General features: G+C 35.4%; 10 protein-coding genes and 1 pseudogene across 13 annotated transcripts; 5 read left to right on the forward strand and 6 right to left on the reverse strand.

The window, feature by feature from the left end:
- Positions 1 to 191: 191 nt before the first annotated feature.
- Positions 192 to 3,667, reverse strand: LOC132172392 (uncharacterized). Its single transcript, XM_059583880.2, has 2 exons — positions 2,453 to 3,667; positions 192 to 853 (listed from the first exon to the last, which is right to left on the reverse strand). Exons 1-2 carry the CDS (start codon positions 3,103 to 3,105, stop codon positions 634 to 636), a joined length of 873 nt encoding a protein of 290 aa, XP_059439863.2. The 5' UTR covers positions 3,106 to 3,667; the 3' UTR covers positions 192 to 633.
- Positions 3,668 to 8,126: 4,459 nt separating this feature from the next.
- On the reverse strand, positions 8,127 to 13,342 carry LOC132171569 (Leucine-rich repeat protein kinase family protein). The gene is made up of 11 exons (XM_059582928.2): positions 13,070 to 13,342; positions 12,832 to 12,964; positions 11,850 to 11,921; positions 11,144 to 11,287; positions 10,960 to 11,031; positions 10,816 to 10,875; positions 10,428 to 10,501; positions 10,196 to 10,342; positions 9,770 to 10,108; positions 8,869 to 9,260; positions 8,127 to 8,676 (listed from the first exon to the last, which is right to left on the reverse strand). Exons 1-11 carry the CDS (start codon positions 13,182 to 13,184, stop codon positions 8,356 to 8,358), a joined length of 1,869 nt encoding a protein of 622 aa, XP_059438911.2. The 5' UTR covers positions 13,185 to 13,342; the 3' UTR covers positions 8,127 to 8,355.
- A 6,925-nt stretch (positions 13,343 to 20,267) lies between these two features.
- BIN2 (Protein kinase superfamily protein) lies at positions 20,268 to 25,096 on the reverse strand. Its single transcript, XM_059582930.2, has 12 exons — positions 24,885 to 25,096; positions 23,766 to 23,855; positions 23,539 to 23,598; positions 23,179 to 23,451; positions 23,029 to 23,103; positions 22,816 to 22,872; positions 22,452 to 22,592; positions 22,291 to 22,341; positions 22,118 to 22,213; positions 21,784 to 21,867; positions 21,422 to 21,523; positions 20,268 to 20,884 (listed from the first exon to the last, which is right to left on the reverse strand). The coding sequence occupies exons 1-12, from the start codon at positions 24,897 to 24,899 to the stop codon at positions 20,789 to 20,791; spliced, it is 1,140 nt and encodes a 379-aa protein (XP_059438913.1). The 5' UTR covers positions 24,900 to 25,096; the 3' UTR covers positions 20,268 to 20,788.
- Positions 25,097 to 46,189: 21,093 nt separating this feature from the next.
- LOC132169723 (uncharacterized) lies at positions 46,190 to 50,149 on the forward strand. The gene is made up of 3 exons (XM_059580710.2): positions 46,190 to 47,096; positions 47,645 to 49,648; positions 49,803 to 50,149. Exons 1-3 carry the CDS (start codon positions 46,190 to 46,192, stop codon positions 50,147 to 50,149), a joined length of 3,258 nt encoding a protein of 1,085 aa, XP_059436693.2.
- A 1,990-nt stretch (positions 50,150 to 52,139) lies between these two features.
- On the forward strand, positions 52,140 to 58,145 carry LOC132169727 (uncharacterized). The gene is made up of 3 exons (XM_088518233.1): positions 52,140 to 53,046; positions 55,513 to 57,516; positions 57,676 to 58,145. The coding sequence occupies exons 1-3, from the start codon at positions 52,140 to 52,142 to the stop codon at positions 58,026 to 58,028; spliced, it is 3,264 nt and encodes a 1,087-aa protein (XP_088374359.1). The 3' UTR covers positions 58,029 to 58,145.
- Positions 58,146 to 60,737: 2,592 nt separating this feature from the next.
- Positions 60,738 to 67,437, forward strand: LOC132170904 (O-fucosyltransferase family protein). The gene is made up of 10 exons (XM_088518238.1): positions 60,738 to 61,229; positions 61,860 to 61,949; positions 62,057 to 62,156; positions 62,350 to 62,420; positions 63,300 to 63,388; positions 64,430 to 64,550; positions 64,643 to 64,786; positions 65,345 to 65,679; positions 65,782 to 66,022; positions 66,887 to 67,437. The coding sequence occupies exons 1-10, from the start codon at positions 60,840 to 60,842 to the stop codon at positions 67,193 to 67,195; spliced, it is 1,890 nt and encodes a 629-aa protein (XP_088374364.1). The 5' UTR covers positions 60,738 to 60,839; the 3' UTR covers positions 67,196 to 67,437.
- Positions 67,438 to 68,401: 964 nt separating this feature from the next.
- LOC132172091 (Xanthine/uracil permease family protein) lies at positions 68,402 to 72,917 on the reverse strand. The gene is made up of 13 exons (XM_059583530.2): positions 72,444 to 72,917; positions 72,232 to 72,329; positions 71,910 to 72,086; positions 71,554 to 71,654; positions 71,381 to 71,456; positions 71,209 to 71,268; positions 70,780 to 70,964; positions 70,350 to 70,446; positions 70,106 to 70,251; positions 69,918 to 70,009; positions 69,669 to 69,746; positions 69,374 to 69,534; positions 68,402 to 68,699 (listed from the first exon to the last, which is right to left on the reverse strand). Exons 1-13 carry the CDS (start codon positions 72,532 to 72,534, stop codon positions 68,487 to 68,489), a joined length of 1,575 nt encoding a protein of 524 aa, XP_059439513.1. The 5' UTR covers positions 72,535 to 72,917; the 3' UTR covers positions 68,402 to 68,486.
- A 4,440-nt stretch (positions 72,918 to 77,357) lies between these two features.
- Positions 77,358 to 86,665, reverse strand: LOC132172092 (uncharacterized). 4 transcript variants are annotated; one of them, XR_009439118.2, is made up of 10 exons: positions 85,581 to 86,665; positions 84,864 to 84,924; positions 83,160 to 83,389; positions 81,620 to 81,821; positions 80,765 to 80,881; positions 80,523 to 80,623; positions 80,317 to 80,438; positions 79,088 to 79,202; positions 78,878 to 78,944; positions 77,360 to 77,953 (listed from the first exon to the last, which is right to left on the reverse strand). XR_009439118.2 is itself a non-coding variant. In XM_059583531.2 (8 exons), exons 1-8 carry the CDS (start codon positions 86,004 to 86,006, stop codon positions 79,136 to 79,138), a joined length of 1,326 nt encoding a protein of 441 aa, XP_059439514.2. In that variant the 5' UTR covers positions 86,007 to 86,665; the 3' UTR covers positions 78,418 to 79,135. The 4 variants fall into 4 exon arrangements, 1 of the variants encoding a protein (XP_059439514.2); XR_015909298.1 differs by having other exon boundaries at positions 77,358 to 77,953; positions 78,878 to 79,202; positions 83,160 to 83,266; XR_015909296.1 differs by having other exon boundaries at positions 78,878 to 79,202.
- Positions 86,666 to 93,653: 6,988 nt separating this feature from the next.
- Positions 93,654 to 96,659, reverse strand: MEE62 (Leucine-rich repeat protein kinase family protein). The gene is made up of 2 exons (XM_059584404.2): positions 94,938 to 96,659; positions 93,654 to 94,658 (listed from the first exon to the last, which is right to left on the reverse strand). Exons 1-2 carry the CDS (start codon positions 96,307 to 96,309, stop codon positions 94,000 to 94,002), a joined length of 2,031 nt encoding a protein of 676 aa, XP_059440387.2. The 5' UTR covers positions 96,310 to 96,659; the 3' UTR covers positions 93,654 to 93,999.
- Positions 96,660 to 124,439: 27,780 nt separating this feature from the next.
- On the forward strand, positions 124,440 to 127,486 carry LOC132170412 (CBL-interacting serine/threonine-protein kinase 12). Its single transcript, XM_059581393.2, has 2 exons — positions 124,440 to 126,036; positions 126,997 to 127,486. The coding sequence occupies exon 1, from the start codon at positions 124,542 to 124,544 to the stop codon at positions 125,985 to 125,987; it is 1,446 nt and encodes a 481-aa protein (XP_059437376.2). The 5' UTR covers positions 124,440 to 124,541; the 3' UTR covers positions 125,988 to 126,036; positions 126,997 to 127,486.
- A 14,904-nt stretch (positions 127,487 to 142,390) lies between these two features.
- LOC132170417 (CBL-interacting serine/threonine-protein kinase 12 pseudogene) overlaps positions 142,391 to 144,179 on the forward strand; it is a 2,032-nt pseudogene continuing 243 nt past the window's right edge.

The following is a 144,179-nucleotide window of genomic DNA, read 5'->3' on the forward strand; positions in this document are numbered from 1 at the left end:
GGACTCGGGAAATACCAATACAAACAATGTACCAAAGATGACGCCATCAAGATTCGAACGAAACATCACACTTAGAAGGCTGCCATACCAAGATCACCTTGTTTGTGCCATGAACAGGTAATATACGTATAACATGAATCCTGGAAATCACATCTGCCAATCTGAGAGTAATAACAACAAAGAGAATCTAAGCAAGCGAACAGATTGCCTTTTTATGTAAATATGATCCATAAATTTAGTGTTTCATGTCTACAGTGGAGGCCTCCAATAAAAAATAAAAAAACATGCCAAATGTAGCCCCAGTGTGTAGGGCAGTGAACTGAAATCCTAACAAAAAAGAAAAATCAAAATCAAAAGAAAGAGACCAAGAAAAAAGAAAAGAAAACCTTTGTGTTTACCAGCCACACTAACAGCAAGCAGTAAAGAACTCCACCATCTGGTGCTAAATTGTTAAGGTGGCAACTTCTATAATCTGAAGCCTCAAATCTTCAGGGCATAAAATATGAAGACTATATAACTAGGAAGTGTATCTATTTGTCACACCCAGAAACCGTATGATGCACCGGCTAAAACATGCAGGTATGAAAAATGATGACACTCAGGAAGAATATTTGGGATTTTTATTCACACCCATTAGAACATATTTACACGAAAAAACCATGGCAGCACGAAAGCTATTACCAGGCACGCCATCAGGAAGTTACAAAATGGCTGTCCCCGCCAACATCCTCTACTCCGGTTTGAGGAATTACTACTGCCACCTGTAAATCTCCTTTCATTCCATTCCTCCACGAATCTGTTACCCCCAACACCAGTAATATTTTTGGCTGTTTGACCACAAATTTCACACAATCTGCATGGATAAAGAAAGAAATTTGTATAAATAGTAAATTCTGAACCTAGGTGCTTGTTCAAAGCACTTTGATAAGAATCAAGTGTAAGTGTTCAACTTTTACAGCATCTATCAGCTAACCATGAAACTAGATTAAAACTCAGGAACCTGTGGATCACATTCATCAGGAAACCATGTTCCCCGGAATCCATTACATGCAATTTTAACTGCTCCTTAAGCCACATTTGGGTGCATGAGCGTGTGCATCTATCCATTCATTATTCCATAATCTAACAACCAGATCACTATTTTACTATATGACTAATTCCCTTGTCACACAGAGGGAGGGCAGCCAATTTTGTGTGTGACAGACAGCTTTACATTATTAGGTTACTGAATCACATTATTCATCTTCTACACTCTAATTAGATCATTTGGAGGGGATCAAAATCACCATTCTTTATTTCCATATGTTAAAATATATTGAAGTACCAGAGAGGAAAATGCATATATAAAGAATGGTATGAGAACAAACCTGCTTAAGTTATGCATAACACTGTTTCAACCGATATAGATATTGACAAAAGGTGATTGAAGAGCTAACAAAAAAAAAAGATTACATATATTTATGCGTGTGAACTCCTGGCATAGAAAAGAAAATAGCAATATAAAGCCAAGTTTGAACAATTGCAACAATTAAACACTAATAGAAGCAACGGATAAATGATATTTGAAGGCCTTGCCAAGTGGCCTCTAATGTTAGAGTTGAGAAGCCCATCGTGTAGAATAGGGCATAGACCTCTTGTATAATTGATTCTGCTAGAAAGCAAATGCCCTTCTACCAATGATAGAGTAACAAATAAGTATAATGCTACAATCAACCTAATATATTTCATTATGCTTGCATCTTCATAGCTCAATGCTTCTTTGTTTTTCCAATAAAGTAAATTATGCTATTACAATTTAGTTCAATCCCATCAGAACAGGTGAGCGTAGGACCTCTGGTTCTTCTTTTTTTAAAAATAATAATTATAATTATAATTATAATAATAAAATAAAATAAAAAAGAATAGAAAAAATAGCAGAAATTAGAGATCAATGTCTAACATTAAGAGCATAATAAACTGACGAAAGAAAGTAACAAACTTTGCCAAGTGAATCAATCTCAAAAACCCAGTCTAAGCTTATGAAGTGCAATCTCAACACCCTCAAATGCTCTTCTTAAATAATTCACTGGATGGTCACAAATTATTAACTTTTAATTCCATTTTTGTAATGGATAATGAAAGAACCAAACACTAAATTCTTAAATTTTATCAATTAGGGCAAGATACGAGAGAGAAAAAAATCCAAGTATTGTTAGTGCCTGTCATAGGAACTTTCAGGTCAACATCTTGCTCAAGGTGGCTGCTTTTGGACATTGCTCGCAGTCCAGATTTACCAGAGGAAAAAAAAAATAAAGATGAAGCCAAACATTAGTCCTCAAAAGAACCAAAACCAATTAGATTAATGAAATAAGAAGACAGACAAGGTTGCAAAGCTCCAACTCCAAATTCAACACTAACACATATATTTTCCCCACAAAACATAAGGCAAAAATCAGAAACAAGAAACAATTACCTGTTCCCTTTTAGCTTAAACCACGTCTCGGCACAGTAATTATGTGCAATGCCTAGCTCATCTTTACACCCACAACCAAGCTCAATTAAATCCGTTGTTGAAGTCATATTAGCATTACTAGTAACCACTGGTGTCCCGTCCGACGACTGCTCCGAACTCAAATGGCAAATCCTGCAAACCCTTTCCCCATCCCAATTCTCACCAAACCCTTTACCACTGCCACACTTCACATCAATCACACACGCATTCCTCTCCAATTCAGACACCCTTGTCTTCGCCTCTTTTGTCGATACCTTACTCGACCCGAATTCATCACTTCTTGCTCCAGAGCCCCTATCCTCTCCCCCAATACACAAAGCCTCATCCGCATTAATAACAACCAGAGTCTCACACACAACCTCACCAGCCAAATTGCTCGAATTCTCACTCATTCCTCGATCAATCTCCTCTTGGTTGACTACATTTTCTTGTTCTTTTATTAGCACCCTACCCAATACTTCCAAACCCCCATTTCCTTCATTAACACACACAGTCTCCCTCTCTTCTGAATTAACCAAAATCACACCCTCAGCCTCAGACACCACCCCATTAACCGAACTGGTCGAACTCTCACAAACCCGACCCGGTAATACCTGACGCCCCTCCTGATCCATTAACAAACAACAAATTTCCTAACCACTGCATCAAACTTCCCAACTTTCTTACAAACCCACGACCAATATTTTGTGTACATATATATATATACACACACCCAATTACATAACAAACATTTATTTCTTTGAACAACAAAGAATAAACAATGAAACCAAACCCAACGACATGCTCAAACCTACTCTTGTAATAAGCCACTCCATGCCATTGAACATATTATAATCTCCAAAACCCATAACATATAAAAACCGAAATCCAAGAAAAACCAAACCTTTGAGCCTAGTTTATGGAAAAAGAGCTCCAATCGGCATCCAAGATATGCGTTTACTTTCAGTTGCCAAAATCTGAAAGAAAAATAAAATATACAAAAATAAACAAATAAAAGTTGGAGAACAGCCCCAACCGTCGTAAACCGAGGAGGAAGAAGGATTTTAATTCGTGGGAATTGGGGGATTGATAAATATAAGAGGAAAGAGTGGTGGGTTAGGTGAAGAAAGGAACTGGGAAATAGTAGGAAAGAGAGGTTGAGTGAGAGACGAATTTGATTGGATGCGTTTCTTAAATATCGCTGTGGGGAAGAAAGCACAGGATTACTATAACGCGCAATTTGGCCTACGGCCTACTCATTGCCCTTGGATTTCGGGTGACTTTTTTGAACGGCTTGGATATACGTGTTCCTTTTGCCCATTAGTAACGTTCTCCGAGTTTTCTTCGACTTTTCGTGCGGGTTGGGGTTTTGTTTTTTTTCTTTACTATTATTTATTTATTCTTTTAATCTTTTGATTTATTAATTATATTAATGTGATAAATGTGAATTATTTAATTATAAATAACGATTAAAACTTTCTGACCTTTTTTCACCCATTGGAAAAAATTTATGGCGGGTGGAGATGAATCATGAGATGAGGGTTGCTTTGACTCTTAACAATTTGATAAGGTAGATTATAGGATTATCTAAAATTGCTAGAAAATTCTATTATAATTAAAAGTCAAGAGAAATGGTATATGACATAAATTGGCGATACACTAAATAATTAGCTTAGGCTCACTCAAACCGCCTTTACATGGAAGATAATCAAGCCATAAGATTACACAATTACCATCCAAAGGAAACTAAATTAAAATAACTTTAATAATCTTCTTTACTTGGAAACTATACACCATTATTAATGACCATTTAATGGTCATTAATACAATCAACATGGTAAGTTACGCCCTACAAAAGTAATTGAATATCACTGACACCGATGTTACTATATTGGGCTAGGAGCTTCCCCCGTTAAAAGGAGTATACCTGTGATACAAAATAGAGATTCTTTCCACAAAATTCTTTATTTAGTTTTCTCTCTCAAAATGAGTTTTACAGATTTAAGCATAAGAGGTTTTTTACCGCATCACCCTAATAGCTTTTCTTTTGCGGTTGACCCGCTGCTAGTCCGATTGTCCCATAATATAAGGGTTGTCTCTGTTATTGTTTTAGGTTAGAAAGTAAGGGTTAGATAAATGTGAAATTGGTTGAAACCTCATAATCTGTCATTGTCCCAAACAACAAAAATAGTTTTTGACAAGAATACTCAAATTGATTTAAATTAAACATGACTAAGTCAACTTTATATGATGGCTTTACTTGCTTGCTATTAACCTTGTACATGAATGTGAAGAACATATTTGAAAAGCGTGAATGCAAAATAGTATGATGAAAGTGACCCTACAATTGTTAATGTTGCAGTGCATATTAGACACGGCAAACCTTATGATGAGTCCAAATCCAATAAGGATGTTTGCTAAATTGCTGCCAATCTTCAAACTAGACGACTGTCTTTGCTCATTTGGCAAAGAATTTCTCTTTTGTCCTATAAACATTCTTTGAACCAAGATAAGGACTACAAGGTTGAAACGGTCCACATAACCTCATTGAACCGGAAAAGAATACCGATAAGGATCAATAGCAATTTCAGCAGCACATGTGAGAAAGTCTATATAAAATACACCTACTCGAGTATGTGATCAAGTAGTAGGGATAACAATTCGTGTTCGCATGTCAAGTTTGGATCGTATCAAGGTATAGATATAAAACTATTTAGGTCAAACTTAACCCGACCCATTTAAGTAAACGGGTCAAACTCCTTTAACTATAACCCTCTAATTTTGTATTGAGTTTATATCAAGTTCGCAGATCATGTCAGAAAATTGCATGTCATTATGTCATGTGTCAGATTTAGGTCGTGTCGAGGTATGGCTATAAAACTATTTAGGTCAATCATAATCCGAACTATTTAATTAAATGGGTGAGACTCCTCGACCTTTGCCCTTTAATTTTGTGTCAGGTTCGCGGATTATGTTAAAAATTGCCAACTTTACTAGACAGCCCAAATATTTATTTAGCCCGATGGTCCATATGAGCTCTTTCACACTGTGCTATCCAAATGACTAGATCGGATAACTCTTTTTCAACAACTACACCTAGGATATTCATATTCCAAATTCAAATATTTTCCAAATTTTGGGAGTTAACACCCACATATTGAGATTCTCTACAATATCATACATGTAGGTTTATCCATATCGAATGAATGATTTGGCCTAGGTATTGCAGGAATCTCAATCAGGTTCACAAGCTGTAGAGGCTCTAACTTTTGCTATATATGAGCTGTTCCCACCAATATAGTTGCACACAACAAATTAATGAAGATTAATTATTCAATTATTATGTCCTAATCCTCAATTATTTAAACCCATTAGACATTTAAAACCTAATTAGTACAGCCAAATTAGGTGTATTATTCTACAAAATACATGAAGAACATTGAGATATTTTCCTTGAATCAAAAGAGTTCCTTTGTTACACACAAATCTACTGCAATCAAAGCTAAGAATGGAGTAGAAGTCACTTCATCCTCATCCTTGCAAATGAAAATAAGAATCCTTGTGAGAAAATAATGGCACCAATTAATTATATAATATGCTTAATTATATGGATTAAGCAAGGAAGTGGTCCCACCTTGTGAAGTAATCATATCTATGGCGGCGTGGGAACAATTCCAAGCCCAAAAGAGAAGAAATTCTGGATACGATGAAGAGGGGAAGTTGGAGGTCATGGTCTATGAATAGAACTTGGGCAACATCTACAATTATTAAAGGGACAACATGGGCATCAACATGCTCCACAGATTCTGGTGGGCTTCAGATTTTTCAAAAATCTTATAATAGTCAAAGTCAAAATTCTTGTGCTTTTAAGATATCTTGTTTTCCATGATTTAAGTACAATTTTAATTGTGAATATAAATTTTTGGACACCCTCTTGTTGTAAGCCAGTTTTTAAGGGTGAGTTATACCCAATATTTATATCATTTGATATCAAAGTCAGACAACACGTCAAGTATGGGATCCGACGCAGTTTGTAGTTGAGTTGTAGAAGAGGCGACCTATAAGTTGGATTAAAATGTCTTGATCGAGACTCGAGTATGAGCATATATTAAGTCATTGAATACTAATAAATGAGTGGAGCTGCTAAAAGATAAAATGTTACTATCTGGTCAATGTTGATAGAATGCGCCGTTGTAGACATCAGTTGCATAGTGGTAGTATGTTAAGATTCTAAGTGTCCCATATAGTTTAGATATAATCTTAATTATGTGTATATATGCTCTTAGACACTCCTCCTTACAAGCTGATTTTCAAGATTGAATTCTATTAGAAGTTTGTATCATACCCCTTTTTTTTTTTTTTTTTTTTTTTTTTTTTTTTGAGAAGCTCCATCTCTATGCATAGAAAAACAAGTAAAACCTACGTATTTGAGGAGTTTGTAACCAAGTATTGGGTTTTTCTTTAAATTAGGTTGAAAGAATGTCTTTTAATCCAATCTATTAAACTAAGATCAAAATTCATGTGGTTCTTACCTAAATTTTTTAAAATGCATATGAGAACACGTGTTTAATAAAAAAATACCTATAAGAATCATATACATTTTAAACACATTAATTTAACAAACCGAATTAGAAAAAATTTCTCTAACCCAATTTCAATGAACTTTATTCTTCAAATCCACATCAACCATAAATAAAGAAAGCATACTCACCAAACAAAAATGACCCTAATTATCAAAATTGAAAGGGATATGCCATTAATGCTATATCACACAATGCAGATTGAATCATAGATGTTAGCAGCTTGTGAATTTTGTTTTTAAATTTGAAAAATATTTTGACTTGGTATAAAGATAAAAATTATTTTTAAGGTTTTTTTTTAAGATCCAATTTGAGAAAATGTAATTGTTTTCTCAAGTTTCCTACAATAAGGGCAGAATACAGAATAATTAAAAAAGGTTTTGTGTTTTGAAAAGCGTTTTGTATTTTGAGCTATTTTCTTTTCTAATTTTTTTTTTTGTTTAAATAATAAGTTAAATTTACCTCAGCAGAATTTAAGCACATGTTTTCTGAAAATATTCCTACAAGAGTACAAATTTATAAAAACTGTTCAGCATTTTCAGAATTGTGTGTGTTTTTTTTTTTTTTTAGTTATTTATTAATAGGTAAAAATTTACTCTACCCCTGTTTCAGGAGTTTTTCAATTCGAACCTCAATGTTTAAAAATTGGCAATGTACCTCCTAATGTTTCAAAAATTTTCAATTCAGTACCACCATTACTAATTTCCATCTAATTTGACAAAAATCATCCCACTTACATTTCACGTGAGTTTTAATACTCTCTATTCTAATTTTATCCTCATTAAAACTTATGAAATTACGTAATTACTTTCATTAAGTAATTTCATAAATTTTAATAAGGATAAAATTAGAATAGAGAACATCAAAATCTCACGTGAAACGTATGTGAAATAATTTGTCTAATTAGACAAAAATTAGTAACAAAGAGTCTGAATTGAAAATTTTTAAAACATTAAAGAAACACATTGCCAATTTTTAAATATTAAGGTTCGAATTAAAAAAAGTTCTAAAACTTCATAGAAGTAAAGTGAATTTAACCCTTATTAATATTTGTCCTGATAAGAGGAAAAAAAAAATCATTAACAAAAGCCACACATTTCTTTTGGCAGAGGGGATCGATAATGCCAGGATCATCATTGAATCAATCAAATGGCCCAGCCATTATGGATCAATCATTGGCGGCGTCTTTTGAACGTGTAATCTCTTGTGCCATGTTTGGTAAAATATTTTATATATTAGTTGGGCCAGAACATAACTTGACAACTTGCCCCAAAATAGTACCATTTACACAGTTGGAACTTGTGTTTACCGAGGTCCAGAGAGCTCCATGGCTTCAATTATAAATGAAGATTCCTCATGAACATCACTGTAAATTCTGGAAAAACTACAAGCCCTTGCCTCACAAGGGTTGCTTCCGCCTTGCGAATCCTCCGTGCGTCCCAACTGCTCGACAAGACCTTCCAAGACCTTCATAACTTCCGACATCTTTGGCCGGAGATTGGGATGTGACTTGGTACACTGCAGAACCAGCTCTACCACTTTCTGCAGCTGTAATGCATCATAGCAGTCCCTAAGATCCCTATCTACCAGTGCCTCCAGCCTCTTCTCCTCATATAAGGTTCTAACCTGCATTTGTTCAATAAAAATTCAGTGGATTTAGTGAAAACTAAAACTATAACCATGGTATTTCCCTCATGGCATTCAAAGTTTTACAGCATCATCATGGGCTTCCTTCAATCTTTAACCATATGATCACCAAAGAGAAACTAGTTTACAAGATTCCACAAAGACTATGGCAACAGATGGAAGACTACTTACCAAATCAAGAATCATTCCCTTCTGAACCTGACAATTTCCAGCATCTAATGCCTTTTGCCCTGTTATGAGTTCCAAAAGTAGTATGCCAAATCCAAAAACATCGGTCTTTTCTGAAGATTGTCCAGTTGAAAGATACTCTGGTGCAATGTGTCCTACAGTGCCACGCACTGCAGTAGTGACATGTGAATCTCTCCGATCTAACAGCTTAGCAAGACCGAAATCCCCGACTACAGCTTCAAAACTTTCGTCAAGCAAAATGTTTGCAGCTTTTACGTCCCTGTGAATAATTGTCGGGTTGCACTGTTCGTGTAAGTACAGAAGCCCACGGGCAGCCCCAACAGCAATCCGCATTCGTCTGTTCCAATCCAAAGTGGGCTTCTCTCGACAAGTGTCTGCGATGAAGCAAGCAATTTCAGAATCAGCAAAGGAACAAGAGAAAAGCTGCAGTAGGGTCTAGATTTAATTGAAATAAAAAGGAAAAGATGAATAAGATTTCAAATCTAGGGAACTAAAGATCAAACCACGAATAGAATTTTGTTAAATGACCAATTATTGAACTGTGCAAGTTTAAAATAGGTGACGCAACCACAAAACTTACGGTTGTCAAATTGAAATGAAACTAAAATGATATCTACTATGTATTCCTAGTTAAAGACTCCAAATTAGTATCTATACTAAATCTCATGATCATTTTCTGACATAATTGGCAAGGGAGAAAAAAAGATTCTCATTCCTTGAAAAAGTATAGCAACGTAAGTGTGGTTGAGATTTCCTAGCCCTCAAACAATAAAATGTCGCGGTTGAGATTTACCAGTTTGAACAAGTAAAGTCCTTTGGAATACAGTGCGAGAGAGAGAGAGAGAGATAGAGAGGAGCACAGACAAGCCACATCAAAACAAACCTCTCAATCTGTCAGCAACACTCCCATTTGGCATATAAGGATAAACAAGCAACCTTTCGTCTTGTGTCATACAAAATCCATACAAACGTAAGAGATTTCGATGCAATGCCAAGCCAATCATTTCAACTTCAGTTTGAAACTGCACTTCTCCTGTGTAATTTGGATCTTTCAGCCTCTTAACAGCCACCATCGTCCTATTTGGAAGACACCCTTTATAAACCACTCCAAATCCACCTTGCCCTAGGATGTTTTTGGGACTAAAATTCCCAGTGGCATTTTGCAATTCACGAAATGAAAACCTCTTGAGATGACTAATATCAAATTCATAATCTTGCTGCACTGGAAAAGCAAATATATGAGCGCATTGAATCTTCCCAAATTCTTACAATCCCTATCATGATAGAGATGCTGTAGTTTAGGAAGTACCGTAAGATGTAAAGAGAAGCCTAGATCTGTACCAATGCACCCAACAAACAAGCAGCATCACAGAAACGAAAAATGTGCAACTGATGCCTATGGCAACAGAAAGCACCCATTGATGATGACGGCTGACTTTCTGAGATGAACCTGTATCTGTAATTAAATGATCATGCATATGCGTCCAGATCTATTCAAGTACTCATTTGCAAAATGTGTTTGACAGGTTGCATCAACATACCGTTTATCGGCGCTGAAACACCCATGCAAATTTGTGCTGATGTAGGAGTGCAAATCAAGTTATTCCCTGTAATACTGCAATGAAAACTGTCAAACATGCAAATCTGGAAGCATTGCAAAACTCTTTCTTTTCTTTTTTTCTTTTGTTTGACGTGTTGACAAAAAATGAAGAAAGCATCCGGCAAATGTAATGATGCTGGAAATAAATTATCAACTACTGAACATAACATTGCTATGAACGTATGACTTTTCCTTTTCTAGATGAGGAAATTTTACATATTAAAATATGATGTACGGAATCACATTCACAAAGAGCAACTAACTAATGTCTGGAAATCAAATAGGCTTTATTGTTATAAAACAATATATCTTTTCACTAAAGACCTCACCTGTAGCCCTTTGCTAGTATTTTTGGAGTGGGGCCGCTAAAATTATTGAATGATAAATCCCTGTGCAATGCAGTATAACGTAATTAAAATCACTTTAAACAATTTAAGAGAAATTACAGTTGAAAAATCTGATGGAACACATACAAGAACGAAAGACCTGTGAGATCAGCGACTGGTTTAGGAATCTGCCCCGATAATTTGTTTCTACTGAGCTGCCTGAAAAAAACTTGCATGGAAAAGGTTTAGAGAACATATAGTTAAGAGTAAACAAATTGTTAAAAACCAATAGGAAAATTAGTGCCCAATTTATCTGTCAAGCCATACTCACAAGTAACTTAGATGAGTTAGAAACCCCAAAGAACGAGGAATTTCTCCAACGAACTGGTTACCCGAGAGGTCAAGAGTTTGAAGCTCTAAAAGCTTCCCAATGTCAGGAGGGATAGGACCAGATAACTGATTGTTCTTCAACAACCTGCAGCAAGAATAGAACATACAATTGGTGAACGCAACGTTTATTCATCATTTTGGCAGGTATGCAACAAAAGACTTATAGCACATCTCATGACTTATATCCCAAATTAGATCATTTTGTCAACCTAGATAGAAAAGAAAAATTGGTTATCATAACCTAGGAACGGATTTTGAACATGCATATCTGTACACAAGACCTACTACAGTTCTTCCTACAAAAACTAGGTATCAACACTATAAAGTATCTCATCACATATATAACGGCACCACAATTCACAATCTAAAATATGATCCAACATTGTCATGAATCATGCATTGCTAGACATTATCTTCTATATATTTAACTCACAAATGTAAAAAGAAGAGAAAAAAAAATCTAAAAGTAAGTTTATGATTAATATTGAAACCAATTATTGAAGCTCCCAAATTAGCCACATGGAAAAATATTAAGCCAACAACACAAGCAAAAATTAATTATTTAGTGAACTAAAACCAAATAGGCAATAGAAATAGATAATTGAAGTTGGGATGAAGTCAAGCAAAAATGGTGAGAGAAGTCTCACATTGTGTTAAGGTGACTCAAATTTGAAATACTTGGCGAAAGCATTCCTGATAACCCCATACTGGCCATTTCACTACCAACATCAATGGGAAACAAGTAACATTAGATGCACATTTCAGATTTAAACAGCATTAAAATGAACAAAAATTAAAACCCCAGAAAAATAAAGACAAAAGCAATAAGCCTTTAAATTTTCTTCCATATCTATCTTCATTTACTAGAAAAGCCAAAGAAAAAGAAAGTAGACATAATTTTTTCAATCCTCAATTCTCAAATGTCACCGCAAGTATAAGGTTTATGTTCTTGGTAAATTACCGCTAAACCCAAATTTAACCTTAAAGAGACTAAAAATGGTAAATTTAATCATTTAATTAATATTTTAATCACATATACCCGATTAGTATTAGCCGCCTCGGATTCCCATTGAAGCCCTGGTGGGGCTGGATTAGGCTATGGCTCAGTTGGACTTGAGCGAGCGCCTGAGGTTCCCACCGTCTAGGCCCCTCCTGTGCGGCTCCCAGCAGATAGATGCTACTATGGTCACACCCATTTAGGATAGCTACAATTGGTCTCCCTAGCCTACCCTATATATATATATATATATATATATATATATATATATATTAACACTCTCCTTATAACTCCTCACTTAATAAGTAAAATCTGAAATAAAAATAAACTGTAATCACTCGAACTTATGGCTGTTCTCCTTCACTTATGAATTCAAACTCCCCTTGAGAATATTTATATGAAATGACAAATGAGAGTACACTGTAATGGGTCGAACTTATGACCTTAATAACCTCTGTTCTAATTCTAACTTAAATCCCCACTTATCTCAAAAGTAAAGTTAAGCTGATAAAAAATAGTTAATTTAATGTTTAATTAATATTTCAACACTCATCAACAAATTTTCCTCATCCAAAATTTTCCCAGTGACCAAACAGGAGTAATAATGTGATGGCAAAATGGGAGACACTCACAGGGAAACAACGAAACCTTCGGCAGAGCAAGCGACCATGTTCCACGTGCAAGGATCAACGGAATTAATATCCCACCCATTCATCACGTGCAACTCGTCATTCATCTTGTTCTTCACTGCCATCAGAGCAGCCACTGCTTCATCCAAAAATGACAGATTCAGTACAAAAGAAAAAAAAAAAAAAGAAAAAAAATAGAGAAAGAAGAAGAAAAGGGAAGACGTGCCCACGTGGGACATACCCTCATAGTTAACACCCTTGGGAGAAAGAAGACTGTCAGATGCATCAGCAACCATTGGCATCCAAAAGAAGAGGTAAAAGAAGAACAACCCAAAACCCCACTTTACACCTTCCATGGAAAAGCAAGAAGTTAAGAACAGGACAAGCTTTGGAAACCTTTAATGGGAGTTTTCAGACTGACAGTGTTCTACTGTTAGAGATAAGATAAAACCCAAAAGTCCACACTCCCTATTGAATCTTTCTTGCCTTGGGATGCTAAAAATAGTTTTTTTCTTGAAAAAAGAAAAACAAATATTAAGAGGAGGAGGGAAATGAAAATGAAAAGAGGGTTTTGAGCAGCTCCAGATTTGGGAAGTTGACAGGGGCTGTCGGCTGGTTTTTCGGTCTGACAGACTAGGGATTGTGTGTAGTGGGTTATATGATGTTTTTTTATTCCAGATGTGTGTTAGATAGATAGAGCCGTTGGATTTTTATGATTTGACTGGAATGGGTGATTAACGGTAAGGATACGAGTAGGGTGTGTCCGGGTGTAGGTGGTTTCGGGTCCGATTGGAGTTGGGCAATGGGGTCTACGTTGGGAGTTGTCGCTATTGGCGCGAAGATTTATGTTGCCGCCTGCCGGTGTTTCGGACTTTTGAGGGCAAGTATACTATTTCAAGAACGACATCGTTTTGCTTTGATATTTGCTTTTGAATTTTTTTGGTTCAAGTAAAAAATGCAAAATCAATTTAAGATGCAAATAGATCTCAATGACTAAAAACTTCATGTGATAAGCAAAAAATACAAATACGTCCTTTAAATTTGATAAAATTTATGAAAAAACTTCACTTTGGCCCCTTAAACTTTCACCCGATTTTATAAACCCCTCTTGAACTTCCAAATCTATCACTTTAAACCCCTGAACTTTGAATTTCTTTTAATGTAGACCCCTCCGTCAAATTTTAAACATTACATGACGTTTATACTCCTGACTTTTGTATAAAATTTCAACTTCAAAAACGAATTTTTATTTAAAATAAAAAAAAAACGAAAATTAAAGATATTTTGGTCAGGGGTCCGAAGTGAGAGATCTAGAAGTTTAGGGAAGTTTGTAAAATTGGGTAGAAATTCAAGGCGCCAAAGTAAAGTTTTCCCTAAAATTGATTAATGTGTCATGTGAGCTTTAATAATATTGTGATATATAAGTCTTTATAATAAAAATAGAGTTTGCATCAAGAGGCGCTAAGATTGGATACGAGCACAAACACAAAGAAGTAGTACTAATTTTAAAAGTCAGGTAAAGATTAACACAATCTAGTCCGCCGCTGTAATATGAATTAGTTGTAGTAATGACACGTTCAACAATAATAGTAGTGACATGTTTCGTAATAATAAGTAATAACGATGACATAGTTAGCGATAACAGTCATGACACATTCAACAGTAATAATAATGATGCATTCAATAATAATAATAACGACAAGTTTAGCAATAGTAGTAGTAGTAATAATAGCAAGTTCAATAGTAATAATAATGACAAAATAATAACAATTTTATTAGTAACGATAATGACAATTTTATCATTAGTAATAATGATAACTATATTAATAGTAATATCAATCACTACAAATGACAATGGTAGTGTTGAGTTGTTAACAATAAGAGAATAGTTGCAAAATTAATCTGAATAATCACATAAAATTAAAAAAACAAAAAAACAAAAAACAAAAAACAAAAATAGAGTACTAAGTATGGTAATTATCTGTCTGTTGTGATTTTGTGTTATGGTTAGCATGTAATGTTAGGTTGTATTATCCTACGTTGTTGTTCCTACTGAGGCTTGGGTTGATTCTCTTAGAGCATTTTTAGCAGACTCCCTATAAGGGAGTCTGTTCTCTAAGTTTAGGAAATATGTCCAAAAAAAATCCCACAACAGACTTTTTAAATGAACCCTAAACATTATAATTGTTACAGTGGAACTCAATATTTTGGGTTTCACTATTACAATCCTTATGATTATTAAAATTAAAAAAAAATGATTATCTCTCTTTTCTCATCTCCTGTTTTACAATTATCTCTCATCTCTCCTCTCATATATATAATATAATTAAAAAAAAAAAAACAAATATTTTAATGATATAGAGAATGAAAAATGGAAGCTTTTGGGGTGTATTTTAACATAGGGAAGTAAAAAGTAGTTTAGATCCTTAAATGTAGGAAAAATGACGAGAAAGCTGCTAGGAATGCTTTTATATAAGATAGTAACTTGTATTCTTGTTGTAGAGTAGGTGAAAAATAAGACTTTTTCTTAAAAATAAAAGCTTGTTTGGGTTTTTCACGTGTGGTTAAATAAGTTGAATGGTTAACTGCTTGTTGTTCAACTTGCTACATACCACCTTCGTGTTAGATTTCATATGAGTCATATGACCCATTTATTGTACTAAGGTACACAATGTATGGTCATGGTCTATTGACAGAGTTGTTGGACCACATCATGCCTTCCGAATCACAACTTCCCTCCCTTCTCCCATCATACAACCCATTTGCTTGATTCATAGTTGAAAAAATATCAACTGAATGCTTAAATAAGTAATGGGCGAGTAGATATTATTGCAACAAATCTGTCTTGATACAAGCCATGTGAATCTTTGCATGTTGTCACATTTGCAGGTGCACTGATGTTGCTATGACTTCTTCAAGGAAGAAGATGACTTTGATGTAGGAGTGTTCGACGGTGACAAAAGGGCTTTCAACGGAGCCTTCAACAGGAGAGTATTCAGCAGTAATGAAAACGCTTCCAACAATATTGACATGGAATGAAAAAAACAAAGTCATAAAATTAGGGGTGTCAATACGGGCAGTTTTCTAACCGCCCGCTAACCGCTTAACTACTTAACCGTCTTAACCGTTAACCGCTTAACCGTTATAATCGCCTAGTGGTTAGTGGTTATTGGGTTTACTAACCGTAACCGCCTTTATATAATATATTTTTATAATTATAATTATAATAATATTTATACATATAACATAATCAATTGATCATTAAATCACAAATTTTTTTTGAGATAATTAAATCACAATTTAAGTATTAATATATTATCATTGTAATTTATGTGATTATATCACATAATCAATTGATCATTAAATCATTTGATTATATAATAACAAATTATACATATTTAATATGACATAACTCATAAGTCATAAGTATGCAAGCTCATACTAATACAACAATTAAGTATCTAAAGACTTAGTTCCAATATATATTATAAACTTATAAGTCCATATATATTATAAATTATAATTATACATTATACATATATGCAATAATGCAATTATGTATATTGAATAATATAAATGCATAAGATCAATACTTAATCATATGATTCAATGACAATGCAAATATTTTATTCAAGTTAATCATATTATTAATGTACAATGATAATGTGATTTGTATAATATCAAATTAAGTAATTGACATTGAATTCAACAACGTGTTACTTATAACCACAATAAAAATACTAATGTATTTTTTTGAACAATGTTTTGACCATTTAAAAAAAAAAAAAAAATTGAATCATTTGTTGAAAATTTTTTTAACCTTTTTTTGAATTTTTTTTTTTTTTACCATTTTTTGAATAAATTTGTTGACAATTTTTTAAAACTGAACGTGCGTTTTTTTTTTTTTTTTTTAACAATGACAATTTTTTTCACCATTTGTTTACACTTAAAGCATTTTTAACAAAAAAATAATAATAATTGAAGGCAAAAATACAAATGAGGTAAATATATTCATATAAATTAGAATACAATAAGTTTAATGCAAAAAACAAATGAGGTAAAAATGCTATAGTGATTAAAAAAAAAAAAAAAAAACTCAAAATTGAAAATTGGTTATATGTTTTTCTTGAGAAAGCCCAAAAAAAGCTCAAAACGCTTAATTTTAAAAAAGTAGTTAGAGTGGGCGGTTACATGTTTTATTAACTACTAGGTGGTTACGGTTGCGGTTAGTGAAATTTAATAACCGTTAAGGCTGTTTGACACTGCTACTTACAATGAACTGTTGTGGACTCGTTGACATTCAGTTTGTGTATGCCGGAATAGGATCCTCTCAATTTCATTTGCACTGAAGAGTATCCAGTTAGTTGTATCAGATAAATGTTTTTGTCTTTTCACTTTTTGAGTGAACAAAAATACCCATATAATATAAATAACTGGATATTATCCATTTAAACTAGAGAAAGATCCTAATTTGTGTGTGCTGACTATGTAAGCTTCTCCTTATTTAAGCCTTAATGAGTCATTTATCATACAATGTTGGCCCATTATTGTTTGGTTGTTGTGTGTTTAGGCCTTTAAAAGTCGTTGGACTAACTATGTAGAATATGAATCATAGGTTAAAACCTGAATTTGACCTGCATTCTCTTGTGGGCCATGAGCCCAATAAAATATGATATGTGTTTTTAGTCCAATAAAAATAATTGTTGATGGATATCTCTTTTTTAATGCAACTTTAGCCCAAAATTATTATTAGCTTGAGTTGGCCTCTGGCCCTTTGAGATCATGCTTGAGAGCTAAAAAACTAGCCCTCTATTTCAGCCTACGCGCCCATGTTCTCATAGTTTTTGAGCCAATCATTCACTTCCCTTTCGGGGGGGCAACGCTAACGGTTTTTGAAATGACTTGGGTTGAAACATCTTCACCTATGTGGCTTCCCTTTTCTTTAAGCCTCTAAAGAATGTAACTAAAACGATGATCGGACCATCCCTTAAAGTGATTGGTCACCTCTTTAAGAGTGGTCGACCACTGTTTTACTCTTTGAAAGGGTGGTTAGTCAACCTAGGGGTGGGCACGGGTCAGGGCAGGGCAGGTATCGGCCTTTTTCCCACCCGCCCCGCACCTTGCGGGTTTTGGATTTTTCAACCCGTCACCCGAGCAAAATTAACAATATCCGGGCGGGTTCGGGTTGTGCAGGGCGGGGTGGATCGATGTGGGTTGTCCAGGTTAGGTTCTTCTCCTCCATTTTCGTCTCTTCTGTAGGTTTCTTGTCCTCCATTTTCAAACAAACCCTACATTAGTATACCAAGAAACAAACAAACACAACCCAACATCATACCTATAAACAATGAAATAGAAAACCAAATAATGATTAGATCTTAATGATAAAAGATCTCTTGGTTCCCATTCATGAAAGAGGTCTAGAGAGAGAGAGAGAAAAACTTGGATCGTGGTCTGTGGAGTAGAGGTGGGAGCGGCGCAACGCCCCGTGATTTGAGGTGGAGCGGCGGCGCAGACAAGACTAGAGACAGAGAAACAACATACTAGATAAAGCGAGCAAGAGCGACACAGAGAGAGACAGAGAGAGAGCAAGAGACAGAGAGGAAGAGAGGGAGAGACGGCGGCTGAAAGTTAGAGACATAATAGAGAGAGATAGAGTTAGGAACTTAGGATTAGGGTTTTTTTAGTTTTATACTTGGGCGGGTAGGATCGGGGTTGGGCGGGTAGGATCGGGGTGGGGCGGGTACCTGCAGGAAATAAATCTCTATACTCGCAATCCGCCCCGCCCTGCACGGGTTGGAAAGATCCTACCTGAACCCGCAAAAATATACATAAAACCTGCTCGGGGTGAGGCGGGTTGGGCGGGTTTTTGCCCACCCCTAAGTCAACCCAAGAGGGTAGTTTGGGTGATCGTACCACCACCCCAACTCCCACAAGGGTGGTCGACTACCCCATAGGAGTGAGGGAGTAGACAGCCATCCCCTAAACTCTCGGGTGTAGTTGCACACACCGTTGTGCCCCCAATGTGTAGTCTGACATCTTTTTAATTACTTTATTTATTTGTATTTTTTAAGGCTCGTGTGGTTCAATTCAAACCATTTATTTTCAAAGAGCAACCTAGATCATTGAAATTGTAGGAGTCATAGTTAAAAAAAAACTCTTTGCTCGATTTCTAGCTTCCTTTCTTAATATATGCTTGATGGGATCTTCGAGCACTAGTAACAGACTCTCTAAAACTCATTTCATTCCCTATGTTTAGGGAAAATCTGTTAAAAACCACAAAAAAGCATCCACATAAACTTCCTTAAATATAACCTACACCATTAGGTTTTTACCGTGTTTCCCAATACATTGGGAAACGCTGTAACAACCCAATAGATTATTATATTCATAAAAATAAAAACATCTGTATTCTCTCTCCTCACGTCTCTCTCTCTCCTCTCTTTCTCTATCTCTCTCTCGCACCACACCAAAACGAGCAGCAAAATCACCACCACAAACTGCAAAAATGATTTATAAAAATTAGCCATCAACACAATCTTTGTTGCTGTTTAGTAGGTAAGAAAACGAGAGAAAAAAAAAGGTCTTCTCAAGATCAGATAAAAGAATGAGGGGAAGAAATCGGAGACAAAAATGAGAGATGAATGGTTGTAGACGAATGAAATCGCAAACAGGCAAAATCACAAACGAAAACGAAATCGTAGACGGACAAAATCGGAGAAAATGACAAAATCAAAGGAGAAAAAATCCGGTTATGAATCAAAGAAGAAAAACAGATGAAATCTAAAACAGTACTCATCTAGAGAATGGTTAACGGAAAAAAGTAGTTTGGATCCTTAAACTTGGGAAAAACAATATTGGAGAGTTGCTGCTAATGCTCTTAGGAGGTCTGACAATATTTGTGACAGTTGATAATTCCTGTCTTGTTGGGCTCTCTGCAATTTGTAATGGACTATGGTGAGACCCAATTTGTTGTATTCTTTTGAGTTTGACTCTTAATAAATTTCTTATTCATTGGAAAAAAAATAAATAAAAAAAATAAAAGTTAAATTAGCGGTTGCTATGGTATGGCATTCAAAAAGAATAGAAAAATGCAACCGTCTATAACTTTTTACATTTTATCTGAGCAGATAACAGAGTCATTGATGAGAAAAGTTGGTCCTGCCGAATATTATTCCACAGGAATAAGCCAATAGAAGCACATGGGATGCTGTCCTAAAGGAAGAAAAATATAAACGTAAACGTTCAACTGTTCTTGGATTTAGCTAAGTAAGATGGAGAAAGTGGGGGTGCCATAACAAGCTCAGTAGGCCCTAATGTTTTGGTTGCTTTGTGATTGGGAAAGACACAAATAATGTTTAGATCTGAACCGTTAAAAAAACTACAAAAGACGTGTTTGTAGATTTTTTTTACGGCACCTAAGCTAAATTCGTAGTGTGTACTAAACACAGAACAATAGCATTTTAATTCGCACAAATAGTTGGTAACAAATTTGTCTGCAAATACAAGTCAATCACCAAAGAAGTAAAAGGAAAACAACATGCACGTAAATCATACCCAACAAGCAACAAGATCGCCCCCCCCTTTTGTTCAGCCATTCTATTTGGGGCTTTCTTCCTAGCTATAAATACACTTTCCCCTAGCTTTTCCTCTGCTAGCAGCTTTCTGATCAGTACATCTCCAGCTATCTTAACTATCAAACATGTACAAAAACAAAAAGGTGTCTTAAGAAAGGAGGCTTGTAAAGAGAGAGTTTCAGGAGGGATAGGGAGGAAACCGTATTAAGGAACTCATCAAGCAACCGCAGCTATCCAGCCACTTGAGTCTCTATGCATCTGGGTGAAGCAACAGCAAGAAGTGATACTGCTCAGGCTGCAACGCATCGGGATTCTAACACAAAGATAGTAACTCCTTGTGTCACACATCAACTGGAAGACAAACATTCCCACATAACTTTCCACACTTATGTGCCTGCTGGATGCAAGAAATTTAAACCCATTTGGCGTTTCACGTGCTCTGGAATCAACCTATTAACAAGCTCTGGTGAAGCCCCTGACATCTGTAACCACCACAGGAAAATCTCGAGTAAACAATCGGGTTACAAATGGAACATATCAAACTGAATAGTTGCAGAACATGCACCCAATCACCCAACACAGGCACATTTAAGCTATTTTTGCAACCATTTATAAATGATGTCTACAACATGTAGAAACCTTCTTAAGGGGAATAAAGAATCATGAACAATAAGACAGACTTGCTTGCAACTGGGTCGGTTGATAATAACTACCAACCAACACTTCCTCTCCAAACATCCCCAGCACTCTCATTCCCCACACAGAATGAATAGGGATGGCTAGCATTACAGAAATCATGAGTGGCTAACAACCTAAAAAATAGTGCCATATCCATGCATTAACAGGCACTTACAAGGAATGGATTTCTCCCAAGATTTTGACACATAAAAGTAAACAAATATTAACTATTGGTATCTCAGTATTTCACAATTAAAAAATGCATACTGGAGTATAATTTTGATTCCAATCACTAATGGCTAAGCATATACAGTACAAATAAGTAATGTTAGAAGACTTACTTCCTGTTTAAAATTAAAAAGGGGTGGCAATGGGCGACCATTTGGTAGGCGAGCATTGGGTTCTCGGAGTTCATCAAAGAAAGGGTGAGCACACGCTTCTAGCTGTGATAACAAAACAAACTCCCAGTCAAAAAGGAAAGCAATCAGACGCACACAATCATCTATATAAAAGAAAATACCCATATAAACATATCCATACATTTACATAAAAATAAATAAATAAATAAAACACAAAAGTAAAACTCTTGACACCAAATAATCCATTGGCATTGACCAAGACTAACATCTCATGAGTATTGGCTACACCAAAAGCTAGATGTAGTCATATATCCATATAAAAATGATAGCAGACATGAACTCACCGCTGTACAGCGAAGACTAGGTGAGTATTGCAGCAGTCTCGAAGCCAGATCAATTGCTTCTGGAGGCATCCTTTTATGGAAAACCTAAATCAAGAAACTTAAAAGTGAGATAGAATATACTCAAAAGTTTGTTAGAGGACCAACAATGGTATTAGAATAATCAAGTTAATGTTTGCATCATTAAGTCAAATGAAAATACATCGGAAGGGTGCATATCACACAAGAATGGACATATGTTCACTAAAAAAGTCTTAACATGCAACAGATGATGCCTCTCCTTATGAACTTAATTTTGTGACAATTCAATTAATTTAAAAGGAAATAAAGTGTAGACCTTGTGCCAAGGATGTGCTTTTATCTGCGGAAACCTAAAATCGGTATAATTTGGATTCATACAACGAATTTCTTCACGAGTTGGTGTACCAAGAACCTGTATGATAAAACATAAGACGTTGACACATAGTCACAAGAATTGCATGCATTCAAGCATCCAAGACCAAATCAAACCTTGATAATTTCTACAAGCTGGTCCACCGCATTTTCTCCAGGAAACAATGGCTACAAAAATTATAAAAAAACAAAATTAGATCAGATAAAACATACTCACAGTGGAGAAAAACTTTCCTTGCAGAGACTGCTGGAAAGTCAAATTTGTTAAAAATGCTAACCTGCCCTAGAAGAAGCTCTGCTAGGACACAACCAGCTGACCAGATATCAATTGATGTTGTATATTCTGTGGCACCAAATATAAGTTCGGGAGCCCGATAGAATCGCGAGCATATGTATGATATGTTTGCTTCACCTTTGATCTGACCAAAATTAAATTTATGGTGAATGGCAGAGAATATATATTAGAAAACAGATGAAAGAAAAGTATCATATTTGCTAACATAGAATCATAAACAGTCACAAATAAATGTGTCTTCCAAATCAAAACAGCCAGAAGTTAGCTAAGCAGGAAGCTTAAAGGCACAAATCCACTTGAACCAGAGGAAACTTACGAAAAAATTTAAGAATAAGAGGTCAACATACCAGCACTTTTGCACTTCCGAAATCACAAAGCTTAACCTGATGAGTGAGAGGATCAACCTGTAGAGAGTTGAGAATAGTTAGTAAAAAAAGTCACAACATTGCATTTTTTATTCTTCTTAATGAGTCAAAGTTACAACATTTTATCCTTTTTTTTTTCTTTTAACAAGTAACATCAAACTTTTATTTTCAGTTTACAACCAGGGAAGAGCATACCAAAAGATTTTGAGGCTTCAAATCCCTATGGCAAACTCCAGGAACAGTATGTATGTAAGCCAGCCCCCTAAAGATCTGGAAGGCGTTTCCCAGTTAATATCAGAAAAGAATATGTGATTAGCCAACAACATAAGAAAGCATCATGTATACCTGGTACATGTAAAGTTTCACGTAGATGAGTGGCATTCTCTGATTTGCATTGCTGTAATGCTTCAAGACCCGATACATGGTCTCAGGTACATATTCCATAACTAGGTTGAGAAAAAGTTCATTTTTACTAGTCGTGGAAAAGAAGCAATGCTTCAAAGAGATCACATTTGGATGATCCATCACACGCATGAGCTGCAGTTCACGATTCTTATATCTTCTGTCCTGCAAAACCTTCTTTATAGCTACGGTCTCACCAGTTTCCAAGCATTTTGCCTAAGAAAAAGAAAAATATCAGGATAATGACATGATAGATAGAAAGGAATCAAGATGGGTAGAAATGCAACGATTACAATGGCATACCTGAAAAACAATTCCAAATGATCCCGTCCCCACAACCCGTTCTGCCATGTAACTGATGGTCTGCAAGGACAATTACACCAAAAAGGCATTAATTTCACATGTAGGTGAATCTGGTCAATACAAAGCCATCTAAATCTCCAAAATTGTTCAAAATTCATTAAAAGCACAAACTTTAAAGGGGAAATGAAAGGAGTGCAACACATAGAGATACTTTCTAGAACGCTTACCTGCTTCGGTTCTCCATTTTTTCCTCCAATCGTCGTGGAAATGATGTGACCCGTTGGATCATTTCCATCAACAACAGGCCCAGAAATTTCCTGCGAAATATACCACATCAAGTCTTGAAAGATTAAAGGAACGAAACTTTCAAACGGGTCTAAACAATATTTTCTAGTGATTTACTTTCCAGCAAGCACTGGGAAACTGTGTATAGTTGAATTCACAAATTAGCAGGTACCATGGCCAACACCATGATAGAATCTCCCTTATCACACCAGCCAAAGGAACTCACATGAGTACGATATTTTTCAGAGCATATTACTAGCTTAGACTACTAGAAATGAAGTCCTCAAAAATACCATGAGAAGAGCAGGTAAGGGAACAAAAAAAAAAAAAGCTCAGGAAACAGGTAGCGAAGCCAAAATGCTTCAAAGCACGAAGATTTTGCATAATAATAGAAGGAGATCGAACCCGTTAACCCCATGAAACAATCTTAACAAAAAGCAAGGGCAACCCACTAAGTAAACTAAGAAAAATGCTAGAAAATCTAGTAAGAAACCGAGGCATGAAGGAAGCAAGCTTGATCTGACGGAAAACCGTAATTGAACCTCTAAATCAAACCCAGATTGTTCAGAGAACCCAATGTTTATCAAACCCAAACTAATACAACCACTACCAACTGTGATCCAAAGGAAAATTTACCTAAATCGGCACGATTAAGCTCCAAAAACAGGATAATTAAGTAAAAGCCAAAAACTTCTTAACGCTAGAGATCAGAGAGCCGTGCAAAAACCTAGAACCAGACCCTTCTCAGAAACTAGAAGCATAAGAGAGAAGATCAGGTCATCCAAAACCCCAGCATCGATCTCAGATCAACAAAAGAAAAATCAAATCAAGCAAAGATCTCTCCCCAGAATCTCCCTACAGCTCACCGATCAAGACCAGCCGCAATCAAAAGAAAAAAAAAAAGAAAAAAAGAAAAGGAAACAAATGAAAAAAGAAAACCCAGAACCTGGATCCCACATTTCCCACTCGAACGCTGCTACCAACAACTACCCGGATTTTCCTTCTTTTTTCTCAGCAACCAAACGATGAGAAGAGAAAATGTGAAAGGTGGTGGTGAGTACCTTATCGTCAGCCATGGTGGGGCGGTGGATGGGGAATCTTGTGGTAGAATCAGTGGGTGACGACGATGATGCTGATGAAGAAGAAGATCATGGTGCGGAGGCAGCGAGAGACAACAACAAGCCCATGTGATTCCCACCTGCTTTTTTCTCCACTTTCGCTCTCTAAACTTTCCGTCCTCTTGGCTCTCTCTCTCTCTCTCTCTCTCTTTGATGCTGGGGAAAGGCCCCCACTCTTTGTGGAATTTACGAGATTGGACTTTGAATTTTGGACTCTTTGCCGACGGCCACATGATTGGACTTTGAATTTCGGTCCTTTTTCCCTGTAAAGATGAAAAAATAGAACACAAAGCAAAACATTATTTCCCCAGGAATAAAAAGTTAAGTATTATATATATATATATATATATATATATAATATTGAACCAAAACTGAAATTGCTATGTTTTGGCAATTTAAGGAACATTGTGTTCATATGTACATATTGAAACAAAACTGAAATAAAATCAATATGTTTGACTTTTCTAATTTTTTTTTTTTTTTTTTTTTAAACATATCCACAAAGGGGAGAGAAATGGGAGAGGGATTTGATTTAGCGATTTCCCTTTTATAAGCTGTGGTTTTTTCCCAATTGACTTTCTAACCTTAATTCAGAACTCATTTTCAAATTTGCTTTCTGCGGTGAGATTTGTGTAGGGATGCGAGGTATTCTTATTGTCCAATTGAATTTTTTTTTTTAACCTAACGTGTTTTCTCAATATATTAAAAAAATATATGTAATTTTCACACGTGGAAGAAATTTATATATATAGAGAATTGCCATTTATAATCTTCATGTTATTTACCCTTACAAATTCAATAAGAGCACTCACAATGGGGTAACCAAATTTTTATGTAAAATGTAGGGGTGATTATGCGATTAGTGGCTAAAACCGCTAACTGCAACCACTTAAGTGGTTAGTACATTTTACGAACCACTTTTGCTAACTAGCAGGTTAGTGGTTAACTGCATCCGCTAACTGCCGCCTTTTTTACTAACCGCTTTTTAGGCTTTCTTTTTTGGCCGAATTTGAAAATTAGGGTTTTTTTGCTCACTTTAAATGTCTTTTTCCACTTTTTTTTTTTTTTTTCTTTTTCTTTTGGTCCAATTTTCAATTTTGGGCTTATTTTGCTTTTTTTGGCCTTTTATATGCCTTTTTGGCATAAAAATATGCACTATTTAACAAGCATATAAGTTGCACTCCTATATTATATATATAAGCGGTTAATAAAAATAGCATGAACACCTCTAACAAAATAGCTCCTCAAAACTTACTTTATTTAGTTTAACTAATGAATTTTTAAGTGCCTCCTACATTCAATTAGCTATATGTTTTATTTATATTATTTTTTTACTCTTTATTGATTCTATCTTTATTTCTTTTTCTAAAATTCGTATTTCACTTTTTTTTTCTTTTTTTTTTTTTTCAATGGTAATTCATTTAGCACAATAATTTTTCAATAATTATTATTTTTCAAATAATCATTTTTGTAACTATAATATTTTTGAAAGGTTTGTATTTTATAATAATTATATTTTTCAACGATTATATTTTTCAAATGTCGTATTTGCCAACGTTAAGTATGAAAACTATATTCTCATAGTAATGTCAATCATATTTACGAAATATCTTTTTTATTAAAAATTATGAAAGAATATTATCATAATAATCCTTTGAAAAGTGGGAAAAGTTTTGAAAAAAAGAGAAAACAAGTGAGAGAAACAATAAAAAAATAAAATGGCTCCTTTGAGAAGTACTGCTACGTGTAGCATTTTTTTTTTTTTTTTTGCTAATCATGGTGAGAGCCGGGAGGTTTTTTACAAATCTGATTAGCCATTTTAGATAAAAGTATCATTTGACTCATCCATTGTGAGTGCTCTAACTAGTTTTTTTAAAAGTTGAATGAAAGAAGAATATGAAAATGAAATTTAGACTTTCTCTTATATGTAATCCCCTTTGTACCATAATCAATTCAATTCAAAGCAATGAAATTGAAAGTTAATATAAGATTAAAAAGAATTTTTTTTTTTTTTTTTTTTTTTTTGGCCCTGAAGTTAGTATTACCCTAGTGGATGAAGAGATGGTATTGGCCTCCATCGATCCCATTGAATTCCATTTATAATTTTTACCAAAGAAAGATAGGATTAATTGAGGCTGATCAAGTAGGCATGGGTCCATTAAATGGTATTTTCGTAGTAATTGGGATTATAAATGTTGAGTTAATGGGGTAGTATGGGATCATTAGTATATATTCTATGAAATATAAGGATCCAATCATCCAAGGCTCATTTTTACTAATAATTTTTAGCTGATTTTTGTTGATTTTTTTTAACTTTTGGTTCGAATGAAAAATTAATAAATATTTGATATTTTTTTATTTAGTCATAGTCTCATATAAACTTATAAATATCAATTTTTATTGACAACATAAAAATATTAATATAAAACAACTAAAAAATCAAGCTAAAAGTGATTTTTAATTAAAATATACACATATTGACTAACAATGATTATATATTTTCATAATATTTAAGGAGTTGCGAGAAAGAGAGAGAGACAACAAAGACGAGCTGCAGAAGAAAATAGTGTGAGAGAGTAGAAGGTCTTCTAGGGTGAGATTGAGATCCAATTATCTGCTCATATTGTTTGCAATTTAGACACGCAATTGTGATAGGGTTCATGTGAAGCTCACTTGCTTAGCCAAGTGTTCGGATAATTCGAAATTTGCTTAGACACGTATGGCTCATTAGAGACCCTCTTACAATTGCTTGCCCAAGAATGTGAGAAGGCGTCGAAAAATAGTTTACGCAGATAAGAAGTAGAAATCATTTTACACCTTATGAAATATTATTTTTCTTGGTCACCTGAAAATATTTTCAATCTGATCAATATTTCACCCAAAATAAGAAAAGCACTTTCTAAAAAACATTTTACTCCCAAAAAGACAGCCTTAATCTTTATTAATCTCTTCATGAAGGATATAGGATATAATCTTAGAAACCATAAATTACTCAAAATAGGAGGAAAAACAAAATGCAAAAGGCATAAAGTTTGGTTGAGGGAAAGAGAAAGGGCCAAGCATGTGAGTCCAATAGCAGGAATTAAAAGGTGGCAAGGGAAGGATAATACTTATGGTAACCTAGGTTTGGTTTTATGAAGGCATAATTGAAAAATATAAATAAAAAAAAAATATGGAAAAGAGTGAGTCACAAAGGTCTTCCTTTTCGAAAGTAACTTTGTCCCATCTCAGTCTTGAAAGAAGATGTTGACCATAAATGGAGCTTTTTCTGTATTTTGTTATTCACATTCCACCTTTTCAACATGATAAAAGCTAAATTAGTCACCTCAACTTTATATTTCCCTTGTTGTGCACCCAACAAAAATAGTTAAAAAAATAGTGGGGGTGAAGGGTAAGGATAATGTTAAGGGGATTTTATATTCATAAACACATGAAAAACGTTAGAGATTCAAATCATTTTTAAGTCATTTTTTGAAATTGTTATTCATCAAGTCATTTTGGAGTTGTTCAACGAGATTCTTCAAGCGCCTCATTGTTTTTTTTTTTTTTTTTTGCCTAAAGCCTCATGGAAGAACGCTTATCAGTTTTAAAAACTCAACATCTAGCTTAAAGTCACACGTTAAAAACATGTGGGAGTGGCGCACCCATCGTGGGCGTCCTTCCATTTAACATCTCTCACTCGCACATAGCGAGCATAGCCCGGTTATAAATCTCTTGATCGGTATATTTATCGTCATATTCATACTGACAAATAAATTGATCACCAAGTACATATGCAGCAAAAGTATGGGAGCAGCACACCAAATATTTATCAAAAATACCAACATATCAACATCCCTAAAGTGTCTTGTTATGCTCTAAACTTATTTGATCACTTATTTCTAATCTTTCTTGAATTTAAATACTCAGAACAATGATTGACCTATGCATAATGACCATGATTTATTCACCATTACGTTGCTATCACCATGTAGCATGATAACCTGTTAATAATGAATAAACTTAGCGATAGTCGCTGCATACTTCTTTTCATGACAATCTTCTCTCTTTCCACCACAATGTGGTTTTAGTGCGGCGGCGGCACAAGCCACCGTACAATGCTAGCGGTGCCACATCATGATTTATGGGCCATAAAGCCTTGCATGTTTGTTTTATTGTAGCGGCCACAAATACCGTCGCAGCAAAAGTTGCATCATCTACATCAAAGCCGCATGCGATAGTGTGATGCTTTGAGTAGAGTATGGGTGTCAATGTGGTTATGGTTAGTAGTTATTGGCAAAAATCGCTACTCGTAATCGCTTTAGTGGTTATTAAATTTCACTAACCGCAACCGTAACCGGTTAGCGGTTAGTAAAACATGTAACCGCCCATATAACCACTTTTTTAAAATTGAGTGTTTTGAGCTTTTTTTGGATTTTTTTTTTGGGCTTTTTAGGCTTTCTCAAGATAAACATATAATCAATTTTCAGTTTTTGGCTTTTTTTTTTTTTTTTGGATCACTGTAGAATTTTTACCTCATTTGTTTTTTGCATTTTTAGTGTCTTATCAGGCGAAATTGCTATAATAAGAAGAGCCCATATTGAAAAATCAAAAATATTTTATCCCAAATTTACATTTACTTGTACTTTTTTTAAAAAAATTCCTTAAATATAAATCATAACCTGTTAAAACTTAATATGATTAACTTTAATAAAGTATTTGAATTGTCATTGAATCATATGATTAGGTATTGATCTTATACATTTATATTATTCATATGCATATATGTATGTATGTATGTATAATTATAATTTATAACATATATAGACTTATAAGTTTATAACATATATTGGAACTAAGTCTCTAGGTACTTAATTGTTATATTAGTATGAATTGGTATACTTATGATTTATGTTATATTATATATGTATAATTTGTTATTATATAATCATATAAATTAGAATGATAATACATTAATAATTCAATTATGGTTATAAGTAACACATTGTTTAATCAAATGTCAATTACTTAATTTGATATTAAACAAATCACATTATCATTGTACATTAATAATATGATCACTTTAATAAGTATTTGAATTGTTATTGAATCATAAGATTAAATATTGATCTTATATATTTATATTATTCAATATGCATAATTGCATATATGTATAATGTATAATTATAATTTATAACATATATGGACTTATAAGTTTATAATATATATTGAAACTAAGTCTCTAGATACTTAATTGTTGTATTAGTATGAACTTGCATACTTATGACTTATGAGTTATGTCATATTATATATGTATAATTTGTTATTATATAATCAAATGATTCAATGATTAATTGATTATGTTATATCTATAAATATTATTATAATTATAATTATAAAAATATATTATATAAAAAGGCGCTTAGCGATTACGGTTAGGAAACCCAATAACCATTAACCATTAGGTGATTATAGCGGTTAAGCCATTATAACGGTTAACGGTTAGTGAGCGGTTAGAAAACTGCTCGCATTGACACCCACAGAGTAGAGGGACGTTCCACCATGAAAGGGTTGACAAAGAGTTGTATAAGGCCCATTTTGGGCCGCACTGCGCGATGAATTTTTACCTTGTTAAGGTTGTAAATGTTTGTTGGATGAGGCATTAGAGGATGCTACTTGATGTTTTTGTTTGTTCGTAAGTTTTGGTGAATTAGATGGCAAGTTGGAGCACGTTTACTCATTTCTGCTTTGTTAATCTCCATTCTGACCAAGTCCCATGTTATGGCTGCAAAAACAATAACTGCGATGCTCGTATGAGTGACTTGGTTGAGGTATGTTAGAATAGTTTCCAAGTACCGAATACCTGGTCAATTCGCACCTACAAAAGGAAAAGAATATAAGTATAAGAGCTTGTCGGTAAGTTTTGGCTGAAAATAACTTTGATGCTTAGCGTATGTGTTTAAGAAAAGAAGCGAGGTCATTAGTTTAAATTCACTCTCTTTTTCTTGTGTGGACATGTAACAAAAAAAAAAAAACAAAACCAGAAATATGAACTAGTTAAATCATGGGTTTACCCTGGGATGGCCTAAGTTTCAGGATACCATTTCCTCTAACTCAAAAATATATTTGATATACACACAAAAAATAAAATAAAATAAAATAGGATAAAGTCCACTTAGCCCCATCAAACTACTACATTAATGATAATTTATTCCTTAAACTATATAATTTATCCCCCAAACTACCAAAACAATGATAATGTACCCCCTAATACTAGCAAAATGACTAAATTACCCATATAGAATTTTCAATAAGACAAAAATACCCTTAAATTTTTTTTTAAAAAAAAACAAAAATTTAGTATTTTTGTTCTTATTTTAGTAAGGGTAATTTCGTTATTTTTTTAAAATTAAGGATATATTATCATTGTTTTGGTAGTTAGAGAGATAAATTGTCGCAATTGATAGTTTAAGGAATAGGTTGTTATTGGGGTGACCTGAACTTTACCCAATAAAATACATATTTGATAATGTAGAATTGAATATGATGCCCATTCTTTTGTTGTTGGGGGCGAATTCTCTATTATATGATGGAATCGGGTCTTTGGACCTACTAATAGGCTTATAGGCTGGTTATATTATTTTTGTGGACTGTGTGGCCATGCCGGCCCAATTCCCAAGAAGGTCTAATGTCCATGACCAGTTTATTCATACAATCTTTTTTATTTTTTTTATTCAAAAAGGGAGAGGGGGTATTCATACAATCTATGAGAAGCGGCAATTCAGGGAAAAAAAAAAAAGTTCCAGAGTTTTCAAGCTAAAATTGCACAGAGGACAAGGAAGGACTTGTTTTTCAAGGTACATGTCAGGGCGGTTTGGTTTGTGGAATACATACCTATTGTGGAATGATTATTCTTATAAAATAATTATTTATTTATTTAATAAGGACTTATTCTTAAGAATGATTATTCCTGTGAAAATCATTAATCCATTACACAAATAAATATATTGCATTTTCCAAAATAATACCCCTATCTCTCTTTTTTTGTTTTTTGTTTTGTTTTTTTTTTTTTTTTTTCAAACTTACAAAATAAAAAATAAAAATAAATAAAAAAATTAGATGGTCGATCACCCACAAAAGAGATTGGGGTGGTGCGACCACCCCCGTGACGTTTCAGGGTGGCCTTAACCACCCATTTATATATATGAATGAGCTTTTTAGCAATTTTGATTCAATTCCACTTAAAACATGTGTTATTATCAAACTAAGAAATAAGAATAATTATTCTATTCTACTTTCATCTATTTCTAGTAATAGGCTAATAGCTATTCATTTTTCTAATGAAATACTCATTTTGCAAACCAAATGAGGCCGTAATATAAATAAAGAGTGGCTGTTGCCGCAAGGATGATTTGGCCACACCTTCAAACTGGCGATTAGGGTAGGTTAAAGCGTGGAACCACTCTTTTGGCCAAAGAGTAGTTTGTTATTTTTGTCATTGTGATTAGGTTGTTCATTTAAATTGAATCACCTAAATAAAAAGATATTATGCTTGTGTGAATTGCATCCAATCTCAATCTCCCACGTAAGACCGATAAGAGAAGCTGCTCAAAATGTAAAAAATAATAAAATGATTACAAAATATTAATCAGAAAAGACTTTTTCAAGATTAGAATCCATTTTGGTTGGTATTGTCCATGGATGCAGGCATAGAATTAGTCCACTTCAAAAGTACAAAATGCTGACCAACCTCATTAACGACTTCAAATGTGTCGTCTCTAATTAAGTCATATAGCACATGTATTGCTTCACTTCTTGGAAGAAAAAGAAAACAAAAAGAAAAAAAATGCACCTATTGCTTAGCTGCGGTCCATATTTTCCTTCATAATCTACAATTTCCTTAAAATTGTAGATTCTTAAATTATATAATTAGATTCTTTTTAAGCATTGAAAAACTTGAAAAATGTTACTTATTAAAAAGGTAGCATGTAATCGAGATAATCAAAAAGAATTTTCTTTCCAAAATGCTTCTTATTCACTTTTATAGAGACGCTTTTTTTTTTCTTCATAAAATTAAAAGATAATTTTTTATTCAAAGCTTTTTTACAACTTACAGAGCAAAAACTTGATAAAAATATACTCAATTTTTCAAGCGTTTTGTACTTAAAAATAACTAAAATTATGTAATTTATGAATCGTTTGTTTTTAAAAATTATAAGGGATCCTAATTCGCGTAGAGATATGAGTCATGTGGATCTAATTGATGCCCATAATTCGAGTCGCTTCAGCGTAGGGGTGAAAAGGTGGTTGCGGTCCTCCACTAACCGCTAGGCGGTTAACCGCCTGGTTAGCGGTTAACCGCATCCGAATAACCGCTTTTTTTGGGCGCCTTTTTTATTTTTTATTTTTGCCGGTTTTGAGCTCACTTTAAACGTTTTTTTGCTCACTTTAAACAGTTTCTTTTTTCCTTTTCATGACCATTTTAGGATTAAAAATTATTATATACAAAAATCCTTGTTGGTCACCTTCTACGAATCTATACAACATATAATACAAATAAAATTACAATCATTACTTCACTTGTAGTCTTGTACACAACATACAAATAAATATTATATATATATATATATAAAGCGGTTAGCGGTTTTTAATAACTGCTTTCAAAAGTGGTTAGCGGTTCTATACTTTCACCCCTACTTCACCGTCCACACGTGTGATGCTTTTGTACTCCAAGCATTACACGTGACACAGGCCATACACAACACATTCAATGTTGTTGAAGAAAAAAATCAGCAAAAACACCCGTTCATGTCCTGCAAACTAAAGCAGGACACGTGGATAGATCCAGCTACATTAAAGAGCCATTAAGAAAATCAGAAAAAAAAATACTTACGTGTTGATAGCACAGAAATTTACGCAATTGCCCCTGTTATCTAATAAAACCCAACATAAATAGGGAGAGAATGAAGAAGAGAATACTGTATATTAGTTGATATTAATCGATTTACATGATAGGGTATTTATACATAAAACTTGGGTTACATAGCCGTTGTAAATTAATGTTAAAATCTTCTATACAGGGAAATTATTTATGTAGAAGAAATATTAACGTTGCTAGTTGAGGATTTGCCTTTCTCAAATGATTTATGACCGTTGTACAAATTTATTTCCTCAACACCCCCCCTCAAGTTGGAGTGGATATTCATGACACCCAACTTGCCAAGTAGGTAATGAAATTGTGTTGAACCTAGCGCCTTAGTAAATAGATTAGCAGGCTGTTGAGTGGTAGGTATGTGAAAAATTTGAATTATGCAATCCTGCAGCTTTTTTCGAATGAGGTGACAATCAATCTCTATATGCTTTGTTCTCTCATGAAAGACAGGATTTGAGGCGATGTGGATGGCTGCCTTGTTGTCACAATACAATTTTGCTGGTTGTGAATGTGAGATATGGAGGTCCGCCAATAGTTGTTTCAACCAAGTAATTTCATAGCAGGTTGAGGCCATAGCTCTGTATTCTACTTTAGCCGAAGAACGGGATATTGTTGTTTGCTTTTTAGTTTTCCAAGATATTGGTGAGCTTCCAAGGAATATACAATATCCAGTGACTGATCGTCGAGTGTCTCTGCATCGTGCCCAATCTACATCACAGAATGCATGTAATTGAATGTTGCTTGTGGCTGATAAGAGAATTCCTTGTCCTGGAAACTGCTTGATGTAGCGTAACACTCTGTGTGCTGCATCTAAATGGGATGTGCATGGTTTGTCCATAAACTGACTCAACACCTACACTGCATAGGCCAAATCTGGTCTGGTAATGGTTAAATAAATCAACTTACCAACTAATCGACAATATGATAAGGGATCAGCAATGAGGTCTCCATCATGTTTACTGAGTGCTAAATTTTGCTTCGTGAGAACTTTGCTAGGCTTGGCACCAGGAAAGCCGATATCTTCAAGTATTTCATGAGCATACTTTCTTTGTAATAGAAAGATGCCTTTCTTTGAACGAGCTACTTCAATACCCAAAAATACTTCAGGTTGCCCAAATCTTTGAGTTTGAAATGGTCACCCAAATGTTTCTTAAGTTTCTGAATCTGCTCCAAGTTGTTGCCTGCCAATATAATATCGTCTACGTATACAATAATGGCTATGAAGTTACCTTCATGGGATTAGACAAATAGTGAGTAGTCTGCCTTGGATTGTTTATATCCTGCACTAATGAGAGTGGAAGAGAGTTTTGCATACCATTGTATCGAAGGGATTTGTTGAGTTTGCAAACTTTGGTCTCCCCCTTTCCTCCGAAACCAGGAGGAAGGTGCATGTAGACTTCTTCGTCAAGGTCACCATGAAGGAAGACGTTGTTGACATCAAGTTGATGCAAGTGCCATCTGCAGGAGGCGGCAAGGCCAAGGAAAGAGCAGACAGTGACCATCTTAGCAATAGGAGCAAAGGTCTCCGTATAATCAATGCCAGCTTGTTAGTTGTAACCTTTAGCCACTAAGCGAGCTTTATATCGTTCCACAAAACCATCTGGGTGATATTTTATTTTGTAAACCCATTTGTAGCCAATGGGTTTCTTTCTGAGCAGAAGAGGGGTTAGAGTCCATGTCTGAGTCGACTCTAGAGCATCCACCTCAGCACGCATTACATCTCGCCACTTGGAATCCTGCATGGCCTGCAAAAAAGACTTTGGCTCTTGTGTAAGAGAAATTGCAGTACTAAAGGCACGATGATGGTTAGAGAGACAAGCATAAGATAAAAAGACATCAAGAGAGTAAGGGTTACCTGAGGAACGCACCAACACTGATTCAGATAATTGAGTGGTACGAGACGGTAAAGCCTGTGCAAGATGAAAATCAAGCAAGTATGCAGGTGGTTGGGTCGACCGAGTAGATTGCCGAGTGACCAGAGGTGGGGAAGAGGTAGTCTGACTGGCAGAAGGGGCAACTGAAGCTTCAACAACAGGTGACAAAGGGGTAGGGACATTATCAGGGAGGTCAAAAGGAATAGGTAAGACCTGTGAAGATTGCTTAGGGGTGGTTTGGGCAAAGGGGAAATGATCTTCATAAAAAATACATCACGAGAGATGAAAGTTTTGTGGTGATCAAGATTATATAGACGATATCCCTTTTGACTATAAGGGTAACCTAGGAAGACACATCGTATAGCACGAGGGTCAAATTTTGATGGTTTTTGGGAATTAGTGGAAGCAAAGCACAAACAACCGAAAACTCGTAAGTGATTGTATTAAGGTTTCGAGTTGTATAACTTCTCATATGGAGTTTTTGCTAGATAGGAGGGGAGTAGGAATTCTATTGATCAAATAGGCAGCGGTTAAGATAGCGTTTCACCAAAAACGTGTGGGCAAGTGGGCTTGAAAAAGTAAGGCTCGAGACATATTGAGAAGGTGACGATGCTTGCGTTCAACAATACCATTTTGTTGTGGAGTAGAGACACAACTAGTCTGATGGATGATGCATTTGTTAGAATAAAATGATGGAATAGTGAATTCAAGACCATTGTCACTACGAATTATTTTGATGGTGGTCAAGAATTGGTTTTCGACAAGATTAATGAAGGATTGTAGAAGAGAGCGAGCCTCAGATTTATGTTGCATCAAATATACCCATGTACATCGGGTGTAGTTAGCAACAATGGTCAAAAAATAATATGCCCCATTAATGGAAGATGTGCAGTAACCACCCCAAATATCAACATGTATTAAAGCAAAATGTGCAGTAGAAGAAATTTGACTAGTGGGAAATGGAATACGTGTTTGCTTTGCTAGAGGACCAACAAGACATTGTTCAGAATTTGAACTACAAAATTTAGATACATTATTGGAAAGAAAAGACAAAACTTTATTGGAGAGGTGACCTAATTGGCGATGCTAAAGCTGTGAGGTTGATTTTGCCACCTGACATCGTGCGGGTCTCGTGTTGGTGAAGTAACACAGGTCATCCTGCTCAGTGCCCAGACCAATCATCGTCATCAAGCGAAGGTCCTGAATGAAAGAAAAATTAGAAGAAAAAATAATGAGACAATGCAATGTCCGATATAATGTATGCACAGAGATCAGGTTAAAATGAAAAGTAAGAACACAAAGGACATTATGAAGAACGAGTGATGGAGAGAAAATCATAGACCCAATGTGAGTTGCAGAAGCATATGAGCCATCAGGTAATTGGACAGTACGACCATGAATAGGATAGGACTGGGTCAAGGCAATGGGAGAACAGACCATATGATCAGTAATACCACTATCAAGAATCCATAATGAATCATCAGATAAGACAGAGGACGTACCTGAGAGAGATGGTTCGGTACTACCTACTTGGTGGGCCATGGACTATTGTGGAGTGACGTTATTCAAAATTGCAAGGAGTTGTTGTCATTGATCAGGTGTAAAAGGAAAACTACTAGTAGTGGAAACCTGATGAGCACGACACTTAAGACTAGAGCTTGAGTCAATCTTGCGATGAGTAGGAGGGAATCCATGATAGCATCGCTCGGTAGTATGACCATCACGACCGCAATAAGTGCATTTTGGTCTTTACTTCTTCTGAAAACCAGATCTGTTCTCCTTCCGTGGTGGTAGATTGCCTTTTGTAGCCAAGGCAATGCCCTCAATGGTGGGTGTGGTGGTAATGCTGCGTTGGCGTTCCTCTTGAAGAACCAAGGCATATGCATGACTGACTAAAGGCAATGGTTCTATCAAGAGGATATGTCCCCGAACAGCTGCATATGATTCATTGAGACCCATGAAGAACTTTATAGTGCCCTGACATTGCTGTATTTTGAGACTCTCCTTCAATGCTCCACATGTACAAGGGTCGCTGGGCTGAAGTGTTGATAGTTCATCCCATAACCCTTTTAGTTTTGTGAAGTATGTGGCGATAGGCATGGTGCCTTGAACGAGGGTATTGATATCTTGATCTAGTTGAAACATGCAAGGACCATTCACTTGAGAAAATCGCTCTTTAAGATCCATCCAGATGTCGCTCACAAGATTACAATAAATAACACTAGTGCAAATGTCGTTAGAAGTAAAATTTAATAACCAAGATTTTGCCATATTGTTGCAACGACTCAATTGTGAAAAATCTTTGGAGGAGGTTGCTAGTGGAGAGATGGTCCCGTCAATGAATCTGAGTTTCTTCTTGGCGATGAGAGCCATAATGATTGCTCAGCTCCATGTTTGATAATTTTTTACATTAAGAGACTGAGATGCTAATACCACACCAGGGTGATCGGAATGGTGGAGGTATAGATGATAATTGGGATCTTGGGAGGGAGGTGTGGAAATGATAGAAGGTGTGGCTTCAGTCATGGTAAAGACTAGGGGCTTCTCCTTTTTTTTTTTTTGGTTGAAGGGAACACTAGACGACCTGTAGCTTAGGAATGATGGCTAAACTACTTGTAGTTTATAACATGGAAGTTTACTGGTTTGTGGGTTTGTGTAGATGGGCTTTAGAAATACTTGTTGAATAATGGAAGGGTTGGGCCAGGTCTAAGCCCAAACGAAATAAATAGGGGAAACTTCACTTGCTCCCACTAAACTTTCGCGTTTTTTGCATACACCCCCCCTATTGTTCAAAAACTCTCACTTTGATGTATCAAATTTTTATTTTCTTTCACTTTGTCCATTCCGTTAAGATTTTGTAGTTAAATCAAACGGTCAAATGAATAAAAGTCCTTTATACCCCAATTTTTTTTTAAAATTTCAAATTTACCCTTATTTATAAATTAAAAAAAAATTATAATTATTATATTAAAAAAATAATAATAAAAAAATGATAAAAAAGTGATCCACCGGGGTTCACTTTGTGACCCGCCGGTGGGTCACTTTGTGACCCACCGTCACTATTTTTTTTTAAAAAAATATATAATAATAATAATAATAATAATAATAATATGACCCGTGGGTCATAATACGGGTGGGTTAGATCCACCGGTAAACCCACGGGTCAAGATTAAAAAAAATATATATTTTTTAATAAAAAATAAGGGCAAGATTGAAATTTCACACCTCTCAGTTAGGATTTCATAGAAAATCCTAACGGAAGGGGCAAAGTGGAAGGAAACAAAAGTTGGATACATCAACGTGAGAGTTTTTGAACAATGAGGGGGTGTTTGCAAAAAGTGCGAAAGTTTGAGAGGGGTAAGTGAAGTTTCCCCAAATAAATAACAAAAAAAATAAAAATAATAGGTTAGGAATAAAACACCTACTGTTCGTGCCTTTCCCAGAAGCAATTGCTTCTTCTTGTGCAGAGTGTGTGGAAAAGAAAATTGACCCATCCAAGGCCAATTTTTCTTTTTCCTCTTTCGTCTCGCAGCAATCAACAAATCCACTTAAAAAACTGATCCAAGCAGAGAAACTGAGGGATGGGTGTTGCGAAGTGGTGGGCTTGCTATGGCTTGGGCGTGCAACGGGAGTGTTGAAATCGGTTGCACAGCGCCACTAAGTCGAAATTTGGGCGCTGATCGGAGTGGGCTCTAACCAAACGAGTACCACTATAATGGATAGAGAATGGTCTACATGTTTTCTGACCGGCGAAAGCGTGTGGGACTTGTACCAAAAAAGAATCCGGCAAGAATATTGCCTACAGGTAAAAAAAAAAAAATGAGGCTCTGTTTTCAATTGAAGAAACAGATTTTTCAATCTCTAAGAATCATTGATATGCTCTGATACCATGATAAAAGCCCAACATAACTAGGGAGAGAATGAAGAAGAGAATACTGTATATTACTTGATATTAATCAATTTACATGATGAGGTATTCATACATAAAACTTGGGTTACATAGCCGTTGTAAATTAATGTTAAAATCTTCTATACATGAAAATTATTTATGTAGAAGGAATATTAACGTTGCTGGTTGGGGATTTGCCTTTCTCAAATGTTTTATGACCGTTGCACTGATTTATTTCCTCAACATTATCATCTCCTCACTTCTACAACCACTACAAATAGCTCACATACACAAATACTGGAAATTATGAGAAATTACAAGTACATTCATGGATAGAACTCTTTTCCTTTTCGTCCTTTTTGTGATGGCCACTTTAGTTAGTAGAAAATTGAATTTCATAGTGCTATTCTTACAAACTCTTTTACAACTTACTAACACATGTTTGGAGCCACGTCAACTCCTAAAACATTTAACACTCTCCAATCACATTCTGAGACATGTCAACAAGTTTTAAAAGTGACAGAGGTCTAGCATTATTCTTTCATAATCCTTTATAGGAATTTTGTGTTTTGCTTAGGTACCTCAACTATTTCAATCATTTCACAACTGAGAAAGTAGCCAACTAACCATGTGAAACTAGGTCCTATTTGTGGGGAGAAGATATAACATAGTGGCTTATTTGGGATAAATGCAAAATTGGTTCATGTGGTTGGCTTAACTTACAAATCATTCTATGTGGTATAAGAAATAATTTATAGGTTCCTGTAGTTTGCCTAAATTACAAATCACTCATTGTGGTATAAAAAATAATTTATAGGTACCCAGGGTAATAACAGTTTATTCCCTACTCAATTTTTATTAAGTAACTTAACAAAATTCGTTACTTTGTCATGTCATACTACTATAGTAAATTAATATAATCTTTTATATCCTCAAAATTTTACTTCGTGCATAACCTTCCCTCGTTTTCATATTCCTCACCACGATTTGGGAGCATTATTTTGCGAGAATTTGATAATCGCATTTTGTGAAGCGGCTGAGGAAGATGAAGATGAGGGAGGGTTACACACGGGGTAAAATTTTGGGGATATAAGAGATTATATTAATTTACTATAACAGTATGACGTGGAGTGAAGGTTGATATATAATTTTAGCTAGCGTAGTAAAATGATGTGAAAAATCTTAATTGCCTTTTTTGATAGTAAAAAATTAATAATAACATGTATCACGTTTTTATTGTATATAATGTGGCAAATTGATAGATTTTGTTAATTTGTGTAACGAAAATTGATTTCAGGAAGTAAACTGTTATTTTGGCATACCTTGAGGATCTATAGATAATTTTTTATACGCACCACTAATTTTGCATTTATCCCTATTTATTATCAACTATACTAATTAACTCTTTGAAGTATTAGTTAAGCTTTTACACTTTGCTCACTTGTACGTACAATTCATTATTTTTTTGAATAATAATACATAATTAATTGTTCATAATGTGACAGGTGAAATTGGTAATTTACAAAACCTAGAGAGCTATTCAATATTGAGAACAACAACTTTGTTGGCCCAATTTCATTTGAAATCTTCAATATCTCCATACTACAAGTCATTGCAATAACTTTGAATAACCTTTCAGGCCATCTTCCATCAAATATAGGCTTCTTCCTTCCAAATCTTCGAGAGCTATTTCTTGGGGCAAATAGATTGAGTGGAACAGTTCCCAACTTTATTTCCAATTTTTCACAACTCACCGAATTAGAATTGGTTCAAAAGTCATTCTCAGGCTTAATTCTCTTCGAAGATTTTCAATGTTTAATTGCAGTATTAAGGGCAACATTCCTAGTGATATTGGCAATTTAAGTAGCTTGACAGCTTTGAACCTATGAACAAATGAATTGGATGGACCAACTCCAGCTACAGTGGGAAGGCTGCACATGCTTGAAGGTACGTATGTTCCTTCAAAGTAATAGACTAGAAGGTCCTATCCCATCTGATCTTTGTCGTTTAGAGAGCTTGGTTGAATTAAACTTAACTGATAATGAGCTTTTTGGACATATTCCTACATGCATAGATAACTTCTCTAAGAGATCTTGACTTAGAACCTGTTTGAGATTGTGTTTGATAAATAGAGTTTTTAAGTCAAAAAAAACTTTTGGGCAAAAGCTTCATTTTTAAGCTTTTGCCAAAGGTGCTTTTTAGCAATTTTTAGGCTATTTTGGACCCTTAAAAGCGCTTTTAATTTTTTTACCAAACAAATACTTTTTTCTTCAAATAGACTTTTTGAGTGTTAAAAGCACTTTTAGGCCACTCAAACGCAATCCCAAACAGACCTTTAGGTTTCAACCAATTAACTTCTACTGTTCCCATGAGCTTGTGGAGTCTAACATACCTCTTGGAGGTCAACTTGTCATCAAATTCTCTAAATGGCTTCCTCACATCAAAGAATATGGAAAATATGAAGGTCTTGAAAAAATTGGATTTCAGAAAGTTCTTAGAAGTAAGAATATGTCAAACTTCTCTAAGACATCTTGACTTAGGCTTCAACCAATTAACTTCTACCGTCCCCATGAGCTTGTGGAGTCTAACATACCTCTTGGAGGTCAACCTGTCATCAAATTCTCTAAGTGGCTTCCTCACATCAAAGAATATGGAAAATATGAAGGTCTTGAAAAAATTGGATTTCTGAAAGTTCTTAGAAGTAGGAATATGTCAAACTTCTTTAAGACATCTTGACTTAGGCTTCAACCAATTGACTTCTACTGTTCCCATGAGCTTGTGGAGTCTAACATACCTCTTGGAGTTCTTTGATCTTTCAAGTAATAATTTAGCTGAAGAGATTCCAAAGTTATTAGAAGTACTTCAGTATCTTAAATATTTGAATGTGTCTTTTAACATACTACAAGGAGAAATTCCTTCAAGAGGACCATTTGTAAACTTCTCGGCTGCATCATTTATGTCAAACAAGGCAATTTGCAGTGCTCCCAGACTGCAAGTTCCCCCATGTAAAAATGGTTTTTCTCAACCAAAAAATGCTACAACAATGCGTGTACTAAAGTATGCATTATTGGCAATTGGGTTAACAATACTTGTAGTGGCCTTTGTATTAGCTAATTGGATAAGATGTCAAAAAAGGAATGTCAGATTTCCAATTGAGGAAGAGTCGTTACTTGTAACAACATGGAGAAGAATTTCTCACCAAGAACTTCTACAAGCAACAAAAGATTTCATTGTTAACAACTTAGTTGGTGAAGGGAGTTTTGGGTCAGTATATGTCGAGGAATAATCCCACATTGCATGTGGACAAGATCTTGGGCATGTTTATAAGGAATGGACAACCCTTTCTTATTGGATCGGTTTTTTAGATGAGTTAGGCCCACAAATTTCTTCATAGTATCAAAGCCTATCACAAGATAAATGGGGTCTACACTACTTACCCTGTGATAAGGATCGAAAAAAAAAATACTGGCTTGCACTTGAGGGATGGTGTTGAAGAATAATCTCACATTGCTTGTGGACAAGACCTTGAGCATGCTTATAAGAAATGAGTAACCCTCTCCCTATAGAACTGGTTTTATGAGATGAGTTAGACTCACAAATTTCTTCAGTATATAAAGGAATACTATCAGATGGGACGAATGCTGCAATTAAAGTTTTAAACTTGCAAGTAGAAGGGGAATTCAAGAGTTTTTACTTGTAATTAAATTAATTAATTTCAAATAAAAAATAAAAAAAAAGGTTATTAAAAAAAAGTGATCCACGCTAGGTTACCTTGTGACCTAGCCATGGGTCACCCATAACCCATGACTTGTGACCCAGCATGGGTCACGACCAGACCCACGATGGGGTCTGGTTATGACCTCTTCGTGGGTCTGTTGACATGTGCCCCAATTTTGATTATATTTTTTTTAGGAAATGAAAATTTGAGGGTGTTTTAATATTTTTCATAGCCTTCACTAGGATTTAAAGTCAAATCCTAACGGAGGGGATATGTTGCATCAAATTAAAAGTTTAAGGAGTAAAATTGAGAATTTTTGAATTTTGGGTGTTATGTCAAAACGCATAGAAGTTCATGGGACCTTTGTGAAATTTTTCCTATATTTTTATAGTAAGATACTTGTAATTTTTTTACTTTGAATGTTGTTTTTGGTACGAGATATGATTATTTTTTTAGTTTATGTTGTTGTTTAACTAGGTTTTTTTTTTTTTTTTTTTTTTTTTTTTAATGCATAATTCACATTGTTTACGTGCTTAATTGATGGACAACATTGGCTATCAAGATTTCAATGGAAGTGGGATAAGTATACCACAAAAAAGTAGAAGTTATTTTTTATTAGGAAAATGCTAGGTGTTCTTCTAGTGTTCTCATGATGTCTTCCTAATTGTGATGTGACTTTTAAAATTATCGTTGAATTTGAGATTATCATTATTGACTTTTAATCTATTGTTGATTTTAAAAGTTACATCACAGTTGGGAGGATACTAGGAGAACGCTAGAAGAACACCTAGCATTTCCCTTTCTATTATATTAGTATTTCTATTTTCCATTTTTAATCTTTATTATATGAGATTCTGTTCTTCTGTTTCCATCTTTTGTTCTAATTTATATATTATTTTTTAATCAAATTATTTATTTTTTTTTCGGGTAAATATCTTATAAATTCCCGAGTTAACGCGTGAAAACTCCCTCAACCATTTTTTTCTTCGAATTTTTACTCTTTAGGTCAATCGAAAAGGTCAATTAACCCATACCATTACACTTTTTCCCAAATGTTTAATGCCCATCAGTCCCAACTAAACAAACCGTTTTGTCATGCCAGCTTGTCTTCACTTTACTTTAAAATATTAATTTTGTATTAATTTAATTTAAAAATTAAATCTAAAAAAAATAAAAAATTGAAGGGGTGGCTAGGGGTGGGGCTGCCAACCCTGGCCACCCCCAAACTAACCTTGGCTGTAGCCACCCCAGGGGGTTAGGGGCAAACTGTCCAACGGGGTGGCTTGCGGCCACCTCATGGGTGTTGGGGTAGCCGGAAAGCCACCCCTAACCGCTTAGGGGTGGCCGCACCACTGTTGGCCACCCCTTCAATTGTTTTTTTTTTTTTTTTAGCATTTAATTTTTAAATTAAATTAATAAAAAATAATATTTTAAAGTGAGGTGAAAAAAAGTTGACATGGCAAAATGGTGCATTTAGTTGGGACTGACGGACGTTAAACGTTTGGAGGAAAATGTAACGATAAGGGTTAATTCGACTTTTCGATTGACCTAAGGAGTAAAAATTAAAAAAAAATAAATTTTAGGAAGTTTTCTGTTTTCACGTGTTGACTCATGAATTTATAAGATATTTACCCTATTTTTTCTTTTGTAAATTTTACATTGAATTTAGGAAAGTGATAGTGAGAGAAAAGGTTTTGAATTGTTATTTTTGATACGAGGTATGCCGATCTTTTAGTTTACACTATGTTGATTAGTAGTAGGTTATTTTCTAAAAGAATGACAGATTTTCAAATTTTTTTTTAAAAAAAACCTATTAACGTTCTTTTGTTCAACTGGAATAAGGTATCAACAATATCATACTTTTTTAGTACACTTCTTTATTTATCTGAGTGTAATAAAAATATTTCTTAAAAAATCTATTGATAAGGAGAAAGTTCAACTGAAAGACAAAGGTTTACCACATTACTATTTAAGAGAAAAAATTATTTTGCAGTGGAGGGGAATTGGCATTATATTAGATTTGTTTGTTTGTGTTTTTATTTTTTATTTTTTATTTTATTTATTTTTTTTATCAATTCTTGAAGTGCCTTATCCATATACTATCCCACCAAAGCAATATATATATTTTCAATTCTTGAAGTGCCTTATCCATAAACTATCCCACCAAAGCAATATTCTTTCATTGGCTATGCGGAATAGCTATCCTATGCCCCCTTATTTCTGATTTCAAAGTCTTTGGGTTTAGTGGCTTTGAATGTTCAAGTAGGACTTGGCCTAACTTGGTGCCTTCTTCATATTCTTTCATGGAGGGGTCGCGTGAGAGACCACTTCTGCACCATTTTCAACTTTTGATGAACCCTGCGTCGTTTTTTATTGACTCGCGCAGCCTATCACAACAGCTTATTTATATTTAACTCTTGTTATTCAAAGAGCCAAAAAGCTCCTTATTTTATTGGTTTAAAGTTAATAAAATAAGAATATTTAATTAAAATATAAAAATGTATAGAGAGTTTGATGTTTGACTCATTTTAAAAGTAGCTCTCTAAGTTTAATAAAGTGACTTTTTCTCGTCAAATTTTATTTTTATTTGAAGAGTCGATCGTAAATGCTCTTAGGTGGGACCGGGGAATATGGTCTTCGTCAACCATTTTTATTTATTTATATTCCTCTCCCATAAATTGACTTCCACGTCTACCACTCACTCACTCACCTTCCTTTTTCCCAAAATCACCATCTTTTTTTCCTCCTCCCTTAATCTTTGCGGATACTGGCATCTCCATGTACGTCGGTCTCACCTGTCCGTTGTTGAGTACCACACTTAACCCAAGTACCTCAACCAACATGCGTCCACCATTCATGGATAGAACTCTTTTCCTGTTCCTCCCTTTTGTGATGGTGTTTTTGGTAAGTTTAGCTAATGCAACGGTTCCCAACATTACCACAGATCAATCAGCTCTTTTTGCATTAAAAGGTGGTATTTCTTATGATCCTCACAATATTTTGACAAGCAATTGGTCTATTAATACCTCTGTTTGTAATTGGATTGGTATTACCTGTGGTTCTAAACATCACCGAGTCACAGCTTTGAACCTTTCTTATATGGGCCTTGCTGGCACCATTCCTCCACATATGGGAAATCTTTCATTTCTTGTTAAACTAAGTGTCACAAACAACAGCTTTCATGGCTCCATACCCAACGAGCTGGGTCGACTTCACCGGTTGGAACTATTGGACTTTGGATTCAATGACTTCAATGGAGAAATCCCATCATGGATGGGGTTGTTATCCAAACTTCAATATTTGTTTCTACATGGTAATGGTTTCAATGGTACTATCCCACCATCTTTATCCAACATATCTTCGTTGGAAATAATTGATCTCGGATATAACCAGCTTTCAGGCTTCGTATCTTCCTCCCTGTTCAACATATCGACCTTGCAAGGAATTTATCTTAAAGAAAACATGCTTTCAGGTCCGTTGCCCTCCATTATCTTCAACATGCCTTCACTGCAAGTCATGGACCTCAAATTTAATATGTTTTCTGGTGGACTCTCAATGGACATGTTTGATCATCTTCCCAACTTACAGTGGCTTCGCTTGTCTTACAATAAGTTCTATGGCAAACTCCCATCCGCTTTGTTCAAATGCAAACAACTGCAGGCTTTATTCTTGGGGGTTAATAATTTTACAGGAAGAGTATCTCCAGAAATTGGAAACTTGACCATGCTTGTAAATTTATCTCTTAGCAACAACAACTTTCAAGGTATGTTTAATCTTGTTTTAGTTAATTATATGGAGTTTTGTGTTTGATGCAATACATTTTGCTTTCTCACTTGTATGTAGAATTAGCTCTTTGAAGTATTGATTAACTTTTACAGTCTACTCACTTGTATATACAATTCTGACACAAACAGTGTGTAGGAAACTTTGACAAACCAGTCTCTAAGAATAACATGTCATTTAACCCTGTGAGAAACACATGCTTTCGAATTAATGCTATTAAAAAAGTATGTGAGAAACACATTCTATTAAAAAACATGTGCTTCTCACATGCATGCTATAAAACACATAACATTTGTCTCAAAGGGATAGCTTAATCGACTGTGGACCACGCCTAATGAAGTGGAGGTCATTAGTTCGAATCCCCTCTCCCCCTTCCCCTTTCCTTGTGTGGACATGTCAAAAAAAAAAAAAAAAAAAGACACACACACACACAACATTCCTAGAAACTAGTAGACAAACTTGTGTACAATTCATTAAAAACACATTATTTTTCTGAATAATAATACATAATTGTTCATATTGTGACAGGTGAAATTCCAAGTGAAATTGGTAATTTACAAGACCTAGAGCTTTTCAATATCGAGAACAACAACTTTGCTGGCCCAATTCCATTTGAAATCTTCAATATCTCTACACTACAAGTCATTGCAATAACTTTGAATAACCTCTCAGGCCATCTTCCATCAAATATAGACCTCTTCCTTCCAAATCTTCGAGAGCTGTTTCTTGGGGGAAATAAATTGAGTGGAACAATTCCCAGCTCTATTTCCAATGTTTCACAACTCATTGACCTAGAATTGGTTCAAAACTCATTCTCAGGCTTAATTCCTAAAACACTTGGGAATTTAAGGCTCCTCGAGAGACTCAACTTGGGACAAAATAATTTGACTGTTGGATCGCAAGAATTGAGCTTTTTGATCTCTTCTTTGTCGAATTGCATATATCTCAAAGCATTAATTTTATCAGACAATCCACTAAATGACACCATGCCTCATTTCGTTGGAAATCTCTCTAATTCTCTTCGAAGATTTTCAATGTTTAATTGCAGTATTAAGGGCAGCATTCCTAGTGATATTGGCAATTTAAGTAGCTTGACAGTTTTGAACCTACGAACAAATGAATTGGATGGACCAATTCCAGCGACAGTGGGAAGGTTGCACATGCTTGAAGGTATGTTCCTTCAAACTAATAGACTAAAAGGTCCCATCCCATTTGATCTTTGTCGTTTAGAGAGCTTGGTTAAATTAAACATAACTGGTAATGAGCTTTCAGGACATATTCCTACATGCATGGATAATCTAACTTCTCTAAGACATCTCGACTTAGGCTTCAACCAATTAACTTCTACTGTGCCCATGAGCTTGTGGAGTCTAACATACCTCTTGGAGGTCAACCTGGCATCAAATTCTCTAAGTGGCTTTCTCACATCAATGAATATCGAAAATATGAAGGTCTTGATAAAATTGGATTTCTCAAGAAATCAGTTCTCAGGTGGTATTCTAAGAACAATTAATGGCCTTAAGGATATAGTTTACCTCTCCTTTGCAAACAATCAATTAGAAGGTTCAATTCCTGAATCATTTGGTGAATTAATAAGCTTGGAGTTCATGGACCTTTCGAGTAATAATTTAACTGGAGAGATTCCAAAGTCCTTAGAAGTACTCCAATATCTCAAATATTTGAACGTGTCTTTTAACATACTACAAGGAGAAATTCCTTTAGGAGGACCATTTGTAAACTTCTCAGCTGCATCATTTATGTCAAACAAGGCACTTTGCGGTGCTCCCAAACTGCAAGTTCTCCCATGTAAAGAAGGTGCTCGTCGACCAAAAAAGGCTACAACAATGCGTGCACTAAAGTATGTATTATTGGCAATTGGGTTAACAATACTTGTAGTGGCCTTTTTATTAGCTTGGACAAGATGCCAAAAAAAGAATGTCAAATTTCCAGTTGAGGAAGAGTCGTTACTTGTAACAACATGGAGAAGAATTTCTCACCAAGAACTTTTACAAGCATCAAAAGGATTCAATGCAGACAACTTGGTTGGTAAAGGAAGTTTTGGGTCAGTATACAAAGGAACACTATTAGATGGGACAAATGTTGCAATTAAAGTTTTAAACTTGCAAGTAGAAGGGGTGTTCAAGAGTTTTGATGCAGAGTGTGAAGTACTAAGCAATATTCGTCATCGAAATCTAATCAAAATCATAAGTGTTTGCAGTTGCATCGACTTCAAAGCCCTTATATTGCAATACATAACTAATGGAAACCTAGAGAAGTGGTTGTATTCTCACAACCACTATTTGAGTATCTTACAACGGCTAAATATAATGATGGACGTAGCGTGGGCATTAGAATACCTTCATTATGGTTATTCGACACCCATTGTTCATTGTGATTTGAAGCCTAACAATATCTTGTTGGATGAAGATATGGTTGCACATGTCACTGATTTTGGCACGGCCAAGCTCTTAGGTGATGGAGACTCGATGAAGAGAACTATGACTCTCGCTACCATTGGTTATATGGCACCAGGTGAGTTTTTAATTTTTATTGTACCTAGACACAAAATTATGGTCTTTTTTAAGAATGTTGTTCTTAACATTTTACGTTTTTTTTTTTTTTTTTTTTTTTCACTGTTGTCAAGTATAAAAGCATATTCTTATGACAAATTGTAATTTACATGTAGAGTATGGATTGGAAGGAATTGTTTCTACAAGAGGCGATGTGTATAGCTATGGTATTGTAATGATGGAAACATTCACAAGAAAGAAGCCCACAGATGACATGTTTGGTGGAGAAATGAGCTTGAAGCATTGGGTAGAGGGTTTGTTACCTCTTTCAGAAATTGAAGTTGTCGATGCCAATTTGGGAGGAACCGAAGGACATTCTGCTATGAATTGTATATCATCCATCATGCGATTAGCTTTGAATTGTTGTGCAGAGTCACCTGGGCAGAGGATTGATATGAAAAATGTTTCAATCACACTTAACAAGATCAAATTGAAGTTTCTACAAGATGTTAGAGGAGTCTAATGCATGTGACATCGTGGTGAAGTTTGTTTACACATCTTTCATGTTTGTGCTTTTCTAAATAATCTAACAGCCATGCAACCGATGCATTTACAAAAGGTATATATAGTTGATTATTGGTCTTCCTTATGAATAGTAATAAGATCTAATTGAAAATAAGTGAAGCTCACTATCACACTGTTAGATTTGTGTTTTGTTTTAGTTTAAGATTTTTTGGTTCAATTAATGCTACTTTCTCTGTGGATGTATTGCTGTCACATCTTACTTCAATTAAGTCCTGTTAATAATTTCTCTGTGGATGTATCCCTAGTAGCTCCGCCACATAAGGATTATGATTTTGTGGAATACTTAAGATATTCCACTCTTTGGATCATTTATTTAAGATGAATGTCCCAAATGGAGACCAAAAAAAAAAAAAAAAAAGAGTTGCTTTCAGTGCAAGCAGTGGTCGTTGGGGTGGCCAAATCACGTTTGTGGTAAAAAAGGAGGGGCAGCATGGCGTGGGCATTCGATTAGTTGAGCTGACGGAGGAAAAATCGTCTACTTAACGGCATCCTTTTAGTGAAAATGCACTTGAATCCCGATAGTTGGTTGGACTTATAGGCCGTCGGACTGTCAGGCCATTGAGCCAGGGATCTGTAAATTCTAGTAAAGTATGAAACCTTCATTGAACTGGCCGGCACTGTCCAAATAAAAAGGTTTTCCTAGGTATTTTATTCTGTTGGGTGTTCACAAGACAAGTGGCACATTGTAACATTTCACCCAAACTGGGATACTTGCAAAGCTGCTGTTAGTGAGATGCATGCCAGGTTGTCATTTCCTAAGAACCATGAGCTTCCCGGCTATATGGGAACTGGTAAGGAGCATTTCCCAGAATGGTAAGACAAGTTTCCTCATTCCTCTTCTTGAGAGTGTAAAAACCATTCTCTAGAAGCACGTTAATTACTTCCAATTCTTGAATGCCCAATCTTTCACCAAGTGGAAATGAAGTGTTTTATCCATAAAGTATCCCACCAAAGCATTCTTCCATTGGCTATATATGCCCCTTTGTAAAACTTACTCTCTTCATTTTCTGTTTTTCTTACTCTCTTCATTTTCAGTATAACTCTCGCTCTCTTCACCCAAATCAATCCGACCTCCAGCCAAGCGCCTCACAGCCTATACCTTGGCATCGCTTTCAGCTCCATCGCTCACTTCTCCGCCGACCTCAGACCTCCAACCAACTCACTTGTCACTTGCTTTGTTACCACTCTCTCTCTCTCTCTCAAAGATTTGATATTTTTCAATTGGATATTCTTTTTCTGCTTCAAAGATTTGAACATTGACAAAGTGAATGGAAGTGGTTGCTCTAAAACCAATAAAAAAAAAATGATATTTAGTTAAAGTAGAGAAATGTTTAGAGAGTTTTTTATTTGATGCTTATTAAAAGTGATTACCTAAATAACAAAAGTAAAATTTTTAGCTAAACTTTGAGGAGCTCGTTGGGATAATGCTCTAAGTCTTGCGTTTAGTTTAGTGACTTTGAATTATCAAGAGGTAGGACTAATTTCTTTCCTATTGGTCCAGTTGGGCTGTCATCATTTTCGAAGAGAGTTCATCATTAGGGAACTAAAGTCCAATTACAAAATGATTAAATAACTTAAATTTCGTTGTCTAGAGGAAGATCACGAGGAAATATAAGCGGAAATGCTATCAGTGGCCCAGTGAGGGTGCTAATTGTCCGCCCCTGCTCCGTTTTTTTTGACTCCCGTCGATTACAAAATCTGCATTAGGTGGGAAATGGTCTTCTTCCAACGACTTTTATTTATTTATTTTTTTCATTCCTTCTCTCCTAGAAATTGACTTCAAAGTCTAAGTCCACTCATGCACCTTCCTTTTTCCCAAAATCGCCATCTGTTTTCCCTCTTAAATCTTCGCGATCTCACCTGTCCGTTGTTGAGTAGCACACTAAGTCACTAACCCAAGTACCTCAACCAACATGCGAGCACCATTCATGGATAGAACTCTTCTCCTGTTCCTGCTTTTTGTGATGGTGTTTTTGGTAAGTTTCGCTAATTCAACGGTTCCCAACATCACCACGGATCAATCCGCTCTTCTTGCCTTAAAGGGTAGTATTTCTTATGACCCTCACAGTATTTTGACAAGCAATTGGTCTAGTAGTACATCTGCTTGTAATTGGATCGGTATCACTTGTAATTCTAAATATTATCGAGTCAAAGCTTTGAACCTTTCTTTTATGGACCTTGAAGGCACCATTCCTCCACATATGGGGAATCTTTCATTTCTCGTTAAACTAAGTGTCACAAACAATAGCTTTCATGGCTCTATGCCCAACGAGCTGGATCGACTTCATCGGTTGGAAGTTCTAGACTTCGGATTCAATGACTTGAGTGGACAAATCCCATCATGGATGGGGTTGTTATCCAAACTTCAATATTTGTTTCTACATGGTAACAGTTTCAATGGTACTATCTCATCTTCTCTATCTAATGCATCTTCGTTGGAAATAATTCATCTTGGATATAACCAGCTTTCGGGCTCCATATCTTCCTCCCTCGTCAACATATCGACCTTGCAAAGAATTTATCTCATGGAGAACATGCTTTCCGGTCCGTTGCCCTCCATTATCTTCAACATGCCTTCACTGCAAGTCATGGACCTCGAATCTAATATGCTCTCCGGTGGACTCTCGATCGACATGTTTGATCATCTCCCTAACTTACAGAGGCTTAATATGTCTTACAATAAGTTCTATGGCAAACTCCCATCTACTTTGTTCAAGTGCAAACAACTGCAGAGTTTATCATTGAAGTCTAATAATTTTACAGGAAGAGTATTTCCAGAAATTGGAAACTTAACCATGCTTATAAATTTACAACTTGCAGACAACAACTTTCAAGGTATGTTTAGTCTTGTTTTAGTCAATTATATGGAATTTTGTGCATGATGCAAAACATTTTGTTTTTTGATTGTACTTTATGATTGTATCAGATTCATTACCTTTTTACTGAAAGATTAAAATTATGAAAAAAAATACATTTGACCTCTTTGAACTATTCACTCATTTGCATTTTTATCTTTAATGTTTAAAAAGTGATACTTGATCCCCTCAAACTTTCAAATTGTTGCAATTTGACCATTCTAATTTTTTTTTTTCCAAAATACTCCCATCACATATTTTATTTTTTATTTTTAAACAAAACCAAAATAACCAAAATAACCAAAAAAAAAAAAAAAAAAAGAAGAAATATGTTGGGGTGGCTGAACTACCCCATAGGGGGTGGCCGGCCACCTAGTTTGGCCTAGGGGTGGTTTGGCCACCCCCAAGCCAATTGTCTAGATGTGGCCGAACCACCCCCTTCGGTCCTGGGGGTGGTTCGACCACCCCAGCATATTTCTCTTTTTTTTTTTTGGATTTTTTTTTTAAAAATAAAATATGTGATGGAGGCATTTTGGGGGAAAAAAAAAATGGTGAGAATGGTCGAATTACAACAATTTAAAAGTTTGGGGGGGTCAAGTGTCTTTTAAACATTGGAGATAAAAATACAAATAATTAGATAATTTGGGGAGGTAAAATATATTTTCCCCTAAAATTATTTGTCTACACCATACAAGGAAACCAGAAGATTTAAGGGAGCCTAGGAAAACAAGAAAATTGCAGAGCCTAAAAATTTGTATACTGCCGCCTTCTTTCTATTTTTTTTTTTTTTTCGTAGTAGATAATATATTTTGATATAAAAAAAAGAAAAAAGGAAGCAAGATATTTTTCTTTGATAGTACATGAAATTGCTAACCATTAACTTAAACATGCAAAGCACAAGTGTAAGGATAGATTAAGGTTCGAAATTTGATTGATTAATACTTTTGGTCAACTCGAGAAAGTAGGAATGTTAAGTCAATAAATAACGAACTAAAATATACCATTTACCTTTTGGAAAGATTATTATTTAGGATAACCCACTTTTTTTTTTCTTTTTTTTTTAAGATTGGGGAGATGAATGAGTAACTCTCAAACTCAATATTATCATGGTGGCACCAATGTATTTGGAGATCTTAGGCAAAACTTTAAAATTTGGAATTATTTTTTAATAGTTAAATATTTATTTTAATATGGTATGAGATTTTTACTTAATAAGCACCAATTCCGCACTTAGTGATTTTTTGTTTGAGACTAAAATTATCATTTTGCCCTTACTCTTTGTTCTTTATACTTAAATTAAGCAGGCTTATTTTTGTCTATTAGCATTTTCGTAGATTATAACATAATCATTTTAACCTTTTTAAAATGTGAAAAGTTGAACATTTTAATCTTTTGTGAGGGGCTGGATTTCTGCAAAATAACCACCACAGACAAGTCTGTGGGATTCTCATATATTTTTTTTCCATTATTATTTTATAGAGGGCCTCGATATTATAAACAAATAATATTATTTGTTTTAAAACATGTTGACTGTTGAGGGCCTCGTGACCGTTGTGTAGAAGGCCTCCATATTATAAAAAAAATAATATTATTTTTTTAAAGCAAGTTGAAGGCCTCAAGAAAGCATGTTGGGACCTTGATATTATAAACAAATAATATATATATATATATATATATATATATATTAAAGCATGTTGAGGGCCTTTATGCAAAAAAATTTTGCCTTAAAAAAATTTATTTTGGGCCTTAAAAATCTGAGGTTCTAGGCGCCGGCTTAACTCGCCTAACGGTTGGGCCGGCCCTGAATATTATCATTCCTCAATATAGATAATTCAGTCTTTTTTGTCCATGCTAAAAAACCAAAATTATCAGCCATGAACCATTAATGGTCAACTTTAGTTAGTAGAAAATTGCATTTCATAATGCTATACTTACAAACTAATGTATAACTTGCTAACACATGTTTCGTGCCACGTCAACCCCTAAAACAATCATTAACACTTTCCGATCACATGCTAAAACATGTCAATAAGTTTTAAAAGTGACGTAGGTCTTGCATTTTTCTTTCATAATCCCTTCTAAGAATTTTGTGTTTGATGCAAGACATTTAGCTTTCAAGAATTACTCTAAAGAATTGTTCTCTATTCATCTATGTTGACCTCATACAAAAACGCTACAAAGGTATCTATATATTGTCCGCTCATTGTCGACATAGCTCAACTATTTCAATCACGGCACAACTGAGAAGGTAGCCAACTGGCCATGTGAAACTATGTCGTTTTTGTGGGGAGAAGATATAACATAGTGGCTTATTTATTACCAACCATACTAATTAGCTCTTTGAAGTATTAGCTAATTTTTTACACTTTGCTCACTTGTATGTACACTTCATTAAAAGCACATTATTTTTCTGAATAATAATACATAATCGTTCAAATTGTGACAGGTGAAATTCCAAGTGAAATTGGTAATTTACAAAGCCTAGAGCTATTCAATATCGAGAACAACTTTTTTGTTGGCCCAATTCCATTTGAAATCTTCAATATCTCTACACTACAAGTCATTGCAATAACTTTGAATAACCTCTCAGGCCATCTTCCATCAAATATAGACCTCTTCCTTCCAAATCTTCGAAAGCTGTTTCTTGGGGGAAATAAATTGAGTGGAACAGTTCCCAGCTCTATTTCCAATGTTTCACAACTCACTGACCTAGAATTGGTTCAAAACTCATTCTCAGGCTTAATTCCTAAATCACTTGGGAATTTAAGGCTCCTCGAGAGACTTAACATAGGAGAAAATAATTTGACTGTTGGATCACTAGAATTGAGCTTTTTGATCTCTTCTTTGTCGAATTGCAAATATCTCAAAGCATTAATTTTATCAGACAATCCACTGAATGACATCATGCCTAGTTCTGTTGGAAATCTCTCTACTTCTCTTCGAAGATTTTCAGTGTTTAATTGCAATATTAAGGGCAGCATTCCTAGTGATATTGGCAATTTAAGTAGCTTGATAGCTTTGAACCTACGAACAAATGAATTGGCTGGACCAATTCCAACTACAGTGGGAAGATTGCACATGCTTGAAGGTTTGTTCCTTCAAAGTAATAGACTAGAAGGTCCCATCCGATCTGATCTTTGTCATTTAGAGAGCTTGGTTGAATTAAACTTAACTGGTAATGAGCTTTCAGGACATATTCCTACATGCATGGATAATCTAACTTCTCTAAGACATCTCGACTTAGGCTTCAACCGATTAACTTCTATTGTTCCCATGAGCTTCTGGAGTCTAACATACCTCTTGGAGGTCAACCTGGCATCAAATTCTCTAAGTGGCTTTCTCACATCAATGAATATCGAAAATATGAAGGTCTTGATAAAATTGGATTTCTCAAGAAATCAGTTGTCAGGTGGTATTCCAAGAACAATTAATGGCCTTAAGGATATAGTTCACCTCTCCTTTGCAAACAATCGATTAGAAGGCTCAATTCCTGAATCATTTGGTGAATTAGTAAGCTTGGAATTCTTGGATCTTTCGAGTAATAATTTAACTGGAGAGATTGCAAAGTCCTTAGAAGTACTCCAATATCTCAAATATTTGAACGTGTCTTTTAACATGCTACAAGGAGAAATTCCTTCAGGAGGGCCATTTGTAAACTTCTCGGCTGCATCATTTATGTCAAACAAGGCACTTTGCGGTGCTCCCAGACTGCAAGTTCCCCCATGTAAAGAAGGTGCTCCTCGACCAAAAAAGGCTACAACAATGCGTGCACTAAAGTATGTATTATTGGCAATTGGGGTAACAATACTTGTAGTGGCCTTTTTATTAGCTTGGATAAGATGTCAAAAAAGGAATGTCAAATTCCCTGTTGAGGAAGAGTCGTTACTTGCAACAACATGGAGAAGAATTTCTCACCAAGAACTTCTACAAGCAACAAAAGGATTCAATTCAAACAACTTAGTTGGTGAAGGGAGTTTTGGGTCTGTATACAAAGGAACACTGTCAGATGGGATGAATGTTGCAATAAAAGTTTTAAACTTGAAAGTAGAAGGGGCGTTCAAGAGTTTTGATGCAGAGTGTGAAGTACTATGTAATATTCGTCATCGAAATCTAATCAAAATCATAAGTGTTTGCAGTTGCGTCGACTTCAAAGCCCTTATATTGGAATACATACCTAATGGAAACCTAGATAAGTGGTTGTATTCTCACAACCACTATTTGAGTATCTTACAAAGGCTAAATATAATGATCGACGTAGCGTGGGCATTAGAATATCTTCATTATGGTTATTTGACACCCATTGTTCATTGTGATTTGAAGCCTAACAATATCTTGTTGGATGAAGATATGGTTGCACATGTCACTGATTTTGGCACGGCCAAGCTCTTAGGCGATGGAGACTTGATGAAGAGAACTATGACTCTCGCTACCATTGGTTATATGGCACCAGGTGAGTTTTTAATTTTTATTGTACCTAGACACAAAATTATGGTCTTTTTGTAGAATGTTGTTCTTTAACATCTTACTCAAATAGTTAAGAAGAGAATACAGAATGGCATTTTTTTTGTATAAAAGCATATTCTTATGACAAATTGTAATTTACATGTAGAGTATGGATTAGAAGGAATTGTTTCTACAAGAGGCGATGTGTATAGTTATGGTATTGTAATGATGGAAACATTCACAAGAAAGAAGCCCACAGATGACATGTTTGCTGGAGAAACAAGCTTGAAGCGTTGGGTAGAGGATTTGTTACCTCTTTCAGAAATTGATGTTGTCGATGCCAATTTGCGACAAACTGAAGGACATTCTGCTATCGCTATGGATTGTATATCATCCCTCATGCGATTAGCCTTGGAGTGTTGTGCAGAGTCACCTGGACAGAGGATTGATATGAAAAAAGTTTCAGTCACACTCAACAAGATCAAATTGAAGCTTCTACAAGATGTGAAAGGAGTGTAACGCGAGAGCGTGAAGTTTGTTTACAGCTCTTTCATCGCCATGGTGGAGAGGGGATTGATTTGACCGGCCAACCAATCAATGGCGATGGAGAAAGATGTAGAAGCCGTGATGGTGAATGCCGAGCTCTTCTCATATTAGTTAGAGGGGAAATGAAGAACTTATAATGCGTTTGAGGTTCAATTTCGTAAGTTAAACTAAATTGTATCATAAAAAATTTATAATTTTAAAGTACTTTTAAAAAATTACAAATTAAAAAAAATTGTATTTTCAAATCATATAAGAGAATTCTCTTATATGATTTGAAAATACAATTTTTTAGAAATATATTATTTTAATTGTAATTTTAAAGATTAAATCACCATTTTATCAAATATTTCAACCAACTTTTAAAATTTACATTTTAAATTCACACATTTTAAACTTAAAAATATGAGTAATGTTACAAGTTATTTTATGATCAGTTTAGGATTGCGTTTGAGGGGCTTAAAAATACTTTAACTCTAAAAAAGTTCATTTGAAAAAAAAAAAGGTATATGTTTGGTAAAAAGATTAAAAACACTTTTAATGGTCCAAAAAGCCTAAAAGCGTTTTTTTGACTTAAAAGCTATATTTCTTAAACGCAAATTCAAACAGGCTCTAGAACACTAGCAGCTAACTCCCTATAGCCCATTCTCTTCCTTATATTTAGGAAAAATCTAAAAAAAAACCACCAAAAAACACCCACATTAGAAGTCCTAAATATAACCAACATCAAAAGGGCATCTTTAGTGTTTCCCAATGTAGATGTACAATGCATTATTAAATTATAAAGGGGAAAGTCCACTTAACCCCCTCAAACTACCACTCAATTGACAATGTCCCCCCCAAACTTTCAATTGTGACAATGTCCCCCCCAAACTACCAAAAATTGTCAATGTTCCCCCCAATGACAAAATTACCCTTAGTAAAATTTTAAAAAAAAAAGAAAAAAAAAAAACTAAAACTTCTAGAAAAAACCTAAAACTAACAAAAAAGAAAAGAAAAAAAAAATCCAAACGATGGCCAATTTTTTTTTTTTTTTTTAAAAAAAAATCAATTTTATAAGAAAAAAATTAAAAAAATTTCGATTTTTTTTTTTTTTTTTATAAAAATTGAAAATTTTCCTTTTTTTTTTTTTTTTTTTTTTTAAAAAAATTTTTGTTTTATAATTTTATTTAAATAAAAATTTACGTTTAAAAAAATAAAATTTTCGTTTAATAAAATGAAATTTTTTGTTTTTTAAAACTAAATAAAAAAATTAGTTTTTTTTTTTTAAGAATAAAAATTTCCGTTTAAAAAAAAAATAAAAAATTTTGTTTAAAAAAAATTGTTTTTTTTTTTTAAATATTATCTTTCAATTAAAATTTTTTGTTTTTTAAAAAATCAATTTTTTTTTTGACTTTATAGGGGTATTTTTGTCTTATTGAGAAATCTATAGGGGCATTTTTGTCCTATGGCTAGTCTTGGGGGGACATTGACAATGTTTTGGTACTTTGGGGAGGACATTGTCACAATTAAAAGTTTAGGGGGACATTGTCAATTGAGTGGTAGTTTGAGGGGGATATGTGGACTTTACCCAATTATAAAAAAACGATTCTCTCCTCTTTCCTTCACATGTTCCAACAATTCTCTCATTTCTCATTGGTTGCAATGATAATTTGGCTTACATGCTGTTATTTTTAATAACAGCATGTATGCTGTAGTTGAATCAATGGTCAAGATTGAATTTTTCAAAATCTCTTTTTCATTTTCTCTCTCTTATTAAATGCTTATAAAAATAAGTCAACTTTAAAATTCAATCTTGACCGTTGATTCAACTACATCATACATGCTGTTATTTTAATAACAGCATGTAAGCCGGATCCAAATAGAATTTAATTCATATAGGAAAAAATAAAGGAATTTATTGTGAAGTTTTTTTTTATAAGGAATCAAAAAGTAGTTTTATTTCTTAAATTGAAGGAAAATGATTAGGAAACTGGTGTTAGTGCTCTTAGAGTCATCCTAAAGTCTTCCCAATTGTGATATGGCTTTTAAAATTACCGTTGAATTTGAGATATAATATATTAATCTTTGATCTATTAGTGATTTTAAAAGTCACATTACATTTAGACTGACTCTAAGAGAACTCTAGACTTATAGCATTACTCTAAAAATATTAGACCGTAAATGTACGTTATACGGTTGGTTCGAAGGACCCGCCAATACCAAATCACAAAACTTTCCTGGCATTTTCTTGAATTTCCTTCTTTTTTGCCCCTGTTCATATATTTGGATTTAACAAATGGAAACCCAGAAAAGTACAAAACCGACGTTTGTTCTGGTTGGTGACCAGAAGCTGTTCCAGGTGACAGGTGTGATCCTTGTTTCAAAAGGTTAGTTCCAAAAGTATCGTTGGTTTTTCGCTTCTTGCTTTGTTTTCACTCATCTATTTATGTATATCACTACACCAACTTCTTAGCTTCGCTTTGAATTCATTCTTGTGTGTTCTTAATTTATAAATTTTCTTTCGTTTTCCTGATGTTGGTATGTGCCACCAAACCCTGAATTCGGCTCATAGAGTCCAATGCGTTGGTGGGTCGGTTTCAGTAAAAGAAAGAGAAAGGACTCAGAGCAATAGAAGGTGTTGCTGGCATAAAGGTTTTCCTTCTAATCTTTGTTTTAAAGGTGCGTATCTTTTATAGGATTAATTAATGGCCAAATTTTCTTTATCATGTTGGGAAAAGAGATGGTGGTTGTGGTTTTGTCTTAAAATTTCGGATACTTGAAGCTTTGCCGAGAGATAATGGTCTAATGGGGAAGCAAGGTTCCCCAAGAAGTCCGCGTCCTGGAGTTCAGAATGTTGACTTGTCATTAGGGATGAAGGAATATCAGTGTAGATGTCAAGAAACTTTACCGGGTAGTGATCCCTCTATAGGAAGGAGAATGTCATGGGGTGATAAAAACTGGAATCCCAAAACTGTATTACTTCATGGGTTGAAGAATGATTCTGCAAAATATAGTGCTTTTAAGGGAGTCTATGTAGGGAAAAGGCATCTGTGGGTTCGTAAATACGTGAGGTCAATTGCTTTTATGTTCGGGTTGATGGGTTTCTTTCTCCTGTTTGATTCTCTCTTGGTGTCCATTTTTGATTTGAGAAACCTTCAGCATCATTCAACCCAAATAAAATCAAGTGGGATTAAGGTAAATGTTTCCTGAAGCAATACTAAGTTGGAACTCAAGAAATAGGTGTTTTCATTGGCCACAATGTATCTATCTGAGTTTAGGTGACACTCATCATAATTTATCCTGATTGGTGCCTATTGGAGAATCTCACTTTTTTTTTTTCATTGTTATTCTGAATCCATTTTAGGTTACTCAGTCAAGTTTCTAATTCTTTTGTGTATGTACTCTCCTGTTGGTGAATGTTCCATTCATATGTAATTTAGCATCATTTTATAACTGAAATTCTGCAGCAGGTGATCTGTGTGCATTATTGATGGATTTCTTATTGTATTTATAACTGAAGTCCACTAATGTAACACCTACCCTTTTGTCGCCGAGTTGGTGTGGGATGAAAGAATCAAAACTGATCTTTGCATGTCTGCGTCTGCGGATTTACTCTGCAGGTTCAAGATTTTAGCTGCTAGTTGTCGTGGGGATTTGCATTTTGGGTGTGCTTTATGTGAATCATCTAGTTTGTAAAGTTTCTTTAGTCCTTCGGCAAGATTTTTCTCTACCAAATGTGCAAGTTGTAAATAATCAATTCTAAAATTAGGATGATATTCTTAATTCATTCTACATAATATCTGCTGCATCTATTTTCCATAGGAGGACGATAGAGGTGACTTCATCAATGAAGAAAAATCATCAGTACAGATGTATGACCGGCTACACACTTTGGCATCCAGTGCTCTTGCAGAGGTTAGCCACTAACTTTTATGTTTGGTACAGATTTTCTGATTAGCTTGTCAAATTAGGTTGATTGAATTTCTTTTATCCAAATATCTGAGATCTTAATTATGATTTAGAAAGAGTTTAAGCAACGGTCGTCAAGGTTATGGGAGGAGCCATATCGGCAGGCATCTGCATGGAAACCATGTGCAGGCAGAAAGGTTCCAACAAATCTAGGTATTTGATCTTTCATCCACTTTGATTGGTGTGTTTTGTAAAATTATCTTTTAAATGCTACATAAGCAGTGATCATATTGTCCTATAAATTTCATATGATAGCTAGTTTCTTTTTATTAGGTCAAATGATAGTTACTATAATTGAATTCTTGATTGCATATGTTACTCTGAAATTTATCATGTGTTTGGACAGGGAAATTTGACAAAAATAATGGCTACATATTAATCAGTGCAAATGGTGGGCTCAATCAACAACGAGTTGCTGTAAGTACCTTAGCTGCCTTGAGTTCATAAGTATCCTTACACAACAATAGTCTGATTGCTGGATAAATATTTGGTGTTGGAAAAATAAAGTAGCCTAGGAAAACCTTGCTATTCCACCTAGTGGGAAAAGGAAATACTAAGGACACCTCCAACCTTGTTCATTACAGAACTCTTTGTCAAAGACTCTTACCCCATACAATGGCCATGGATCCTACATGCTTGTTGAGAATGAGGGCTTTGAATAGGAGGGGAAAGCTTCTACCCAATCGTCATTATCCAATACTTGTTAAAGAAGAGATGTTTATATAGTTGAAGCTGTAGAGTCGTTTATGGAGCAAGGAGTAATTATGTTGAACTGTTTTAGTCTAAGCTTATTGTGTGTTTACTAGTATCACCTATGCTAATTTTTCTAGCAACTGATATGGGTTTTCTTTGAGCTCTCTCAAGAAATGGGTTCCTGATGTCAAAACATGAATCTATAGGTTTCATCCATTGTAGAGGAGAACCGAGAACGTCCCCAGAAGTTTGAGTTATGAAAAACCTTCAGGATGTTTATGTAAACATAGTGCTTAATATAAACTCGTGGCCAAGTGTTTAAGATTAGACTATGTCTTACTATCTCCATCATGTACATTTAATTGGGTACTTCAGTTGTCATCAAAATATGAATTCTAATAAGATACTTGAAAATAAGTGTAGCACACTTTGACAATGTCAGATTTGTGTTTCTTTTTAGTTTTAGATCTTTTATTTCAATTAATGCTAGTTTCTTTGCGGATGTGTTTTGGTGGAGCTTACTTTGTCATCTCTTCTTGTGATCTTTTCGTCAGTTTCCTCCTCCACTAGTCAAGCTGACTAAGCTATTGTTAATGCTCACAGATTTGCAATGCTGTTGCTGTGGCATCTCTTCTTAATGCAACTCTGGTTCTTCCACGATTTCTATATAGTAACGTCTGGAATGATCCCAGGTTTGAGATCATATCTGAGATTATTTATGAAAATAGTTTGTTTCAGATTGTTTACTTGTACACACCATCTGTATTGCTTTGCTGTAGATTTGTGGGTCAATGTTGGTCTAGCATTCTAAAAAATCAACTAAACTAGTTTTGTTGGTTGTATGGTTTGCTTCATGAAAATGCTCTTCCTCTGTGATTTTTTTTTCCTGCTATCTAATTTACATTGATTTTTTTAGTGCTAATCCTCCGTTCAGCCTTTGCTATCTTATTATAAGTCATCACTCCAATTAATTCCTGTTAACTTTAAAGGGAGGCTCCCTAGGGCCAAGTGCTTACTTCAGTTACTGCCATGTATGCTGTGAACAACAGTTCTCTGTTACTTGAATACCTCCATAGTTTTACTTTGGTTATCATAACTACAGGACAGTGGGATGGGGATGGAGCTTCAGTGTTTAGTTAAACCAAGCAGTTTAGTCATTTTCGGTTTTTGAACCAACTGATACAATGCTACTTATAGTTATCATTATCCTTTATCCCAAATATTGTTTGTCAAAACCATAGTGTTCTTCTCTTCAAAAGCCCCCTATGTCTGGGAGCAATATTGGTCCTCTATAGCGTCTCATCCTCTGATAAGTTAATGCATCTTAAGCCACAAAATAAAATAACAATAAAAAGTTGCTTTTTAAGCTTGGAAGTCACTACCACCCTCTGTGAACTGAGGATGGAGTTGATGATGTCACATAAGGAGAAATCAAATTATATATTTATTTCTTTTTCTCGTCTATAAATAATATGCATTATATGGATATCTTTTAGCTTAAATGAACAATAGCTTCTGAGTATCTGAATGACATAAACCAAAGAACGACATATTCGAACTATAATGAACTGTATACTCATTCCTAGAACTTTTGGTTGATTAGTTGATAGGTCTTTCATGATATCTCTGATTCAATTAAAATTCCTAATCCAATTACTGGTTATTTGTAAATTTTTAATTTTGGTGCAAGTGCCCCAGTTGTTGATGACACATTTAGTTTGACAAAAATGCAGCCAGTTTGGTGATATTTACCAAGAGGAGTATTTTATGAATATCTTGAAGGGTGAAATCAATGTTGTCAACGAACTCCCTCCTCATCTGAGATCGCTCGACATTGAAGCAATAGGTAGTCTGGTATGTCATCGTCTTAATTTGGATAAAATACTATAAGAATAAATTTCACTTATTTTTTGAGAGCATCTTAAAGCTCTAACCTTGCTTCTCAGATTACTGATGCAGATCTTGTGAAGGAGGCAAAGCCTATTGATTACATCAGACATATACTTCCCCTCCTAGTACGAAATGGAGTTGTTCACTTCCTTGGATTTGGAAATCGACTAGGCTTTGATCCATTGCCTTCTAACCTTCAGGTTATAAAACTTCCCTTAAAGCCTAAAGGTTGAATATTTCACAGTTTATATTAGTGCAATGAAAGCTAAACCTGCTACTTTTAAAAGCTGACAAATCCACATCCTAAATGTGTTCTTATTGAATACAGTAATATCCTCTTGAGCACTTGATTGGGTGTTGATTGAAATCTATTTTATGCCATGTCAACTCTTTTATGTCCTCTCAGAGAAAAAAAAAGAAAAAAGAAAAAAGAAAGAAAAACTCAGAAAAAAACTCTTTTATGCTCCCTAGGTGAACTTTGTTCTTAATTGCTTAGTGCCCTAATTTTAAAATGTTCTTATGTCATCCAAAAATTTTTTTTGTCTATGCATATATTAATCATATAATAGTTCAGAAGCAGCTTTCACTTCAATATGCTTCACTGTTTTTTCTTCACTCCATTCCTAATTCACCCAGATTATATTTAATATCTTGTACTAGTCCTGCATAGTTATCTAGTATATGTCAAGGTCGGATAACTCTCATGCATACTCGCAATGCCTTTACCATTCAGTTAAATATTCTTGACATTGTGGCAGAGATTAAGATGCAAATGTAACTTCCACGCTTTGAAGTTTGTGCCAAAAATCCAACAAGTTGGATCATTATTGGTTAGAAGGATAAGAAACTATGGTGCTGCACGAAGTATGTTGGACAAACAATTGCTTGGAAACTTCATGCTTGACAATCCCTCGAACAATCATGATGCTGCTAAAGGCCCATCCAAATACCTTGCTTTACATTTGAGATTTGAAGTGGATATGGTGGCCTACTCCATGTGTGAATTTGGAGGTGGAGAAAATGAGAGAAAGGAACTTCAAGCCTATAGAGAAATCCATTTTCCTCTGCTTATTGAGCGATTAAAGAACTCAAGGTATGGCTCTTAAGGTTTTTCAAGCTATGCTTTTCTCTAGTATTGTTTTTATTGAACATCTTTTAGTTGACCGATCTATCTCCGCCATATTGATGTTTGCAGCCCTATTTCTCCAGCAGAGTTAAGAAAGTTGGGAAGATGTCCATTGACACCAGAAGAAGCGGCCCTTGTTCTAGCTGGACTTGGTTTTAAGCGTGGAACCTACTTTTATTTGGCTGGTTTTCAAATTTATGGAGGAAAATCCCGGATGGATTCATTCACCAGCCTCTATCCCAACTTGGTCACAAAGGAAACCCTCCTCACTCCTGATGAACTTGCACCTTTTAGAAATTTCTCTTCTCAGGTAAATGAGTTGTAGCTTTTTCATTTTAACACATCACATTATCTTACAATGAATCAAACTTTATTTTAGATTTCTCTGTATCTGACAGTTCTCTTGCCAACATTCATTTGATTATGAACTCGTGGTGTGGGTATTTTAAACCAGTGTCTAGGTTCATTTGATCTCCACTCAGCAATTAGAGAAAATCATATAAGGAAAACTGCATAATTAAAGAGGGATGTCTTAAGCAAATTTCAGTTTTTTATGTTCCTTCTCATTTTTACATCACTGAAAGAGTGTTTGCTGGATTTCAGAGTTCTAAAATTTTGGTACATTTTCATCTTATCCACTAAATAATTACTGTTGCAAACTAGAGTACTTCTATTCTACAAACATTATTGATGTTCAACATGCGTGCCCTTATGTTATATGGCATAATCAAACAAATCTACCCTAAGATGGGTGCCTTTGTTATATGCAATGGAAACGATTTGCAATGAATTTCCTCACTTAAGATTATGTACTTCTAATTCCAAAGACAATTGCATAAATTGTCATAACACAATTTAGGGCCAATTTTCACTATTAAAAAGTAATGTTATTTATTAGATTGCTATGTAACTACCATACAACTGAGATGACGTGGCAATGAAAATTAGTCTTTTTTTATTCTTTTACAAGTGTTGATTTTAACTGTCATGTCATCAAGTTGTATGATAACCGTAGAACAGTCTACTAAATAGCGTTACTCACTGGCAAAATGCAGCTTTGATTAGTAATTGTGGTTCTTCACTTGATAGGAATAGTGAAGGTGATATGTATCTTGTGATTCTTTATTTCTCAACTCTTTCTTCTACTAAAGATAGAGAGTTGGTGTGGATGCAGCTGGCTGCATTGGACTTCATTGCATGTGCAACTGCCGATGTCTTTGCCATGACCGACTCCGGAAGCCAACTTTCATCCCTGGTGTCGGGATTCCGAACTTACTATGGCGGCGGCCATGCTCCTACCTTGCGGCCCAACAAGAAGAGGCTGGCAGCAATTTTGTCGGAGAATAGCACCATTGAATGGCGCAGTTTTGAAGATAGAGTGAAGAAGATGATCGAGGAAGGTCAAAGAGTGCGTGTTAGGGGCTTTGGTCGAAGCATTTATCGGCTGCCAAGGTGCCCGGAGTGCATGTGCAAAGCCCAATAGCATGTCCTCATGCTCACAACTCTTTTGAGGCTCTCTTATTTTTTGGACACTTTGTTTTTTTCTTCTCATCTGTGCAACATAGTTGACCTTTTCGTTGTAAATTTTCTTCTCTTTCCCTCTATATTCTTTTCATTTGTTATGTATAGACTTGACATTGAATTGTTTCAGGTTGTAGATAAGGTTATGATACAATTAGTTCATTTTTTTGATGAAAAATAATACATGATTTATTACAACTCCAATATTGGTACAATTAATTTCTATAAAAATGTAATTAAAAAATAGTTTATCTAATCAACTCCAATGATCAAACCTTAACAATAATTAAATAACTAATAATTAGAATAGATGAAAAAAGAATAAATAATGATGATATTTATTTTAAATGAAGAATGAATAAATTAATTGAGCAGCTTATAAAATAGACGCATATTCATTCGAAAACTAAATGAACTAAGTTTGAACTTGACTCGTACTTGAAATAAAATTAAATGAATCATAAGCTTAAACACTAATTTAACTATAATCTCTACCCATCCCATTCTTTGTACTTGAGTGTACCCTTTTATTTATTTATTATTATTTTGTTAGGAAAAAAGAAAATGTGCCATTTTTATGGAATGGTCTTTGATTGTTTTCTAACAAAATATGTTTTTTAAGATTACATGTTTTACCGGTTATTATTTGGAAGAAACCAACATTTAACTTACCTAGTGAAAAAGCCGGCCCTGAGCCCTACAATAAGTTTAGGAAGGCTCTAAGACGTGCGAGATAGGTTAATCACGGGTTGGATATTAGAAAGCATGTGATATTTTTCCATTTATCCCCCTTTCTTTATCCGAATTTGGTTAGGTTAACAAGCTTTCTTTTCAGCACTTAAATTACACAGATATTTTGAAGCAGCATTTGGGAGATAATAATGCATGCCATTTACTTAGATATCCAATCGACACCACCTCCTCGAACATTGAGCTGAAACTGTCATTTTTCAGACTAAAAAATCTCTCAAAATTACACCAAAACTGAATGCTAAAGCAAACATATCAACTAGTTTTTATTGTACTCTATACCCAAATAACCCAACTCAAATATATATATATAAAAAGGCAATGAAAAACAAAAGAGGGGAGGAGAAAGCAAAGGTGTCATTGCTCTGCAATCAAGGATAAATGGCCCTTTGTTTCACTCTTTTTTTTCGATCACTGGATTTCTGGGTTGTTAATCCTTATCTGGAAATGATGCTTTTCCTCTAACATCTTTCTTCTTTCTTCTCAATGGCAGCAGCTCTTGATCATGATGGGGGGAAGAAACGGTTGAGATTGAAAGGGAGGGTGTAGAACTCCTCATTCCTGCTGTCCCCCTTGAATGCCCTAAATTTAACCCACCATGGCATTCCCCTGTCTATGGCACTTTCCTTGTAGTCAAGTGTGTTGTCCAGAAAGATTGCAACAATCAATGCAACGGTTGGGGATGAGAAGAAGATTGTGTTAAGGAAATCATTGAACTGCACACATGAAAGCAAAAAAAGTTAATGTGGTTGCAAAAAAAAAAAAAAAATGCATACCTTACATATTATAAATAACATTGGTCCACAACACAACAACATTGGGATTTTCTGCAGCATATATTGTCACAAGATTCATAGATTAGAATCTACAACAATTATCTGCAATTTAGACACATATTGAAACCCTATATGAGACTCACATGTCCAGATAAATTTTGGGCTGCTCGACTAGGTACTTGGGCAGGTGCATTCCATATGGAGTCTCTCATTATATTTGCCCTAATTGTTAACAATTCGAACAAATAATTGTCGTGAATCATTTTTCAAAATCCACCATCGAAATAAATAAATTTTGGGATATGGGACCGACCTATCCTATATCCTAATCCTACTGGGGCATGTGGGTCTCATGAGTTCCATATAAATCATCTAGCCATGTAGTACTCAAATATTTGATTTTTATTTTATTTTTTGCTAAAATCCTTAATCAGACATAAGTTGTCAGCAACTTTAAGGAGGGGGGCCTGTCTAGTTTGGTATAAGACTAATAATTGGTGGTGGGGTAGCGTTCAACATCAAATTACGGGGTCCAATAAAGTGTGACAAAATCTCAGGTTGTGATTTCTCTTTCAATGGTGGAATACAGATGAAGAGACAAAATATTAACTCACCCATACACCACTGGTATGAGCAGGACCATGAAGAGCCTTGGCCGTGTATTCCCTGAAATACTCGGGAACAGACAACCCCAAGAAGAAGGCAACGCCTGTGATGAAGAGGTTCCTCATTGAGTTCATGTTCGTGAATTGCAAAAATGACAGCCCCACCGAAGCTGAAAACAAAAATGTAAAATTAATACTCATGTGCAGAGACTGCTGCAGCCTGCAGACTGCAGAGACAAGAGAAGATAAAAAAGGGGCACCCATTAAATGCCATCAGAAAAATGAAATGATGAGTGATACCCACCAACAAGACCAAACAATACACAATATACAGCAGCAAATACAGTGAAGGGTATTGATGCAAACAAAGCTCCAAACTTTCCTGCAGGAATCACAAAATCAAGTTAGAATATTCATTCGTTCGTATCAGCTTAAACCTTTGAGATAAGTGATGATTAACATGTGATCAGAGCAAAGGTGTTAACATTTGAATTCTTTCTCCGTCATTTACTTCCCATTTCAATTAAGTGGCATGGAATAATTTGTGACTCACCTAACATGGAGAAGAATATCATAAAACCAGCTGATATTTGGATAACCCTGCGGCTGCCAACACGAGTGCTTCCAAGGAGCCCGACATTTTCTCTGTGTTTTTTTTTTTGGTTGATAAATAATTAGTCTTGTTGTAGTGTATGAGTGAGGAAGTTTAAGAGCAAGAAGAAGCAGTAATATTATATTTACACAGAGACAGCTGAGCCAGTCAATGTTCCAAAGAGTCCACTAAGCAGGATCCCAATTCCTTGCCAGCCAATGCCACGGCTAAGAACATGAGCTGGCGGTGGTGTAGCACTTGCTAGACGTGATGCAGCCTTGTAAGCTCCAGTTGACTGTAAAAAGCAAAAACAATAGCTTTACTTACCTTCATTGATGAAAATATATCCTTGGTTGACTGACTCTCTAGTTTTATCTGTGTAAAATGTATTACCTCAATCAATGAAACTAGAACGGCAGCCATCATTCCAAAAGCATGGCCAGCATCAAAGGTGGGAGCCCCCCATTGAAGAGGGTATGGGATTTTTATCCTGAAAACAATCAATTTCATGGTCAAAAGGCAGTTGCTACAAAATCAGTGCTAATTCGATTTTGATGCGAGCTGTCTCATCATTATGGTAATGGTATAACAGTCTACTAAATAATATTATTCTTTTACTATTTTGATGGAGGATTCTAAAAGCAGATTATTATCTCCTTATAGCATTGCAGTTCAAAAGGCATATATATTGGATTGATTTTCAGCATGGTGAACTCAGATATTTTGCATATAATTTAGTCATCTAACAACAATGAGTGTTTTAGCTTATTACATAGATTTTATGAAGATTTAAAAACTAATAAGAGCTGCTTTAGCTACCAACCATGGAGCAGAAGAAATGAGATTGGCTCTGTCAGTTCTGCAGTTCGCTTGGGTTAAATCTGGTCGATGTTTGTATGCACCACTGGCTGTCAAGAGGTGTGCATATGCCCATATCACAGTCACTGATATGAGGAGAGCAAACCGCTCCAGAACTGGCAGTTTCCTGAACTGAAAACCTTTTAAATACTGCATGCCAAAAAACACACATTTAGAAGGCTGCTTTTTGCAACTAAGAAACCACACATTGCACCATAAAACACATTTTGAAACATTTCTTTCAGACAATGTGTTCTTGTTCTGATTGTACAATTGGGAGTCTCTCTTACTTTTTTTCCAACATGATGTTATTTATTAATTAAATGTGTAATCACAATTTTAAAAGTGAATTTGATTGAAGGAAAATATATATATATATATATAGCAGCAGTACCTGGGAGAAGGCTATAAACAGGATAAGCATTGGAATGCCAATTTCCACGCACCGTCCAACCTGACAGACATTCAGTAAAATCAATGGTAAACAACAGTATTGAGTTGTTCACAGGTGGTATGCATTTGGTTTTATTCATTGAAAAAAAAAAAAAAAAAACAGTAATATTTACCACAGGGAAGCCTCTATCAAAGAGGCCAAAACCCACTAGCGCAATTACCGGAGCCATTCCAAGAGGGCTGAAGAATCTGAAATGTTAAAAAACACAATGAAGTCATTTGATATGAATTGTTGCTTTGACTAAAAGAGTGAAAAAAGAAAATCAACTTGAGAGGAAAAAAGCACCTGGAACAGATGGCCCACATTTGACTAAATCCCAAAATAATTTGTATGCTTGATCCTACTATTAGAGCACCTTGGACTGCTCTCATGGTATTGAGAAATCTCTAGAAACAAATTCAAGACGATTAGTGTTATTAAAGGATTAATTAAATTTACATGTTTTATTTATTAACATAATATTAGAACCGTTAGGGGGAACATTTGATACAATAAAGCCAATTGGGTAAGTGGCGGTGGGGCAGACAAATAAATGTGCACCGAAAGAAGGTCTTTTTGGGAGATGGTGAAGCCCAACTTTAAGAAAAATAAGGCAGAAAGTAAAGAAAGAGTGAAACATGTTGCAGAGAAATTGGACTAACCATACGAGGATCATCGATGCCCATCAAGGAGGAATCGTGAATTATTGATATTATGGGAACCATGAAGGCATAAGACCCGCCAATCACGGTTGGCAATCGGGTACCAAATAGTGTTTGCAGAAGCGTATTAATTCCTTCAACAAAAAGCAGAGTCTGTACAACCCTTACTTTATCACCCTGATGAATGGCAAAATGGACAAAAAGCCATATCAATTATACAAACTCACGTGGAAGAGCAGAAAATAGTTATGAGATATATCGTAATCAATGATAATGGGAAATAATCTAAAGCATAGATGAATAAATATGAGAATTTGCTCACATCATTGCCACCCATCAAAGGAACAAGGAATGATGGGATCATAACTGCAGTTCCTAAGGCCAAAATGTAGTGCTGGAATCCCAGAGCTATTGCCTCCCCTGTTTTCACACGCAAAAACGAGAAGGGTCAACCAGAAGATAAATAAATCAATCAATGAATGGAGAATGTGGGGGGAGTTGAGAAAATGAATAAAATCCGTCAGTCGGCCATACCCCATGATGGGTTTGAATCAATACAGTACTCTAGGCCTTGAAGTTGGTCCATTGGTGGGTGGCTTATCTCCTCTGGTTTTGGAGCTGCCATGGCTGACACTCACTTGTACCTCTTATTTTGCCTCCAAATCCAAATGGGTATCCGTATAAAGAATCAAAAAATGGATAGACACAGAGAGAGAGAGAGAGAGAGAGAGAGAGAGAGAGAGAGAGAGATCCTCTCAGAGTTTTTCTTGGTGAGTGTAATGGAACCTAGCCAATTCAATGTGAAAAGAGGGAATGAGTCACTGGGGGGAGAAAAGCAGAAAGAGAAAAGCAAATGGCTGATGGAAGCAAAAGTAGTAGACTGAAGAAAAAAAGTTCAGAGCTTTAGGAAGTTCACAGTCGAAGAGATAGACTAGAAATGGAGTGAGAGAAAGCGGCGAGAGAGAAAAAAAAATGGCACTTTGCCCCCCACTTGTTAGCTCTCTCTCACAGTCCCTGTAGTTTCATCTCTCTTGCTATGCTTTTTCGTTTATATAAAAGTTCCGTTAACTTTTTTCCAATTTTCCCAAACTACCCCTTAAGGAACTTCCAAACCAAATGTTACCGTTGCCTCACAGTTTCCCATTAAATTTTACAACTCAACCTTCTTTAATACATGGCTTGTGAAATTTGCTATCCCACCAAAGGAGGAACAACAATAAATAAAAGGGGTGAGTTAGGTGCTTCTATCTTTACAAATATTAAATTTGTACCTTAAAAGGAGAGAAATTAAAAAGAAAAAAAAAGGAAAAGAAAAGAAAGAAAGAAAGAAAAGAAAAGAGAAAGAGATTAACATTTTCAAACCCTAAAGTATTAGCTATTTTGGCCTCCATCTAATTTCACATGGGTTTAGGAGTCATAATTCAGTCAACCTGCACTTTTTCCTTTGCTTGTGTTTGGTGTGAGATGTGTATTGTTAAGACCGGATTTGGTTAAGAGATCGTCATTAAGTAATGTTAATCTTAACGCTCGTTTATTATATTTATTTCGTATTTACTTACTAAGATATTTTAAGTGATTTTAATTTTTTTTGTCACACCTGATATTAAAGATACAATAGGCCTGAAGAATGGCTAACGCTAAAGGAGCAACATTTTTTTCAGATGAATTTCAAAAAAGTAAATGCTCCATAGCACGAGAATTTCTCGTAAAGAATAACATTACTCATGATCGAAACCAAGAGGTCATCAGTGCATGGCCATGTAAACTTGGTGCATAAATAGCATAATTATAACATGGTCCATGCCCTTTCCATGATGGAGTCATAATTTTTATATATATATATATATATATATATATATATATATCATTTTAAAACATCCTGATTTCATTCTGAAATAGTACTCCTAAGTCCTAACGTACAAAAAGAATGTGCTCTTTGTTTCTCTCTAGAAAAACTAGTACAAAAGAAAATTGAAAAGGGTTGTATTTTCTCCTTTCGTTTCTTGTTTTCTTCTTCTTGTTTATGTACAAAATGAAATGGTTCTTCTCTGCCCCTATTATTCCAAGAGCTAATCTGGTTTATAATGATAATACCATTTTTATGAACTTAAACCACTATTCACATTTTTGTTTGGAGGTCTCTAAAGCCACATTTAAAAAATATATTTTTATCGAGTAATACTATTTTTTACACTCACTTCACACTGGTTAACGTGACGTATTTTTAAGTGACTGACTGATATGGCCGGGAGGTCACTTAAAAATGCAAAATAAGTTTGAAAAATAGTATTACTCATTTTTGTTGCAAGCTCACGAAAGAAAGCCTTATTTTTTATATTGATTATCCACATCCAATGCCTTCTTAAACGCTAATGGAGGGTCTTCGAGATCGAGTAATACTACTAGTCTACTCTTCATACACACTTATCACATTCATTTCACACCCATTAACATTACGTATTTTAATTAAGTAGCTCTTCATGTTAATCACTTAAAAAATATAGGAAAAAATCCACATAACCCCCTCAAACTATCACCCAATTAACAATGTCCCCTCAAACTTTCAATTGTGACAATGTCCCCCTCAAATTACCAAAAATTGTCAATGTTCCCCCCAATGACGAAACTACCCTTAATAAAATAAAAACAAAAAATAATAAAACTTCTAGAAAAAACCTAAAACTAATTAAAAAAAATTCCAAAGGGTAGAAAATTAAAAATTAAAAAAAAAATCCTTTTTATAAGAAAAAAATTAAAAATTTTCGATTTTTTTTTGTTATAAAAATTTCGTTTTATAATTTTTTTTTAAAATTTCCGTTTTAAAAAATATATATATTCGTTTTTTTAAAAAAAATATATATATATATATTCTTATAAAAAAATTAAAAAATTTCGTTTAAAAATTATTTTTTTTTTAAAAAATTGATCTTTTGAAATTAAAATTTTTTGTTTTTTTTTTTAATTTTTTTAATTTATAAGGGTATTTTTGTCTTATTAAGAAATATATAAGGGCATTTTAATCTTTTTGTTAGTCTTGGGGGGGACATTGACAATGTTTTGGTAGTTTATGGGGAGCATTGTCACAATTGAAAGTTTGGGAGAGATATTGTCAATTGAATGGTAGTTTGAGGAGGTTATGTGAAAAATAGCATTATTAATTTTTGAATATATTTTAAGTGACTTCAAACTCATGTCACACCCACAAATAATCTAATATATTTTTAAAATAACTTACAATATCAATTACTTAAAAATATCACTTAAATTCATAAAGTGGAAAGCACCACCAAACAGATATTATTTTCTTTTATTTATTTTTTTCAAATAAAAAAATAAATAAAAAGACTGGGTGCATCTGATCTGTAGGTCATGCACTTAATTTTTAGTGTTTAAAAAAAGGAGGGGATGACTAGGCCCCAACGTGTGAAGGAACAGTGTACGAATCTATAACGTCTCTATTTCGATGCCAAGACAAGCAGCATCGAAATCGGAGCTACCCAATACAAATTAATAATATTGCACAAGTTTTCACTTTATCCCTGCACTCCTCTGCCACCCATTTTCAATAATTCATCATATTTTGCCGCTCTCTCAACCTGCCAAGAACAAAGTTTTAGGTCACTGGGGAGGAGCTCTGAAAGAAAGGGAAAATGTTACAAACGTTTACTGACAGGTTCTGGTATTAAGCCGCTCCGACGGGCAAGTTAGTAAAAGTACAGTAAAAATGCGTTTCGGGACTATGTCAAAAGTATGTTACTTGACGTGGAGATTCTGTCACTTAATCTATTAAGAGGGGTAGCATGGTGTGAATTATGGAAGAGGAATCACTTGACAGGTCTTTGGTGAAGGTGCACTTTTATCTCGATAGTTAGTTAGGCTTACGGGTCGTCGGAATATTAGGACGCCGTGCCCTCAATGGCCTACAACCCTTTGTATTGCTAAGAGGTCAATTAACTAGATTTTTCGATAGACAAGCCTAACTATGGCACGTTGGTATTTGGGTGCTCTCTGGGTGTAAGAAAGTGAGTGTAGCATGTCAATTCAGTAAATATGTACACAAAATAAATGCCCGAAATGCAAAGGAACATTTTTTTTTTTTTTGGACACTCCACATTACATGCAATTTATACAGCTTATTACACCTGATCCAAATCTCATAAGGTAGATTCTGCCAGGGTTGAAGATACTGTTTTTATTTTTAGTAAAAAAGAAAAAGAAAAAAAGAAGATCTTTGCCTTTAAAAAAAAACAGTTGCTAATTCGTGAGTAAATACATAGTGAGGCTCTAAAAGATTCAGTTGATGCACACCTAAAAGCTGCAAAGAGACCAAGATTCAAGACCCATAAAACAAAATATGCATAAAATGTGTGCATGTGATTTGGTGGTTAATTAGGAGAGAAAGTGTGGAAAGGAAGATGGGAGATGCTTTGAGGAACCCCTCTTTCTGTGAGGATATCCTGCAGACTCTTTTCTACCATCCTTTATAAAAGCATCACTAATATTTGGCCCAACCTTTTTAAATTGGTCCTCCACAATACAAACTCATCTCTCCATTGTCACTTATTCAGGATAATTTTCACTGTAACCCTTTACATATTCTATCTCTGAAAAAGTTAAAAAAGAAAAAGAGGATTGATGGAAATCAAAGTCGACATGAAAAAATCAATGAAATTTGGGCAAATTGTATTGAAAATTGCATCTCCACTTAATAGAATTTGGGAAATTGTCCCAAGAAATGCATCTCCACCATTTCTTTCTCAATCCTCACCAGTGATATCCCTTTCATCCACTTTACACCTATAAGAGACTTTAAACAAGAAGAATAAGTCGGTTCCATAGCTGCTCTTCTATCTTGTTTGAAGGTGATTCCCTCCTCACCATTTTAGCTCTCATTTAACCAAGGCCACTTCTTCTTAAATTGGCCGTATGCTCCTATCATTAGTGATTGTCATCAACAACTCTTTTATAAGGTCTGTACATGTGCCACTTCTCGGGCACACTCGATTGTTAAATGAGTCACTTCCCACTTGATGTTTGAAAGCATTCTCGACAATTCTCATTTCCTTTCTTCTCTTAGAATTACGAGTGATAAAGACCCTCTTTTATAATTTGTATTTTTATCCGTTCTTCCCCTTTTCCCGATTTTCCTCATTCGAATAGAATTAAAATAAATAAATAATACACAAACAAGAGGACTCTCTTTCTTCCCATCATAGATTCTAAAGCTCTTTTCCCACCTACTTTACTAGAGAGGAATAAAAAAGAAAACTCTTCATCTTTAGTAGAGCCACTAGATGCCTACAGGAGCTAGTCTAGGCAAGCCGTAAGCAAAGCTCAAATCCAATGTCCTTTCTAGCAATAACATCCAGAGGCCTAATGATTTATAGCACCACCTTCATCTTAGGTTTGAAGGGAATCTCAGGAAATGACAATATCTCTTGGTCTTTCCCATGTTCATTGATCGTTCAACGGAACATACCTTTTGTTTATATACAAGTTTCTGATAAGGTACAGACAAACATTGTGCAACAACAGATACAACAGATAATCATGCAGGTGATATTGTGGACCAGACTCTTGAAGATGATGAGGAAGGGAAACAACTTAATTTGATGTTTGATAAGAGATAAAGAAGATGACAAGAGATTCTTGATCACATATTGGCTAATTTTATTGTTATCGCTTCTTCTTCTTCTTCTTTCCTCTAGATGTTAATGCAGGAGAAGCACCAGTTTCTTTTTTAGCAGTTAAATATGAAGTTCCAAGTGGCTTCTTGACGTAGATCGGAGAACCTCGTATGGAGTCTTTGTCTGCAGCCCGTCCGGACAAGCCTAAACCTGAGAGCCTCGTCTAGAGTCCTCGTCCGAATACTGTCCGGACAGAAGCGCCGATCAAAAGTCAGCACAATAACTGCCAACTACCAGCAACCATATTTAATTACAATGTTTTTCTTGTTTACGAGTATCATGAAGATAACGCAAACGTCTTCTGTTACTTGTACGCCAGGCCAACTCCTACTTCCATGCAAAGTGTCAACACGTACGCTGAAGCAATCAAGATATGGATCACGATTAGACGTAGCACTAGTTATCTTTTATCTTTATTTATCTTATCTACATAGCAATACTTATCGTTATCTCTTTTACTTGTCATCCTTCCAATATAACGTGAAAAGGCAGGGAATGAATGAATTAATTTTTGCTAGTGTGTGTCGTGCGTGATTTCTTTTATCAATCTACCAACTCTGCCTAGTGCTTCAATCTTGTGAATTTGCTACGTACGCTGCGTCATCACTACCACGGACTATTTTTATTGAACTATTGATAAAAAAAAGTTTAATAAGAGCAACTGAAAATCATTGGACTGAAAATAAAGGATAAATATTTAGATTTTCATGTGTCTGTTTCAAGAAGTTCATATATAGAACTCGTTTCGCATCAGAAACAATGGTCGAAAACCCAGTCAACTAACAGCAATCTAAGTCACAAGCATACTCAAAAAGAAGAGGTACAAAACTTTCGACTTCATTAGAGATTCAAAAGGTAGAAAAAGTAGCAAAATCGTGATGATAACTTATCACAAAAGAATACTTTCTAACTGTAACTAAAACAAACGAGCCTCGTACTTGGATAAAAATAAGGGACTCGTGTCGTGTAATCATGAGATAAGAAAGTAGAATATTTCCGATGGGCCAGAAGAAAGAGTTGAGTGGAGGCAAGTATGATTTTGTCGACCGCCCACTTCATCGGGACGAGTATTTCTTTGGCAGTTGGCCAAGGTCAAGATTAGATAACCGCGTGAGAGAGCTGGAGAGCAAAAAAAAGCTTCCACTTTTTCTACACGCCTATGCTGGCTGCCTATAATTGCTTCTTACATCTACAACCCATCTTTAACTATTAAACTTGACAGGATGGCTGTTTTTGGTATCTATCATTTCAATTGGCTACGGAACAATAATGAAAGGATACCTGCTTTATCTGTGCAATGTGCATGCCCTTCAGTTTCATCGCTGGCTTCACTGCAATAAAATTATTCCTAGGAGAAAACAAATGAGGGCCAAGGCACTAATGAGACCAAAAAAATAATATATTTTTGCCATGTAAAGGACCTATGTTTAAAAAAGAAACAAGCCCATTAAATGGCGTTTAAGTGAGGAAAAAGAGAATGGAATTATCCACTTCAAAATGTTGTATGATTATTCACTGGTAAGTGGTGCAATGAATGGATCAAGATCTTCTCTCCACCTTCCTTCCACTAGATTTCTTTTCTTCTGCTTCTCGCCGTCTTTGCTGCCTGTCACATGATAAACCGCATACGATTTAGTTAAAATACCTTTCTTTATTACAACTAAATCGGAATGAAAGTGCTAATGGAGCCAAATAATCCAGAAAGCTTACTATCAACTCTAGTTCATATGGCAACCAAAATTGTTACCAACTTATATGCATATGAAATTAACACATTCTATTCCACTATTCTACTCCAAGAAAACAATTGGCATCTACCTGTCTAAAGCAACAAGACAATCAAACGATTTGAAATCATACCAACATTCCAAACTTCCTTGGTAAAGGCTGACAAAAATAACAAACGTCTCTCTCAAAACTGGATACAGTAGTAGACCAGATTCACAAGGTTCACAAGGTACCTTTTAATCCAAATCATTGTGTGCTAGTATTTTCTGAAATCTGTGTATGATGAGTTCAAATTACAAATACACCAAAATAATATATCATATCCAAACTTTTACCAGACCCAACAATGGAAGCCTCAGTCCACCTCAAATGGGTAAAATATGGCACAGGAGAACCCTAAAGTATATCCTTACATAAGACAAATTCATTGTTCAACAATACAAAAACTACCAACTTAACCATTTTATTTGATGTACTAGCAGTTTAATTAAATGTACTAGTAGTTACCGCAACATGTATGGACAAAATTTCTAATTTCTCGCATAGAAGCGCAATATATAATCCAAACCCAAGTATATGATCCTAAGCCCACCTCAGATGCGTACATTATGGTGCAGTTGAGAAACCATACACCACTCGTTCAGTGTTCATAATAGACATTGGAGTTTTTTTGTTTTTTTTATAAGTAGTCGTAATATCATTAAACAGTGCAAAGGCGCAACCCAAATATACCGGAAGTATAGGAATCAAATAATTCTTTAAGAATCATAATAGGGAACTGAGTCACCAATTGCTTTAACATAAGAAAAAGGTTGAAGAAAAAAAAATGGTGAAATAATAAATTCAGAAAACTTGATCCAAACTCAAGTAGAAAAAGCCAACACAATGTGAGCTGCTCCAAAACAACACCCAAACTGGAATCATAAGTATATAAATGCTGGGAGAAAGAGATTATCAAGAATATATTGTCCAAAACTGTTAACAAAACTTACGCAAAAGCCATGTATCCTGTGCCCGCCTTAGCAGCAGATAAGAGTGCTGCATGAGCTCCTGCTACAGAAATAGAATCCTGGCCCCCAGAGGGCGGCAAAGAATTTCTTCGATCCCCATCCACCTAAAAAAAAAAATTTGTGAAAACATATGGTGGGTCTATTCATATGATAGGGGAGTTACAAATGCCATATCCATAGATGAGAACCTTATCCCACTTAGATTTCTTGTTCTGTCTACCATCCCTAGTAGTGGTATCAGCTGCAGGTGGCACAGGTAGCAAACCAGTAGCTGCCACAGTTGAAACACCTGCAAAATGACTTAGTATAAGAACATGCCATTCATTATCCAAATTAAAAATAAATAAATAAATCAAGAAAAAAATATATATATATATTCTCTGAAAGCCAGCTTAACCCAATGAATTAACAAATGAGATCTTTTTCAGACCTGGAATAGGCATATTAACTTTTGGTGCAATAGCAACTGTTCCAGATTGTGTTCCTCCAGAAGTAAATTCAGCCTTATTCTTCTTCTTTTCTAATTCCTCACGCCTCATATCAGCCTCTGCTTTACAAAAAATACCAGGAAAAAAAAAGTGGCAAGCAATTATGCTGAGAAGATCTATGATAGCAATAATGTGCGGCAGTCTCAAATAACTTAGAAGACAAACAACCAGCAAACAAAGAAATTAATGCAATGACGAAGATGCATGATTCACAAATTAGAATAACAAACAATAAAAGACCTTTAACTTGCAAAGCCAAGACTTACATTTAACCAACAATTATGGGAAGAAACATACAACATATTCGAGGCTGCTAAAGAAGTGCACTCTTTCACATTTTGACATATCAATTAGAGTACAAAGTTGAAAATTCAACAACCTTTGCACTGGGTGAAACCAGAGAGTCAGAGACAGAGGACACAAAAAGACTAACATTATTATTAGAAAAACCTTATGCCAGATAGAAAAATGTGAACATTTGTGATTGTTTAAAACAAACCAAAAAATAGGGTCTAGGTTCATGCCTTAATGTTCATAATAGCAGAAGCTAAATAGTCAACAACCACACTAAATCTACCATCCACAGTACCAAACACATCCAATAACGACAGATTCCCCTAAGGTTATAATGGCATATTCTGGGTAATTGACTAAGAAGTCTAAAATTAATAACACAAAGTAATTAAAGAAACAAAAATAGTCACACACATGCATAAAATATATACATTATTCAAAAAGGCCCTCAATGGGATGCACATGCGCACAAAGAGATTCCAAAAAAAGGAACTGATACTGACCTATTTGGTCATAGTAGTCACTATTGTCATATCCATGAGGGTCAAATACATCTTTACTGAAGCAAGACCCTATTTGATCGATATCTTGATACCTCACTGCATGCAGCAAGAAGTCAGGGTTCCTGTAATCCTTCCTATTCCGTACTTCTGCATTGAAGCTTTTTCCATATTTCTTGTAATCAAGAAACTTATTTATTTTCCTCTGCCATAACATAATACAGAGGATAAAGACATGAAAAGAAAATAAAATGTGCTATATTTGAAAGCACAAGCATAGATGTAAATTAATTATCTTCAAACCCAAAATTATTAGTAATTCATTGAGCAGAATTTTATTGAAGTATTAAGCACAAATCAATAACATAGATTCTCTCAACTTTAGTTTCTGCCAATTCTCCATGCAATCTCTCGATTTTAATTTCTGCCAAGCCCCCAGGCAAGCATATATGAAAGGCACAACGAAATTATCTTCTAATCCAAATTTACCAAACACATCCCAACAAGCCATTCTGCCAACTTTATCCAAATTAACAACATTGGAAAAATGAGTAAGACACAACAAAATTCTACAGCAGGAGGGCATATCCCTACAATCTATACCCTAAAATTGCACACATTCTATATTTGGATAAGTGAGCAGCCTAGGTTATATTAACTGGTACTGGCACAAACATGCCCTAATTTCAGAGAGGCTACAACAGCTTTGTAATCAGCTAATGTTGTTTTCACCACAAATATATGTTGCTTTTACCTAACCCTTGTAAAACCCTCAAAAACCTATGGCTCTGTTTGTTAATGGTTTTGGGGGGTGTTTTTTGTTTTATGTTTGAAAAAGTGTTATAATATGACATAAAGGTGAAAATAGTTTTGAGTGCTTTGTGTTTTGAATTGCTTGTTAATGTTTTTGTATTTGAGAATAGAAAACAAAAGTGATAAGAAGAAAAGTTTAACAAATGGAGCCTAACAATTGACATAATCCTTAAACTTTATAATTCCATCTGGCAGACAAATTGTCTTAAAATTCAACATAGATGAACACATGTCACGCATGTGATAGTTTTCTATTGATATTTATGATAGCACTTTAAAAAGACATGATAATGTAAAAAGTGAAGTATAAGGGGTTATTCGCATTCTAATTATATGCCACCCACCAAGCCCCCAGACAAAAAAAGATGCATGAATAAATAACGTATGCTGGTAGAAATAAGAATAGAAATAAAAATATCGTCTCTATAAAACCATAAAGCCCAAAATTCATATAGTGGACAAAACCTTATTATTATTATTATTATTATTATTATTATTTTAAAAAATGAATTATCTCAAGCTTATGATTTGACTAGGAAGAGATTAGGGTGGTAACAATTTCAAGGTCAATAGTCCTGTACTTCTCAGAACTGTCCACTTAATCCTTTCTTTGTCAAATTATAACAATTTTTCAATTCGCAAGCGACAAGAAACCTCACATTCAAACACTAGTGATCTTTTCACACCAAAAAACCCCAAAAAAAAAAAACAAAGAAAGCAAGGAACTTACTTGTAGCTCCTCCGAGCACTTCTCTTTTGGTGGCGGTGGAAGAGACACTTCTAATGGATCAATTTCTTCTTCCTGTTCCATAACAGCTTCCTCAACATGTGCTCCCTCTGATTCATGCACAGCATAGTTCATTGTATCATATCGTGATGGATCAGATGATAGAGGAGTAACTGGATTGCTAGATGTTAAAGCCTGAACAGTTCCAGTAGGTGTTTTCTCTTGGAAATGACCTATATCAGACAATTCTTACAAAATTAAAGATAGAAAGGAAGCCTCATACAATCAGACTACAAAATCGTAAACAACAAAAACATTTCAATTTCTATCTCCTCTTCATTTGACCCTTTTTTTTTTTTTTTCCTTTTTCACTTTTTTTTATCAATAAGATGTATTAAAGTAATGATTAAGTGATTAAATCTATTTCCTCTTCATTTGACCCTTTTTTTTTTTCCTTTTTCACTTTTTTTTTTTTTTTATCAATAAGATGTATTAAAGTAATAATTAAGTGATTAAATTTATCTCTTCCTATAAGCTTAAGCTTTTTGAACAACTGATAATTTAACATGGTATCAGAGTCAAAGGTCTTGGGATCGAACCTTGACTCCGTCAAATCACCCCCCATTTAAATGAAATATTCCACGTGTTGGACCTCACCTATTAAAAGGGAGTTTGAGCCCATACGTGAGGGGAAGTGTTAAAGTAATGATCAAGTGATTAAAATTATCTCTTTCTTTAAGTTTAAGTTTTTGGAACAACTGATAATTTAACATGATGCATACCTGATGGACCTCCCCATCCCCATGCCCAACACCAATTTACAACCTGAGCCAATGCCCAAGGGCTCAGATATCCTTGTTCTATTTTATAGTCAAGTTCTAATCTAAATAAAAATTCTCTTTCATTAAGTAAAGAAAGTCAAACATCTCTTCTGATATTTTTTTCTCAGCAACATAGTTTTTATGCTTTCAAACTTTAAATATATCTTTGAAGCATGATATGACATACAATATCAAAATTATATGAATCAATGATAGTCGGCAAGAAACATATCTTAAAGTATGACATCAATTGGGTGACAGAACTCATACACAATGTTCATTTTTACTTCGTCAAAAAAAATTCTATGACTTTCTGCATTTCCAACAACTAAACTCTGGCAATCAAAGGTAAACAAACTGACAAAGGATCTGGCTGAATAGGTGACTTTGGGAACATATTTGGAAATTCTATGTGCGACCATTTCAATACATGAATATAACACCATAGCCATCATTAATGACTTATCACTTTGGAAAATTAAACTATAATAAGCATATTTTGGTGATCTACAAAGTGTCAGCTTGCCAACCACGAGTTCATTTTCCATTCACTGGGTACTGGGAAGGATGAAAGCATTATGAATATAAATAATGGTACTTACCCAATATTTTGTACAGCCCTTACCTGCAGTTTTCATTGTGTTCTTTGCAATGTCTAGGGAAGTTAAGAGTGAGTTAAGCCAATGCGTACAAATAGTCAGACCAGATTCATCCTTTCATGTTGAGGTCAGTGCATGTTTGTCTATGATTAAGAGTATAGGTAGTGTTGAAGTTGGCTCATTCATGCTGTGTGTGTGTATATATATATATATAATGTCGGTTGAAAAAGATGAATAGCAACTGACAAAGTGGAATAAATGAATGTTCACGAGCAGTTCAGACGTACCATTCGCAGTTTGAAGTTCCAATCCAAACATGACACGACCACTTCCTTCTATTTCTCCCTCCTGAAAAGAAAAACCACCAAAGCAGAATATAAATTAAGACCATTCAATATAAGATAAAACACATGATAGTAGGTTCACCTTGAACCCTCCCACACTCCATTCCACCACCCCACCCACCCTCCCAAAACAAAAAACAAAAAAATGACTCGCACCTCTCCTCTAGAAGAGGGAGAGGCAGCACTTCACTGTAAAAAGCTTTGGTTGGAAACCATGCAATTTAATCAACCAGAACATTCACAAAACAAATTATCGAATAAAAGTTTCACAGAAACTACAAACTTCAGACAACCCATCTTCACAAGCAAATTAAATCAAATATCCAGAAACTTTGTACACAATCTACCATCTTCAGGGACCATTTGCAAAATTCAAAATTAGATAAAGACACCATTTGGCAACACGGAAATATTGTTGAAATATTCATTATTCCAAATCCAACGCACCACATAATCCTCACCCCACAACTGATTCCTAATATCAAACTTTTCACTATGTACAATTAATCACAGACACATAAACGTGCACTTGCACACAAAGCTCTCTTAACTGAACCTAAAACAACATGAAAACATAAAATCCAAGAATTCCATTCTCTTTTCTTTCCTCCAAATTTCTCAGCAATCAAACAGAACTTATATGAAACCAAAAGAAGGTACCTCAGGCTCAGGAGACATGGCAACTTCATCGTGGCCATAATCCACAATCGTAAGCTTCCGTCTCCCACTCATCCTCGCACTCTCTGACGCCGCTATCGCCTCTTGCTGCGGCGACACCGCCATAACCCGAGGATGCAGCGCCGTATTCTCACTGGCAATCGGAGGCATGTCATTGTAAGCAGAATCACCACTAATTCTATCTCCGCTCCTGGCAAATGAATCATCCTGCTCTGCCATTCTCGAATCCATGTAATCGTCGTCTTGGTGCTCTCTCTCTGCTTCTTGACGCTCCATTTTTTCATCTTCTTCTTCTAGTTGTTGTTGCTCTTCGACATCTTCCATGTATTCGCCTTCTTCTTCTTCTTCGTCGTCGTCGTACATGGATAACATAGCAATACCTTCGAATTGCTTCTTCTTCGACGCCATGGACGCTAGGGTTTTGGGGGTTGGTGAATTAGGGGTTCGAAGACGGATTTGCGCTAAATTTTCACAGTTTCACTCAAAACGACGTTCTCTAAGGCTTGGAATTGGAGGTCTGGAAGCAAACGCACTTCGAATTGAACTTTGGGAAGGACTAAGGGTTTGGAGTCGCGAAGAATTGAAAAGTGAAAATTTCACAAAACAGCTGCGTGGAAAAATTTGTACTTGAAAAACACTTCGCATGAATTCGAGCATAAGATGAAGTGGGAGGGCGCAACAAGTGAATTACGAACGACCTAAATCCACCGAGTTCGATGTCTCGAAGAGTATGCATCGGCTGTGCTTCGAGCAATTCGGTTTATCAGCGACGGCAGGTCTGTCATGCACCAGGTGATTTGCAGTGAAAGCGGCCGCCGGCCGAGCTATTGTCTCCGACCACTCTGTTGTGATCTTTGAAGCGGTTTCGGCCAGTGCATATGAGTCCCCAGCGTTGTCTCCCTTGGGCTTCCAGTATTGCGTCTGCGGGCTTGCGGAAGAAGTTCGTGCCGATTACCGGAAATTGTATGAGAGCCGTCTGCTCTATGCCGACGAGTTGAAGCAACGCCGCGTCGATCAATTCAAGGAAGGGTCTCCGGTGATGGAAATACTCGCAGCTGCTCAATGGGAGGGAGGGGTGCAACTCTGCAAATGGAGAGGAAATTCAAGTAATGATGGGCTGGGCCGAGTTTTGGGGTACCCGTGTGCTCATATGTTTTAGTTTAGATATGGGCCTGACCCACAGATAGTGATCAGATAGCTTCGTAATTGGGGTGTCAACACATGCATGGGCTGGGCCCAACTCATCACTACTTTGCTGATTGGGGTACCCGTGTTAGATCAAAGAATTCTGAAGATATTTTACCATATAAATTTTCTCAAATTTCAATCATTATTTTTGAATTAAATAATTAAATTTTATTATATCAACAATTATCAGTTTTGAAATGGGAAAAATATGTATGTATTGAGATGAGTTTGTAGATGTGATAAATAATTTTTTTTTTAAAAAAAAAAATGCAAAAATCATCCCTTGATTACAATGATTAAGCTTCATGTGGATACTGCTTTGTGCTCCTTCCCCCAACTCTCTCTCTCACTATCTAAAAACCCTACACTCCGGCTGCCACCTTTCTCTCTACTCCCCGCTGCCTCCTCCTTTCTCTCTTTGTCGCCTGTTTTGAGGCTCCAATTGGCTCTTTGAAAGCCTTATCCATTGTTCTTGATGATTTATCCTGTCTTAACAACTCCATTGTCTCCTCCTTCACTGCAGATCAGCCCATCTCTACCACCTCTAGCCGTTCTCAACATTAAATCTACATTCTTTTTAATGTTTTTGGATTTTGTTTTTTCAAAACCAGATCTCTTCACTTCAAGAAACCCCACCCTAGATGCGTCATTCCACCTTACTCCTAGGCTTCTTCGCTTATAGCTACAACCATAAACTCCTCCATCCGACCACCACGCGCCTATGAGTGTGAGTAAATTTCACTCACTTGCGTGTGTCCCACACGTGCTGATGCATGGGTAGCTCTCCACCACGCGTGACACCTCCCCTCCTCCCATCCACCACCTTCCTCCTCTACTATAGATTTCCAAAGGATGCTCTTTGGCTCTCGGCATCCACTGTTAGCACCTGGTCTTCACACTTCGACTGCTTTCCACTGTGTCCATGTTGCCTTCCTCTGCCATTGTTTGTAATTTTTGTTTTTGTTGCTTTCTTGTTATCTTTCCATCCCTTTGTTTCTATGTTTAGGGAGGGTTGAAAAGTATCTTAAGGGTCATGCTTCTATTTACGTCCCACTATCTAGGGGTTTGGATAGGGTTGAAGAATCTATGGACGGTCATGCCCCTACCATACCTTGTTTAACCATCTTTATTGGTTGTCAAAATTCTTGGACTTCATGCCAAGAATGCATCGGACCACGTTATTCATTTAATGTATTCCCTTATTTTTTAGGTTATCTCTGTTTGAACTTTGAATCAAAGTGTGCCATAGTGATTTGACATACTTTGAATCCATTTTGATCACCGAACATTTAGCCAATAATTAAAACTTACAGGGACGATACGAGCACATCAAAGCTGTTGAAAATAAAATGGGCCGTACATATGCTAAGCTTCGTTTGAACTTGTATAGGGACCATTACAAGAAATATTTTGAAAGCATTGATGCATGCGATGCTGAGGAGATTGCTAAGGCTAAGGCTTTTGGGAGAGAAACAGTGCCGGAAGGGTATGGTCCTGAACAATGGAAACTAATATGTGACTCATTTGATGAGAAATCATGGAAGGTAAATATATATTATTATACTGATTAGAAAATTCAGATTGATATAATTTGCATACAGCTATATATGAGACATTTTATGAATAATTGTGTGTGTGTGTGTGTTTTTTTTTTTTTTCAAATTTCATAGAAAAAGTCTGAACGAAATACAAAAAATAGAAGCTGCTTGAAAACAAATCATACATCTGAGACTTGTTCATTTGTCAATGTCATTTACAAAAAGGTAAGTATCTCATAGCATAATATAATGAAAGTAACATATATAACATATGGTATGGCGGATCGGAGACGGGTGCAATGTTCATATATGGGGAGATAAATGGTTGCTACAATCCTCTACTTATGCAGTTCAAACTCCATGTACACGGCTGAATAAGGAAGCAAAAGTAAAAGACCTTATGGATGGGGGAAACAGGTGGGTGGAACACACCTCTTATTCATGAGCTCTTTATGGACAATGAAGCTGATATCGCATGTAACTTACCTCTCAGTCAGTATCAGCAAGCAGATAGGCTAATATGGAGAGCAACAAAGAATGGGGTCTTTACTGTGAGGAGTGCTTACTATATGGAAAAGGAGATGGTTGATTCCTTGAAAGGGGAAGGGTCCTCGTGTTCGGGCTATACTCATGTTTGGAAGACGATATGGAGCTTACACGTCCCAAATGCTGTAAAAGTTTTCTTGTAGCGGGCATGTGCAAATATCCTTCCGACAAAAGACAATCTGTTGAGAAGAGGTGTAGTGAAAGAAGCCCAGTATATTTTCTGTCATAAGGATATAGAGTCAGTGCTACATATTCTTTGGGAGTGTCCTTCTTCGGCTGATGCATGGAGTGTGTGCGATATCAGAGTCCAAAAATCTTAGGTGCAATATTTGTCTTTTTTGCATGTGCTGGACAATTTGATTACACGGTGTAGCAAAAAGGAATTAAATATGTTTGCTTTAATCTCCAAGAAGCTATGGGCTAGATGCAGTGTTGTTGTGCATGAAGGAGATTTTTCCCATCCTACCAAAATTGTCCAAGAGGCTGGGGAAACAATGAAACAATTAATGAAAGTATTAGAGGGGGAAGTGACAACTAAAAGGACTGTGGCATAGTGGCTGTAAAGAAATGGAAAAATTTCCATTTTGGCCGATATAAGGTGAATTGGGATGTGGCGGTCTCATCGAAAATGTTTGGGGGTGTGGGACCATTGTTCGGGATCATATGGGACTGGTGATTGCTACACAGATTTGGAGGCTGGACATTTTGCAAGAACTAGTGATTACGGAGGCAATGGCAGCTCTGGTGGCGGTGGAGTTCGTTCGGGATTTGGGACGGCCAGATATTATTCTTGAAGGGGATTCATTACAAGTGGTTCAAGCTATACGAACGAATGGGCAAAATTTGAGTTCGTATGGACAAGTAGTGGAAGATATACGGACGATCTTAGGAATGCAACGGAGTTGGATGGTTTCCCATGTCAAGCGGGAATCAAACATAGCAACCCATGGACTAGCGAAAACTGTGCCCTCCTGTCCAAGTGAGCGGATATAGATGGAGAAAATTCCAAGTTGTATTTATGACATAGTTTTATTAGGGCAATTTGCTCTTACTGTTTAAAGCTTTGTGCTCTAGGTTATTATCTCTTTTTTGAGGAATGCAATTATCAATTTTTTCAACCAAAAAAAAAAAAAAAACCTATAGGCTCATATTGTTTTTATTGAATAATTTGATTATAAATAGGAGGCCTCAATATATAGAAGCTAAAGAGAAAGAAACTAGTAGAATAGCTTGGGAGTAGGGAGATTCTTATCCCCAAATTTCCACCTTTATGGTATTAAAAAGCATGATTACTAGTAGAATATTCTAGAATTTCTAGCTCTCTCTACACTCTTTTGATTTACATTTATAGCAGATACGTACATACATGATTCTCCAATTTCTGTCACCACATGTCATAAAGGCTGGATTAAAGAGCCATCCTTCATAAATAAAGTAGTAATATAGTTCCTATGTGCAAAGGCAGAAGAGGAAGGATTAAATGCATGTCCTTGCCTGCCCATGTCAATCTTAGAAACTGGTCGGCGACAACAAAATCTAAGCGAATCTTATCTCTGGTTGAAAGTCGACCACTACGTATACCATTCAACCTAAACGGCAGAAGTGTGAAGTGTTTGTGCCCACGAATTGCCATGAAACCAAGATTAATGCTAGTGTTTCAATTGTCAATCAACTTGACAAACATCAAAGCTTCATGGAAACTACATCAACACATCATCATGTAATTTCAAGTCATTGTCAAATGCAATTGCCAAATTGCAAAAGGCAATAAAAACAAATTTATTTCCGACGAAAACCCACAAAAATTTTAAGGTACAATAGGCATCCACGTAAACAAAATTTACTTACTCCATCAAAAATAAAAGAAATGGGTTGGACTTTTATCCTTTTTGTATTTATCTTCTTGACGTTTAAAATTTTTTAATTTAGTATATTAAAATTTAGGAGGTTTTCAATGTCACCTCTCGTATTAGGGCTTTTAAGTTAATTGAGACCGCAAATGGATGAAAGAAACTTTATACCTATTTTTCTTTTTGAATTTGCTATGCCTCTGTTAGAATTTAACAAAAAAATCATAATGAAAGGGTGATATTGCATTTTTTTTTTCTTAAAAAAAAAAAAAATACACTAAATTGAGTGCTTTTAAACTTTATAGAGTAATTGTAAAAACAATCAAAGATTAGAAAACTTATATATATATATATAAGGGAAAAGTATACTTTATCGCCTCAAAAATTGGGGCGATTTTCAATTCGACCTCCAATGTTTTAATTTTTGCAATGCACTCCCTCCCCCCAAAACTTGCAAATTTTTTTCAATTCGACTAATGTTATTCCAAAATTCTCATATTGCCGTCCCCAAGAGGTAGTTCAATCGGCTAAGGACCACGCCTAATGAAGCGGAGGTCACTAGTTCGAGTCCCCCCTCCCCTCTCTTGTGCGGACATCTCAAAAAGAAAAAAAATTCTCATATTGCCCCTAATTTTTTTAAAAAAAAATTAAAAATCAATGTGGCCATAGCCACCCCTCTGGCCATTTTTGCACCCACAAATTTTTTTTAATAAAAAGTAAAAAATAAATAAATAAAGGCAATATGAAAATTTTGGAATAATATTGGTCGAATTAAAAAAAAAAAATTCAAGTTTTAGGGGGATGCATTGCAAAAATTAAAACATTAGAGGGCGAATTGAAAATCGCTCCAAACTTTGAGGGGGGCAAAATGTAATTTTTCCTATGTAAAATGAAAAATGATATTTAGTACACTCTTATACAACTATCAAACAACTATGATAATATGACAGTGAATATCAGCCATTAATTTTTATTTTTACAATCCCTTATCGATTAAAAAATTAATTTTTATAATTACATCATTATAATTGTACCACAATAATATGAGAGTTTAGTAAATAGCATTTCTCAAATAGATATCAGCGAAAGGAAGAAGTATGAAAGATACGAAAGGTAAAAGAAGACGAACACAAAATTCTCTATAGTCCCACTTGTACAGTTGTATGGTCCAAAAGTGACTGGTAAAGCAGTTAGTCCGAACAAAGACCCTAAGCACTAAGCAGATTCTTTTGCCATTCACCAACTCTCTTTATTTATTTTTTATTATTATTATTTCTACCAACTCTCTTTATTTATTTCTTCCTTCTTTTTTTTTTTTCTCTCATTTTTGGTGATCCAAAAGACCTGATTAGCAGTACCTTCTTTACTATAACTTGTTATTTATTAAGATAATCCCATATATAATATATTTTTGTACTATTTTTTTAATTTAATTTTATAGTTATAAATAAGATATAAGCAGAGGGCAAATGAATGCATGAAAACTCCTCTAGGGCACGGCATTTTGTTCAACACTCTTCCCCTATCGCTGTCTCCTTTACATTATACGCATTCAACAGTCTTTTTCTCTTTTTTCTCCAGTCTCCACTTGCATGTACTTAGCTTGTCAGACCCACCACTTCTAGCTAGTTTCAACAGTATTCCAAATGACATCTACTAAATCAGCATATACACCCACTCCGGCGGTGGTTCAACGATAGGAAGAAAATTTTCAAAGTGATAAGGCATGTATTAAGGTGAGAATTCAAGTCTCGAAATGAGATTCTTTAATTCTATTATTATTAACCAGCCACCTTGGAATTTATTGATGTTCTGTAAGAACTAAGTCGGGTTGTGGGTCAGCCATACTTGAGGGATTTGCACTTATGATCACAAAGTAATGCTACAAGTCACTCATGTGCCTTTTTAAGAATGATGTGATTATTAAAATTATCATTGAACTTGTGATTAATCATTATTGAATTTTGATTAAAAAGTAATTTTAAAAGCCACGTCATTATTAAAAGAACACAAAAAAAAAAAACTATTAGAATTACTCATAATCACATCCTAACAAAGAAAGTTTTCTTCCAATCCAATATATTAATTAGCTAACATGTGTTCGTACTCATATAAGTTCTACCCAAATACATATACTAAATTTACATGCGTTTTTTGAAAATCACACGAGCTATTACAAATCTACGTAAAAACACACGTCAACTTAATAGACTAGATTAATCCGTGCTCATGTATAAGTTCTACCCAAATACATTTCCCACGAGAGAAAGCGAGTGACAAATTCAAACTGATCTAAACTAAAAATTCTCCAATAGCAAACAAACTTCTTATTTTTTAAATAAATCTCATCTAACATCATTGATCGAAGAGTTTGTTAAAAATATAAATTAAATGATTAAACTGATTTTTTCTTACCGATAATTAAACAAAGTTGAAAAAGACCTATTTTTGAAACTTGTTGCTTGCAATTAGAGATATGTCACAGAAGTCAGTGTCCAACCACAATCGAAGCAATCAAAATTTAGCACTGTAGAATCATTTTCACATCAAAAAAGCAATGGGAATGCATCATGACAACTATGGTTTTTGAGTGGAATACCCATTAGGCAACGGCTAGATGAATGTTGACAATAGTGCCAGGGACAAATTAGCGTACAAAATTGACTACTAGACCAATAGAAATAAACGTGTCAACATGTTCTATTGCACCACTACGCACTATAATCATATTCCAAATTTTTGACTCAACATCTTCTAGTAAAAGGGTCCCCCCCGGCTGAAAAATACGTAACTTGGAAAAATCCACATGCACAGGGGTATAATGGGTATCACGTCTAAAAAATCCAAAAACAAAAAGCAAAGAAAAAACAAGGGAATAAAGCAAAAAAAGAAAAGAAAAGAAAGAAATAATACGATTAAAAAGAAAAGGGAAAAAGAAAAAGAAAAAGATTAGCTATACCAAAAAGAAAAGAAAAAGGATAAATGATTGGAACCCTCACATAAGAGACAAGCAATAAGTGGGATTCTCTGTCCTCTTTGGTCATCTCAACCTCACCGACCCCACTTTTTCTTTTTTTTTTTCTTTAATTTATGCATATACATCACAAATAAAAAATAAAAATTCAGAAATAAAATCCACGCGCGGCCAAAGCGCGTGCGAACCCAACGCCTCAAAAACAAGCAACACGTAAGCTTACGTTGTGCGCGCGCTTTGGAAATAGCGTCGGGGAGGGTGGAAAAGGGTTGAAGCGCCGACAAGGCGAGGCGAAGTGAGTCGACTCAGCTCAAGTCCAGCGTTGAAGGGGTGGGGTGTATGTCCTTGAGTAGGCCCAGGACCTGTTGCATTGTGGGCCTCTTCCCCGGTGACTCGGCCGTACACAAGTACCCGACTCGGAGGCTCTCCACCATCTCGCCCACCGAGTCGTCCCCTCCAACTCGCAGCCTCGGGTCCAGCGCGTCCGAACCCAGCCCTTCCCTCACCAGCCTCCGGACCCACACAACTGTCTCCGCGGACCCCGTCCTCCCCGTCAGCAGCTCCATCAGCACCACCCCGAAACAGTACACGTCCGTCTCCGTGCTACAGTTCCCGATATCCGAGTCTCGCATCCCGATATTTTGGAACCCGAAATCCGCGATTCGCGCCTCGAAATTGTCGGAGAGCAAGATGTTGGAAGCCACCAGGTGGCCGTGGACCACGGGCTTGGACCCGGCGTTGTGGTGGAGATACGCCAGCCCACGCGCCACCCCCACGGCAATGCGGTGGCGCGTGAGCCAGAGCAATTTCTCCGGAGAGCAGAGATGGGACCCAGTGGAGTTTTGGATCTCCCACATGTCTCCGCTCCAGTCCTCCACGTTTGGCTCCCCGGTTGGCAGCTCCTGGAGCCACCGGAGCAAGTCACCGTTGGACATGAACTCGTACAACACCAGCTTCTCTTTCCCTAGAAAACCAAAACCAAACAAAACAAAAAAAGATATTTAATACGAATTTTGAATTTTCATTTATTGCATTAATCTCAGACCGTCCAAATGGGAAGAATCTCTATGTAATCTAATCATGGCCTGTGCTAGATTTACGTGACGATGTGCATACGGAGTACGACAGTACTGAACACAATAAAACCCGTGAGGCCGATTTAATAAGGTTGGTCAGAGACTCGTAGAGCTCCAAAATTTCGAAAATAAATTAAATAAAAAATGGGAACTGTAGAGTACAGTACCTGCAATGCAGTAACCGGAGAGAGGTAAGAGGTTGGGGTGTTTAAGCCGGGAAAGGTGCTCGAACAAGGAAACGGCGTCGCGGTGATCAACGTCCCTGGCGTTGTCGAGGACCTTGATGGCCACGTGGAGCTCTCCGGGAAGTATGGCTCTGTAGACAGGCCCACACCTGCCCTCCGCCAGCTGGGACTCCTTGCCGAAGTGTGACGTGGCGGCGATCAGGTCCTTGAAGGTAAGATTGATCAGGGGCTTCTCGAACATCACCACTGGGGCCGACGTTGGTTCTCTGATGTCGGCCACCCATGATGTTCCTGATTCGGTCTCGAATGAGAACGGCCCTGATTTCTCGTACTTGAACGGCAGTTGGACGGGTTTGGAGATTGCCCATTTGCTCTTTCTTGCCACTGTTTTCCTTCTGTACAACAAACCTATACAAATCGCCATGAAAGCAAGAACAACTGCAGATGCACATGATAGGCCTACAACCAGAGGCTTCTTGCTCGTGGTTTTGGATTTGGGTTTTCTAGTACTATCGTGTTTGTTTATGGGGTGGTACTGTTTTCGGAGGGGTCTGTGAGGCGGAATATGAGGCGTTTTTGATGCATTCAAACTGGAAGTCCCGGAATGGATGAACGCCGATTTGCCAAATTTCCGGTAAGTGGCCGGGTCAATCAGTCCGGTGAAGTTGTTAAGCGAAATGTTCAAGAACTTAACGCCGCGGAGTGGAGGGAAATCGGAAGAGAAATTACCGTTCATGGAGTTGTTGGACAAGTCTAAATACTTCAATGATGGAAGAAACGAAATCGGTTTGACATTGCCGGAAATTTTGCAGTTTGAAATATCGAGCTTCTCTAGCTTGGTGAGATTGGCTAACCCAGAAGGAAGAGTACCGAGACTGTTACGAGAAAGGTCAAGAATTCTGATCTTCCGAAATACAGAGAGCCGAACCAGATTGGTGAACCTGTTGGTTGACAAATTGAGCACCTGAACCGATGAGAATGAACTGTTTGATCCGACAACGGTCCCTCCGAACCGGTTCCTGGACAGATTAATGTCTTTCAAGCTCGGACGGGACCAAAACCAACTCGGAACAGAGCCTTCCAGGGAGTTCCCAGAGAGATCAAGACTCTGAAGCTGCGACATGTTCCTGAAATACATCCATGAGATGCTCCCGCTCAGATTTCTGGACGGAAGCTTTATCTCCGTAATAGGAGGCCTTGAGCAGTTCGAATCTGCAGAATGAAACCAAGCAACATTGAATCCATAGACCGATTTGAAAGCCTTTGACACCAGCTCTTGGTCTCCACTGTTGCATGCAGCTTCCGCCAGCGCAACCGCAGAAAACAAAGCGAAAAACACGCAAAAAGTCTTCATTTCAAGCTCCGCGGTTTTTCAAATTTTCTCACTCGCATTCTTGGGGAGACACAGAGCAGCTAGCCAGAGAGCATGAAATGGCAGGAGAAAGGACTCGTTCTTTGGTTTTATTTAGTGTGGGTAGGAGGTAACGGCGTTAACTTTAACGGAGCGTGAGCAAACAAGCTGTGGTGGAGCAGGCCGCAGAGCATGTGACAATGGAATTTGCAAATCAGGTGGCGTTGACTGGCGAACGTCAACAGTGATAACTCTTGACTTCAAATAAATATCACCGGCTGGTGGTGGTGCGGTGATTGCGAAGATTTTTACTGTAAAATATTTTGGAATTTTTTGGTTGATTTCTTGGAAATGGATTCGGGCATGGCGCGGGAAGCGCGTCAATGGGTCATGAAATTTTCTAAAAGTTAGCCCCAAATAGAATTCAAGTTGAGCTCAGCTCAAAAAGTGCTCTGCACTCTGCACCACCAAATCTTTGTCTTTTAAGGATGGGTCGGTCAAGTATATCGGGTTAAAATTGACCAATATAGTTGTATACTTATGTTACAATATATCTGAATCCGACACACGATATAACGGTTGATAATTTTTCATATGACTCACATTTTTTATATGAACGCAACACAAAATTAACGAGTTTGAATTAAAAAGACTGGCCTGTTTAATTAAAATGAAAAAGCTTTTAATAAATTCCTGAGTCAACGCATGAAAATAAAAAAGACCCTAAACTTTTTTTTTCCTGAAATTTTAGTCCCTAAGTTAATTGAAAAGATGTCATAAGCCATTCCGTTACATTTTCTTCAAAATATCTAATGTCCGTCATTCAACCTCAAAACTCACCGTTTTGAATTAAAAAGACTGGCTTATTTAATTAAAGGGAAAGTTTCTAATAAATTCCTGAGTCAACACATAAAAACAAAAAAGACCCTAAACCTTTTTTTTTTTTTTTTTATGAATTTTTAGTCTCTAAGTCAATTAAAAAGATGTTATAAACCCTTAAGTTACATTTTCTTCAAAATGTCTAATGTTCGTCATTCAACCTCAAAACAAAAAAGCTGATGTGGAATGGCTTAGGACATCTTTTCGATTGACTCAAGGACTAAAAATTTTTTAAAAAAAAATGTCAAGGTTTTTAGGTTTTTTTTTTTTTTTTTTTTTTTTTCACGCATTGATTCAGGAATTTATTAGAAACTTTTCCATAATCAAATTAACTTATATAATTCTATACTTGTATTTTTATACGCGCAAACTTAAATTGTCGACCTTGACTAATGGTTCAACCATACATTGTGGTTAAGAGGAAGAAAAAAAAGAGTATGATATTGTGTTGGCCGGGCATTACCTAATATTCCATATGCTTCTCACTCCTCTAGACTACCCTTTTAGCTTTTGTTTGTTTCGTAGGAAACATTTTTCCAGTCGTCCCAATTTCCCAAATGAAATCCGAGTCGTGGCAAAGATCAAGTATATTCTCCACCGCGTGAAGCCCTCCACTACACATACAAAAAACATAAAATGTAAACTGGATTTACTGAGGTGACAATGAACATTTTGATTCTGGTTTTGCTTTTGCATTTTATTGCTCAACTTCTTACAAATGTATTCTTCTGTATAATGTTTGTCGTTTGTTGCATACTACCATGTTATTATGTGAACAAAAAAAGAAAAAGAAAAAAGAAATAGCATTAATTTGAAAAAGAAGGGGTAATAAATTGTTATCTTATTGATATAGGTTTGTTAAAAATCTTTTTGGCTTGAATTTTTTATTATTATTATTTTTTTAATTCTTTTACTATAGTACTTAATCATGAGATTTAATAAGCTCACTATATTTGTTATAGGGTCATGGAATCACAACTCTATTTTAAAAGAGAAGTAAAAGGTAGATTGTTATTTGATTGTCATATAACTCGAATGACATATCAGTAAAAATCGACCCTAAAAAAAAAATTTACAAGCTTTTACTGATTTAAATGTTAATTTTTTTTTGTAAACCATTACAAAATACATAACAATTGAAGCTAATGATTAAAAATAGAGATTATAAAGGTGCTTGTGGACCTCAAAAAGAGATAATCATGAGTTAATTAAGTGATAATCATTGCTCCAATAACTATTAATGAAGCTGCTCCATTCAAGTTTCAGTGTAGCCTTTTGTCAAAGAATTTTTCTTTTTTCCTTTTTTTTTTTACATGTTTTGTCAAAGAAAGTTATACTTTATGTACAATGACTCCTTGATAAGACGCGTGAAGAATACAAAGAAAAAAAAAATTTCTTGCTTGGAAGAGTCAAGCAATAAGCATATATATAATTTATTTTTATTTGTAAGTAGCATATATATATATATATATATATATATATATATATATATATATATATAATTGATTTAGGTCATGGGATGCAGATGCAACGACCTTGACCTGCATTCAAGTCAAGAACCACCATGGAAAACTAAACAAAATGTTCTTCCTTCAAGACATAATGGATGACCTCTATTTTTATGCACATGATGGAACCACCATGGAAACTTCACTTAATTTTTTATTTTTTTTTTTTATTTGTTTTACTTTTTTATCACTTTTACGATTACTCTCCTAAAAGTTTAAAAAATTCTCAATTTTAGTTATCAAACTTTTAATTTTTTTGCAATGTTAACCTTCTATTAGATTTTTCCATTAAATCCTAACGGAGGAGTTTCAAAATTACCCCCCTCCCCAAAAAAAAAAAGAAAAAAAAATGCAAAGATTCAGGCATTTGTCAAGATTTAACCACGACTTTTCTTTTTCTTTTTTCTTTTTAAAGAAAAAGAAAAAGAAAATTGACATGTAAAAGGGAAAAGGGGACCATCATTTTGACAACCTTAAACAAACAGAAGTAGGGTGCAAAACCTAATATAAAAGTAGATGTGATAAAAATAATCCAATGGATTTGGAGGGTGGCAAGTGACCCGTTCCACAATCTCCTTTTGGTTTGTGGGCATGCGACCTGCCGTGACACGTGATTTTTGGCTTAATCTCATTTGTATTATATTCTTTTTTGTTAATTTAAATGTATGTTTGAATTCTTTGAGGGGTAAGTTAAGTGGATCGTATCAACTAACCCACATAAATCCAAACCAGCATTCCAATAGAATGACAGGTGATCAGATTAATAACTATTAAAAGAACAAGGAAAAGACTATGACTAAGCCTATGCTTGTAAGCGTGTTTTAAGACGTATTCGAATGGAAGAGATAATGTGAGATCGTATAAGAATGCTTCTAAAACTAAGATGAAAAACAGTCTACTTATATAGAATATATGTCTGAAAATTGGCACTGTGCGACACTTTCAAAGCATTTTGGCTATGAAATGAGGACAAAACTAAGCTAATCTCAAAAATACAATTAGTAAAAGGCTAAAAAGAGAAAATAAAAGGGAATTAGATAGCAAGAATGACCAAAAGAGCATCACCCTCCAGTTGAAAATTGCCACAGCCCATGGAAGCAGCCATCCGAGAAGCTAGAATAATGATATAGGGACTAGAATTCTCCCAAACATGATGTGTCATTTAAAATCACCAATAAATCAAAATTCAATAATGATCATCTTAAATTCAAAGGTGATTTTAAAAGTCACGTCACATTTAGGAGGACTATAGGAAGCTTATAGTCCTCCTAATATCATAACTCGAGAAGCTAAGAGACTGCAGCTGGGGTGGTAGGTTTTTATCAAATCTAGTATAAACAAGATGAAGTTGGGAGAAAGTCAACGTATTCTCATTAGAATGAATGAATGAACATCAGTTACATTATATATTCTGTTGCAATATAATGAAAACAGAGTATGCTGAATTACATACGGCTAGTTAAGCTTAATAACAAACTTAATTAACTCGTAACTACAATAACAAATTTAAAGTCCACGTCACTTTGTATTGTCAACATCAACATCACAGTTAGGTAGCAATTGTGATTTGCTGTTAGCTTTAACCTACTCCCACCCCCTCAATGAAGATTAATTTAGCTCGAAAATTTCAGAGCTTGGCTCGTAGCTCGACAATTCGAACTTTACGAGCTTTGATTAGGATTCAGAGGCCTAATCTCCTCTTTCTTTGATTTGTGGAGATGGGAGGAATGAGAGTCCATGTGCCATGGTGGAGGAGGGCATCAAACTTGTTGTTCATTGCATCACACCAGGCGGGGTGCTTGGACGCTTGGGAGTAGCAGGTGGGTTCGACCTCGTCGGGGCTGGTAGTGGCAAGGATCACTTTCGGAAGCGGGTAGTGAATGAGACCGTTTGGGAGAGACTTGGGCTTGAAAATGTTGTTCTTGGACTGAGTTTGCATTGCATGTCCTGGTTGAGGCATGGGAGATGCTGAGGCTGGGGAGGACACTAGAACCTGCAAAGAGTTAGAAAAAGAACTAGTGTTAGTAAGGGTAGGTGTGTGAGATGTAAGAGGGGATGGCGGGTGATAAGTGCTAAAATATTCATATTTTAGCCTCTTAATTTACACTTATTAATTTCTTAGTTTTGTTATTTTGTGCTATTTTATTTTATTTTATTTTTTTTTTTTGTGTTTTCTAAGTTTTTGTAGGTCATAGAAGAAAATGAAGTATTTTTGGAAGTCTCGGGCTTAAAGGACAAAATTGGGAAAAAGTTAGAAGTATTGGATCAAGTAGAAGCACCCAGAGGCAGTGCGCTCGAGTGCACTACACCTAGGCTAGAGCGCATCTGCGCTTGAGCGTCCATCACCAGAGATCGATCGTAGGTGTGCGATCGAGCGCACTCGGACGCTGGAGAATATTCAGACACACGACAAGACTCATTTTCCTTCCCAAACTTGGATTTCCAAGTCCTAGTTGTAATAGGACCTAGACCTCCGAATTTCCTAGGATTACTAGGGCTTCTAGGACTCTCATAAGCCCTATAAATAGACCTTTAAGCCTCATAACTCAAGATACCATTCAATAGACAAATTTTTATAAGCTTGCTTGGAGAGGGGAATTTGGAGGCTACTTCTAGGAGTGGTTTTTAGTTCTTTCTTTTCCCTTTATTTTAATTATGTGTAAATAAATACTTTAGTAGGGCTAGATTGAAGCCCTAATTATGTTTCTCTAATATTTCAATATTGCCGCATTTGTGATAATCATATTGTGATGCTTAACTTGATTAATTCATATTTTATCGAATTCCTCATATAAATGTCCCTGATCAACATATGCATGTGGTATGGATTAGTTATTTAAGTCAATTTGGATGATCGAGTCTTAGGCTTAATAGAGTGACAAAAGAATCTCCTAACGGGTTCTTGGGTTAATCAACATAAAAAATCGGGAGTAGACACTCATGCCCTAGGTTTCATGTATTTGTCGATTTTCACAAATTTATGATTTCTTAAAGAACAACTTAGTAGACACCCATGCTAAATCCTTTAAGAAAGAAAAGAATTAGAGTAGACACGCATGCTTAATTCGTTACTTAGGAAAATCAATAGCTTAAGGAGTAGACACCCATGCCCTTAGGTTGGCAAATATTAGGTATTCTTGATATGATTGGAACATTGACATATTGTTATATTATTGAGCATGATTAGTGATGGATATCAAAGCCCTACCTTTTCATTTAACTTTATTTATTTTTATAATATCAATTTCGTGACAAAGTTGATATTTTAATTTAGAAAATAAATTCTAAGCAAAATCAACAATTTCCGTGGGAATGATCGCATACTTGCACCATATACTATTGTTTTGATCTTGTGCACTTGCGAGTTAAGACGTACCAAATATTCACCTATTAATTTAGGTGGGTATTTGGCACAACAAGTTTTTGGCGCCGTTGCCGGGGATTGTTTAATTTTGTTCCGTTCTGCAGCGGTGCCATCGAGATCACTGCTGCAGGGCGATCAAGCGCAAAATTAGAGCACCAACCAATGCGATCGAGCGCATTATCAGACAACACCTACGTTCCAGCACTTTAGGCAGTTTGTGAGTCTTTTTTTTTTTTTTTTTTTTTTTCTTTTGTTATTTAATTTTCTTTTTGTGTTTTACTCATGTGGGGAAACATTCCAACACCCCATGAACCATGTTCATATTGCCATAACCCTTATCACCATGTTAGAGACTGTCCTTCAACAAGACAATTTTCTAACTATTCTTATGGGCATATGAACACCTCATTATCTAGACCGGGGGACAACGGCTATTTTAATTCCTATAACCCAACATGGGGCCAACAATCCAATTTCTCATGGCAAGCTCAAGTTTCTAGAAATTCTGCTCCACAATTTCATAAACCACACCATCAATAATCTCCGCAGTTTTATGGTCAATCATACTCCTTTCTTAGCCACACTAAGGCCAATATGCAGCTGCTGGAATACATTGCCAAATTAGAAGCATACCAAGAGGAGCTATCTCCTATCTATTGGCCTCCACAATACAAAGAAGAGGAGCCATCTCCCATATATGATCATTCATATTCTTGTCTTAGCCCCAGTCTATGGCAATCCATTTTCAAAATAGAAGCTCATGAAGAGGAACCATCTCCCATCAATTGGTCTCAACATTAACATGAAGAGGAGCCATCTCCAATCGATTGGCCTCAACAATATCAAGAAGAACCACCTCCTCCGAAGAGTTTTGCCTTAGAAGAAGCGTGTTATGCCTTAGAAGAAGCAAGTTCTGCCTTAAAAGAAGCGTTGTCAATTTTTTAACAATTATTTGAAAGGATGGAGGCTCACCATAAACAAAAAGCCAATATCTTCAAAGAAGAAGAAGAAGAGTGCTAAAGTCAGTTTGTGACCACTCTTCATGGATATTATATGGAGGAAGAGAGTATTTGCTATCATGAAAAGGAGTCACCTCCCATCTATTGGCTTCAACAATACCAAGAAGAAGAGTGCCAAAGTCAATTGATGGCCAATCCTAATGGACACTACATGGAGGATGAGTGCACTTATTATCATAAGCAAGCTATCACCACATGTGTGAGTTAAGAAGTGGTTAAAAATCAAGTGGAAGAAAGGAAGGAGGAACAAATTGAAGTTCCACAAGAGTCACATCGTTAAGAAGAAGAGAGCACTGAAACTTCTTCAACATTAGTTCTTATTCCTAAAACACCAAAAAGCTAGTAAAGCAATCTGTTAGATCTACCATATGAGCTAACTGAGGACACTAAGATGGAAAAACTCCCTGAAAATTCTTCTTATATTATTACAGTTCATGATTCCCTTCTAGCTGAGAAATTGTTTGAGAAGACTCAGAGTGGTCCACCCCGATTTATAGACATTTGGAATCACCCTGTAATAAGAAAATTCCATTCTCTTTGGTGCAAAAGAAGAAAAGACTGGTGCTTCAAGTTTAAGAGGAGGACAACAGTTTGGCTGAAGATGTTAAACTTAGCGCTCATGGGAGGCACCACCACAGCATACCATTTTTATTTATTTCTTTCTTTGTTTTTATTTTATTTTCATTTTATTTTGTTTTTGTTTTCTATTATTATTTTAGTGTTTTGTTTTTCAGGAACAAGTGTGATTGCGTTCAAGTTTAAGGGTGTATAATGAGTCATGCCAGTCTAGATAGTTTTCTCCATCTGCCAGGTGAGATGTTTTCATGCTATACACACATTAGGGACAATGTGTAATTAAGTTTGGGGGAATGGAAGACACTTACACATGCTTTGTCTCAGTTTTTTTTTAAAAAAAACATGTTCATGATTGTCTTAAATTTTTGGTTGATCAGAAAAAATTGTGATTTGATTTCATTGGTGAGCTTAAAATTTTGAATACAGATATGATGATAGAGTTTTTAAGTTTGGTTACTTACTTTAGGCATTTGAGAATTCACATGTTTGATCTAATCTACATAAGCACATTAGCACATAATTTGTGGGGGTATGACATAAGAATTTGATGTGTATGTTTTGATGTCTTGAGTGAAATTGGATGACTTATTGGTTGGATACTTTGGCATAATGTTGAAAGAAAAAAAATTAATAAAAAGTTAATCATTAATAAGCTTTTCACTAAGTAACTAGACTTCTTGCCTCATTAAGCAATGCGTGCTTACGTCAAAAGGTGAGAACTTTTAATTTGGTTAATGTCATGGTTAATTTGGTTTCGTAGTCTTTTTTACTCGAGCTAGTAAGTCCTTAGAGGTGTCTCTACTCCTAATACCCTAAAGCCATTTGGTTTGGGAGTCATTGACTTAACACTCGCTACATGGGTCAATTAAAAAGCTTAAGGGAACCAAACATTGCACAACCTGACCAAGAAGAAAAAGAAAAAAGAAAAAAAAAAAAAAAAGTTATTCCATAGTTATTCATTTTGATTGGGATTTCAGTGAACTTTGAGATATTGAGACATTGCACATTGAAATTAATTTGAAGCTTCATATTTATGTGCTAGTTCACTTTACACTGCTTCGAACTTGTGATGCCTTAACCTGTCTTTTGTAAGTAATTCAACTTTAAAATTTCAATTCATTGAGAAGATGGAGTTTATCTTTTTAACCTTCCCAATGAATGAAAATCATGGTTTTGAGTGACACTTAAATTTTGGATAACATGAACTTTGCATAATGTTTGTGGGTAACATTCCTAGAAAACTCCCACGAGACTTCAATCGTCCTCTAAGGAATGCCTAGGGGTTTAAAAGGCTTGTTGCATATGCTAAATGCAATCGTACATCCCACAAAAGATGGATTTATCTTTTTATTTCTGATTTTCATTTTGATTTTAGTTTTGTATTGCTAAGGGACTAGCAATATGTAAGTTTGGGGTGTGATAAGGCCGAGAATATTCATATTTTAGCACCTTAATTTACACTTGTTAATTTCTTAGTTGGATTTATCTTTTTATTTCTGATTTTCATTTTGATTTTAGTTTTGTATTGCTAAGGGACTAGCAATATGTAAGTTTGGGGTGTGATAAGGCCTAGAATATTCATATTTTAGCACCTTAATTTACACTTGTTAATTTCTTAGTTTTCTTATTAACAAGTGTAATTTACACTTGTTAATTTCTTAGTTTTTACATATTGCTAAGGGACTAGCAATATGTAAGTTTGGGGTGTGATAAGGCCTAGAATATTCATATTTTAGCACCTTAATTTACACTTGTTAATTTCTTAGTTTTGTAATTTTGTAATTTCTTAGAATATTCATATTTTAGCACCTCTTGTTCTTTTTTTTCTTTTTTTTTTTTTTTTTTGTGTTTTCTATGTTTTTGTAGGTCATGGAAGAAAATGAAGCATTTCTGAAAGTCTCGGGCTTCAAGAACAAAATTGAGAAAAAGCTAGAAGTCTTAGATCAAGAGGAAGCAACCAGAGGTAGTGCGCTTGAGTGCACTACACCTAGTTTAGAGCGCATCTGTGCTCGAGCGTCCATCACCAGAGATCAATCGCAGGTGTGCGATTGAGCACACTCGGCTCTGGAGAATATTCAGACACGCGGCAAGACTCATTTTCCTTCCCAAACTTGGATTTCCAAGTCCTAGTTGTAATAAAACCTAGACCTCCGAATTTCCTAGGACTACTAGGGCTTCTAGGACTCATCTAAGCCCTATAAATAGACCTCTAAGCCTCACAACTCAAGATACCATTCAATAGACAAATTTTTATATGCTTGCTTGGATAGGGGAATTTGGAGGCTACTTCTAGGAGAGGTTTTCGGTTCTTTCTTTTTTCCTTTATTTTAATTATGTGTAACTAAATACTTTAGTAGGGATAGATTGCAACCCTAATTATGTTTCTCTAATATTTTAATATTGGCGTCTTTGTGATAATTATATTGTGATACTTAACTTGATTAATTCCTGTTTTATAGAATTCATCATATAAATGTGCCTGATCAACATATGCATGTGGTATAAATTAGTTATTTAAGTCAATTTGGATGATCGAGTCTTGGGCTTAATAGAGTGACGAAAAAATCTCCTCACGGGTTCTTGGGTTAATCAACATGAAAAACCGGGAGTAGACACCCATGCCTTAGGTTCCATGTGTTTGTCGATTTCCACAGATTTATGCTTTCTTAAATAATAAATTAGTAGACACCCATGCTAAATCCTTTAAGAAAGAAAAGAATTAGAGTAGACACCCATGTCTAATTCGTTGCTTAGGGAAATCAATAACTTAAGGAGTAGATACCCATACCTTTAGGTTGGCAAACATTGATATGATTGGAACATTGGCATATTGTTATATTATTTAACATGATTAGTGGTTGATATCAAAGCCCTACATTTTCGTTTATTTTTATTTATTTTCATAATATCAATTTTCGTGACAAAGTTGATATTTTAATTTAGAAAATAAATTCTAATTAAAATCAACAATACCGTGGGAATGATCTTGTACTTGCACCCTATATTATTGTTTTGATCTTGTGCACTTGCAAGTTAAAACGGACTTAATATTTGCCTATTAATTTAGGTGAGTATTTGGTACAATAGTGGGTCGGGAGACGGAGTGGCAATTGTTCCTAGTGCATCGCAAGGTGAAGTAGATGCTCAGGTTGGGATAGGAGGGTTTGTGAAAGGGGGAAAATAGTGGTGTGGGAAGTGGGGGGAGGGAAGAAGGGGAGGTAAATGGGTAAAGTGACTCATCGAAGATGATGTGTTGGGAGATGTAGATACAACCAGTTGATGGATGAAGGCATTTGTAGCCATGGTGAGAGGGACTATACCCAATGAAGATGCATGTGTCGGAGCGGAAATCGAGCTTGTGTTTGTTGTAAGGGCGAAGATAGGGCCAACAAGCACATTCGAAGATGCGCAAAAAACTGTAATTAGGTCGGAGAGAAAAAAGTTGTTGAAAAGGTGATTCATTATTGGATGGGTGTGCGTAAGCAGTTTATGAGATAGCAAGCAGTTTGAAAAGCCTCAGCCCAATATGTGAAAGGGGCAGAGCAATGGGCCAGAAGGGTGAGACTCGTTTCGACAATGTGGCGATGTTTGCGTTCCACAGACCCATTTTGTTGATGGGTGTGTGGGCACGTAATTCGATGATGGATTCCATGGGATGCAAAATGGTGACGTAATTTTTGATATTCTCCACTTCCATTTGTTTGGATGGATTTGATCTTACGATCAAATTGGTGTTCAACATAAGCCTAAAAGTTGGGAAAAATAGAAAAGACATCAGATTTGCATGCAATGGGATAAAATCACGTGAATTTACTAAAATGATCGACAAAAATAACATAAAAGCATGCACCATTATTGGATAAAATAAGGGAAGGTCCCCAAACATTAGAAAAAACAAGTTCAAGTGGGACACTTGATTTATTTTCAGACATATTAAAAGGAAGCTGATGACTTTTGCCTCCCTGACAGGCCTGACAAATAGGGAGCTTCTTATTGTTGGTAACTGGAAGTTGAAATCTAGTGACGACATGATGAACAATGCGATCAGCAAGGTGGCCGAGGCGAGCGTCCCACTCCACGAAGCTAGCACGTTCTCTAGAGAAAATACTAGGGGGATGCAGATGTAAGTGAAAACCAATGGTAAAGGTCGTGTCTACTCAAGCCGTGGTGCAGAATTTTCTTGGACGTATGATCCTTGACAAAGAAACAAGAAGGGTGAAATTTCATATAAACATTATTATCAGAAGTGAATTCTTGGACTCAAAGTAAATTTTTGGTTATGTTAGGAACTTGTAAGATATGACGTATAAAGAAATTAGGAGAAAGTTTAGAGTTGCCCGTATGTTGAATGGCAGGTCGGGTACCATTGCCCACTTGGATTTCATCGGGTCTATCATACGCCTCTAAGTGAAGATTCAAAATGTTGAGGTCGGAGGTGACATGGTGAGTAGCGCCGGCATCCGGATACTAGTTGAGATCCTGAGTTTGGGGCTGAGCAGCAGTGTAGGCAGTGAGATTAGGCCCTGTTGTTTGAAAAGCTTGGTCAAATATATGATAACAGGCCATGGCAGTGTGGCCCAATTTTCCACATAATTGGCAGGTGGGCCGAGGGCCTAAAATAGAGGTGGACCCATTTTAAGATGAGGGATTGTGAGAGGGAGGAGTGGTATTTCCACGCCCCCTTGTTTTGTATTGCCCAAAAGAGTGTTGGAGGTGCTTGCCATTTGAAGGGTGGGTTCTCATGGAACCGAGGTCCGTCCTCTTCCACGGTGTGGATTCTGGCCGCGTGAGGCAAGGTTGGCTGCGACAAGGAAATTGTCATTCTGGTGGTGTTGCTCGAGTTTGGTCTCGTGAGCTAGCAGATGGTTGAGCAGATCGTCCATGGTGAGAAGCTCAATTTGGGTAATCACAGACGTGACGAGGGGGTCGTATTTGGGACCCAGTCCGGCAAGGAGAGACGTGGTGAATTCGTAGTCGCTGAGTGATGTGTGTCGAATATTGCATATTTGGACCCCTTAATTTACTTGTGTTAATCCTTTAGCTGTGTTATTATCTGATGTTCTATGTTAGTTTTGTGTTTTTAGTATTTTGTAGGTCGTTGAAGAAAAACTACTTTTCGGAAGAAAACATACTTTGAAAAGATCTAGGTGATGTGGTTAAATTTAACCAAATCCAAGAAATGTTTAAATCGGATTAAAGATCAGATTGGATTAAAGTTTAGATTAGATAAAATTTCGGATTGTATTCAAATTTAGATTCTACACATGTTTCAGTATTTTGATCATAACTTTTTGCTCACGTATGAGATCAAAGTGATTCAAGTGGCATTGGAAATCTAACTCAAAATACTATAATTCATTGTGAAATAGGATTTTCCTAATTCGGACATTTACTATTCCAAAATCGTCCCGCAATAAAAGGATACAAACCTAGACGAATTTTATCCGATTTCAGCTTGTAAAACCCTAAGTTTTAAGTTTATAAATAGGGAATTATCAGATTAGTTGTGGGGGGCTACGAATTTCAAGATTGTAGAGGAGAAAGAAGAGAGTTTAAGGTTTTCCTAACTTTTCGATCTCAACTTTGTGATTCTTATTTGTAAGTACTCAATTTTACATTATGAATTTAATCGATCCTGTTTTGTCTTTCAATAACATGAGAGGCTAAACCTTCAACTAAGGTTGAAAATGAAGCCTCACTTATGATTAGCAACTTTGTTTCTTGTATGTAATATTTTCCAATTTAATGGTTTAATTGCTCTATTGTTTTACTTCTAATCAATTTGATTGAATAATTCTTGGATATCTTTTGTGATACAAGGATATACTTGATGATTTAAGATTATTCAATACAATTGATTGCTTGGTTTTCTTTGTTAAAATTTGGATTTCCCCTGTGATTTATTCTCTGGATACAATTGATGTTTTCATAAAGATTGAATAGTTTCTTATGATTTACGGATACAGTTAATGATTTGATTGAATATTGGATTTCTTTTGTGATTTGGGTTATGAATGGGATACATAGGATCTTTTGATTAATTTTTTGAAGCAATTGTAAAACGAACTTAAGATTTATATGTGAAAACTTTGGGGAATATTATAGATCATGAAATTACGTTGTTATGAATTTGTGAATGCGGATTCCGAAACCTTAGTGCTTCGTCATAAGATTTCAATCACTTTAAATTGCTCATGCTTTTTCCTTTTCATTCGAACAAAAAAATCTCTCAAAAATTTGGAACTAGATTAGGATTTAATTAATTTAGATTTAAAATTACTTTCAAGAATACAATTTCCTGTGGGTTCAACCTCATACTTGCAATCCATTAACTACAATTGTTTCGTGCACTTACGAGTCAAATAAATTTGCACAACACTGAGCGGGTGACCAGCGACAGCAAGGGTGGCTGCGGTTTGTTTGAGCCGTTGGAAATATGCCTTGATGGAAGAATTGCCCTTCTTTGCAGTGGCAATTTCATTGTGAAGGGTCATGGTACGGGCTCGGGAGGCAGAAGAGAAGGTGCGTTCAAGTGCAGTCCAAAGTTCTTGGGCAATGCGGCATCCAAGGACTTGGGGCAGCAATTCTTCAGAGATGGTGGACATAAGCATGCTCAAAATAAGTTGATCTTGGCGAAACAATCAAAGTGTCTTTGGATCGTTGAGGATGCGGAGAGAGCCATCAATGGCAGTGGAGGTGTGTGGATGGGGAGGCTTGTTGGTTCCATCCACAAACCCATAGAGATCGTGACCTTGAAGGAAAGTTTGAAGTTGATGGTGTCGAACCAAGTAATTGTTTTGGGTAAGTTTGGAAATAGACTGGGCAAAATTTGAGAGAGATGCAAGTGATGGTTTGGGTTGGTTGGGTTGTTTTCATTGTGGGTAGGGGGAATGGGCTTATTGATGTTATGGGTAAAGGGGGTTGGGTTGGTTTCGGTGGAGGTGGATGAGGCCATTTGGTATGCAACTTGAGTGTTTGCTGAAACACTTCAAAGAGAGGAAAAAAACAAAAGGAAGACGACATGGGTCGCTCATTAGAGCTCTGATACCATATAGAAGAGGTAATGGAAATAATTTTGCCTTGCATATTTTCATTGATATGATGGGTTTATATACAAGAGATTGCATTTACATAATAGGAAGAAAATACAAATCAAATATAAATCAAATAAATGATTTCTATTCTAGAAGTAGCCGTTGCTGCATTTATTCTTGATTGATTTGGGTTTCCTTGTTGATGGTAGCCGTTAGGGGTGCAAAGGCGGGCGGTTTTTAACCGCCCGCTAACCGCTAACCGCTATAACCGCCAACCGCCTAACCGCCTAACCGTTTAACCGCATTAACCGCTAACCGCCTAACCGCCATAACCGCCTAGCGGTTAGCGGTTAGCGGTTATTGGGTCTACTAACCGTAACCGCTAACCGCTAACCGCCTTTTTATATAATATATTTTTATAATTATACATATAACATAATCACTTGATCATTAAATCACAATTTTTTTAAAAAATAATTAAATCACAATTTGAGTATTAATATATTATCACTATAATTTATATGATTATATCATATAATCACTTGATCATTAAATCACAATTTTTTTAAAAAAATAATTAAATCACAATTTGAGTATTAATATATTATCACTATAATTTATATGATTATATCACATGAGATTGATTATTAAATCATTTGATTATATAATAACAAATTATACATATATAATATGACATAACTCATAAGTATACTAATTCATACTAATACAACAATTAAATATCTAGAGACTTATTTCCAATGTATGTTATAAACCTATAAGTCTATATAAGTCTACATATGTATATAAATAATATAAATGTATAATATCAATAGTTAATCATATGATTCAATGACAATTCAAATACTTTATTCAAGACTTCAAGTGAATCATATTATTAATGTACAATGATGATATGATTCGTATAATATCAAATTAAGTAATTGACATTGGATTAAACAATGACCAATGTGTTACTTATAAACATAATTTAAGTATTAATGTATTATCATTATAATTTTAGTAATTTATATATTATCACTATAATTGATATGATTATATCACATGATGACTTGATCATTAAATCATATGATTATATAATAATAAATAATACATATATAATATGACATAACTCATAAGTCATAAGTCTACAAGTTAATCATATGATTCATGTACAATGATAATCACAATTGATTCAATTGAATTAAACAATATGTTACTTATAACTACAAGTCTACAATTTAATTATAGATACTTTAGGAATTTAGGATTTAGGAGTTTGAACATTACCATTTACCATTAGATATTAAGTTCAATTCAAAGAAAAAAGATTATAAGTAAATATGATAAGAATTTAAATAATTAATCATATGAATCATATGATATAATTTAATGAGACTATATGATTATATAATATCAAATTAAGTAATTGACATTAGATTCAACAATGTGTTACTTATAATTACAATTGAAGTATTAATGTATTTTTTGAACATTTTTTAGAAAAAGAAATTTAACCATTTTTTGAAAGAAAAAAAAAAAGAAAATTAACAATTTTGAACAATTTTGAATTATATATATATATATATAATTGCTTATAGTTATATTATATGTGCATATTGAATAATATAAATGTATAAGATAAATATTTAACTATATGATCCAATTACAATTCCAATACTTAATCAATTATTCATGTACAATGACAATGACAATGTGATTCATATAATATCAAATTAAATAATTGATATTGGATTAAACAATGTGTTACTTATAACTACAATTGAAGTATTTTTATTTGTTTGTAAGTTTATAAGATCAACACTTAATCATATGATCCAATGACAATTCAAATATTTATAGCAATTGGGCCCAAGAAGATATTAAAAATACAAGAAAAAAAAATGAGGGTAAAAAAAAGCCAAAAAAAAAAAAGCCCAATTTTAAAAAAGCGGTTAGCGGGCGGTTATCTATTTCACTAACCGCTAACCGGCCACTAACCGCTAACCGTTAACCGCTAGGCGGTTAGCGGTTGCGGTTAGTGAAATTTACTAACCGCTAAGGCGGTTACGGTTAGCGGTTATTGCCACTAACCGCTAACCGTAACCGCCTTTGCACCCCTAGTAGCCGTTGCTTGATTTGGGGTTGCCTTGATTTGGGTTTTAGCCTTTGCCTTAGTTTCTTTAGAGAGAGTGGTGTCTTGCTGATCACGTGTTGGTTCAATAGGTCACACCTCAAAAAGAGAAGTGTCATCTCTAACAAGAGTATCTCACTTAGAAAATATTTTTCTTTATTCGTCTTCTCTAAATTGTTACTTATAAAACGCTTAAATAAACAAACAAGAAACTTTAATCCTAATTTGACTCACTTTGGGCCAAGCTCATTATTAAATTACAAAATCATTTAAAATAAAATAAATACTAATAACCTAAATAAAGAGCTGATTATTTACTTTTTCTTTTGCATCAACAACTTATTCCAAACACGTGACAAAGAAATGATTCGAACATCTTATACTATGTAGGGAAGAATAAATTTATTCATTTAATCGATACTCTAATAAATTCTTCTATTATGGTTGATTGGTATACATGAAGGATGTTGGGCATTTTCAGCGGTGGCGGCGGTTGAGGGGATCACTAAGACCAAAACTGGCAAACTGATCTCCCTGTTGGAGCAACAGCTGGTGGACTGTAACACCGGCGAAAGCAATAGAGGTTGCAATGGTGGTTGGATAGATAATGCGTTTAAATATATAATACAAAACCAAGGACTCGTCGACGAAACAAATTACCCATATCATGCTATGGATGGAATTTGTGACACGGAGAAGGCGTCTAATTCTGAAGCTCATATCAACAGTTTTGAAGATGTCCCTGCCAATAATGAGGAGGCATTATTAAAGGCAGTGGCCAGCCAACCGGTCTCTGTTACCGTTGACGATTACGGAAGAGCCTTTCAACTTTACTCAAGTGGGGTGTTCAGTGGAGATTGTGATACTACTCCAACCCCTGCTATTACCGTAATTGTGTATGGAACTACTGATGATGGTGTCAATTAAGAATTCATGGGGCGACACGTGGGGCGAGAGTGGGTACATGAGGATTCAGAGAGACATTGATGCCCCTCAAGGTCTCTATGGCATTGCCAGTTGCCACACGACCTTCCTATCTAGTAATTAATTAGAAAGTACAAACGTCGACGTATCAATCTATATATATAAGTCATCTATAAGTATTGTTTTTTATTTTCCTATATATATGCATGCATGTTAAATGCTCTTGGCTGTGAAAATGCCTCTGTGGCTGCTACTTTCCATATTTATATGTGTTCCTAAATACTTATGAATGAAAAGATATTAGGGTGTGTTTGGCAACCCCTTTTTCCTTTGTTACTGTAGCTGAAAATGATTGATGTAGTATAAAGTTTTAAATTTTTTGTATTAAATAGTAAAAAAAAATTTATTTTGTAGTTATTATTATTTTTATTTGAATAGTAATAAAAAATAAAAAAGTAAATAAATAAATAAGAAGTAAAAATGTTTTGATGTTAATTGTTTTAGAAAAATTGCGCATAAACAATGACAAATTGATGAAGGGGTTTGCCAAACACTCCCTATATAAGGTTAGAGTTGGGTTAGAAAGAACTTTCTATTACGTATTGATGTCCAAACTTAGTATTAAGGCCTTTGACTTTTTGTTTTTTACAAACTCAACACAAAATTAAACGATTAGGGTGAAAGAAAACGTGAAGGTCAAGAAGAATTCTGAGCTTCCAAAAACCATAGAGCCGATCGAACCAGATTATATTGGTGAACCTGTTGCTTGACAAATTGAGCACCTGAACCGATGAGAAGGATTAAACTGATCATCCACTGGGGTTTAAACTTTTATATACAAATAATACAATGGTCAATAGTTGTACGGTTGGTTGATTGTTTAAGGTGGCTGTTTTTCTTTTTGCCGGTAAAGTTTTGACATAGAATATTATAACCTTAAAAAAAAAAAGAAAAAAAAAAAAAAAAGAAGGAAATTTAGTAAGATTTTTATGGGATAAAGCAAGATTAAGAAACAAAAAATAGTGTTTTAAATTATTTTATTTCTATTATTTATATTAAGCTAATTAGAAAGCTTAATTAATACTGCCTTTCCTTTTCTTTTTGACCAATTGGACCCTATACATATTGGGTCCAATTATTTTGCTTGGGCTCTCAATTCTTTCACTTATTTAATTAGGACTTCCTGGTGTTTGAAAAGTTTGGATATGTTCCAAAAACAAGAAAAGATAATGGGCCGAAAATAATTCCAGGAGTTGTAGAAGCATGAGATCCAAGGCAAGCTTGATTCTATAAACCAAAAAGAGGGCTCAAACCAAGCCCATCTGATTCTATACATAAGATGAAATTTGATTTACATAAAAATGGCATATCACATATAGAACAAAAATAATATTAAAAAAAAAAAAAAAAGAGGATTTGAAAACCCCGGTTGACGTTATTCTTCGAAATTTGCTGTAAATTTGAAACTGATTGGGACGGTGATTTTTCGTAGATATTATCTGTATATATCATAGAGGATGACAAGGAGACAAAGCAAGAAAAAGAAACAAGGCAACAAAAGAAAACATAGCAACGGCTATATTATGCTATATTATAACGGCTAGTAAAACACTTGTATAAATAAGCCATCAATGAAATGAAATGAATGAAGGGAAGAATGTAGTCCCTAAGTGTTTCTTCCTCTCTCCTTCCTTATTTTCAATAATCAATAAACTTCCATACCTGTCTAAGCAACAGGTGGTGGACTGTAACTACGACGAAAGCAATAAAGGTTGCGCCGGTGGTTGGGTGAATAATGCGTTTAAATATATAATACAAAACAAAGGACTTGCATGCCGCCGAAACAAAGTACCCATATCAGGCTAAGGATGGAATTTGTGACACGGAGAAGGCGGCTAATCCTGAAGCTCTCAGCTCAACGGTTTTGAACATGTACCTGCCAATAATGAGGAGGCATTACGTACTGAAGGCGGTGGCCAGTCAACCGGTCTCTGTTACCGTTGACACATATGGAAGAGCCTTTCAATTCTACTCAAGCGGGGGTGTTCAGTGGAGATTGTGAGACTAGACCAACCCATGCTGTTTTAGCTGTTACTGTAATTGGGTATGGAACGAACGACTGATGATGGTGTCAAGTATAATTGGTTAGTCAAGAATTCATGGGGCGAGAGTGGGTACATGAGGATTCAGAGAGACATTGATGCTCCTCAAGGTCTCTGTGGCATTGCCACACGACCTTCCTATCCAGTAATTAATTAGGAAGTTGTTTTTTCTTTTCCATATATATATATATATATATATATATATATATATATATATATGTGTGTGTGTGTGTGTGTGTGTTGTAACTGTTGTGGGCTGTGAAAATGCCTCTGTTGCTGCTGCTTCTATATATTATGTCGTCAAAATCTGTATTGCTCTCCCTTTTCATATTATGTGTTCCTAAATACTTATGAATGAAAAGATATAGGGTGTATTTGGCAATTCCTTTTTTTTCCTTTGTTACTATAACTGAAAATGATTGATGTACCATAAAGTTTTGAATTTTTTGTATTAAAAAGTGAAATTTTTTTTGTTTTGTAGTTATTTTTTTATTTAAATAGTAATAAAAAATTAATAATGTAATATAAAAAGTGAAAAAAAAAAAAATGAAAATGTTTTTATATTAATTTTTTGGGGGGAAAATGGTGCTTAAATGGTAACAATGGGATGAAGGGGTTTGACAAACACTACCATATAAGGTCTGGATTGGGTTAGAAAGAACTTTTTAAAGAACGTATTGATGTCCAATTTGGTATGGAGGCCATTGACTTTTTTTTCTTCACAACTTACAAACTCATCACAAAATTAAACCATTAAAATTAAAAGGATTTGAACCGTTTAAGTAAATGATTAGAGAACATTTATTTATTTATTTATTTCTTTTTTACGGTTTACAAACTCAACACAAAATTAAATGATTACGGCAAAAGGGTTTGAAACGTTTAAGTAAATGATTGGCAAATCTAGAAGGTAGAATTCCAAGACGGTTACGTGGGCGGAAGGTCAAGAATTTTGAGCTTCTAAAAACCATAGAGCCGATTGAACCAGATTATATTGGTGAACCTGTTGCTTGACAAATTGAGCACTTTGAACCGATGAGAAGGAAGAGACTGATCGATCATCCACTTGGGGTTTAAGGTTAAAAGCTATTCCAACTTTTATATACTGTGGTCCATAGTTGTACGTTTGGTTGATTGTTTAAGGTGGCTGTTTTTCTTTTTGCCGGCAAAGTTTTGACATAGATTACAACTTTTTTAACAAAAAAAAGACATTTAGTAAGATTTTTATGGGATAAAGCAAGATTAAGAAACAAAAAACAAAAGTTTTATATTATTTTATTTCTATTATTTATATTAAGCTAATAAGAAAGCTTAATTAATACTGTCTTTCCTTTTCTTTTTGACCAATTGGACCCAATACATATTGGGTCCAATTATTTTGCTTGGGCTCTTAATTCTTTCACTTATTTAATTAGGACATCCTGGTGTTTGAAAATTTCGGATATGTTCGAAAAACAAAAATAAAAGAGAATAAATTCAATTAGGTTTCGGTGTAAATTGAGTGTTTTGCACCATTCAATAGGAAGTAGACACTTCAACTGGAAACCCTAAAAAATAATATAACCCTTCACACTAAATAATTTTCTTTTCCGTGACAAAATACCTCATAGATAAAATACCCATTGATAAAACCATCAAAATCACCGTCTTTTTTGGTTTTGAAGACTGCAGTGTTGAGGGCTTAGAGGTGGGTGGGGGCTTCGATGGTGGATGGTGGGCGTTGGTTAAAACGAATGAAAAAGTCCATATAATTTATTTGAATTAAAGATACAGTGTTTTCATTTTCATTGTATTTGATATTTTTACATGATGTGTCAAATTTCTATTGAACATAGTAAAAGGAAATTTTACACACCACATTGATCCCGATAAAAGGGACTCTCAAAACAAAAACAAAAAACAAAAGATAATGGGCCGAGAATGACTAGGAGTTGTAGAAGCATGAGATCCAAAGCAAGCCTGATTATTCTATAAACCAAAAAGTGGGCTTGAACCAGGCCCATCTAATTCTATACATAAGATGAAATTTGATTTACATAAAAATAGTACATCACATATAGATCAACAACAACTATAATAATAACAATAATAGGTTATATAGAAATTGCAAGGAAATAACTGATGGTAGCTCTATAAATAAGGAAAAAGAAAAGAAAAACAAAAAACAAAAAAAAGAAGAGGAGGCATTTGAAAACCCTAGTTAGCGGAACCAGACATTTAAGGATGGGGGACACAATTTTTTTTTAAAAAATAAACATTTGGGAGTAAAATTTAATTTTGAGGCGACATTTCATAAAAAATCATAAATTTTAGAAACAATTTTCAAGGGTGAGCTAATACACAGTTCCAACCTTGCCTTGTATTACATGCATTATAAAACCCTTGCTAGTCAAGTAACTATTGTATCTAGCTCCGCATTACAGATCGCATTGGTCACTACCTTTAGTCATATAATTTTAGATACACAACGAGTCCTACAATGGTTTGGGGAATGAAAATGTAGGTTTGTACGTAGAGATGCTGGTGAAGCGGCCCATATTCTAGCAAATGTGGCCAAACAATTTTTCATGGATAAGATTTGGTCCAAAGAAATTCTGGAATGTATCCGTGATGTAATTTTAAAAGAAAAATTTGCTCTTTCTTTTAATTGATATATGAGAATGAACGATATGTTTTCAAAAAAAAAAAAAAAAACTATTCTATCTAGCTAAAACCTCAATTGCTTTATCTTGCAAGCAATGTATATCTTGCAACCAATATCAACTCTTTTTTTTTTTAATTATTTATTATTATTTTTTATTTTTTATTATTATTATTTTTTTATTTTTTCTGTTCTTTTACACAACAGCAATTGGCCACCTTTTTAAACAGTTTTTTGATGTCCCAATTTATAAGCAATTGATCATGTCACAATAACTTATCTGACCCCTATATTAAATTCCTACCTCCATCCCCTAGTAATATGAAAAATCTTTCATGACATACATATTTGATGGACAAAGACATGACATCCTTTTAATTTGTGCATGTTGAAAATTAATAATGTTTTAAAGAAAATGTTGTTAAGTTGGGTTTTTTTTTTCCTAATTATTAAGTTGGTGGGTTTGATCATGTAACAAATAAATCTTTATGGTTTCAAAATGAGCTTATCTCCATAATATGCCTATGTAACAAAATGATCTACTTGTACAAATTTCAATTACTTTTTTAATATGGTCGTTTATGAAATGACAATATTATCCTTATAAATTATAAAAAATAAAAAATAAAGATAAAAAAAACTTGGTTCAGGGGTGGCCCAAACGGGTAACCGACCACCTTCAACCAAGGTTTTTTTTTTTTTTTTTTTTTTGTTAAAGCTGTTTTTTAATATAATTTTTTATTTGAGGGTTTTTTTAGGGCTTTTTTATGATCTCACCAAATGATATAGGTAAAAACCTATTATTAACAGAACTACAATTACGTTGCTAATGAAGCCATAATTATCACTACTATTGCAACTAAATATAATAAGTTATTGTCATGATTATAACTACTATAATTTTATAAAGGTTTTTTTTTTTTTTTTTTTTTTTTTTTTTTTTTTTATAAAAAAAAAGCCAAAATTTATAAAGGGGATCATTTTTGTTACATAAGCATACTACCAGGGACGGTTCAATCGCTAGGCAAGTTAGGCTGACGCCTAGAGCCCCGGATTTCAAAGGCCCAAAAAAAAAAAAATTTAAGGCTCAAAATATTTTTTAATAAGGCCAAAAAAAATTTGCATAAAGGCCCTCAACATGCTTTCTTGAGGCCTTCAACATGCTTTAAGAAAAATATTATTATTTGTTTATAATATTAAGGCCCTAACATGCATTCTTGAGGCCTTCAACATGCTTTAAAAAAAACAATATTATTATTTTTTTTATAATATGGAGGCCTTCTGCACAACGGCCACGAGTCTCTCAACAGTCAACATGTTTTTTTAAAAAATAATATTATTTGTTTATAATATCGAGGCCCTCTATAAAATAAGAATGAAAAAAAAAAAATTAAGAATCCCATAGACTTGTCTGTTGTGGCTATTTTGTAGAAAATCGAGTCCTTCACAAAAAGGTTAAAATATTCAACTTTTCACATTTCAAAAAGGTTAAAATGGTTATTTTGCAATCTATGAAAATGTTGTAAGATAAAAATAAGCCTGCTTAATTTAAGTATAAAGAACAAAGAGTAAGGGTAAAATGGTAATTTTAATTTCAAACAAAAAATCACTAAGTGGGAAATCGGTGCTTAGGTAAAGATCTTCTGCCATATTAAAATAAATATTATTTAATTAATATTTATATATTAAAAAAATAAGGCCCAATTTTAAAGTTTTGCCTAAAGCTCCAAAATACATTATTCCGGCCCAGCATACTACATGTATTTATAAGTTTCATTTCGAAACCATAAAGATTTATTTTTTTCACAAAGTCAAAAAATTATATAGAAAAATAGAAAAATAACATTTTTCTATTTTTTAAACTTTTAAAAACGAAAATTATACTCTACCAAAATTTCTAATAATTACAATTTTTTTTCTTTTTGTAATTAACTCTATAACATTTTTTTTAAAAAAATATGTAAATGTATAAACTATATAAAACATGTTTCCCATCCTTATATCAAACAATGTCGGAAACTTTTAATTCTGTCATTTCAATTTTAACAATATTTATAAGTCAAAAAAAAGTAGTGTTCCTGTCTCACACGTGATAAGATGACCGCCTTCAACTCTTTCTATCACGTGCAAAAAGACAAGTAAGCATCATCCAGTATTTTATACGTTTACGTATATAATTGCGCGTTGCGAAATCACCACCGACAAATCAAGTTGACTTTCTTCTCCCGAGGGTGTCAGAGGCACTGGCACCTTTGCTAATCCGCGTGACATGGCCGCCCAAAATGACCGTCTTGTACGGTGATCAAGCGGTGAGAGATGTTTTATACGGTGGACTGCGTTGCATGGGATTTAAACCAAGTTGGTACGTGTACGTGTGAGGCACGAATACGTGTCAACACCATTGCTGTAAAAAGGTCTTGCTAATGATGGAAATTATGACAGTTTTGGGTGGAATTCGGCAGAGGGCAGATGGTTTTAATGTTTTTAATTTTTGTCTTTAAGTGGATCGTTGAGGTGGCAACACGACGATCGTTCATTGTAAAGTATATTAAAATATGTTTGTTTTTATATAATATAAGACGTTTATTATTCTCTTTATTATTATTTTATTTTTTATATAAAACTTTTATTAATCTCAATTATTATTTTTTCTTTGAGAAATGTTATTTACGTCAAAAGTATTTTTATTTCTTCCAACGTCATCACCTCAATAAAAAAAAAAATATACTCTAGTCTTTTAAATTATCACCCATTTTATAATTATGATTCGAGACTTTAAAAAGTGATATTGAAGCCTTGCATACTATAATTGTGTGTCAACTTAGACATTTTTGTATTTTTTTTCTTCCAAAATACCCTTGAAGTTATTAATAAATAAATAAAATAAAAACCATTTAAATTAAAATTAAGGGGGGTAATATGAAAAGGACCAACTTTTTTGTTTTTGGTATTTTTAGTTTTTTTTTTTTTTGGTTAATGTCTTAATAATTTTAATTTTTTCATTTATATTTTGGGAGGAAAATTGCAAAAGTGTCTATTTTGACACACGATGAGAGTATGAGAAGTCTTAATATAACCTTTTGAGAAAACTTTATTTAAGACCCTTGAACTATCACATATTTTGAAAAGACCTTAATTTTAAAAACTCTCAATTTCACCATTTGAACTTTCAATTTGATGCAATGTACTCCATCCGTTAGATTTTAAACGTTAAAAGTGATAAAATGACCTTTATACCCCTGATTTTTTTATAAAATTTCAAATTTACCCTTAATTTAAAAAAAAAAAAAAAATCAAAGGTAATTTGGTCATTTTAGTTAGGGGTAATTACCTTTTACCCCCATGAACTACAACAACCCCTTGACACTTTCTCCTCCAAGAACTATTAACTATGACACTTGATCCCATCAAACTACCATCTTATGACAAAAAACTCTCTTTCATCAGTCAAATGGTTTAAAATTGACGGTCAACGGTCATGTGTAAGTCATGTGCCATTTTAAAATTTGAGGAGTTTTCTCAAAACGCATAGTAATTCTGACTCAAAAGTGAAGTTTCTCATAACTTTTTAAAGTTTGAAATTGTAAATGCAAAATAAATAATAGTTTAAGGGACTAAATAGTTTTTTTTTTTCAAAAAAATATTATTATCTACCAAATGCTAGGATAAAATCACGTTACATCAATTTTAATAGGCAAAACACAAATACTTTTCCCATATCATTTCTCATTTTGTATACAATTTGGGGGAAAATACAAATAATATTGTCTTCGTAGACTGGTTGGTATGGGGTTTGTCAGGTTGAGTAGATTTGATGCTCTCAATCTACTTTTCCCACGGCTTTGGAGAAAGTTGTCCCTCCTTTTAAGGTCCAAAGAGCCGTTAGCTACGTTTGGCAAGGGGAGGTCCAGCACTGTAGCTGGAACGGCACTGTTCCAGCTACAGTGCGGAGTTGACATTTGATCAGTTTTTTTTATTTTTTTATTATTTTTTTTAAGCAAAATATTAAAAAAAAAAAAAAAGAAAACAGAGGGGAAAGATGGGGTGGTTCCAGCCACCCCTTGGCCAAAATGGGGTGGCTGGAGCCACCCCTGGCCGATCTGGGGGTGGTCGAACCACCCCCATGGCCCAAAAAAAAAAAAAAAAAAAAAAGGATCGGTGCATTTGGGGGTGGCCGGACCAACCCCAAGGGGCTGGGGGTGGTTTCGGCCACCCCATACCGGACCACCCCTTGGCCACGGGGGTGGTTCGACCACCCCCAGATCGGCCAGGGGGTGGCTCCAGCCACCCCCTTGGCCAAAAATGGGGTGGTTCGGCCACCCCATTTTGGCCAAGGGGTGGCTGGAACCACCCCATCTTTCCCCTCTGTTTTCTTCTTTTTTTTTTCTTTTTTTTTTTTTAATATTTTGCTTAAAAAAAATAATAATAAAAAAATGAAAAAACTGACCAAATGTTAGCTCCGCACTGTAGCTGGAACAGTGTCGTTCCAGCTACAGTGCTGGACCTCCCATTGCCAAACGTAGCTGTTAAAACTCCTACTTCCTTTTATAGACGTATACAACATGCGGCACCCACCAAACAATACAAGTACAAATTTACCAGAAATTAAATATATATAAAAAAAAAAAAAAAAAAAAAAGACAAAATTTTCCTACAAATTAGGTTGGAGAAATTTTCTTCGACCTACTCTATAAAAATAACATGTGTCCCTTATCATATGAGATGCACATGTTTTTTTTAATAACAGAATAAAGTTGGAATAAATTTTATTAAAAATTCATATGCGTCTCACATATTACTAAAAAAAAGAACACATGTCACTTTTATAGAGTAGGTTAAAGAAAATTCCTCCAACCTATTTTGGAGGAAATCTTTGTCCACATGGGATTTATTTGTCTTTTTTTTTTTTAAAAAAAAAAAATCGTATTAGTTAAGTACTTAAACAGTTCAAAACTTATTTGAACAATTGGGTCTCATATAAGCTTACAATATAGTAATATATTGTTTAAATTGTTAATAATTTTACGTATTTTTTGGATTTGCTGTTGGGAGAGCCAATTTCTCTTTCAGTTTTAAGATTGTCCGTTTTCTTTTCCTTTCGAATCACGAGTAAAAAAAATCCCCATTTGTAACAAATTTTCTTATTTAATTAAAGAAAATATTAATAACTTCAAAACTTGCTCCGAAAATATTAAAAAAGTTTCATTTATTCAATTAAAAAGAAAATATTTGGAGGAAAATACCATCTATCTCGATATGACATCATACCCATTATAACACATTAATGATTAGCAATTGGTAGCTTTGTTGGAAAATACTTGTCCATTACTCCATCTAAAGGCAATTCTTTTCTCTATAGAACTCTATTCCTCATTAATATGGTTTTCAAAGGAGAAATGATAGGAATCTATCAATTTTTTATATTTGATTTATATCTTTTTATAAATTTAATAAATTAATTATTAAATTTGTGAGGTTTAAATTCCACATAAATATATATTGAATGGTTTATTTATAAAATTAGATGAGCCAATTCCAATGCTTTTGTAAACGAGGTTTGATACGGACACAATACAAATTTAACTCATGGCCAACTCTCTCCTACGTGTAAAACAAATTTGAATTTTAAACTAAATAAATTGTCTTTTTTCCCAAATTTTCAGAATCTCAAAATTCTCTCTATCAATTCTTTTTTTTTTTTTTAAATGACACGTAAGAAAAGTTGACCATAAATTAAATTTATGTTGTAACCTTAACATTTTCCTATGTAAACTTCTCCTGTACTTATGTGGCAACCACGCGGAAGAAACATAAAACTAAATATAAAATAAATAAATAAATAAATAATAATTAAAAAATAAATAAATAATGAAGTGGGGTCAGAGTGAGAGGGATATACTAATATACCCTTTGTTCTATAAAATGATATCGTCCCCCAGTCCCAACCGACTGATTTATAATTTCATTTCAAAGAAAACGCCGATGGAGGTACATGATGATCAATAGGTCCTCCACCATATCGCTACCACCGACTTTGTTTCATTTTCGTGTTATCCAATGGAAAACAACACCAACCACAAACCCATCACCACCAAGAAGGAGGCGCAGGCGCTCCTCCTCGGTCGCTACGAGGTGGGGAAGCTCCTTGGCCATGGAACGTTTGCCAAGGTCTACCATGCCCGCAACGTGAAGACCAACGAGGGCGTGGCAATCAAGGTCATCGACAAGGAGAAGATTCTCAAGGGGGGCCTAATTGCCCACATCAAGCGCGAGATCTCCATCCTCCGCCGCGTCCGACACCCGAACATCGTGCAGCTTTTTGAGGTCATGGCCACAAAGTCCAAGATCTTCTTTGTCATGGAGTTTGTCCGCGGTGGGGAGCTCTTCAACAAGGTCGCCAAGGGCCGGCTCCAGGAGGAAACTGCTCGGAAGTACTTTCAGCAGCTGATCTCCGCCGTCGGATTCTGCCACTCGCGTGGCGTCTACCACCGCGACCTCAAGCCTGAGAACCTCTTGCTCGACGAGAACGGCGATCTCAAGGTCTCCGACTTCGGCCTCAGCGCCGTCTCCGACCAGATTCGCCAGGACGGCCTCTTCCACACGTTCTGCGGCACACCGGCTTACGTTGCCCCCGAGGTTCTCGGCCGGAAGGGCTACGAGGCCTCCAAGGTCGACATCTGGTCTTGTGGGGTTATACTCTTCGTTTTGATGGCTGGGTATTTGCCCTTTCACGACCAGAACATCATGTCCATGTACAAGAAGATTTACAAGGGCGAATTTCGGTGCCCGAGATGGTTCTCGCCGTCGCTCACTCGGCTCCTTTCCCGTCTTCTCGATACGAACCCGGAGACCCGGATTACGATCCCGGAGATCATGGAGAACAGGTGGTTCAAAAAAGGGTTCAAACACATCAAGTTTTATATAGAGGATGATAAGCTCTGCAATGTCGTGGAAGAGGAGGAAGGCGAAGGCGCAGAGGATGAAGATTCGGTCTCGGACCAGTCCGAATCGGAATCGGAATCTGGGTTCGAGACGACTCGGAGTCTGATTAGGAGGACGGGCACGTTGCCGAGACCGGCGAGCTTGAACGCGTTCGACATCATCTCGTTCTCGCGCGGGTTCGATCTCTCTGGGTTGTTCGAGGAGGGAGGGGAGGAGGCGAGGTTCGTATCGGGCGAGCCGGTGTCGAAGATCATATCGAAGCTGGAAGAGATAGCGAAGGTGGTGAGCTTCACGGTGAGGAAGAAGGACTGCCGGGTGAGCTTGGAAGGGTCGAGGGAGGGCGTGAAGGGACCCCTAACAATTGCGGCGGAAATATTCGAGTTGACACCGTCGTTGGTGGTGGTGGAGGTGAAGAAGAAAGGAGGGGATAAAGGAGAGTACGAGGACTTCTGTAACAGGGAGTTGAGACCTGGGCTGCAGAATTTGATGCTAGAGGAAGCTACTTCTTCGTTTCCTCCACCTTCACCTGGTTCTTCATATCTACCTTCTGATACTGAGTAGATGAGTGACGGAGAGAGAGCGAGAGAGAGAGAGAAGGAAAGGAAAAAGGGTATGCTTTTCCCTCTCTGGCTCGCTTTTTCTTTTACTAATCTTGTGTATGATATCTACGTATAATTTTTTTTTTTGTTTTTGTTTTATGAAGTTCTCTTTGGTTGTTCTGATGTGTTACTTAGGTGGAGCTTTAGGCTCTTCTATGATTTAAGTTCTATTCTTGTGTCGAGAATCCGGCATTAGCTTATAATGAATGGAGTACATATTTTCTACTTATCTTTGCGTTTTGGTTGGCAACTCTGTATCTGTTTGATTATCTACCCAACCAACTGTTCATCACTAGAAATAATCCGGGCTTCATGATAACTTATTTAGATTATGCTGATAAGTGGAGAAGTGAGTGGTTAAGATGATGCTGATTGATTTCTTAGTTAAGTACGCCCCTCAATTTTTTTCTTCACAGACTATATCTCTGATTAGTTTTGCTGCTTTTTGTAATTGTGGCAAATATGACATGGTTGGGGTTTCTTTTGGTAGAGGGTGTTTTAAGGTCAATGGCATCATTTGCATTCTGAATGTAGGTAATGCACTTGATGATAAGTTTGATTTTTGAGACATTCCTCATCTGAATGTGTTGATTCAAAATTAGATGCTTCTGCTGTAATGCTGGACTTAAAATGGATATTACTTCGTTTGTTTTAATCAGTTCTGCAAATTTGAAGAACAGTATTCATGAAGATTGCATTTCTTCATATGTAATCCAGTGGAATCTCACAAAATACTAACATGAGGGTTTGGTTCAAAATGATTAGGAATGAGTTAACTTAGCTAATGGATTAAGTTTTTTTATGTTAATTTGAACTGAAATTTGATTTTGGAAGCTTTGAGAGAGCAATTTATGCACAGGGATTCTGATTCAGAGCTGCTTTTTATGGGGGAAAAAAATAGTTCAGTATTAGTACTGCTGATATTACTCTGTGCTTTCTTTCCTTGATAAAAATATTCCACCTTGCTGTAGTTGGGGACTTCAAGTACAACCTCAATCAGTTGTGATGGGTTCCCCGATTTCTGTAGTTGATGAGTTGCACGCAATCATGGGGGAAAACTCTGGTTAGCTATTGAAGAAATGGAAGAGGGAAGTCAATTTATCACCTAAATTTGGTGAAGAGTGGTGGTCAGGATGGACATCTGGAAGGAGACATTGGCAAAAATCTAATGGGATTGCTACAAACAGATAATCAATCTGTCAAAACAAATCATGTCATCTCTCTCCTCTTGTTTCTAATAATTGCGCATTGCCAAAAATGCATAAGAAAACCCCTATTTCTCTGATAATACCATATTGTTCTCACAAAAATGTTTTGCAAATCTTATCCTTGTGCTGTGAGTTCTGCTGGTTCACTGGAGCTTGGTTGCTAGAGGCTCCAAAATGAGAGAGATTGGCCTTGTTCTCATCATGTTGTCTTTTGCTTCCTGGATATTGCTACATTAAAACTCCGTTTCTTGATGATGCCAACTAAAAGGAAAGAAGATCGTCTCCCGTTCATTATAGTGGAGGGGTATTTTTGTCTTTTCACTTTTTAAGGGGACAAAAATATTCTTATAATATAACTAACTTAATATTATCAATTTCAAATAAAATGAAGAGATCCTAATTCAACTAAATGAGTCGTTGCTGTGGCACAATCATTGCAAATTGGCCTCTTGTCGCGAGGGTTGCATACAAAACGTGAATCACAAAATCACATACATTATGAAGAAGAAAAATATCCAACACAGTGAAGAAGCTTTGGCACCATTGGTTTACTTTTTATTCATTCAAAATATAGCACTTGCACGGACGAATTATATGCACCAGTCATGTCGATTGCTATGCCGGGGGCAATCTCACATGCCATGTTTGAAAGACTTTGAAAGCAAAATTTGTTCTTTTATTTACTTTTGTTTTACGCAAAAGCTAAAAGACTTTGCCTCATAGAAAAAAATATAAATAAAAAAGCTCGGAGGGCCATCACCCCAATTACTTCGAGACTTCTTAAAGAGGATAACTTCTGGTCTCCATGCGGCTCCGTCACTGCGATAGAAACAACCAAAGAAAAATAAAAATAAACAAAAACACCGAAATTTTACCACTTCGATCTCTCATTTGGGTTAAAAAAAGAAAACCCTTTATCTACTTTTTACATTTCATGCATAATCTATTCTTCTTCCCCTATCCAGAATGTTACCACTCAGCCAGATGACGTGAGAGAGGCCTTTAAATTTGTAGAATCCAAACTTTTATTTGGGTGAGATTAATTTTTTTTAAAAAAAAATGAAATTCATTTTCATCCATATGTAAGTCCTACCAACCCTATTCCTAATCCAACGTTATCTCCAGCAAATGAGTTTTTATTGGTGGAAGAAGTTGAATTTTCAGTTTTTAAAAACTAGGGAACTATTTTTTTCAAAACCTAATGACAAGGCTAAACTACACACGTGAAACATTTTGAATGCCACATAACCGCAAATCACTGTCGGCATTAACTTTCATCAAAGGTCGCTGAGGAATGAAAACTGTCGAAGTGTTGGACTTTTCTCAAATGAGATATATATATATATATATATATATATATAAAAGGAACATACTATCATTTGAAAAGTTGAGAATTAACCAAATAAATAATCCAGCTTATCAAAAGAACTGATACAGTGTAAGAAAGCAGTTTCAAACGAACAAGTGATAAGAAGAGGTATGATTGTCTCGAGACCCTTCAATCCTACCTGAACCCGTGCTTATATATATATAAAAACTTTATAAAATTCAAAATACACATTTTCCTCAAAATTCAAAATACACATTTTGCTCTATTGTTACAAAATTTTCTTGTTTTTAGAGTAGTATTCAAAATTTCTAATCCGCAAACTACATTCGGGCAATAATATTGTATCATGAGGACAAAATTGTTGTATTTCATATTTGTTGGGCAAAAATACCGAGTTTTTACCTCTTCGATCTCTCATTTGGGTTAAAAAAGAAAACCTTTTATCTACTTTTTACATTTCACACATGATCTCTTCTTCTTCATCTATCCAGAATGTTACCACTCAGCCAGATGATGTCGAAAAGGCCTTTAAATTTGTAGAATCCACACTTTTATTGTGGTGAGATTATTATTATTATTTTGTAGAATTCACACTTTTATTGTGGTGATATTAATTGTTTTTTTTTTGAAAAAAATGAAATTCATTTTCATCCATATGTAAGTCCTACCAATCGTTTCTAAGAAATAGCTCAATCGGCTAAAATCACCCTTAATGAAACAAAAGTTACTAGTTCGAATTTTCTTCACCCCTCTTGTGTGGACATAACAAAAAAAAAAAAAAAAAAAAAAAAGGTCCTACCATTCCTATTCCTAATCCGACGTTATCTCCGGCAAACGAGTTTTATTGGCGGATGAAGTTGAATTTTCAGTTTTTAAAAACTTGGGAACATTTTTGTCAAAACCTAATGACAAGGCTAAACTACACACGTGAAACATTTTGAATGCCACGTAACCGCAAATCACTGTCGGCATTAAAAGAGGACTTGTCAGTTAACAATAGGGATTAACTCTTCATTTCTTTCATTAGCAAAATTACTACGTGGTCATAGCTAGGGGCTAGGGCTACTTCTCCGTTAACTTTCATCAAAGGTTGCTGAGGAATGAAAACTGTTAAGGTGAGAACACATTATTTTTTTTTAAAAAAAGTTGAGAATGAGCCAAATTAATAATTCAGCTTATTAAAGGAACTGATATCGTGAAAGAAAGCAGTTTCAAACGAACAAGTGATAGGAAGAGGCGTGACTGTCTCGAGACCCTTCAACCCTACCTGAACCCGCGCTTATATATATATATATATATTCAAAATACACATTTTCCTCTTCTTCTCTTATGTTGTTACACAATTTTCTTGATTTTAGAGTAGTATTTAAAATTTCTAATCCGCAAACTACATTTGGGCAATAATATTGTATCATGAGGACAAAATTGTTGTATTACATAAGCAAAAACTTATTTTATAAGTGAAACAATATTTTTCTAAGAGACAAATTGATATTTGCCTCACTGTCCAAGAGTTTAGTCATTCCCCTATACATTTTTATTATGCTTTCTTTAATTCTGTATTTCCTACATTTTTATTTTCTAACAATAAGAAGGGTAAATTTAATCATTTAATCAATACTTTAGCAATAATTTTTTTTAATATTAAATAATTCCCATTTTCTTTAAAAAGAATGATTAAACTGATCTTTGAGGTTTTGGTTTGTATCAAATCGATCTATGAGGTCCTAAAATTATTTTATAACTCATTGTGGCAAGCCTTTTGTATCAAATTGATTATTTCTTCTAACTCTATCCAATTGACAGATGATCTATTTAAAATAAAGGGCTTATCACCATGAGTTTTAAGATAATTTTTGTATTTCTAGAATCGGTCCAAATCTTTATTTGAATTAAACACAATCTAGAAATGTGAAGTAATCATTTAATTTGAATCAAGATGAAGAAGAAATCCAGGTGTTAAACAAAGTCTAGAAATGTGAAGTTATCATTTTGCGTCACAACAGTAACAAACAAACAAACGTATCCCACATGCATGCATAGCCAAATGTAGATTAAAACCTAGACTCAGCTACCAAAAGTCAAACAAAAAGATTAGGTAGAAAATAGTGGGGATCTATAATTCTATATATATCTAGGTGGTAGACTCAGATTTTTGACTTTTTGATTGTTTTTACAAATGTCCTCATGTGGCTTGCCTTTTTGCCACGTAGCCAGTGGAGTAGGTTTTGTAGATAGATAGGTATTTGGATTCTTCCAACAAAATGAGGGAAAGAATTTTCCAACCAAAAATGAAATTATAATTCTATCCCCTATTTTGATGGAGCCCGCTTTTTTTAGTTTATTTGAGCGGGAGAGGATCCAATTTTAATTCTATTTTTTTTTCCTTCTAATTTTAAAGGCAAAAGAGGCGATCAGATGGTAGTTACTTTTTTTGAGTGTGCTTTTGTTTTTTTTTTAGTATGATTATAGTATAGCACTTGTTCACTGGAAACCCTAGATAGTAAAAATTGCATACATTCTCTTTTGCTTGAAATTCAAAAATAATTTACGCTAATCAAGCATGAGAATTTCAATTGCGGGAGTTAGATGTTGCATGCCACGTCCGTGGAATTTATACAGGAAAGCTAGGTGCTCTCTTTGTGTTCTCCTCGTATTCTCTTGATCTAAGTAAATATTATTTAAAAAAAACAAAACAAAAAGAAACGGACACGTATTTCTCTGACATGATTTTTGGAAAATTGTTTGTTTTGATACGTGTTTCCTTTTGATGTTTAGGTGGACGTACAATGATGGCCTAATTTTCCACCGAAAAGAAAGCTTAGGTTGTTGTCCAAGACATCATATTTCCTTCCACAATCATCTTTCGTGTTGGGACCAAACAATAATATTAACTCATTATAAGGATAAGAAAAGAAAGAAGTGAAAGCGGCTATCACAACATGTTGCTTAATAAAGACATTGGAAATTTAGAGATTCTGCGAAGATAAGTTGAATAATGCAAAATCAGTAGTTGGTCTTATTTGATGATGAATGCAATTTGTTATATTTGCTGACTTCACAGATTCGGGTTGATTATATTGTTTTCCAACACACATGGATGTCATATGAGACGTGTGGGGTTGGGGTTGAGTCTTTTATTAATTAGGGAATTCACACCATCAATATTAGAATCACACCTTAATAAAGTTTTTGTGGGATTTGGATATTTGAACCGACATATATATATATATATGGGATGGGTAGGGCAAATGAATCCAACGACCTTAAACCAATCAATCAACCTCAAAAATAAAACCGAGTTAATTAAACTGATTGTGGTTGGTTTGTTTTGATTCAATTGGTTTGTTGACTCACTAAATCTTCTCCTTTTTGAAGATTAAAATTGAAAGGTAGGCACTAACCATGTAAAGAGAGAGAAGAAAATGTTGTAGTGGTGTTTTATAGTTCATACCCTTTTTAAGAGGGGTTTTTTTTTTTTTTTTCGGTTGAAAAAGTATTTTAATACAATAAAGTGAAAGGAGTTTTAAGTCTTTTTGAGTGATTCGTGAGAAAAATTATTTGTAAATATTTTGACTTTTCTTTTAGAAAAAATAAAAAAAGAAATGTAAAGTTTCTTAATTCTATCAAATTATAACTTCAATGACAATTTATTCTTCAAACTATCAATTGAGACAATTTACCCTTAAAACTACCAAAACAATGACAATGTCCCACCCAATGTTAGCAAAATGACGAAATTACCCCTATAGAATTTTCAATAAGACAAAAATACCCTTACAAATTTGAAAAAAAAAAAAAAAATAAATAAATTTTAGCATTTCTGTCTTTTATTTTAGTAAGGGTAATTTTGTTATTTTGTTGAGGGTACATTGTCATTTTTTTTGTAGTTTAGGGGGTAAATTATAGCAATTGATAGTTTGGAGTGGTAGTTTGAGAAGGTTAAGTGGACTCTTTTTTTTTAAAAAAAAAAAAAAAAAAAAGGAAAAAAAGAAGAAGAAGGTGAAGAGTTGATCAAATTGAATTTTCGTGTTCTTGGTAGCTCGTGAGACAAAACCAAAAGTTGATGGGTTTTGTGGGGACATCGATGGGATAAGAATGATTTGCCCTTTTAAAAGACATGTCGTTGTATGTAAATATCTTGGCTTTCCTTTTAACCGTTCTTTTGGCAATGTCGGTCAGATTATGGGTTTTGGCAGAATTTAGCAAAATTAAGGACGAATGATTCTACCAAATTCAAATACAAATTAACATAAATTTGAAATGTACATATATGGGCATTTTTTTTAATTTTTTTTTTTTTTTTAGAATTGACAAATTTTGATATGACATGCGAACTTGACATGAACTTAATACGAAATTAGAAGATTGTGGTTGAAGAGTTTGATCGTTTAATTAAATTGGTTGTGTTATGATTGACATATATAGTCTTATATTATGTCTCGATATGACCTGAACCTGACAACGACATTTTAGGGGAGCAATTTTTGATACGATCTGCGAACCCGATACGAAACCGACCTTCAATTAGATATTTGGAAAGAGGGAGAGAGCCCATCAAAGTAATCCAAAATGTTTGAAGAGATAAGAAACATCATTCTTATAAATAATGCCATTAAAGTATATTTTTGTATGATTAGACCGCACAACGAGACTCTTGCACAACAAGGAGAAAACTACTGGAGTGCTACTGATCTGAAGCTTAACAGGAACTTCTATGCTTAAGTCAATAGAGTATTATTGTAGAAAAGTAAAATAGAGGGAGAGAGTTTTTGGATGGAAAGGTTCTTGCCTATATTTTAGGAATAGTAAACTTTATTTTTTTTTATTATTTTTTTTTTTCACGTACACTGTTTAATTGCAATGTGGTGGGCTTCATAGTTGTGCAATAGTTGTCGGTAGTGATCACGAGGCTCCTAAGCTTTTTTAAACCTTTAATTGAGCATACTTTATGTCAATTGGGCCAGGCTTTGGACCCTAGCCTTTAACGTACACTTATTCTTAATTTTAATGTCTAATATTTATAATGGATATTCATTATCAACTCAAAGACAAATCATCAAACAGATGTGGGTGGTGATGATATAATATTTATATCATCAACACCCACCAATTAGTTGACTTGATCTGCCATGGAGTGGCTTTGCCATGCCACTCATGACTTGTGACACAATGTCCTATTGCATGCCCTTTTTCTCTTTCTAACATATTTATGATATAAAAATTATGTATTTAATATCTTGCCCATAAAAATAAATCTGCAACAACTTTTACGAAAAGGAATTGAAATTAATCGCATAATTAATGGCTCGATTTTGCAAATGTTTTATACATTAATTAATTAATTCTAGATTTTAATTAAGAGGTGCGTCAACGAATCTTGGCCGGCAACGGACCGAGTGGACTTGATGTGGCAAAGGAGTGATGATACGGAGAACGCCAGGCGTTTATGAACAGTCATGCACGCCTGACTTATTTATTTATTTATTTTTTATAATTAAAATAATAAAATATTATATTTTATTATTTTAAAATATTAAATTAGCCGAGCGTGGGCACGCCCCGCGTTCCCTTTATCATCACTCGTGGCAAAGTATTATGTTGACAAGGATTTAGATAGATGTGAATGGTAGATAATGTTTTATAAGTTAGATCTGGCCGGTTGCATGAGATTCAAAATGAAAATGACTTTTGCCTTCGTGTGGTTCACGAATACACGTCAGCACCATCATGTGTGTCATACACGTTCTCTACCCATCTACCCATAAATTTTTTTTTTTTTTTTTTTTAGGAAACCCATAAACATGGTTGATAAAGCAGTTCGGTTTTATGAGGTGTTGTTAGGTTTCATCTTGTAGCGAATGAGAATTAGTGACTAATGAATTATTTATCTCCTATCGTACTCTTAAAAAGAACAACCTATATCGTTGAGAATGGAGAATTTAAACTAATAACCACCATAACAAGAGGCCAATCTGGCTTCATAAAAATATTGTGGTATTTGGTGAAGAGTTCCTATACTCGAATCAACTGGTCAAAAATGCAAAGGAGGTTGTTGAGGATTTCTACGTGCATGGTAGAGTTGTAAAAAAATCCTAAGGAGGATCGATATCTAGATATTCAGATATTGGGATTTTGACGTGGTTGGCTCCTCCTCTTGGTGTGTACAAAATTAATTGGTAAACGGCCCTTGATAATATAAGAAAATTGACGAGAGTGGGAGTTATTGTTAGAGACCACGTGGTCGAGATAGGCTATGGCAACAATGTCTTCCCCCGTGCAGTGTATATATTACTAATCCAACAATTGTGGAGGCACTTATGATACGAAAGGCTGTAGTACTGTTTGGTAGAGACTTAGGACTCGACAATATCATTTTGAAAGGAGATGCTTTGGAGGTAATACATGCGCTACGGAAGGATGACCAATCTTGGTGCACGTATGGACACTTGATTGATGACTCGAAGACTATACTGAATAGCCTCCACTCTTGGCAAGTGTAGCATATACGAAGAGAAGCTAATATGGCGGCTCATCTTTTGGTGAAAGTGGCTCTCCAACAAGGGAGGAAATTTGGATGGAGGAATTTCTTTTGTTTTTTCATCATATTGTAACTTCATAGAGCTGTATTATTTGATGATGTGGTAATTAATGAAAGCCTGAAATTTCATATTAAAAAAAAAAGAACAACCTATATGTCAATAATATTATGTTATTGTTATTTATTTTATTTGGTATTATAAGTCTATTAGGTTTACCTTTCCTTGTTTTACTAGGTCTGTATTATTAGCCTATATATAGGCCCCTTCTGTACATTATACAGTATGATTCAATATACAACCTTATTCTCAACATGGTATTAGAGCACAGGTTTTGAATCACTTCAAATTTTTTCCACATCTATTTTTTTTTTTTTTTTTTGGCGCCGCTAGTGTTATCCAGCACATCCTTCCCTCTATCCCTCACGGTTCTCTATCTTCTCCTCGAAGTTTTCAGTGGATCACTATACCGATTGAAATCCCGGAAGCCAACCGTCACAGAGCCGCCGCAGACAGTCCCATCAGAGTCCTCACGCGCCCCCAAAGTTTTCGCAATTCCGCCACCGCCTGCCACGGTGGTCCGATTGCTTCTCTCAGCCCACCGATCAATAGATCTGCTCCAGGTGACTCCAAAACTGTAACCAAAATCCTGATCCAGTCATCCACGCGCCCTCATGCGCCACTCAGAGTTTTGCGCGTGAGATCCATGCGCCGCCTACTCAGTCGTGCATGCTCTACATGCGCCAGTTGCTCCAATATGCCACGTCAGCACTAAGTGCCACATCATCATAGCCATGTCATCGTTGAGTGCCACTTTAGAGTAGCCACGTCAGCCCTAAATGCCATGTCAGCAGTTTCCATTCAATCCTTGCCACATCAGCTGTGCCACATCAGTGTTGACTTTGACCGGTTGACTGTTGACTTTCAGAGTTGACTAGGTGCTTTCTTACCTATTTTTTGGTCCTAATTTCATATTTGTGGTTTGCTTTGGCTTTTGAGCCTTCTAGATGGCACAAAATGAGATTATTCATCATGTTCAGACTGTATTGGATGACACAAACTATATGGTGTGGTCCCAATCTATGTGTAACTTTCTTAAAGGCCGCAGGCTTTGGCTTTATGTGACTGGGGAGGTCAAAAAGCCAATTAAAGGGGCTTTTGAGTCAGATGAGGCTTTCACCACTCGTCTTATTGATTGGGATAGCAAACATCATCAGATTCTTACATGGTTCCGTAATACAACTATCCCATCTATTTTTGCGCTCTTTGGCAGCTTTGATGAAGCAAAGGGTGCTTGGGATATGCTTGCTTCTCGTTATTCTTCTGTAGATGGTGCTTACGAGTATCAGATTCTATTTGAGCTTTTCCATCTGAGGTAGGAATCTGATTAGAGTATAAATGATTTTCTTGCTCGCATGCAATTCTTGTGGAACCAAATTGATGTTTCTAATCCTATTTGGAAGGATCCCACTGATGCTAAGGTGTATGTTACCCGTAGAGATCAGCATCGCCTTCACCAATTTTTGATGGCCTTGCGTGATGATTTTGAGCCTGTTCGTGTGCAACTTTTACATCATTCTCCTCTTACCACTTTGGACACTGCCATCTTCGAACTTGTCCATGTTGAGACTAGATCGCAGACTATGCGCTCTCAGCCTAGTCATACAGTATTGGCTGCACGATCTTCTGGCTCCTCATCATTCCAACGAGAGTATTATGATAAGTCAAGTACTCCTCGACTCCCTCCTAAGTCTCGCGATAACAATTACTGTTCACGATTGACAAGTGTTGGCGTAAGAGAAGATCTAATGCACCTACAGCAGTAGTTGCTTATACTGAGAGTGGTTCATCTCTATTTGCTTCATCTCCAGCTGCTCCCTCTTCTGTTGCTCCCTCTGGCCAGGATCTAGTATCACCTTATCTGTAGCTGACTTTGAGACAATAGTCAACCAGGTTGTCCTATCTCGTTCTGGTAATGCATCTTCCTCTGTCCTCTCAGTTTTGCCAGGTACCTCTTCCCCTTGGCTCTTTGACTTTGCTTGTTGCAATCACATGACACCTCACCCTACTTCCTCTACCACATTTATACATTCACCTCATTCTTCATTGATTCGCATAGGTGATGGCTCCATTATGATTGTTAAAAATATAGGCACTATCAATACACCTTCCCTTTCTATTCCTGAAATTTTTCATGTGCCTGAATTGTCCTTCAATCTTCTTTTGTTGGCCAACTGTGTGAACTTGGATATAGACTTGTTTTTGACTTCTCTGGTGCATGTACAGGATCCTCGTACGAGTTAGACCATTGGGACCGAGCGTAGAATTGGGCGTATGTTTGAACTTTCATCCTTATATCTCCCCGCCATAGGCGCCTCTGCTGCTGCCTCTTCGTCATCACCATCTCTTGCACTTTGGCATTCGCGTCTTGGTCATGTATCTGCCTCTCGCGTTCAATTTTTCATTTCAAAGGGTTTGTTAGGTTTAGTTTCCAATAATTCTTTTGATTGTAGTTCATGTTAACTTGGTAAACAATCAACTTTGCCATTTAATAATAGTGAGTCTCATGCTACTGCTTCTTTTGATTTAATTCATTCTGATGTTTGGGGACCTTCTCCTGTTGCTAGTATGAGTGGCTCACGTTATTTTGTTATTTTTGTTGATGATTTCTCTTGTTACACTTGGGTGTTTTCAATGAAATCCTATTCTGAATTATTAGAAATTTATCGTACTTTTGCCAAAATGGTTGAAACCCAATTTTCAAAACCCATCAAAGCTTTTCGTTCTGATAATGCTTTAGAATATACTCAACATGATTTCAAGCTATTCTCAAGCATTATGGCACTGTTCCTCACTTGTCGTGTCCAGACACCTCACAACAAAATGGTCGAGCTGAACGTAAACTTAGGCACATTTTAAACAATGTCAGTGCTCTTCTCATTTTCACATCTGTTCCTACCCCGTTTTGGGGTGAAGCCACTCTCACGGCTGTCTATACGATCAATAGGTTGCCTACACCTATCCTAGATAATTGCACTCCTCACGAGCGGTTGTTTGGCTCTATCCCTTCATATCACCATCTTCGTGTCTTTGGTTCTGCCTGTTTTGTTTTACTTCAACCTAATGTGCGCACCAAACTTGAGCCTCATTCTCGGTTGTGTTGTTTTCTTGGATATGGAGTGGAACAAAAGGGCTAGCGGTGTTATGATCCTGTGTCTCGTCGTCTTTGCATCTCCTGTCATGTAGTTTTTGGGAGCATGCCATCATTCCCTCCCTTTACTACCCTTCTTGAGTTTCCTCTTTCTCCTACTCCCACCACCAATGTCTTGCTAGAGTCTTTCTCGCTCGAATTGCAGTCATCTGATGCCCTCGACGCTGCTTCACTTGCGTCACCAGGTTCTAATGCCCTTAACGCCACTTCGCCTGCGACGTCAAGTTCTTCGCCTGCCTCCCTAGGTTCAGTTCCATCCTAGGATCCAGTCTGCACTCCACCACCTGACATTTGTCGATCCACCCAAGTAAGATCTCTCCCATCCCATTTACATGATTTTCATTGCTTTCATGCCTTAGCTACCTTGCATGAGCCTCACTCTTTTTGTGAGGCCTCCACTAACCCTCTTTGGCAGACTGCGATGAAAGAGGAACTTGATGCTTTACACAAGAACAATACATGGGATCTGGTTGACTTACCTCTTGGAAAATTTGTGGTTGGGTGTAAATGGGTTTACAAAATTAAGACTTGTTCCCATGGTACTGTTGACAGGTACAAGGCTCGACTTGTGGCCAAAGGTTTTACTCAGGAATATGGAATGGATTATGAGGAGACTTTTGCTCCAGTTGATTGCCTCTCTTCTCTGCGTGCTCTGTTGGCTGTTGCAGCCTCTCGACATTGGTCACTTTGTCAAATGGATGTAAAAAATGCCTTCCTTAATGGTGATTTATAAAATGCCTTCCTCCTGGATTATCTCATTCTACAAACAAGGTTTGCCATCTTTGTCAAGCTCTATATGGACTTACGCAAGCACGTCGAGCATGGTTTGCTAAGTTTAGTGCAACTATCTCTCGCCTTGGCTACTCCATTAGTTCTTATGATTCAGCCTTTTTTATTTGCAGCACAGACCGGGGTACCATACTTCTTCTACTATATGTTGATGACATGATTATCACTGGAGATGATATTAGTGGTATTCAGGAACTTAAACAGTTTCTCAGTCAGCACTTTGAGATGAAAGATCTTGGCCATCTCAGCTATTTTCTTGGTCTTGAGATCTCCTCTTCTTTTGATGGTTATTATTTAACATAGGCCAAGTATATATCTGATCTGCTTTCTCGGGCCAATCTCACAGATAGTGACACATTGATTGAACTTAATACTCATCTCACTCCTCATGATGGCGAGTCTCTTCACGATTTTACCTTATATCGGCATTTAGTTGGCAGTCTTATCTACCTTACTGTCACTCGACCTAATATCTCGTATGTTGTTGATAAGCGCTAAAATATTTATATTTTCAGCCCTTATCTTACATGTTTTAATCATTTGATTTTGGTTAATTAGGTCATTTTACTTAATTTTTGTATTTTCATGTGTTTTATAGGCTTTTGGAAGAAAAGAAGCATTTTTGGACGAATTACAAGCTTAAAGGGCAAATTGGGAAGACCTAGAAGATATGGTTGAGCTTAGCCAATCATGATTAAGTTTAATCAAATAGAGGAAAGGATCAATTCAGAATTTCTCACATTGAAGTCAAATCGGATTGGATGCAAAATTGGATTCTGTACATGTCTCGGTATGTTGACCATAACTTTCAGCTCAGATATTAGATTAAGGTGATTCAAGCGGCACTGGAAAGCTAACTCAAAGTGCTACAATTCATTGTGAAATAGAATTTCCCCAATTCGGAGCGCCAAAAGGTCAAAATCGCGCCGCAAGTTAAGACCGCAATCTTGGGCGAATCCTAGTCCGATTTGGACTTAGGTTTTCTCTATCCGAATTGGACTTGGACTTAAAACTCTGAATTTCCTAGGATAACTAGGGCTTCTAGGACTCTCCTAAGCTCTATAAATAGACCCCTAAGCCTCACCTATTTTCATGAATTCCTCATATGTATGTGACTGGCCATTATATGCATGTGGTATGAACTTGTTAGTTAGATCAATTTGGATGGCCGAGTCCTGGGTTTAACATAAGTAACAAACGAATCTACACCGCGATTCTTGGGTTAATCAACATAGGGAATTAGGAGTACATACCTATGCCCTAGGCCCTGTGTGTTTGTCGATTTCCATAGGACATATGCTTTTCTAAAGAACATCTTAGTATATACCATGCTAAATCCTTTAGGAAAGAAAATAGTTAGAGTATGTACCCATGCCTAACTCGTTACTTAGGGAAATCAATAGCTGAAGGAGTTAGAGTTTAACCCTTAGGTTGGCAAACATTAGGTATTCATAATATGATTGGATCATTGACATATTGTTATATTAATTGAGCATAATTAGTGGTGGATATCAAAGCCCTGCCTTTTCCTTTACTTTATCTTTATATCTTTTTTACTTTTCTTAGTATCAAATCTGTGACAATTTGATATTTTTAATTAATTCTAAACAAAATCACAATCCTCGTGAGATCGATCCCGTACTTGCTACACTATACTATTGTTTTGATCTTGTGCATTTGCGAGTTAAAACGTACAATTATTTACCTATTAATTTAGGTAGATTTTTGCACAACAGTTGTCCATCAGGTGAGTCAATTTATGGCTGCTCTTTGCTCCACTCATTTCTTAGCTGTCCTCTGCATTCTTCGGTACCTGAAGGGGACATTATTTCATGGGCTTTATTTCTCCTCTCAGTCTGATCTACAACTGCATGCTTATACTGATGCTGATTGGGTGGGTGATCCGATAGATCGTTGTTATTGTTTCCTACTTGACACCTCGCTTATCTCTTGGTGAAGTAAGAAACAAACTGTTGTTGCTCGATTTAGCACCGAGGCGGAATATCGTGCTCTAGCTGACACTGCCGCGGAGCTTCTTTGGTTGCGATGGCTGTTACAGGATATGGGCGTCTCTCTTTCTTCTGCTACTCCTGTATACTGTGACAACAAGAGTGCTATTCAGATTGCTCATAATGTTGTTTTTCATGAACGGACAAAACATATTGAGATTGATTGTCATTTTGTTCGTCATCATCTTCTTCAGGGCTCACTAGAGCTTCATTCTATCATGTCCCGTGATTAGCTCGCAGACATCTTTACAAAGTCACATCCTCCAGGGTGTTTTCGTGATCTTGTGTCTAACCTCAAGTTGGTCTCTCGCACTCCACCTTGAGCTTGTGGGGGGCTGTTAATAATATTATGTTATTGTTATTTACTTTCTTTGGTATTATAAGTCTACTAGGTTTACCTTTTCTTGTTTTACTAGGTCTGTATTATTAGCCTATATATAGGCCTCTTCTGTACATTATACAGTGTGATTCAATATACAACCTTATTCTCAAAACTATATATATCAGTGTATATTTCAATATTTATTTTGCAAAGGATTTCAAAACACAGGTCTCAATCTCACGCCGTTTGATTGTGTCCTAAAAGTTCAACAGATTCTTCACCTGCACCTGCAAAGACGACGAGTAAGATCATGTAGATGAAGGAAATCAAAGAAGATGAATAGGAAGCCCAACAAAGATATGAAAAACACCTAAAATCCTCCCTCTCACTGATTGGTCATGCATCACTTTCCATAAAAGTATGTAGAAGAAAAACAAAGGCAAAAATGTAATTAAAATAAACAAAGCATAGAGCAATCCGTCTGACCAAGCCCATAGGATTTCTTCAACTTGTTCCTGTTATTATTATTATTTTTTTTAATGAGGAAAATTTGATGGAAGTTTTTTCTCGGGAACCAAACAAGAACGTTTTTGTTAGACTGTCTGTCACTTTTTATGAAGGCTATAAGGCCAATACTTTTTCTATTGTTGACTGCCGTTGCTAGTCCATGATAATTTTGTTCGTTTATGTTGCAAATATATTCTTTTGCCTATTTTCCTGCATTGCTAGAATCCTTGAATTCTTTATTATAATTTTGAAACAATAATTCTCAATTTTCTTGCTATTAACATCATTAATAGCAGTTTTCTAACTTAGACTAAATTTAATATGTTTTAATGTCCCTTTTAAATGGGTCGGAAGATATTTCCAACAGCCCTATTGTATTATTGAAATATTCTAACAAGCCCTACACCTACAATATATAAAATCTTCCCCTAGCAAGCAAGTTAACCTTCCATGGCAGAAAACGGCAACAGCAAAAATGAAAACCGAGCTCTACTTCAAGGGCGCTACGAGATCAACGAGCTATTGGGTGAAGGAAACTTCGCCAATGTGTATCACGCCTGCAACATTACGTCAGCTCAAAGCGTTGCCATCAAAGTCATCGACAAGGAGAAGGTGTTAACCACCGGCCTAAGCCGCCAAATCAAACGGGAGATCCACTGCCTCCACCGCGTCCGCCACCCCAACATTGTCCAAATTTTGGAGGTGATGGCCAGCAAGGCAAAGATCTACATTGTGATGGAGTACGTTTCCGGTGGGGAGCTGTTCAAGAAATTTACCAAGGGTCAGTTGAAAGAACAAGTTGTGAGAAAATATTTCCGACAGTTGGTTTCGGTTGTCGAGTTTTGTCATTCTAGAGGGGTGTTCCATCGAGACCTCAAACCTCAGAATCTGTTGCTCGATGAGAATGGCAACCTCAAAGTTTCCGACTTCGGGCTAAGCACGCTGTCGGATCAAGTTTCTCACACGTTTTGCGGCACGCCGGCGTATGTTGCGCTTGAGGTTTTGCTTTTGACCAAAAAAGGCTATCGAGCGGCTAAGGTAGATGTTTGGTCTTGTGGGGTGATCTTCTTCGAATTGGTGGCCGGGTATTCTCCCTTTCATGGTAAAAATAAACGATATATATATATATATATATATATATAACCAGGATGTGGAAATTTAAGAAAAAATTATTATTTTTTTGTTTTTTTGTTTTTTCGAATTTATTGGAATATTTTTGCCTTATTGAAAAAAAAAATTGATGTTTATTTTTGTCTTTTTGCTGACCTTGGGAGTATATTGTTAATTGAATGCTAGTTTGAAAGAGGTATGTGAAGGTTTTCTAAATTAAATTTCAACACTCTCTCACGTGCTGTCTCAAACTCTCGTTTAATAGATGAGGTTCAATACGTGGAATACTTACTTGAAATGGGGTGAATTGTGGATTTAGGGTTCGAATTCAATACATTTTGATACTATGTGAAATCACCACTTATCCCAAAAGTTTAAGTTGATAAGAAGCGATAGATTTAATTTAAGAAAAAATACATTTTGCCATTTGGTTGGCCTTTGGCCACCCCTATTTTTAATTTGTTTTTGTTTTTGTTTTTTCTTCTTTGAGAACATTTTTTAGAGTTCAGGTCCAAAAAAGTGTCATGACTCACGTGACTAGCTTTCTGTCCAAAGAGACGGAAAAATTTGATAGTCTTTTTGCCAATGAACAGGTTGAAATTTCAAGAGTCATTTGCAACTTTTTAAACATTAGAGAAAAGATCTAAAAATAGGTCCAATTTTTGGGAGGGTAAAGTATATTTTTCATTTTAATTATTCAATTTATATTCTAACAGGTAATGATGTTATGACATTGTACACAGGCAAATTTCGATGCCCCAGATGGTTTTCATCAGAGCTAATTCGGCTACTTAATCGTCTTCTTGATGCTAACCCTAAAGCTCGGATAACAATCCCAGAGATTATGGAAAACAAATGGTTCAAAAAAGGGTTTAAACATGTCAAATTCTATGTCGGTGATGGTGATCAGCTTTGTAATGTTGAGGATGAAAAGGATGACGTAGCATCAATTTTGAACCAATCCATATGGGATTCAGAAACCCAGTTGGAGAGGAAACGAAACAAAGCTAATTCATTTCCGAGACCTACAAGATTGAATGCATTTGATATTATATCATTCTCGCGTGGGCTTGATCTTTCTAGGTTGTTTGAGGAGAATGAGGAGGTAGCGAGGTTTGTGTCGCACGTG

This window comes from Corylus avellana, chromosome 1, assembly GCF_965113065.1.
Source record: "Corylus avellana chromosome 1, dhCorAvel1.hap1.2, whole genome shotgun sequence".
Classification (NCBI taxonomy): domain Eukaryota; kingdom Viridiplantae; phylum Streptophyta; class Magnoliopsida; order Fagales; family Betulaceae; genus Corylus; species Corylus avellana.

Excerpts from the sequence above, each read along its gene's own strand:
- LOC132169723 (XM_059580710.2), top strand. The coding sequence starts at position 46,190 with ATGGATAGAACTCTTTTCCTGTTCCTCCCTTTTGTGATGGTGTTTTTG. Across the intron at positions 47,097-47,644 it reads TAGCAACAACAACTTTCAAG|GTGAAATTCCAAGTGAAATT; the intron begins GTATGTTTAATC and ends ATATTGTGACAG. Across the intron at positions 49,649-49,802 it reads CATTGGTTATATGGCACCAG|AGTATGGATTGGAAGGAATT; the intron begins GTGAGTTTTTAA and ends ATTTACATGTAG.
- LOC132172092 (XM_059583531.2), bottom strand. The coding sequence starts at position 86,006 with ATGGCGTCGAAGAAGAAGCAATTCGAAGGTATTGCTATGTTATCCATG. Across the intron at positions 81,822-83,159 it reads AGTGCTCGGAGGAGCTACAA|AGGAAAATAAATAAGTTTCT; the intron begins GTAAGTTCCTTG and ends ATGTTATGGCAG. Across the intron at positions 80,624-80,764 it reads AGTTAATATGCCTATTCCAG|GTGTTTCAACTGTGGCAGCT; the intron begins GTCTGAAAAAGA and ends GTCATTTTGCAG.
- LOC132172392 (XM_059583880.2), bottom strand. The coding sequence starts at position 3,105 with ATGGATCAGGAGGGGCGTCAGGTATTACCGGGTCGGGTTTGTGAGAGT. Across the intron at positions 854-2,452 it reads TTTAAGCTAAAAGGGAACAG|ATTGTGTGAAATTTGTGGTC; the intron begins GTAATTGTTTCT and ends TTATCCATGCAG.
- LOC132170412 (XM_059581393.2), top strand. The coding sequence starts at position 124,542 with ATGGAAAACAACACCAACCACAAACCCATCACCACCAAGAAGGAGGCG.
- LOC132169727 (XM_088518233.1), top strand. The coding sequence starts at position 52,140 with ATGGATAGAACTCTTCTCCTGTTCCTGCTTTTTGTGATGGTGTTTTTG. Across the intron at positions 53,047-55,512 it reads TGCAGACAACAACTTTCAAG|GTGAAATTCCAAGTGAAATT; the intron begins GTATGTTTAGTC and ends AAATTGTGACAG. Across the intron at positions 57,517-57,675 it reads CATTGGTTATATGGCACCAG|AGTATGGATTAGAAGGAATT; the intron begins GTGAGTTTTTAA and ends ATTTACATGTAG.
- LOC132170904 (XM_088518238.1), top strand. The coding sequence starts at position 60,840 with ATGGGGAAGCAAGGTTCCCCAAGAAGTCCGCGTCCTGGAGTTCAGAAT. Across the intron at positions 63,389-64,429 it reads AACGTCTGGAATGATCCCAG|CCAGTTTGGTGATATTTACC; the intron begins GTTTGAGATCAT and ends ACAAAAATGCAG. Across the intron at positions 66,023-66,886 it reads TTAGAAATTTCTCTTCTCAG|CTGGCTGCATTGGACTTCAT; the intron begins GTAAATGAGTTG and ends GTGTGGATGCAG.
- MEE62 (XM_059584404.2), bottom strand. The coding sequence starts at position 96,309 with ATGAAGACTTTTTGCGTGTTTTTCGCTTTGTTTTCTGCGGTTGCGCTG. Across the intron at positions 94,659-94,937 it reads CTCCGGTTACTGCATTGCAG|GGAAAGAGAAGCTGGTGTTG; the intron begins GTACTGTACTCT and ends TTGGTTTTCTAG.
- LOC132171569 (XM_059582928.2), bottom strand. The coding sequence starts at position 13,184 with ATGGAAGGTGTAAAGTGGGGTTTTGGGTTGTTCTTCTTTTACCTCTTC. Across the intron at positions 10,502-10,815 it reads ATACTAGCAAAGGGCTACAG|TATTACAGGGAATAACTTGA; the intron begins GTGAGGTCTTTA and ends TTTTCATTGCAG. Across the intron at positions 10,343-10,427 it reads TGTTTCAGCGCCGATAAACG|ATACAGGTTCATCTCAGAAA; the intron begins GTATGTTGATGC and ends ATTTAATTACAG.
- LOC132172091 (XM_059583530.2), bottom strand. The coding sequence starts at position 72,534 with ATGGCAGCTCCAAAACCAGAGGAGATAAGCCACCCACCAATGGACCAA. Across the intron at positions 72,330-72,443 it reads TGATTCAAACCCATCATGGG|GGGAGGCAATAGCTCTGGGA; the intron begins GTATGGCCGACT and ends GTGTGAAAACAG. Across the intron at positions 70,447-70,779 it reads CTCATTTCTTCTGCTCCATG|GATAAAAATCCCATACCCTC; the intron begins GTTGGTAGCTAA and ends GATTGTTTTCAG.
- BIN2 (XM_059582930.2), bottom strand. Across the intron at positions 23,452-23,538 it reads CATTTGGAATTGTTTTTCAG|GCAAAATGCTTGGAAACTGG; the intron begins GTATGCCATTGT and ends TCTTTTTCTTAG. Across the intron at positions 21,868-22,117 it reads AAGCACATCCTTGGCACAAG|GTTTTCCATAAAAGGATGCC; the intron begins GTCTACACTTTA and ends TTCTTGATTTAG.